Source organism: Daucus carota, chromosome 1 (assembly GCF_001625215.2).
Source record: "Daucus carota subsp. sativus chromosome 1, DH1 v3.0, whole genome shotgun sequence".
Classification (NCBI taxonomy): domain Eukaryota; kingdom Viridiplantae; phylum Streptophyta; class Magnoliopsida; order Apiales; family Apiaceae; genus Daucus; species Daucus carota.
The window spans coordinates 35,205,757-35,327,426 of NC_030381.2; the positions used below are offsets into that span (position 1 = coordinate 35,205,757).

Here is a 121,670-nt window from a genome sequence, read left to right on the forward strand (position 1 = left end):
AGCGTTTTGTTTCGAATCAGGACAACTTAGTAAATAAACTATATAAGGCAAGATATTTCTGAAATGGCTCATTCTTAAATGCAACTCTGGGTAACAACCCAAGCTATGCTTAAACAAGTATTTTAAAGGCTCGGGTTTTACTGAAGAAAGGAGCAGTTCATAGAGTGGGTTCGGGAGAAGCAATTAATATTGCACACGACCCATGGCTGCTAAACAGGGAGGATCGCTATATTCATACAACTCATAAAGCAGTGCAAAACAAGATCGTAATCTCACTAATGGCTCCTGGTGTACGAGAATGGGATCATGGTTTAATCAATGAGGCTTTTAATGAAAGGGACGCAAGTCTAATTTTGTCTATACCTCTTAACAACTCTGATGTTGACAAGTGGTTCTGGAGTAATGAGAAGCTGGGCTTATATACAGTAAAGAGTGCATATGGATTATTAAGAAGCTATACTTAAATAAAGTTCCATGGAGAGCATTGTCTAGTATACTTCCCACGAAAGATAACCTTCGAGTAAGGAAGGATGATGTTAATGCATTATGTCCAGTTTGTAATGAAGAAGCAGAATCGGTTCTGCACTCGTTAGTTTTATGTCAGATGAGCATGCTGGAAGTACACGAGATATGATTTTAAATTTCAGGGCTGCTCCAGTGTTTTGCAGTGTTTCAAAATGACAATTGACGCATACAGAAAAGAGGATCTGCAAGAAATAAGCTCAATCTCCTGGTCAATATGGAGGAACAGAAATGAACTAGTATGGAATCAAAGGAGCGAAGAGTTTGTTAAAATTGTGAATCAGCAAAGCATATTTTTAACCGGTGGAGGTACGCTCAAGACAAGTCATTTGATATGTCCCTTGGGTTTATGACCCAAGCAGATGGCAAGGAGCGTTGGACAAAACCAAACGAAGGAAGGTTAAAGATCAATGTTGATGCTGCATGTTTTACGGACTTTAATAAGTTCAGTTTTGCTTTCATTACTCAGGATATCCAGGATACAGTAATTGACGCTTTCTCAAGTTGCAGACAAGGCCAAGAGCCAGAAATTATAGAAGCAATAGGAATTAGAGAGGCGCTGAGTTGGGTGAAGGAGAAGAAAGGGGAGAATGTTCTGGGAGATGTTCTAATGTTTCTTTATCCTTTTTAGATAGGGTAGTAGAAGAGTGTAAGGTCTTGATGTATCAACTTAAACACCACAATGTTGGGTTAATTTTTGTAAAACGATCTGTGAGATGCACGAGTTATGTCTTGCAGGACGATTTGGAAGTATAATATAATGCTTCTTCTTTTGAAAAAAAAAAAATGCTCAATCATACTTAACTTCAAGTGCACAGTCTCAGAACTTGAAATCACAGAAACAGTCCAGTAAATTAAAATTAAAATGTTTCCTCTTACAACTCATCGGTGTAGCAAGACTATTAAATATTTAATTTGAAATTAATGATGCAGTGATCAAAAGCCCAAAACTAAACGTAAGAAACAAGTTCAAACATTTTTAAAGACAGTGTTACACTAGAGAATCTTGCAGCCACTTTGTAATTGCGAAGTTAAGATACCGTATTTGTACAAGGATTCAATATGAAACACATACATAGATTACAAAAAATGATGACCAGCCACATTAAAGACAGTTGTGCTTGAGCTTGTGATGGTTAGTGGTATCTTTTGTCGATGAGACATTTAGAAATATATGAATTTAACTTTTCAAGCAGCTGAAGCTCTTGATTAAAAGCCAAATATCCTACTCTTCCTTTTTATGGGTTGACGACGATTCTCCTCTCTCATCAGGTTTAAACTGCTTAACACTTGCAGTAGCCTCTGAAAGAAACTTTGGATCTGGCTCATGTTTTTGCACCGGTTCTCTCATTGCCAAACATATGTAGAAAGCAATTACCACATTAACTGATATGACGGCAAGGAACCCACTCAACAGAGTCAGTGATGAAGATGATAGCTCACTACTGCCTGAAACAGCAAAAACAGTATTTAGTTACAACATAAATATCATTGCATGTAGATTACTATGTTATACTTAAGGGTACTAGATCACATTTTATAACCTAGATCAGTAGTAACTAAGACCAAGACAATGTAACCGCAAATTTACAGGAGATAATATGTAAATAAGATATGTTGTTACTTGTTAGATTAGACTAAGACAGTGAGCAAAAGGAAAGTCCAAGGACAGGCTGCACGCAACAAGTGCAAGGACTAGGTCACTGTTAAATAGCCCTAACCACTGAAGTCATCTGCCGGTATCTGTATTGTGATTGGTTAAGCAGTTATCTGGGTGCTGGGTGCACGAGGAATGTTAATTAGAACAATAAGAAACCCTTTTAAGCATTAATGACCCATTAATGATATTTTTATTTGTCAAGGGTTTTATAGCTGTACATGGTTGTGCTGTTGTCCCATGAAACTGATCTTTAGGTCCCAGCAATCAAGGAGACTTGTTTTAGCAAAAGTAACCTACTTGTGTTTTAAGGCAATGGATACTTCCACCAAATATTTTATTGACAGTATTTCTAATTGAGTGTGTCACCCATATTCCAAATTGATCAGTTCTAAGATCTTCTCATCTTATGTTACCAGATCTGCATACTGAAATCCCTCTCCCATTGGTGTCATCTACTAACCAGTTTGGATAAAGAAGTTTTTAAAACAGTTCAATTACATATAACCCTTTTAGAGAAGGGATATCTAGCTTTATATTCAACTAAAGTAAACCGCACACCATACCTCTGCCTAAAATTTAAGTTATGCATACTACTACCAAGTAAAAGAACTGAAAAGTATCCATTTTAATGGCATAACACAAACACCAAAAAAAAAAAATGCGTAAAGTGGATCGAAAATAATCAGCACAAGTTTAATATGTATGGAAAAATCAAAAGACCAGAACAAAGACCAACCTGGAAACAACTCATGGTTGAAACCATACAAAATTGCAACTGGAACTATCCACATAAACATCGATGCAACAATGAACTTTTCCATCACTCCCGCCATTATTAAGCTCAGCCTACAATGGAAACCTGAGACTATAAACTAGTTTGGCAGCCAAAGAAAAACATAACTACACCGGATTGTCCACATACTCACATAGCAGATAAAAAAATATAGGCTAATTGACCATAACTATGAGGAATGCAGTAAGTAGAGAGATCACAAGAGTGGGAGGGGGATAAACAATGACTATTGAGCAGTGGCTCGTGCTCTGCAGTCTGCCGCCTAGCCAAGATACATAGACTAATATTATATTCACCTCAGCACTTAAATATCTGTATCACAGAAGGAAAAGCAGGCCTTCCTGATGTAGTAAAAAAAAAAGGTCAAAATCCAAATCTCGAGCATGCTTACTAATGTTTTTGGTCTAACAAGAACTCCAGGCCTGGTGCTTAACAGTAGTAGTCATTTTCACTAATCCGTTTGTACTAGTTTTTCAATGTCATGAAAAAACAAACAATCATGTGGGGAAACCTGTCATCACCACCACTCAAGCATTGTACAAGACTGACTTGAACAAAGTGAAAAAGCATTGGTTTTCTTTGGTTAGGGGGAGGAGGAATCGCTTTTTCTTAGTGGATGCTGAGAGTCTGCAAGAGGAGATCCCACAAAATCAATTTATATGTGTGTTAGCCTAGGAAGCATGGGTGCGGCACCCAGCTGCTGCACTGCGCACCGGGTGCGGTGCTGGTGCGGCAGTGCGGTTGGGTGCGCACCGGGTGCGCCGCGTGGCGTATCCCGCTGTATCAGGTCGGGGATTCACGGGGGTGCAGCAAAGGGGGTGCGGGAAGGGCAGTATTTGTAATTTTGAAAAAAGGATCCCCTAATTCAAAGGCCAAAGGAGGAGAGAAGCGCCGCGATTCAGCCACGGCAATTCAGCCGCAGTGCCGTTCTGCCATCATCCGCTCTTCTCTTCTCTTTATTCATCTTGCGCTCTTCTCTTTCTATCATCTTCCACATATGAGCTGTATGCGTATCAGCGTATGTATATATGTCTATGCATATACAAGTCTTAGTTGCTGTGATTTCGTTGCTGTATTGGTAACTGTAGCTGGTATGTATTGTATGTACAGATGTTGGGTGCCTACCTGGGTTGTTTGTTCTGCTGCCCTGTGGTTTTTAATTGTTTGGCTGATTGGTTGTGGCAAGCAAATATTATAATTATGTACTGTAAATGTTAATTATTTGACTATTTGATTTGATTTGAATGCTCCTTCTTTGTTTTTTTTTTTTTTTAGATAAGCACACTTTTATAATAGCTCTCAATCCCAACAGGAAGGAGAGGAAAACCAGCAGACAAAGAGACCTAGCAAACTAAGCAACAGAAACATAAAAAGACAACAGCTAACATATAACTACAGCCATTGCCAACCTAAACCTAGCATACTAGAACTTATAATACCACCAACTGAGACTTAGATCCCAACAATACAAAGCCAGGACCCACAAAGACAGAAGACGATCAATCTATGTCGTCAATAGGCGGATCACCCGCAAACCTGATCACCCACATCTTCAGCAGCCATCACTTCTGGAGGGAGACCATTCTGCAGCACCGGGCAACAACAACCGGAAAGCCATTCCCCTCGCCATGCATGCCCATACCAGCATTTGCAGCACCACCCATAAATTAGACTGACAGCTTCAAATTAAAACCATGCAGCTACCATTTTTTCCCTCTTAGCACCTTGTTTGGAGAGCCAATCTGCGGAGGAATTTAAATATCTTGGAATAGAGAGAAGGCTTATGTTATGAATTAACTCACTGCTATCAAAAGGCTGCAATCTCCTATCCCAGTAATTGCCAGATTTATACTTAAGAAAAGTGTAAACCAGTTTACAAGAATCTGAGAAAACAAGGATTGGCTTACTTCCGAGATTGTGAATGCTTAAGTGATATAACATCAGTAATAAAGCAGCTAGCTCAGCCTCGAAACCTGAAGTGACCTCCACTGGACCAGAAAATAACAACTTTACCTTACATCTCTTATCAATTAAGAATCCACCAATTCCACCTGAACATTGTAAAGGCCCTTTCTTAAGATAAGACCCATCTATGAAGCCCAAGAAGGGGTACACAGAGAACCATCTATCCATAAGACTTTTGAGCACACTTTGTTTTTTAAGAATAGCACATTGACCAGGATCCAGAACCCATAAATTCTCTACATTAGGTGAAACCAAATTATTGGCCTTAGCCCAAGAGTAAGCTCTAAATTTAATCAGCAACTGCAGAGCATCTCTGGAGGTTCTATTATTATTAAAAACCAGATCATTTCGAGCTAACCATAGAGACCACAACAGAGCAGCCAGACATAAGCCTCCACATTCTCTGGAATATTTGATTCTGATTATAGAAAAAAGGTCTAAGACGTTTCTATTATTAAAGATAGCAACATCAATGCCAAGCCAGCTACTGAAAATTTGCCAACCCATTTCCGCCAGTGAACACGAGAAAAGGAGGTGCTCTAGATTTTCAATATGAGAACCACACCATTGACAGATTTCAGAAGGAAGAAGAATACGGCTATTAAGAAAGGAGAGCGTGGGGAGGATATTATGACCACATTGCCAGAGAAACATCTTCACTCTTGCTGGAAATTTGAGGCACCATATAGAATTCCAGTAAGGCACACTAATATTATTATTATTATCAGTTAAGCTATCATAAGCCACACTTGCTGAAAACTGACTACTGGAGCCCTTCCAAATCAACCTATCCTCTTGGGGAGAAAGCACAATATCTTTGAGCATCGACTGAATCCTCTCCACCTGAGCCACTTCTGCTTGAGATAATGAGACAACCCATAATGAGAGTAAGGAACCTTGAGACCATCTACTTACAGCCTCATTAAGTCTGATATTCTTATAAATAGACTTCTGATATAACTCTTTAAAAGTTACTTTAAGGATCCCAGAATTATGCCATCTGTCTATCCAAAATTCAATCTGATCACCCTTGCCTATATTCCAAGAGAAGTTATTCTTTGCACAGCATGAGACGAAACATTCATTGGTAACACTGATGATGCTTTTAACAAAAGGAGAAGCTTTGACACATTTTCCTCTCAAACACTCATCTCTTAATTCATACAAGCAAATTAATCCATATTTCCCGGACAAAATTTGGCGCCATAATTTATCTTTTTCTATATTAAACTTCCACCACCACTTAGAGAGAAGAGCATCATTTTTGAGATGGAGAAAACCTACACCCAGCCCCCCATTAATTTTTGCACTACAAATCTTAGACCATTGGATAAGATGCATTTTACGACATGGATGATTCTGAGCATCTAGTTCCTTCCAAAAGAAACGCCTCCTGATCAGGTCTATGATTTTGAGAACATCTTTAGGAGCTTTAAAAAAAACTCCAATAATAAACGGGTAAATTATTCAAAACCGCTTTAATTAGAGTGGTGCGGCCAGCCTTATTGAGAGAGAAGCACTTCCAATGACTAAGTTTAGTCTTAACCTTTTTAACAACAGGGAACCAAAAGCTCTTACGCCTCGGAGAAGAGCCAACTTGAAGACCAACGTACGAGAACGGCCAAGTACCACTACTACACCCCAGAATGCTGGCGCAACTACTGACTAAGTCAGAGTGAGGATCCTTGGCATACAATACACTTTTGCCAAAATTAATCTTAAGACCAAAGAGCAACTGAAATAGCAGCATTACCAATTTTACACCTCTACAAGACTTCAGACTTCTCTCAAAGATTAAGACTATGTCGTCCGCATATTGGACATGCGAGATAATAGGGCCATTACCTAATTGAATTCCTTTGAAAAAACCCAGATCACAGGCCTTCTCTAGAATAAGGTGCAGAACCTCACCAATCAGATTGAACAACATAGGTGATAACGGATCACCTTGACGAAGCCCTCTCGACATCCCAAATTCACTTGTTGGACTACCGTTCACTAGAGGTGGCCAAACGGGCCGAACCGACTGAACCGGCACGCCCCGAACCGGGTTTTTAACCGTCCGGAACCGTCTAAACACGGGCCGGTTCGAAACCGGCACGAACCGATACTAAGCACGTGCCGAATACGGGTTGAGAAATGAAGAACCGAACCGTAACCGGCCCGAAACCGCTGGAACCCGCGAAACCGGCCAGATTGAAACCGTGGAACCGCGGAACCACGGTTTGAACCGTGGAACCGCAGAACCACGATCACCTACCTGCTGCACATAATTATATTAAAGGCCAAAGTTTTCTATTTTTCGGCTAAAGTGCTACTGTTTTCTTACTTCACTTAGTATATATAAAAGGTGCATGGTATATTAATTCTGGGAAACAAATATTAATTTATTTCGTTAACTATAAAAATAATTTACTTAATTTTATTTTGTTTTAGTTTTTAAATTTAGGTAATTTTCTTTAAAAATATAATTTAGTTAATTTTAATTCGGTTAGATTTTTAAATTTAGGAATTTTATTTTAAAAAAAATAATTTAGTTAATTTTATTTCGGTTAAGTTTTTAAATTTAGGTAATTATTTATTAGTTTACAATTTATTGATAATTAATTATATAATAATACTTAACAAGAATAATTTCCAAAATTAATATTATATAAAACTTTATTATCAAATTATAAAATTAAAGAATTATTAAAATTTACCTGTTATTATAAAACAAAATAAAATTAAAATTAAAAAAAACAAAAAGCAGCACACAGTGATAGTAAGTGATTGTGATACAGACACAATTGATGAGTGATGAACCGTCGAATTATGAACCGTGAACCCGTATTAACCGGCCCGAACCGTCAAACCGTTTAACCCGTGTAAACCGTATAACACGGTTACGAATTTCGTTTTCTCCAGCCCGGCCCGGCACGGACCGGACCGCCAGTCTTGACGTGCCGGTTACGGTTTCACCGGCGACGGTTCAGAAACCGCCTAAACCGGCCCGAACCGCCCCGGCCCGCCCTAATGGCCGCCTCTACCGTTCACCAACACTGACATCCTCGAGCTTTCCAATATTGATTTGATCCAATTTGTCCATTTATCTCCAAAACCAAAAGACTGCAGGACCTTAAAGAGGAAATTCCAGTCTACAGAATCGAAGGCCTTTTCAAAATCCAACTTTAAAATAAATCCATCAACCATATTGGTTTGAAGACTATGGACCACTTCCTCCACTATCAAGAAACTGTCCATAATGTTTCTATCCTTTATAAAAGCTGATTGAACATCCGAAATGATGAGAGGCAAACATTTACTTAATCGAGTGGCCATGGCTTTGAGAAGGATTTTAAGCGTGCAGTTGATAAGACTAATCGGCCTGAAATCAGTGACGTTAACAGGAGTATCCACCTACGGAATCAGACAGATAAAGGAGGAACTAAGTCCTCTTGGAAGGACCAGAGATTCACAAAAATTCTTTACCATGCTGATAATTCTCTCTCTTATATGTTTTAATATTTTTTTTGCCGTATCCCCCCGCACCCGAATCCCCATATATTTTTTTTTTGCCGAATTCCCGTATCCCCGCACCCGCACCCGCACTCATGCTTCATAGGTGTTAGCTATTTACATATCATTGTGTTTTCGTGTGTGTTTTAGTTGTTCATATTATTGGTGTGAGGAACAACACTTAGCAAACACGTTTTAACTTTTAATGTTCATAGTTCGAGATAACATCTAAGTGCTACAAGTAGAATTCTCTAAGCAAATTAGGCAATCAACAATGTTACTGGCATTGGCGTACCACAAGTTTCACCACATTAAACTACTAAAAGTGTTATAAAAAATCAATAAAGTTCGGAAACCAATATAAAACAGAAACGAGACGATATTTTGATCGACCAAGTAGAAAGGGTGGTGAAATTTCTACTCAAAAAACCTAGCTAGCCTTCTAAACTACATAATTTCAAGTTCTATACGCATGCATTAGTCAGCATATTACCTTAACCATCAACTAATTGTTGTCAAGAATATAGTGCAACAAAAGATGTGGTATCAACCGCAGTACAGGTCAAGAACGATCCTCTAAGATTCTTGGCTAGTGCATACCCCTTACATAACCAAGGGATGCCTTTTTTTCAAGAGTTAATTGGCATATGGAATCAGTCCTTGCGGATTCCAAATGTAAAATGTATTTCACTCTCACGGCAGCGGGCAGACTTCAAAATACCAAAGGCAATATAGTTTACTACTAGAAAATCCAAAACTGCTAACACCTGTCAGGCCCCCGGACCACCCAGAAAATAAAGAGAAGGAACAGGAGGAAGAACACATGTCAAAGAAGAAAAAATCACTACAACTACCAACACTAAAATGGCGTCTTTCTCTCCGTCTTTAGTTACTCAGTTTCTTCAAGGGGAGATCAAGTGTGTTCTGTAATGAAGATATCCTAAAACATCTGCCCTAAAACTGAGATCACTGATCCCTTATACTAAAGTTTAGCAAATATTGTCTTCTCTTTATTAAACAAAGTGTTACGGATTACATTCTCAAAAAGAGACGTGTTAAATTCTCTAAATTCTCAATGGAGACATGTTTCCCTAAGATAACAGATGTATAACATGTGATTACTAAGCAAGATTTTTTAATCAGTACTTAATTGACACTGCAAGCAATGCGAACAAAGTAGTTAAATAATTTTACAAACATATAACATGATAATAAAGAAAGAATAGACACTCTCTTAGCCAATGGAGCGAGTCGAAGTGGGTAGCGAACTTGCAACTCAAAATCACAGGTTCGTCTGTGATCAACTGATACAATAAGGCCATAGATTAAACTTCTTTAGGACATCCAATTGCAGAAGCCTGCAACTTTTATTTATCTGATTCATTAACCAATTAACACAAAAAAGTTCAACATTATAGTGTCCCTCACTAATGCCTAATTTATACTCACAATCCTACTTGGCATTGATTTTCTCTCAAGTATAATTACTATGTTTATGCTCATATTAAATTGCGATAAGCAGGGGAAATTTGATAGCACCAGATTTTAGTATCTAAAATTTAAGAAGCATCACATCAAACAGTTTGAAGACATCAACTTATATACACATACAGAATAAGAAAGTGCATTTGCTTATCTACTAACCCGGGAGAGAGAGAGAGAGAGAGGGAGGGAGAGGGAGAGGGAGAGAGAGGGGGGGAGAGAGGGGGAGAGAGAGAGAGAGAGAGGCATCTAGCTATAGAGATAAGTGGTGATTACCCTTGAATTTAGCGAGCAGAGCAGAGCAATTCACAACCCTAACCAGAGCAATCCAATTCAGCGGAGTGGAGTGTGCGCAGTGGACTGGAGTGTGAGCAATCGAGCATTCGAGTGGATTCGATTCAAATTGAGAGAGAGTAGGGTATTTTGAATCTATGGGAGTGGGAGGGCTAGTGGATAGTTGTTTTACTTGACCTGGGTTCGCAGGGATTAGGAAATTAATTTAACATTTTCTTTAATTAATAAGCTTATATACGTTGGACATTTAACCCAACATTACCTACAGGGTCCGTGACGGGAAGAGACGCACATAAGCTAATTTGCTGATGATTTCGGCCTTTGTATAGGGTGACAATTATTAAGGTAAAAATTATCACATTGATCAAACGGACAAAAAAAAAAGGGTAATTATCTAGTTGGTCACCGAAGTGAAGTGGGTTTAATTGGTCACTGAAGTGGGTTTAATGTATCAAATTGGTCACTGAACTCAAAACGGTATCAAGATGGTAACTGAAGTGGCCATAAATATCAAACAAGTACCTTGAAGTATAAGTTCAAGCAGAAAAAATATTATTTATAAAATTTTACACATTATTTTTGAATGTTGCCAAAACCAAGTAAAAAGTTATGAATTCTAATATTTATAATAATATATTTAAATACACGTCACCTGAGAAGGCCCAACTGGACGATACCCCTGATAGTACACAGAACTAATGGATCATGATTCATGAAACACATACACAAGTAAGAGCCTAAATGTATGATCATTTAAAAGATGTTGTAAAATGTTTAGCAGGAAAAAAAAAAGAGTAGTGAAGCAACGTTACAAATCTTTACAAGTGGGAAGTGAAGGGAAATGAGGGAGGTAGGAGGTAGCTTAGCTAGTGGGAAAGTATGATGACAATAACATTGCACCAGACATCTTTACTTGCATTTAGGGCCCTAGCCCCCCACTCTTGTTTAACACAACCAATTCCTAACTAAAGATTAGAGTCATCTTCTCTCACATGAGAGTTCGAAACTTGTCAAATACGAAAGCGGGTGAGCAAATTTGTTTAGTTATCAAGAAAATAAAATAGAAGAAAAGAAAATAGAAGGGCGGTGAAAACTGCACCATCTTAACGCTAGTGAGCGGGTGAGCAAATTTGTTTAGTTATCAAGTAAAGAAAAGAGAAGGGCGATGAAAATTGCACGATCTTAACGTTGTCACCAGCTAGTACTTGCTACATTAGATTCCCTGTACATTTTAGCATGCCCAACATATATTGTCTGTCAAGTTGATGGTAACAAAACTTTATAGAAACAACAGTTTTCTCTGTAACTCTAATTAAGAAAAGGTTATTGTTGAATCATGCATAATGGGGTTAGACTTATAATGTTAGTTAGTGACTGGAATCAGATCTTTCTATCACTCAAAAATAAAGACAAGAAAGTAGAGATGATGCATGGCCAAATAATACAAAGTGTAAGAATGTGGCCCCTCTGGCCCTCTCATATCATACAGTTTAGTGCTTAGCTTAGCATCATCTCCTTCTATAAATAAAGGTACTAGCTCAATACTCATGCATTCACAACTCAACTTTCAAACCAGTTTCCTTGCCTTAGATTTCTATACAATGGCTCCTACTCCCATTTTCCCAGTCAAGGTCGGGCACATCGACGATGTGCAGGAACTGAGGAAGGCTAAACAATCAAACGTTCCTCAACGATTTGTCCGTGACATGGCTGAAAGGCCAGAACTTGCCACTACAGTCACTCACCCTAGTGACATTCCTGTGATTGATTTGTCGAACCTTGTTAAGGGTGGCAAGGCTCGGTTTCAAGCAGAAATTTTGAAACTCACTGCTGCTTGTGAGGAGTGGGGATTTTTTCAGGTATTTTTTTAATAAATCCTCTGTTTCAAAACAGAGCATTTCTGTTTGCTGACAGTGAGAGCTAATATATTAAAATTGTGACAACTGTTTTTGCTAGGTGATAAATCATGGAATTGATGTGGAAGTTCTGTCAGACATAGAGAAGATGGCCATGGAATTTTTCATGCTCCCTTTAGAGGAAAAACAGAAATATCCAATGGCGCCAGGGACAGTTCAGGGCTACGGACAAGCATTCGTGTTTTCAGAAGATCAAAAGCTGGACTGGTGTAACATGTTTGCTCTTGGTTTAGAGCCACACTACATGAGAAACCTTAGTTTATGGCCCAAAAATCCTCCTACTTTTAGGTAATATATATGGTTCACAAGTATGGAAAGAACATACTACTTGATTGAATTTTCTAATACGCTTTATCTTAAATCATAATTGCAGTGAAAGTATAGAAAATTATTCAAGGGAGATCAGGAAACTGTGCAAGAGTCTTATGAGTTTTATAGCAGTGAGCCTTGGGCTAAACAAAGACGTGTTTGAAGATATGTTCGGGGTAGCTGTGCAAGCTGTGAGAATGAACTACTATCCAGCATGCCCAAGGCCAGACCTTGTTATGGGATTAAGCCCTCACTCTGATGGGAGTGCTCTCACAGTTCTGCAGCAAGGAAAGGGTAGCTCGGTCGGACTTCAAATCCTCAAGAACAACACTTGGGTCCCAGTGCAGCCCATTCCAAATGCCCTAGTCATCAACATTGGTGACACCATAGAGGCAAGTACTATGCATATCATCAGGCCTAATAGTTAGTCAGTTTTCTAATGGAAAAAATATTAACGGTGATTTAATTTTTATTTTGGCGACAGGTACTAACCAATGGGAGATACAAAAGTGTGGAACATAGAGCAGTGACTAACAAGGAAAAAGATAGGTTGTCCATAGTTACATTTTATGCACCAAGCTATGACATTGAGCTCGGACCAATGCCAGAACTGATGGATGAAAAGAACCCTACCAAGTTCCGAAGATACAACCATGGAGAGTATAGCAAACACTATGTAACCAACAAACTCCAGGGAAAGAAAACACTGGAATTTGCAAAGATTCACCCCCAAGCTTCATTCTAAAAAAAAGGGCCAGGCACAGTTTCACAACTTGGAGCAGCAATTAACTATGAACAGAAACTATAACATAATTGTAATCTAAAATTTGGCTTGAACTATTTATCAGTATCTGCAAGTTGGAAGGTGGAGAATCATAAAATATGGTTCTTTAGACTGTACATGTATCTCAGTATCTGTAACTCAAAATATCTAGTGATGCATATTATCAATAATATATTATGGGCCCTTTGTTTATAACCATCCATCTCAAGTTTTGGTCTAACAAAAACTCCAGGCCTGATTCTGAACAGTAGTAATTTTAGTCACTTTCACTAATCTGTTTGTACTAGTTTTTCAATGTCATGGAAAAACAAACAATCATGTGGGGAAACCTGTCATCACCACCACTCAAGCATTGTCTAAGACTGACTTGAACAAAGTGAAAAAGCATTGGTTTTCCTTGGTTAGGGAGAGAAGGGATTGCTTTTTCTTAGTGGATGCTGAGAGTCTGCAAGAGGAGATCCCACAAAATCGATTCATATGAGTGTTAGTTATTTACAGATCATTGCGTTTTTGTGTGTGCTTCAGTTGTTCATATTATTGGTGTGAGGGGTAACACTAAGCAAACAAGTTTAATGATTCAAAGTTTGACATAACATCTAAGTGCTACAAGCAGAATCCTCTAAGCAAATTAGGCAATCATCAACTATGTTACTGGCATTGGCCTACCACAAGTTTCACCACATTAACCTTGTAAAAGTGTTATAACCAATTAATAAAGTTCAGAAACCAATAGAAAACAGAAACGAGACGATATTTTGATCAACCAAGTGGAAAGAGTGGTGAAAGTTTCCACTGAAACATCCTAGCTAGCCTCCTAAATTACATAATTTCAAGTTTTATACGCATGCATTAGTCAGCATATTACCTTAACCATCAACTAATTGTTGTCAAAAATATAGTGCAACAAAAGACGCGGTATCAATTATTACAACCAAGGGATGCCTCTTTGCCAAAGTTAATCGGCATATGGAAATCAGTCCTTGCGGATTCCAAGTGTAGAATGTGTTTTACTCTCACGGCAGACTTCAACATACCAGACACAATCTAGTTTACTGCTAGAAAATCTAAAATTGCTAACGCCTTCAGGCCCCCCAGACCACCCAGAAAATAAAGAGAAGGGACAGGAGGAAGAACACATGTTGAAGAAGAAAACATCACTAAAAGATTCCGTTCCATTCCATGAAAAAAGGTAGGTGTAGTATTATTAGTGCGACTCTGCTTACGCAAGTGATTAACAGCCATCACAATCAATTATTGCAGAAGCCTAACACCCTACATTGCAACCAACTCAGGTAACTTTTTCCCATTGGCCTAGCCTCAGAGGAGTTACCTCAGCAGAGGGGTCCCAAGAACCAAACTTTGAATATGGTACTAGCAATATATAAGTTGCAAAATCAAACACCAAAGTAATCATCACTTTTTAAGCTTTAAGAGATTTTAATAACTTTTCCTGTGATCTAATTAGGAATCTTATGTTCCAAATAAAACCTGGTTACTTGAGAAAGAGTTCTTCTTCCTTTCCCAATTACATCTCCACTTTGTTGGACGGTTAAGAATCAACTTTAGAAAAATAAAAATCGGAAAACGACAATATATTGCTAACATACATGTTATTTAAAGAATCTAGAATTTACGTCTATCTTGGCAATCAAGGACTAGCGCAAAGCATACATGCATCTTATTCTCCACAAATCTGTTCAACGAGCCAGATTCATTAGTTATGTTTGTTCGGTTGATGCTATTCAAAGGTCTTAAGGTCATACGAATGATGATTAGAAATGAATCTTGGATGGTGAACAACTGCATCTCTTTTTCTTTTGCCTAATTTCTTGGCTTTGGGTTGGGAACTCTAACTCTGTGTGAGCCGTTGTTTTTGCTTGCTAAACTAAAAACCAATAATTCATACCACCTTCTCAAAGTGGACACTTTTACCTTTAGCACATTGTTTCTGCCTTACCATTCTACGCCAAATTGCAGTTTCCACGTATACTTTCCCCATCATACGCAACTGATACAAATCTAACAACACTGTGATTCTAATGGAAAGAAGACGAAGAATACATAACAGAACTATTATAACAAGCAGCAGCTTAGGAAAATTTGACAGAATAACTATTTTAGCAGTTGACACGTTTTTATTCATCAAGTCACTATATGAGCTGGTTAGCATTGGACTCCAAATGGCAGGATATGCCCTCCTGTTTCACTTTGAGTTAAAACTACTAACCAATGGCGCTTTTCTCTCCGTCTCTCTAATACTCGGTTTGTTCAAGTGTTAGAATATAATATGATCCTGGTAAGTCATCCTCCCGACATCTTCAGGTTTTGGGAAAATTGGTAACTTAACATGATATCAGAGCTTAGGCTCGCACATGATCCACTCTCGACCCAAAAATAGGCTTTCGAGTGAGGGGGAATGTTAGAATATAATATGATCCTAAGCGCTCCTCCTAGACATGAGTGTGTTTTGTAATGCAGATATCTTAAAACATCTTCCCTAAAACTGAGATCACTGATCCCTTATACTAAAGTTCAGCAAAAAATTTCTTCTCTTTATTAACATAAATGTTAAAGATTACATTCTCAACAGAGACGTGTTAAATTCTCTAAATTCTTGATGGGGACATTTTTCCCCTAAAATAACAGGTGTATAAGATGAGACTACTAAGCAAGATTTTTTAAGAAACATATTTCATTTTCATGCTTTTTCATTATCTGCACTTTCATTCAGTTTGCTTATCTGAACGAGTAATCAATTTAGTGTTGTTCTAAAGCATATTCGGATCAAAGTGTTTTATTACCATATTACTCATTCTCCAGATAATTAGAATTGTTTCAATTTGAATTACAATATGTTTTAACAGCTTCCGGGTTATGATGAGGTTCAACCTATTCATGTCGTTTTCAAGTTTTTACTATGGACCGTAAATAACTGAGTAAAATTTTGAGTTGTTACAGACATCCTGTTCATATCCATACCTATTGAATATGTTCTCAGATTTTTTTGGGCATTAATTTAAAATAAAAAAATAAAACAATGATTCTCATACAAATTGCACAGCATATAATGAAATCTACACAATACCAATACATGGGATCCTAATATATCAAAGAGGACCTTCACAACCAGTGGCAGCTATAAGTCTATAACTTCTTAAATGGGCTGTCAAAGTAAGAGGTCCTATGCAGATTGTGCTCAGAATAATATCATAATAAAGTCAAATTCACAACTATAGTATCTATTCACAAATATTGCACCTCTCTGAGGGACTTGAAGAAGAGTAGTGACTGACATGTCTGATTATAATTTGCGCATGAAGGTTCCATATTATTAGGAAAATTACCGATTAATCTGATGATATGTCAGCATTTGGGAAATTTTTTGTGAAAAGAGCCCACTTACTGGAAACATATGCAGACTACAGTATTTTGCATGGCTAGTTATTGCATCTTGCAGCAATTCAACCTTGAATTGGTTCAGATTTTGGAGTGATGCTGGGCCCTGGTGCCCGTAAGAATCTTGAATTTCTTCAGACTACATGTTTTGCCAATAAAGCCATACCTGAACAAGTTGGCATTATCCTTGTCTGATAAAACATGGATACGAGTAAAATTTCAATAATCATATTCTGATTCAATTCAACCTCTGAGAGCACCTCCGACGCTAGAAAAACTTGGCTAAAATCTTAGTTGACACGCTAGTTAAAAATCTGTGTGACATGTCATAATTAAAAGGTATGGGGGGATTATGTTAAAACTTATGCACTCCAACGAGTGATTCTCTTGGCTAAAATTTTGTATGATGTTGGTTATATTTACTGAACTTGTAAGATCTATTATCATATTGAAATAATATATCATATTCATAACTTGATATAATAACAATACATTACTATTTTTTTTTTAAAAATGGCCAACCACCATAGCAATGCACAAGGTTTAACAAATTTTACATAAGTAGTATGTTAATATCATTTTTGGCAACACCATGGGAATGGGAGATGCTCTAATCATCCAATAATACCTAATTATTTAATGTAATAAATATAATATGGATGCTAATATGTTAACATCGTTTCTTTCCAAATAATCCGGACTACAAGTGTTGTATTAAACTTGCAAAATTATATAAATATAACTTGTACTCAAATAATAAAGATCGGAGAGATTTTGAGGGTTCCAGAGTGAAATTTGTTGAGTATTTCTTGCCATAGACAAACTCTTTGCTCTGCATAATGCTATATTGCTCGAATCCCGACTAATCAAAGCATTTATAGTATACATTGGATCTTATTGTTCATGATGAAACATTGGATCTCTTGTTGTATTTGAGTCTTATATGATAATGACTTGTTTAACTTTGTGCAGAGCTAGAGCTATGTCTCACATTTTTGATTGAATTCTTTGTACTTAAGGATTAGAAAACTGGCATTGTTCATCATGCATGGATAATCAGTTTGATCAGGTTGATTTTTGTCCTCCTGGCTTCAGGCCAGCTTGTATATGCAATCACTTCATGCAGGTGAGAATTTATATGTACAATTTCTTAATTCATTCTAAAAATTATTATGCCTGTCATCTGTATTACTATGCTTCACATAATCTGAGCAAAACCTGAGGCATACATGAATAAATGATAATAGACAATAACCTGACGTCTTATGCTATATGTTAGGACTACGCAACATTGAATCATCATATGCTTCTAGCATTATTTCAGAAGCTTAATGTGATGGGAAAGCGTAAAGAGTTGTCATGGGACATGGACAGTGAATTAGTGATGAAGAATGGTCTACATGGATCAATGCCGACTTGCCAAAAGATGTATACAAATTGAAAGATCTAGATTTTATGGTTCCAGAGGCAGTCGGAGAAAATTTGATTCCATCCTCTACAGGAACCAGAACTTTATCTTTGTAGTATGCATCGACAGTAGTTCTGTAACTAGCTTCACTCCTCTCTGAGACTAACTATTATCATGTTCTATAGATAGAGGTTTATTATTGACAGGTAAGCTCTTACATACTTGAGATGACCCCTTAAATTCTTTCGCATAAAATTAAGTAATTAACTCACGGATTTTGTCTGTGTACAAATCTTGCAGCTCTCAAGGATACGAACTGATGAAGGAAATATATAATTTCTAAGTTATGCCCTTCTGCCATTTGTTATATGGATGAAGTGTTTGTTTACTAGAACAAGCCGATTATTCTTAAGCCATCGCTTTCATATTCCACATATACTAATATGTGTCTTAAGCATTTTGGCGTTTGCCTTGTGCGAGTCACAAATGTCACTACAAAAAGTATCCAGCAGAACAAAAGATGGTATCCACTGCTGAAGATTCCACAATGTGGGAGGCCTCATAGTCAGAGAAAAGTTGCGATGTATGTGATTCTATCTTTTCTTATCTTTTATAAATAGACCAATTGAGGGAGGGTGAGAGATTCTCAATTGAGACAGGTATTAAGAATGTAATAATTTAATCCCCCTCTTATCATCAATGTAGAATGAATAAAGTATAGGTTCTCATGTATCTCACGGACTCTTGTTGCAGAACCAATGGTATATTCGAAGAAAGAGTGCTATATACTTGGGAAGAACTGAATTTTAACGCCAAAACAAGGGATTCTTGCTACAGTAAAATTGTCATGACCCTTCACTGGAGGTTGAGGATAAGTACGACGAAGACAAGGGTGGATGGATGGGGTTTCCATTACAGAAAAGATTTATATACATTGAACAATCTTCCTGGACCTCATATTCTCAGCTAAATCAATCAAGTGTAACATGAATTAGGAGGCAGTTTTTTTATTTTAAGCCTCAGATGTTGTACGATCAGAGTAGATAAACAACAAAATTTATAACAAAAAATTATTATAATCCTACGATTCATCACCATCATATAGATGGAGACAAGTTCTCTTAAAACCTCAAGGTGTTAGGAGGAGGGCTTATCAGGATCATATTGTATTCTAACACGAACCTGTCTCTCATACCATGTTTAGTGACCAGTTCACCTAAGACCTCAAGTTGTTAGAAGGGCTTAACAGGATCATACATAAGGCTAAACAAGCAAGCTAACAGTGGTGACCTCTTTCTGCAACAAAAATCATATAAAATATAAAGCCTGTAGAAGGATGCATGAAGATATAATCTCTGCACTAAATAGAACAGAAACAAAATGAAAATAAAAAAATACTCGTTTATGTTTTACGCTATATGAAGCTTCACCTTAATGATCACCATTCGGATGGTTATCATCCATTCGATCCTGTTGTGCATCTTTAACATACAAGTGAAACCGTCCATTTCCTTCATGATCATAACCAACTCTATCATGAACAATATTCATATTTGCTCTATGATCCCCTTCAATCTCTCTATACCTATCCAAATACCTCTTGAGTGGCTGGGCATAATTGTCGAAACCAAGCCTGTCAATAGCCCAGACAATATCATCCCCATTGACAGTTTTCCGCCTTTCCTTCCTGCACTTTTCAGATGCTTCACCTGTCACAAAGCTTATGAACTCAGAAACACACTCCTGCATTGTTTCTTTCCCTTCTTTGGCTATCTTTGCATTAGCAGGCAAGATTTCCTTCATGATTCGCGCCACGTTTGCAATCGGCAACAGCTGATCTTGCTCATAAGGCTGAGGAGGCTTACTTGATGAGCCAGCAGCCCCTGAATTTTTGCTGGTCATTGTGGAGCAAAACAGGATACTCTGTGAAGCTCAATGGTCAACCTTATAAGTACACACACTTGATGGAATCTTGTGTGTGTTTCTATGTTGTACACGTGGGGCCTGTGCATAGAATAATAGATTATGTCATCTTCACTGTCCGAAAACATTAAGGATTCATGCAAATACATGTACATAATGTGGATGCTGACAATGATGCATGACAAGATTGAAGTCCGAATGGATTAACCACATTACACTTGTTAAAAAACATACTATAATGATATTCCAGCAAGACCCAAGCAACCGTGAATCAGGTCGGAACTAACTCATTCCAGTCTCATTATTTACTCGTCTACGATCCTATTTCGAAAATTAGATAATTTTTTTAGTTTTGACAAAAAATTATTTCTAATTCTAACTCCGACTCGAATAGAATGTTAACTAGTTTCGGCCAATTGGATTCCAATGCATGTGGGGCACGGATTGAAGAACATTAGTACTATTAATTTGTTTGCTTCTCTTGAAAACCTAGTTGTATGTAGCAAGATTCTCGGACAGCATGGTCTGTGATTGGATTAAGTAGGTGCGTTTCTCCAATAAGCAATTGACTTTGATAAAACAAGTTTTAAACCATGGTTTGGGTTCCAAATGGAAAAAACCAAGCTCTTTTTATTTGTATTTAATTGGAATTGACCATCTTAAAGATTCCATCATAATTGTCCAGGGGAGAACTTGGAGGATGGATGCATATCTATATCTATATCTATATCTATATAATCCTAATTTGTGAATACAAACAGGATGGCAATTTACCTCATCTACCCTTTCCACTTTTTAATCCTAATACTCTTAAAGGACTTTAGCGTAATTGCACATGCTTTCAGGGTAAACCCATTCAATTTGGATCAAACCCGTACCCTTATTCTATATGTTTTGTATGCTGGTCCGGGTTGACCCATTTTCATCCGGGTTTGAAAACTGATCCTCTCCACGACTCCGCCTTCAGTTATCGATCTCTCCCTACAATTTAGCCGTTCTATTTCAAACTGCTTGCGATTTGAATATGCCTAATTTCAAACTACTCAGTTTTCTGCCGCCATTGTTCTTCAAGCAAATCCTGTAATCCGTGTTCATCGCAACGTTTCCGCCTATATGGATTCATCTGGTACGTAAGATTACATGTTCTCTCCCGGAGGTGTCTTCGTCACTTCATTTTATGTTCTTAATATGTGAAACAGGTCTGAAACGATTTCCTTCTTCCATCCGTGGCCGTGAGTTTCATAGAGGTCTTTTGTGAGTTTCATAAAGGTCTTTTGCCATTCCTGCTTGCTTTGATTCAATTTAGGTTAAGATTCTTGGGTTGTAAACTCTTTTCAAGTTGTATGCATCTAATTGTTATCTGGTTAAACTCTTTTTCTGGCTGGTTTAAACTTTTAATGATATTGATTTGTCATGATTTTTGTAGATTCAAAGAGCGGAGCATGCCAGAGCAGGGTTGATGGTATATATTCAACTACCCGAAATTCACATGCATCAATGTCAATTTACGATGATTTGAGTGGTATGATCACTTGCTGGACGTCTGAAATCTGATATTTGTGCTCCATTGGTTGAAAGGGATAAGGTGCGATATTATAGAATTTGTTTTGTATGACGCATTAGCTCTCTATTCTCTGTCTTGACAACATCATATTTGTTTAATTTCTTTTTAAATTTAATTATATGTACTTTGTCTGGTTCGGTGCAATAATAATTCTTTTAAGTGTATGATCTTAATTGGCGCTTGCCTTTTGTGACAACTTTGCGATGAAACAGTAGGTTTTCTATTTTAGAAGATATTTACTAATACATCTTTTTAGTTTTTAGTGTATGATCCAATGGGACAATGTTTTAAAATTAACTGTTGTATTAGCCATAATGCAATTATGCATAAGGTATGAGATTTTCTAATAATCAGGCACTTCTCCTATTTTTATAAACATAAACATATTAGAGTTGAGAATGAAGCATTAGTTAGTTCTGCTACTTACACTTAGTGATTTATCAACAGATGCATTCTAAAGGGTTATTGCGTAGCACTTGGGGTCAGAAAATCTGTAATAAACATTTGTCAGATGGGACTCCGATGTGCTTCAGCTATTTCAGATTCAAGGTTTGTGGTGGTGATTCTCCGCAACACCAGCAGAATACTTTAAATTGATAAATAGAGATATATTTATAACATGTTTTAGATGACATCGTGTTTGGATGGTGTGTACATATTGCATCATGCATGTCTGATGTCAGAACAAGTGCATTGTTCTATCTCTCACACTTTGAGTATTAGATGCTTAATTATCAGTTAGGCCCCTACTGTGTTGACCGGACCAGCCGGGATACCTAGTGGGTGTTACCACATACACATCAGGATTCCTAATTTCATAATCATTTACTCCATGGGCGTTAAATCCCAAAATAATATACAAAACTGATAGAATTAACTCCATGGGCGTTGTTTGTTGCTGACAAAAGACAAGATTTACCCTTTCTCTTCAAAAATTTCCTTCTTCCTTCAGGGGTATGAGCGTATTTCTGCATCTGTCGGATCATTCACGTCACCTGGTGGAACAGACCCGTTTCTCTCCCGTTCATTTTTTTATTGAAGCTGCAAAACTACCAGATCAACCCACTTTATCTGGGTTAACCCGACCAGCGGTTTTTCTTTCAAACTAACTTCAAGAGATCGAACGTTGATGAAGGCTGATTTTGCGAATAACTGCTAAATACGTGGGTCAGACATCCAAACTTACTCCGCCAGTTTTCAAATTTGAATTTGTTCCCATGGGCGGCGGAGTCAATTCGTTGAATTTGCAGTTGCGGAAAGAATTTTCATCATTATTCTTCATTATCAGGTTTGGTTTGGATGTTCTGAGAGAATTTGTTGTTGTTCTTTGAAATATTTAATTTCATCTCTTTGATCGATTGTTTGAATACAAGTCAGCGGTATATGTATTTAACTGGCTGATTTTACATTCTTTTTTTTAATGTATGCAGGACATGTTTAGTTCTTCTTAAGCATCCACACTGCCTTTGAAAGATATACATCGTTTCGTGTGTTGCTGATCAAGTTTGATAGTCATATCTGCAGGACTTAGTTTCCAACGACCCATGTCACAACTCATACAAACTGCTGGACGCACTGGTATGTTCCAGTTGGATGACGGTTTTTTGTTTGCTTTAGTGACACTTCAGAATGCAAAACAAACTACCTCTGTATCTTTGTTTGACATTGATGTTCTGTTCTGTATATTTATTGTTGTGCATAATATTTGTTCATATGCCTTTGTGATGTAGAACACGGCTGTGATCTAATACATGAACTAAAAGTAACAAAAAAAATTGAATCATTTGGAATTAGGATCCTCAACATGTAAAAGTGTAAGCATGCCTTAGATTCGGGAAGGATACCCTTTAAGAAAGCCGATGTGTGGATTTTGGCGTATTTTACATGTAATGAGATGTTTAGAATTATAAATTATGAGTAGTTGAGCAATTTATTGGAATTTTAATCTAGAGATTTTATGATTTTATGATACTTTCTTTTATCTCAAAAAATTACATGCACAATTTTTTTATAAAATTTGGAGGGGTCTCATTTGTATTTACTACTAATAATTTTAGTTAGTTAAGATGAATTTTATATTTAAAATTTGATTCATTGCTGATATTCTAGCTTTGCTGAGATTCCTCTGGCAGTAATCAAGTAAAAACCAAATTCACAAACTAAACAATATAAGCTCTTAAGCTGATAAGCGATGCACACATATCTATTATTAATATCAATAGTGGTTATTAGTATAATTGCATCGCTTCAATGTAATATTTGTATGCTGCTATGAATTTCTACCATTTTTACCTTGAATTTCTTTCGCTTCTTTTGTTTGCCTAGAGTGCAGTTTGATCATGTCCTCCCTGCCCTACCAATGACTCTGCAGTGGTATATCGGATTAGACTTTATAGTAATTAATTTCTTATCTTATTTTGCTGATGAATATGGTGGAATGCATTATGTGCAGGAAAATGAAGATGGAATGTCTTGATTAATATCTCATATATATATATATTCCAGTGAGCCTAAATTCTGGAGCAACTATTGGCCGAACATTATTCGCAAACCCTCCAAAGTAAGCCAGCCCTCTTTCCCTGTGTTATGCAGTTATCTACTTTCTGCTGACTTTGGAAATTGAACGAAGAATTAAGCTGTGATTTATATAGAAATATCACTTAGATCAGTCTTGATTTCTTTATTTGTGCACTGATCAACTCATGCTCTATTACTTCATTTTTGGAAAACTACTCTCAACTACTGGTGTGTAGCATGTGAGTTGTTATCTTTACCTTTGCTAGGCACCCAGATGTTGATTATTACTTAAAGACTTACTAAAGATTTTATTTATAATGTCACTTTGCATAAAGTTAGAGTTCATACATTGCTTCAGTCTGAATTTTGCGAACCCTGTCAAAATTCTTCACATAGTACCTGTTTAATGTCAAGAAAGATAGTAATTTTGAAGTTAAAATCATCTAAATTGGATTCATATGAAGACAGAATGAGCTTTATACACGGGATACCTTTTTAAATATCTGGTACATGATCAGCATCAGCAGCGTACTTTTTACTATAAGTCAGACCCGAATGCGGTTTACTTAACATTAAAAATTAAAATAAACTGTTGTGTTATATCATTAATCACCCATAAAGATGATTTCAGAGTAAAAGCTTTAGGTAAAGAGCTGTTAACTTGGTGCCTTTGAAAGCCAGGTTTTTTCTAAATTCCAAAGGCCAGATATCATTTTGGTTCTAGATTAGAATCTGTTGCACAACATGGTGGGTTCCCTTCTCTATTTTTTGAGAATTACAGAGAATTACCAAAATCATAAAACCAGGAGCTGAATTATTTTTATTATATAATGATTTAACTTTTGTCTGTGACTTGCATGTCTATAGTGTGAGCAGAATAAATATTATTACTATAATATTATTAATCAAATAGTCTAATCACATATTGTTCTCAGACATTGTGTTTGAATGTTTCCAGAATTTAACAAGACTGTGCCAAATTCAAGTTTTAAGACTCCAACACGTGCTGATAATGTTGCCAACAGCCCTCACACTCCACACAAGGTTCATGTACAAATAATTAGGCATTTATGAATTACAATACTGAGCACCCTATAGCTCTCTACTGCAATCCCTCCTTTATGGTCAGAGTGCCACGATTGAATAAATATCTCGATGATTATTATGTTTTATGATGACGAGAAGGTGAAGTTTCACAATGTCGTGAAGATTTAGTATAGAATGCTAAGGCCTTTATAATTAGAGTATTCTCAGTATTATAAGACTTGCTGGTGTGTTTGAGCTCATATAATTAACAAAGCTGAATTAGATGTAAGTGTTGTGTTATTGTTGCATACTTGCAGGCTGCTGAAAGAGAGAAATCACTTAGGCTTCTGCACAAAAATAGTTTAATTACTTAATAAGCACAAGCTAATCATCTTGCAGATCTAATTCCTTTAAGATCTAATAAATATTATTATTGTAATATTATTAATCAAAAAGTCTAATCAGTCACCATGCGAACCAGCTGTAAGAGGACAATTCATTACTAAATCTTAGTAACTGAAATAAGATTATTACACTTATTACATTTCTAAATAAGGATATTTAGAAATTTCCATTTCTAAATAATGATATTGGCAATAAGTTCCTCTTTGTGACATTCTTCATATTTGTTTTTTGTCTTAGGTTCTGCCGTTACACAAGTCACCAGGGCCAAATCCGTGAATCAGACAGATGCATTTAAGCTCCCAACTCAAACACAATGTAATTGTCATTATCCGTATTTTCATGCCTTTTTTATTAACAACTCTCTGATTGTAGGTTCGGCCACATCACATGCTACATCACAAAGGCGTTAAACAATGCCGGCGTATGTGCTGCTCATCATAAGGTTCAGCAGGCATATCTCACGCTATCACAGAGGAGGCTACAGAGGAGACTTTTTTTCCGTATTTGGGTTTTGTTGTTTACATGGACAATGGATGGTGGTTAGAGGCTTAGAGCTTTAGCAGCCACAAATATTCCTCCTAACTCTGTTCTAACGGGTTGTTCTGTTATATTTTCAAACAGGTCGTAAGCATCCCTTTGGGTGCTCTTTCTCCTTTTCCTGCTGATAGTCATGTTGTTGTTCGTGAAATACGGACTCCACCCCAGCCAATCATCGAAGCTTGGTTTGTATTGATTTTTTCTAAAATTTATCTAGACAATTCTGATGTTCGTCCCAGCAATTCAAGTCGATTTAAGAAATCTTGAGCATGTGTTGCAATTATATGTTAATAGTTCATGTGCCTATATATATCACAGTTATCTATATCTCTCTACCAGTTCCAATACCATGCACGAGAAACTGTTACATTATTGTTGATTGCTTGAGGTTATTTTGACTAAAAGTAACATGAGTCAAGATTAGCACATATTAATGGTATAACTTGGCTTATCAACATGCAGATTTGTTTGTCACTAAGTTATACTTTTTTAAATAAAAAAAAGCTGCACCCTAATGAAATATATATGAACTTCTGATATTTCATAGGTCATGAAATGTACAGATCATTTACTGTCAGCAGAGTGTTATTCACTAAAATGGCAATTTACATTTACTGATTTGTTTGCAGGAACTGGATCTTTGATTTGGTTGCGGGGTACCTACCAAGTGCAATGCTGAAATTATTTATTTTCTGTGTTCCACCAATATGATGGTTTTCTCAGCAATAGAGGGTCCTGTTGCATGTAGTTGTTGAAAAAAGAGTGCTTCCATCAATGTTTTGTACTTTCTAATATGGATTGTCTTTTTTGCTAATATTCTATCAGATCCGTGTTACAGAGGTTTGATAGATTTTCAAGTCTAAAAGATATTCCTCTGCAACTTGCCAAGGGAATACCATCAATGGTAAATTTCTTTTTATGTCTCGATGCTTAGCTATATTATCTCATTTTCTTTATATTTCTTTTTGGCAGCGCCAGTTTTACCAGCAAAATATACCCTTCCTAAGTTGTTACCAAGTATTATATTCCATTCACTTTTGTGATTGAAAGTTATAGACTCCAACTTAACAGTTATAGAAAAAGAGGTGGTAAGCAACACTTGACCGCAAAAGCCTGCCATATCTTCTGTTTCTATGAAATGGTACTGCTTGACCAGAGCATGATTAACAGCTCTTCCTGGTCTGTGTGAAGGGCTGTAGAGGATCGTTCTCAGCTGGGTTTCCTGGCTACGGTGGTCATGCAGTTGTCTGACAGACCCATAATCTTTGCTCTTTGTCGTTAATTCCCATCACCTATTTCTGTTCAATCTCCGTAGCAAATAAGGATGAGTCGCTCAGGCCAGCCCCCAGATCTAAAGAAGTACATGGACAAGAAGCTTCAAATTAAGATGAATGCTGATAGCATTTTTGTTGGCACCCTTCGTGGTTTTGATCAGTTCATGAACCTGGTGATTGACAACACCATGGAGGTGAATGGTGATGAGAGAAATGATATTGGCATGGTGGTTATTAAAGGAAATAGCTTGGTCGCTGTTGAAGCACTTGAGCTGGTGCTAATATGTTGTGATTTTATATAAGTATCCGGTCAAGATTACGTGTTTCCACGAATTATTTTGAAATACCTATATAATATATGAAGATTTTTGTGATAATTTGTTTATATGCTTTATTCTTTATTAGGTATGTTGTTTATACATGAAACTCCAAATTTCAAATCTCTTCGGTCTTTATTAATTAGGTGTTTACTTTTATTTTTCTGAAAGTATATATACTATATTAAAATTTAATCAAATTTCATTCTTTAATTAAAGTTAAACCTTTTTAAATTTTCATTAAAGTATATTTAACATTTTTGAAAGTATTGATTTATTATATTATTTTAATTAAAATCTATTTGTTAAAAGTAAATTCGATGTATGGGAGTTACAAGGCAAATCAATGGCGATATTGATTACTATATAATCACATAATTAAATATTAAATATTTTCAACAATAATTTCACCCTATCTTTTTAAGTGCTTTAATTTATAATCTATTATTATTTTAATCATTTAAATCTATCATTTATTATTTTACTCTCTAATAATACAACAATGAAAGTTCTTTTTAATTAGTCTCGTGCCATTATATTAAGCATAGTATATATATTTAATGCAAAAAGAAGACATTTAAATGAATTTTTTAAAAATATTGATTGTAATGATTAATAATTCTAAGTATTTGCTCTAAATAATTGGGATTTATTTTAGTTAAATTTAAATATTTTATGAAACCTAATTTAAAGTAGTGGGAAATTGAGTAAATACAAAATTTAAAATTCAATAATGATTCAAACTTTATAAAAATCAGTTAATTAAAGTAAATATAAATATTATAAACATGACCCGTGTGCGAAGCACGGGCCAGATTGCTAGTATTACTAGTTGCTGCTAAGAAAAAATTAGAAACAGACCTGACACTTAATATGAATATTACCGCATATTCATAGCGATATTTTCCGTTCAAGATTTTAACTACGGTGTCGCTTAACGAATTCTTATTCATCTTCTGTTTTTTTTCTTCGTGAACATTACTAACAATTGACGGATATAATAATATTTAACCAATAATATAATAATATTTTAAAAAAGATTCATTTAAAACACGTACGTAATTATCAAAAATGATACTTTAACCTTGTATCCGGCTCAATCCTTAGCCCGGCCCTCGTTCTAACCCTTACCATTCCGTCACAACGTCACTCCTTAATAAAAAAAAAATAGAGAGAACCAAACCAAGAACCAACAAAATCTTAGATATAATAATTTCATATAAATTTAGTTATGAATAAATCACATTAGAGCATATATAAATTCTAAAATAAAAATTATATTATTCATGATAATCAGCTATTTTAGATTTCGCGTTTCAAAAAATTATTTTAGATTCCAGAATCATACTTGCTCTAAATAGTAAATATACATTTCTGTTTTCTTTTGATTACAACTCGGAACTCGGTTATGTAAGATGAGTTTGGGCCTTACAGCCCAAAGAGGAAACCCAAACAAATATGTTGTTCAGAATGACGAGTTCCTCCCTTTTCATTTTCATCTTCGTTTCATGCGGATTCAAACCGATTTAATTTCATATTCCAATCAAATACAAGATTATAAACTCAATCTTTGTATACAATCTTATATCATTTTATCTTGACTTTTAATTTTAAATTCTTTATAAATCCGATTGTGTTTTTAACTCTTAAAAACTAAAATTCCGACAAATTATAAAACATCGACTGTTTCTGAATTCTACCTTATCGTGTTCATGTTTATTATTCTTTTTTTTTTTGAAAATGGAAATATCATTAAGCCAAAGCTTCAGCAACAATCGTCTCCAACAACAACAATGGAGGAGACACAAAATCATTCTGGCAGTTAAGAGAACAAGGTACACGTGCCATCAAATGGGCAACCTTGTTCGCTTGCCTATTAACAAAATGTAAGGAGACCCTATTCAAGGCTTTAAGCAAAACACAGCACTCCTCAAAGATGTGACCAACTTCATTCCTGTACACCATCTCCTTTGATATTGCGTTGACAGAAGTGAGCGAGTCAGATTCAATAGACAACTTCATGCGAGGCAAAGTAGTAAGCCATGAGAGAGCTTCTCGAATTCCCATTGCCTCAGCTTTTAGCACTGAAACTGATCCTGCACATTTCATTGTTCTGCCTCTAACAAATGTTCCTTTGCAGTCACGAATAGCCATTCTAATCGAGAAGAAGTGATCCTCCGTTCTGACCGACGCATCGACGTTAAGCTTAAATTCCCCAGGACCAGGAGCAATCCATTTCTTTACTGGTAGTCGAGTATCTTCTGCTATGCTTTGTTGTGGAGTCTGATGCTTCCTCCTTGCTTCCCTCCACTCAGTGACCTGGCTTTTGCTCCAATCTACGGCCAAAGCTGGAGACAAGATCTTGTTCTCCCAAACACGCATATTTCGAGCATACCAGATTCCCCACAACCCCGTAGCAATGTTAGTTATTTCTTCTTCACTTCCTGAGCTCAAAAAATCCAGCAGCCAAGCGCTCGCATCATCAGCATTGCTTAAATCTAGGTTGCACCTTAAGTAACTCCAACATTGAGTCGCAAACTCACACTCCAAGAAGACATGCCTGACATGTTCCACATCCCGACAGAAAGGACACAATATCGTAACATTCACCCCCTTACCTCTTAACAACTTTCTAACTGGAACATTGTTACGGCAAAACCTCCATAAGAACATCCTGATTTTGTGAGGCAGCCCAACTCTCCACAATTTGTTCCAGCCAGTCGACGACGGAGGCCTGAAACAATCAGCAAAACAGTCTTGCCAGTGTTTATACCCTGTCTTGACACTATAACACCCATTAGTAGACTTAGACCAAGCAACACGATCTCGGATATTATTCTGGGGAATACGGGTACTCAAGATCAGCTGAGCATCTGTCTGATTAAAAGTTTCACGAATCTTGACTTCATCCCATCTTTTAGTGCCCGCTAAGAAGAAATCACTAACCTTGTCCTCCCTGTTATTATTTTCGTGAGTCTGGTCGACCTGAAAACCTTCTTTTAACCTCAACCAAGGGTCTGAAAAAGCATGAATATCTTCTCCATTTCCCAACACCCACCTGAAGCCATCTTTGAGATTTTCTTTTGCTTGCCAGATCCCCGACCATATGAAACTATCGCCCCCTCCTCTTCTAGCATGGAAAACATGATCATTTGGAAAATATCTCGCCTTATAAATTCTTGCCACCAACGATTGAGGATTGTTAACGAAATTCCAGACGTGTTTTCCCAAGAAAGCTAGGTTGAAGCCATGAAGATCCCGGAAGCCAACCCCTCCCTTACTTTTGGCCATACTCATGTTGCTCCAGGAAGCCCATTTAATGCCACGACTAGGTCCCGTGTTTGACTTCCACCAATAACCATTCATCAGTCTCTCTATTTCTTTGCAGAGGTTCTTGGGGATTAAGAAACAGGTCATGCAATATGAAGGGATCGCTTGTGCAACATTACGAAGAAGCACTGCCTTACCCGCTTTTGACAAAAGCTTTGCACTCCAACCCTGAATTCTCTGCCAAACCCTCTCCTTAAGAAAATTGAACATTGACTTTTTCGCCCTTCCAATAAGAGATGGAAGCCCCAGATAGTTACTCGTTCTGAGATCATTCGAAACTCCCAAAATGCTTGTAAGTTCAGCTTGTTTATCCAGCCGCACATTGGAGCTAAACATGATGCCCGACTTCTGTAGATTGATGGACTGACCAGAGAGGCTCTCATACTTATTTAGGAGCTCCTTAACCACCACTGCTTGCTCCCTTGAAGCTTTAAAGAAAAGAAAACTGTCATCTGCAAAAAGCAGATGAGTAACAGCTGGTGCACTCGGACTTATCTTGCACCCACTAAGTGTTCCATTCTCCGTAGCAGATATAATAGACTTTGATAACCCTTCAACACAAAGGAGAAAAAGGTAAGGCGAGAGAGGGTCGCCTTGCCCCAGCCCTCGTTGGGGGATTATAGGTCGGACCGATGTACCATTGAAACAAACCGAATATGAGACAGTAGTTACACAGAGCATAATCCACTTCACCCATTTGTCATCAAACCCCATTCTAATCATCCGGTTTCGAAGAAAACTCCAGTCTACCCGATCATAGGCCTTGCTAACATCCAATTTGAGAGCTATATCACCTTCAGATCCCCGCTTCTTCTGCTTCATATAGTGAATGAGCTCGAAGGCAACCAACACATTATCAGAAATGTTTCTACCAGGCACAAATGCAGATTGATGCTCAGAAAAAATTGAGGGCAACACTCGTTTCAGACGATTAGCAAGAACCTTCGCCAGAATTTTGTACAGAACGTTACAAAGGGCTATTGGTCGGAGATCCTTCATAGTATCAGCATTTTCTTTCTTAGGGATGAGTACAATATTAGTATCATTTACCTCAGCTGGGAACATCACTTCGTGAAGCCATGATTTACAACACTTGAAAACATCAGGACCGAGCATCTCCCAAAAATGTTGAAAGAAAGCCGGATTGAGCCCATCCGGGCCAGAAGCTTTATCTGGATGCATTTGCTTTACTGCTAACGTAAACTCTGCAAAGCTGACTTCCTCAGTTAACATGCTATTCTGGTTCTCAGTTATCACCCCCTCCTCATCCTCCTGGTAACTTGTTGAGTCCTGATTTCCTCCAGCAAAGATATTGCTAAAGTACTCTTTAACCACCATGCTCATGCCTTGAGTCGTATTCACTACCTCCCCATCCTCTGTTCTAAGGTAAGACAAATGGTTTATCTTTTTCCTGGTTGAAGCCGAGGCATGGAAAAATCGAGAATTTGTATCCCCATCCTCAAGCCAGAATGTCTTAGCTCTCTGCCGCCAATACTCCTCCTCATGCACCATAAGATCATCAAGCTTCTTCCTTTCCTCAAAATATCTGCGAATATTAATTTCATCTTCAAATTTTGATAAAGAGTCCACCACACACTTCTGTTTCTTTACTTTCTCTCTAAACTTGTGGAAGAAATTCCGCCCCCACTTTGACATAAAGGACGAAACTGAGATCAACTTAGGGAGAAGGTGAATAGCTGGCAGCTTCTCCCAATGTTGAGATACTTCCTTCTTAAAATTTGCCTCCTTTAACCAGGTGTTTTCAAACCGAAAACGAAATTGTTTCCTTGTAAAAGCCAGGTTCATAAGTTCAACAGAAATGGGATCTGGTCTGAATGAATGGAATGAGACACTGAGAGCTTGCACAGGGGAAACTTATTCCACCAGTTAGCAGTGGCAAAAGCCCTGTCGAGGCGTTCCCTAACCCATTCTGGGGTACCTTTGCTCTTTTCCCAAGTAAATTTACCACCAACAAGGTCAAGCTCTAACAAAGAGCAATCCTCGATTGCTGAACGGAAGCCATTCAAGAGGTATTGAGGATGCGGATGGACACCCTTCTTATCCGTGCTTAGAAGCATATCATTGAAGTCACCAAAAATAAACCATGGCAGGTGAGATCTTGTAGAAAGGCTGCGAATAATGTTCCAAGACTCTCTCCGTCTAGATCTCTCCGGGATACCATAAAAACAAGAACACCACCACGACTGAACATTATTCTCCAGCATAATGACATCAATATAGTTCATTGATGAATCTACAACAGTGCAAGAAATGTGATTTTTCCACAAGATAGCAAGACCCCCTGCTGTACCAATACTGTCTACTGCAAAATAATGAGCAAAACGAAAATTCCTACATAAAGTATCAATCTTATTACTACCAACTTTAGTTTCAGAAAGAAATAAAAAGTCCGGGTTAGAAGATTTGATTAAATCCCCTAGGTGGCGAACTGCTCGGGAATTCCCCAATCCCCGGCAGTTCCAACTTAAGAAATTCATTTTGATTGGCTAGCTTGCCTCGCAAGCGTAGCCAAAACAGAACCATGAGAGCCTGGGAAATCCGTTCCAGAAATACCAGCCTCTTGAACACTTTCTTCAAATAAAACATTACTTATGATTTTATCCCCCATAATTGATTTCTCCTTTAATTCATATTCACTTCTCCTTCTTATCCGTTCTTCAATATTCATAATTTCCAGCTCAGCACTGTCAGGACCCGCATAGACATTTGACTCACATTCAGTTACCCTAATTATCGCTCTATCAGCGCCTTCCCCCTCCTTATCCATATTTTGAAAATTTCCCTCCCTCCAAATTGGTTCCTGATTTTTCGTCTTTTCCGGAAAAGGTGGGATGTCGTTGCTCCTACCCATCCTCGTCTCCCACTCACCATCGTTCTCTTCCTGGAGCCACTTGCTCTTCTGCTGACCTACCGCCCGCCGTGGTGGCGCACGAAGCCACACACCCCATTCCTTTACTGCACTTTCACTTCTTTTATCCAGAAATCTTCTACAGAATCTGTCAGTATGAGAGATCAGACCACAGATGAAACAGAACTCACCAAGGCGCTCATATTTACAATTAACAATGAAATCTCCCCCATTCTTCCTGGTGATCTTCTTCTTCCTTTTGAGTGGTTTCCTCACATCCAGACGAATCTTTAACCTCATGCACTCCCTCCAAATACTAGAGTTATTCTTCGGATCATACTCCAAAAACTCTCCAAAAAAGTTCCCCAGTTGCTTACCTACGATCTCTGACATAAAGCCCGTTGGTAAGTCATGAATCTGAATCCATATATTTAGATGCCAAAGAGATACCTTCATTGGCTCCACACCCAAAGGAATAGTCTCCATAACCAGCATGGCGTTATCGAACGACCAAGGTCCTCCATTCAACACCCACCGCATGTCTTCATTATGATAGAACTGGAAAATAAAGACACCTGTATCAAGTTCTTTGATGTTGATCCCCATTGCCGGTTTCCAGACATCCGCCATCTTGGACATCATCGCTCTACTATTGATAGTTTTCTCTGTTAAGAAACGTCCTATCAAGCATAACTCGAACTTGTTCACCGTCTCGTCAACACCTTCTTCAACCACCAATTGTTCGTTCTCCTCTCCATCAATATCTAACTCAGCCAATTGCATCTCAATATCCTCATGTCTCGCCATTACTAACCCTAACTCCCACAACCTTCCCTTCGGTGAAGAAAAGTAGAGAGAAAACAAAGACTCTCACATATGTGGAGAGAAAATTAGCCGAATGCTTTGAATTACAGTTATAATAATATTTAAATAATTTTAGTTATTAAAAATAAACAAAAAGACATACAAAAATAAATAACAGAATTCTGGACTAAATTTAGCACCATAAGGGCAAACCCAGCAGTGATCCAAAGATCCAAATTTGGAGCAGATTACCCCAAATTCTGCTCCAGTGATCCAAAAACTGATCTAAATTTGGATCAGTGAATAGTATTGATCCAAATTTGGATCACCACTGTTCACTGATCCAATTTGGATCACCTACTTTATTATAAAATAATGATTTTATTATTTCTATATGTTTCGTTTATCAGACTTAAAATTAATTTTGATTATTAATATTTAATTAATAATAGTTTATAATTAATAATAAATAAAATTAATGTTTTAGTAAAAACTTAGAATAATAGGAAAACAAATTTAATTGAAATTAAAAAAAGAGTACATTACATGCATACAATTATAAGCATATAAAATGTATAAAATAAAATTACAATACCAGAAAATAACTAGAAAACAGTACGATAAATATAAATTTATGATTTAGTCGAACATATTATTTCTGTTTTCTCCGAGATAATCAAAATTTTGTTCGTAGCTGTTCATATCATTTTCAGATTCTTGAGCTTCATCTTCATTTTCTTGATTTTGAGATACTTTGATCGATGTTTTAAAAAATAATTAAATTAATTAATTAAATATAATACAAGTAGTTAATATTGATTAAAGAATAAATTTAAGATTATATAATTTAATATGAAATTTATGTAATATAATATACAAAAAGTAATTTAGATCAGAATTTGGATCACGTTGCTGGAGTTGGTCAAAAATTTGGATCAGAATTTGGATCAGTTAGTGATTCAAATTTGAATTTTTGGATCTCAACCGCTGGAGATGGCCTAAATATCATTGTTCTGGGTAGGTGTAGATCATAAATGTCATGCAGGCACTAGCCCTCGAGAAATCTCATTCGTTTACACACCAGGTCACCAAGGGGTGGAAATATCAGACACGACCCGAAACCCGACACGAACCCACGAACCCGGCCCAACTCGAAACTTGATTTACTGAGACAGAAACCCGAAAATGACCCGAAAATCACCTGACGGACCCGAAATAGACCCGAAATGACCTGAAATGAGAATTTCATTTGTAATAACTTCAATTTTTAGTTTTATTATATTTTAAGTGATTTTAGATTGACCCGAAATCGATCCGATTGCTGATACGAACACGACCCGTTACCCGAAATTGCCACCCGTCAGCCGGCAAATAACTCGGATACTGTACTTTGTTTCGAATTGTGACCCAAAGTTAGCGAGCCCAAACCAAGCCCAAACTTCGCCGATCTTAGCCCATTAAGAATCCTAGTGACCACGCAACTAAAGCCTGTCAAAGCTTATATTTGTTTAATACAGTAAAGCACCATTGTTCTTGGCTTTTACTTTAACAAACGGTTTATCTTTAAACCATTTCTGGGAAGAAAACAAATGATAAAACATAATTGCCTTTGAGATTTTTTTTTTTTTTTTTTGTATGGTAATTGCCTTTGAGATTGACATCATTCAAATCCCATTTTATTTTCTTAAACGCAACAAACAGTAACACGAGTCATGGTTTAAGATTAGGGGTAACCAAGCTACTCCTCTCATATTTTTATAAAATGACATTCAGTTTAACGTATATGTAAAATATAATTTTATAATTTATTTTCAAATATTAAATTTTATTATTTAAAATAATTTATGAAATCATATTAATGAATTTTTTATCCTTTTCATTAAGAAACGGAGTAATAGACTAAATAATGAAATACTTAAAATTTTTGGAACATAAAAATAATGACGTGTTTTTATCTTTAATATGATAATTTATTGTTCCCACCCTCTCAAACTAATAGCTTTTTTACGAGCTATTAACCAAAAACCCAATCAATTTGTCATTTGTTTGCCAAAAAAACTTTTAAACTATTTTTTTCACTAACAACCCCATTAAACTTTACTAAATCTATGAAAATTTTTAATCAGAGTTGCTTAGTTCTAGCATGTACTAACTATGATCAACACATATCTTATGCGGCAACATGACCAAAATTAATCAAAAAATTGTAAAGATAACTGAAAAAATTTATTTTAGCGAAGATTTAAATACAAAATCTAAAATAAGTATAACTTATAATTTTGATACAAACTTTTCTGTCCGTAAGCTTTAACAAATAATCATAATGATTAAGTAGCTTGACAAATTTTAACAATTCAAATTAATATAAAAAATGAAAAAACAAGGAAAAAATAAACACCAGACAACTACATCTTCACATATTTTCATATTAATTTTAAAATCAAAACCAAAAAGTATCATACCAGAAATCAAAACCCGCCAAATAACCTTAGCTAGAAAATATACACACACACATGATTGATAGAAGTTAGACTTTTCTCACTCCCATTTCGGGCTAGACTTGAGCAGAATAATTAATATAAATTATTATTTAAAAAATTATAAAACCGGTCAAAATAATTTATTCTTTGGTAAATGATGAAAACTCTTGAATCTTCCATGTAGCGTGGGTTTATGAAATTAAAATATTAAAAAAATTATATTTATTAATGAATAGACAAATATGTGGTACATGGGCGGATAAAAAGATGCAAATAACGGAAAGAACTCAACATGTCAGATTGGTAAAATTAACCATGGTTTATTTTATATCTTTTTATGTAATTTAATAAAATTTTTTGGGGTTGTTCGTGAAAAGAAAAGTTTAAAGGTTTTTTGGCAAAAAAATGACAAGTTGATTGGTTTTTTTGGTTAATAGCTCCTTTTTTACACGTATTTTGAGAGGTAAAAGAATGTATTTATGTATATTCTTTTTTCAAAATAGAAGTTTCGAATAAAAATATAGATGCTTAATTTTATGTAAAAACGAAACTGAAAAATAATACCCACAAATATGTGTTCTTTATATTTCAACTTAAGTGCAAAAAATCAGAACGATTATCATTATTTTGGAGCGGAAAGAATGTATTTTGGAGCGGAAAGAATGTAAGATAATCCATTGTCATCACCAAGGATAGAGAGGTGTATATTTCCACCAAAATGAATTCGAAAATATTTTCGGGATAACTAGCATCGATATTCAATAATGCATAAAAATTGGCACTATTGTGGTTGGCAAGCAGAGAAACGGCAGAACATAGAATACATGCACCAGTTTTCACTGATTTACATATATATCTTGTACTTGCCCATTTTCTGCCAACAGATTGATTCTTCATTAATAACCATACTGCCCTTATCTATCCTCCTATTCCCCCCTCATCAATTCACTAATCATACACTACTATTTAACACCTTGCCGTACCTTTCGGTAAATTTCACCGCTGTGTGTCGCTACGCTGGGGCAGTAACAAATTAACATTTCTTTTTTTTCCGGGGTGAGCCAGAATTGAACCCGGCTGTCCCGGGACAACATAGAATAAACCAACGAATGGATTATCTAATCGTGCTCACAAATTAACAATTCTAATCATATAAATATTACTCCCTCCGTCTCTTATTACTTTTCTCATTTGCCTTGGACACTTTTGCCAATGCCCACTTTTTATCATTAATATCTTTTATTTCATATTAATATTAAATATAAAATCTTTATTGTATTAAAATACTTGTAAATACGAATCCAACAAGATCACTCATGACTATATTTGGTCTTATAGATTTGACGTAAATTAATCATTTGTCTCATGTCATGAACAGTGCCGACATTTCAAACGGGCAAAGTTTAAAGAAACAGAGGGAGTATCTTTGACTTATATTATTCGACTACTAACATAAAAATGCATTGAAAACGTCACTCGTAACTGGATATACTGAAATCTGATCACCATGCAAGTGCCATTAAAAAAATTACTCCCTCCGTCCCTTTTTACATGTCCCTTTTGAAAAAAAAATTTGTCCCAAATTACTTGTCCACTTCTCTTTTCAAAGCAATTTTTTGTATGTTTTTTCAAAATGTAACAATTTCCAATGTTTGACTAGCATATATATACACACAACTCTATCTAATTCATTACATTTATTAGGGATATGTATGAAAACAAAATATCCACCTAACATTTTCTTAAGATGCGTTATTTTTTCAAAAGGGACAAGTAAAAGGGGACGGAGGGAGTATTATACAGACACGCATTAATACGAGTTCATCATCTTTAATAACATCCCACTCATTAATCAATAAAATAGTTCGGCAGTCAGAAATTGCTAAAAATTAAAAAAATTGTTTGCTTGTGTTTTGTGTGTGATACACATATGATATTCATAAACGTGGTCCATCAGATACTGTAGTATGCCGATCAGGGCTATTTTAGTCTTTTCAGAAAGCTTCATATGACTTGTAAAAATAACGTACTCTAGTTTCTCAAACACGCTCTCGAAGCGAGTGGTCTTCCCTCTAGAAAAGGAGAATTACACAATTCGGGTATCCAATCCAGCTGATCTTAGAGTCTCACCCATCCAAATATCTCCGCCTCTCGAATATGGAAACTAAATAGTATAAAGAAAAAAAGTAGTATTAAAATAATGACTTATACTGAGTTGAGTTGTATTCAATTGTCTTTGTAAATGATTTTTTATTTATAAAATCCGGGTATATTCAATTCTGATTTTAAAAAATGAATCAAAATCTTGAGATATTTAACTAAAATTTTAAATTATACTATAAAGATGGAGGTGTTCATTTGGGATTTAAATTATCCTTAAAAACATATGATGGTATTCAATTGAGATAATTTAAATCCTAAAATCTGAAAGTATTCAAATGTTGATGGATATTTTTGATTTCCACAAAATAATTTTTGTGTTTTTTAAGTTTTTTATATCAGATGAGATTTTGAAATATTGTACTTAAATCTTAAAGATTCAACATCCATTCCTCAAAATTTTATCAAGAATTCGCATAAAATAAAAATAAGATAATATTGAAGCAAAGAGAACAATAGTCATGGATCGCTTCTAATTGCTATAACCAGTGCCATCATAATGATCACTGGCCAACTTCGTGCCAGAACTATTAGAAGAGTGGAGATGAAACAGATTGTCTTGTCGATTAGACTCATTATAAAGTGTATTAGTGATGTGTGTGGAGGCAGAAGAATGAGTGTTTGCAGTCATTTGAACAAGATATAGAGTGCATAACAAGGGTTTGATAAAAAAATACAAAAGAATCATTCAAGAATCACTGATTAATAATAGATTGCAAATGAATGATCAAGATTAATAAAGATAACAAATAGAACACGAACAAAGAACAATCACAATCAAGACTCACTAATCAATTTAGGATTAGAGAGCAAAATCGTGATCAAACTAGGAAATCAACAATGACAGAGACGAATGAAATCGGAAGGTGAGAACGGTGACGAAGATTGTAATCGAACACTGTGTGGCTCTGATAACATGTCAAACTTGTGCTTTCTGTTTACTAAATTTAGTTATAGAGAGATATGACAGAGTCAGGGAGGGAAGGAGAGAGAGCAAGATAGAGAGAGAGGGGGAAAACTCTTTTCATTCGTACTAAAATTAATTACAAGAATGAGAAGTCCTTTATGTATATATACAACTGACTATGGCGGGGGGAAATGTTATTCTAAGTAACTTGTCACTACTCTGAGCTAAGCTATCCTATGTACAATTGATAACTGAAAATTCGGATAGATAAATGATGTAATATTATCAATAAAGGTAATCACATTCTTCACAAAAAATACCATACTTTTTTTTGAAAGCAAAGAACAATTTCATTAGAAAGAGTATTCGGAACATAAAGTCTCCAACAACATGTCTGGAGGAGGCTAAAAAACATTATAACAATCAATCACACATGAAACTCTAGCCATACGGTGAGCTACGTGGTTTACTTGCTTCTTAATATGATGAAGAGAAAGATCTGGCCTATCTTAAAATTATAAATCACAAAAATATTATATACACGACATACTAAAATTATACTCTACGAATAAAAATTAAGTTACTTGTTATGACACATTAATAAAATACTAATTATTATTTAAGGCGCATTAATGAATAAGGTACATTGTTGGTGGTTAGAGATTACATCTCTTAAATCACGAAAACGTACGACGGCTGACGGCAGGATTGTGAAATATAGATGTATTGAACTTGCAGACATCTCTCTCTCTTTTAGTTAGCATTGAAGATAACTTTCTTTTCTAGTACTTCCTACAATCATAGAAATATTATTTTTTTCCCATATGCATGAGTTATTTGTTTTCAAGAGTAGAATACTTTGATACAAATCGAAGAACTTGAGTATTTACGACTTTTCACTTGGTAGTGATAACATTCAAGAAATAAGTGTACATCTCAATAAATTATAAATATTAATTTTTACTCTTTGAGCACATATTTAGAGCTACATGCCTGATATTCATTATGATTTTAGTAATTCAGATGAGCTGAATAATATATTATATTTGACATCTACTTCAATAATCACTTTGATATTTAATCCAATACTGATGTACCGAACTTGTGAAATTTCCTCTTTTTAGATAGCATTGAGGATATATTTATCTTCGGATCTTTCTTCTTCCTACAGCCTAAAAACATTCACATTTTTTTCATCAGATATGTAAATCATAAATTTCTGTCATACATAAGTCATTTGTTTTTATAATTAGAACACTATAATCATATGTCTTTCTTGCTATTTTAATTTTATCAATTTCTTCATTTCACTTCAATTCATAAGTATGAAACATTTTTTTTAAAATTCAAACAAAGAGCAACTCCTCCATTATTCTTTGATCGTATATTGTTCACCTTATCCCCCAATATTATAAACTGAGCCGTGATTTTAGATCGTTTAGTCTATTTACTCAAATTTTAAAATGAATTATAAAATCTAATTTTTTGAAGTGATTTTAGATCAATATCAAATATTTTACCTGTTACTTATAATATTACTCTATAATTTACTCTACTTTAAAATAAATTTTGAAAACACCTTAAAGTGACACGTAAAACACCACATCTCACAAGGCAGACATGTCTAGTTGAAGCACGCGCCACACGACGCGTTAGCATACAGAAACCAAACGGACCAGACCCTTTCTCACAAGTCTATAAATTGAACCTCCTCATACAACACAGTACAGTAGATACAACTTTTTATTTTATTATTCTCAATTTTCTCTCTCTCTAAAACTGCGACCAGCGAGAGAGAGATAGCGAGAAAGAGAAAGAGAGAGAGAGTCTTGCATATTTCCTCTCTCTAAAACACCTCGGTCTCGTCACGAATTAACCCCAATGAAACCTTAGCTTCTTCACACAAGGTACATCTCTTACACAGACATGTCTTCGTATATGTGTGTTCAAGTTGTTCATGTTTTGTTTGTTTCGTTTCGTTTTGTTTTGTTTTGCATCTGCAACTCATGACCCATTTTTACTTGCATCTCTCTCGTCTCTCTATCTCTCTATCTCGCTAAGCAACTTCAACAACATATATCATTATCATTTATTACTATTGTTATTATTATTAGTATTATTATTGTTTCTTGATGTGTGTTTATTATTTATGTACGTGTATTATATCAAGCGCGCACACACACAAACACACAGTTCGCTTTGCTTGTATAACACGATTGATGTGTTCAATTTAGCGAGATCACATTGGAATTACAAGCAAGAACGAGGGTTCTTGCTAAGTTGTTTGGTATGTAATTATGTGATTTATTTATTTGGTTTATTTCAAGTGCTTTGATTGTGATTATGGGGTGTTGATTAATGTGGGTTTTATTTTATTTTATTATATGGGGTGTTCTTGTTATAATAAAAGGATGGTCTTTAAGAATAATCAAGTTAGAGTTGGTTTTAATGTTCAAGAATGGATCTGGGGTTTGGTAAAACTGTGTTGTTGGCTTAAAATCAGAGCCCTCTTATCATCATTTTTTTTGTTTATTTACTTGCTTATTGAATTTATGTGCATATATGTATTTATATTGATATTGCTGTAGTGGGTCAGTCTTGTTTCTGGTTGAGTATTCTTATTGGAACTGCTTGGATGACAAATTCTATTGACTTGGGAATTTTCCGTCTTCACATTGCTCACAGTGTTCCGCAGTAAAATTTACTCGGAAAGTGATGTTTTTACTTGCTTTGGGAAAAACCATCTGTTGTTTCGTATGTTAATATTGGAATGTACAGGCAACTTTTCATTTCGTGCTTATGGCTATGTGTTACTAATTATTCGAGTTTCTATATTTTACGATGTCAAAAATCTGTTCTATATGGAATGATTTATTCCTGCTTTATATTTAGCTGGGAAAATGTTTATTTATTGTTTTAATTTTTGGGTTAAAGTTAGGTACATAGCAGTGGGTTTATTCTCAGATAGCCAATTGTAGGTTTAGGTACTTTATTGAAGGCTGTAATTTCAAACATGCTAACTGAAGTACAAATGCAGAATGTGGTACTACCAGTTTAGCATCCTCATAACTGAGCATGATTTGCTTTTTGCCATGTAAAACTGTGTCCAAGTGCCATTAGCTGTTCATTTACGAAAACAAATGTTTTGAACCTGCACAGTATAACAGTTTTTGATTATATTATCAGATGGAGACGGAAAAATTGGACCAGAATGGGGATTGTAGTATGGACTTGTCTGATGACCAGTTGCTCAATACAGAATCTTCTGATGCATGCGGCGTGTTTGATGAACCAGAGTTGGTTCCTCGTGTTGGCGATGAATTCCAGATTGAAATTCCAGCCCTTGTCACAGGACCTGAGTATTATTACTATTTGAAGTCCCCAGTTGATGCTGAAAACAGGGGTCATGTTCCCTCTGATTTTGGGCTGGGATTGTCAGTACCAGTCACGTGGAACAAGAATGTTAACAAGGTTATGAAAAAGGGAGAGCAGGACTTTTCTGGTCATTCAACTGAAAGTGTTGAAGAGACAGTAGACGGATACCAAGGGTCAAGCAATTTTTTGGTTCCTGGGGTTTGTGCCGACGTATGGAATGATATCGAAGAGGAGAGCTTTCTCCTAGGTTTGTACATCTTCGGGAAGGAGTTTTCCCAGTTGAAGAGGTTTGTTGGAAGCAAGAAGATGGAAGATATACTTTTCTTATATTATGGGAAGTTTTATCGGTCTGTTCAGTTTACTAGATGGACAAAAATCACAAAACGCCGCAAAGTGAAAACCAAAAAGTGTGCATATGGCCAACGGATGTTTAGTGGTTTGGGGCTACGGGAACTGCTATCTAGGATTCTTCCCCATGTGTCAGACGAGCGCAAGAAAGAGCTGAAAGAGGTAATATAATAATTGTTCTGAAATTATACGTGTGAAAAATTCTTTATTTTTTTTCCGAAGATGAAACTCTATTTTATTAAGAATACAAAGTTAAGTAAAAAACAGTGTTTGACCTTGTATTTTGGCAAATTAAGGGTGGGTCAACTGTTTATGACAGCAACATATAATCATATAAAGACAGAATATCTTTAGCCCAATCCACAATTGTGACATGCTAGGCTTATTGCACCATTTTCCGATTTGTCAGCTGATTGAAAATTAGAAATGTTCTATGGGTACCCTGTTTTGCTTCTGGCCTGTCCAAGTGCTGCTTTACTTCCCTTTATGAATAAACAGGGAGCTTATAATAAATTAATTCTGTTATCAGCCAGTGGAGGTCCAATAAATGCTTAAACTTGTAGGGTTATATATGACTGAAGCTGAAGCATGATGTGCATCTGGTATATCCCGGATGCTTTTGTGAGTTGATTTAATAACTAATTTTACAAAGTAGAATCAGATACGTTGAAAATTAATTAAGTTCCAGACGGTGTGCACACATACTGCAGATATTACGGCAGTTTGATATCAGATGCAGGCAACATAGTTCTGCTCTCTCAACATTTCTGGAATGCTTACATGTTCTCAATGTAACCTTAGAGAGCAGACCTATACCACTGTTTATTTCCTCAAAATAAGCCACAGATTTCCAGTTCTTGCTTCTTTTGAAGCTGAAGAACCCTGCAAACCTGCTCAAAATATAGTTTGGTGGTTTCGTGTAATATTTTTCCAACCTTTAGATTTAACAGACAGCATCTGCAGTAAAAGGGCAACACAGTTTTTTTTTTTTTTTTGGTTTAAGTGTTAATATGGGATTTGCTGCAGTGAGCAGTCTAATGTGAGTGGAGTTTATGTAAAAGATAAGATTACTTGTGCCTGTAAATTAATTCTTCTGCTTTGCATACTTTCTCTGAATTGGCAGGTCTCTACAAAATTTGCAGAGGTGTGTGTATCATTAGAAGACTATGTATCCACCTTGAAGGATATAGTTGGCTTAAAAACTTTTATTGAGGCAGTTGCTATAGGCAAAGGAAAGAAAGATCTCACAAGCATGGCCAATGGCCTTCCCCGCCCAAAAGTACCAGTCAATAAACCATACTCTTCTCTCACGCATTCTGAGATTGTCAACATCCTAACAGGTGGTGATCGCTTAAGCAAAGCTAAATCTAACAATCTCTTTTGGGAAGCTGTCTGGCCGCGTTTGTTGGAAAGAGGGTGGCACTCCGAACAGCCAAAGAACCAAGCTTATGTTCCAGGTGCAAATAATTCCCTTGTCTTTCTTACGCCCGGTGTTAAGAAGTTCTCAAAAAGCAGGTTAAAACGAGGAAACCATTATTATGATTCTGTTACTGATATTCTAAGTAAAGTTGGTTCGGAACCAGAGCTTCTTAAGCTTGACACTGAAAAAGATGAAGGGAAGAAAGAAGACGAAAACGGGTGGGTTGAGATGAATAATGAAGAAGAAAAGCTGCCGGAAAAGCGTCACTGCTATTTGCAGCCTCGGACTCCAAGTCGTGATGTGAACATCATAAAATACACTGTTGTTGATACAAGCCTTGCTAATGGGAAATTTTATAGAGAACTGAGTGCCTTGCCAAAGGATGTGTTTAAAATGGATTCTTTATCTGAGGAAAGTGATAATGGTACTTCTGAGGTCTCAACAAATGAATCAGACTGCGCAAATACCATGTTTGTGAATCAGGAGACGAAGTCCACTAGAGGAGATAAGATTCTCTCTGAAAGAGGCGAGACTCTTAACAGTAGTTCTGACAAACCAGTTCAAATCAGAGGTCCATATTCCTTAAAAGTAGAAGAAAAAGGCAAGCCTAATAAGCTGTATGGCGACAAGCAGACAAGGAAGCCAGTAAGGAGTCACTTGAGCCAAAAGTTAAAGCGAAATGATCTGGATAACTTAGCTTCAACCACAAAACAGCTTAGGACGATGCTTGCTTGTAGTAATGAGGAGATAGGTTCTGGCCGTAGTACTCTTCCATTGGTTACAAAGTTAGAAGAAGATGCACATGGTTGCTGCACAGACAATCATGATCCAAACGTCAAAGCTCTTGAAGTAGTAGGTTCTTCTCAAGATAGGCTGTCATTCACCATATCACCTAAAGGTAGCTCCCCTCAGAGTACTGAAGATGCTCACAATGATGACTCTCATGGTCCAGAAAATCCTCAATCCCGACCATTAATTGACTTAAACTTGCCTCAACAACCAGTAGAATTTGAAGATGGTATTTTCATGACAGATTCGACAATCATGCAAAATGATATTACAAGCAAGCAACGGGATGATCTCTGTGCAGCGAAAACCTCTGCAGATATTAGTCTTCCTGAGCAGCCAGTTAACATAAACTCTCGGAGACAGAGTACTAGGAATCGGCCACCAACTGCAAGAGCATTGGAAGCTCTTGTAAACGGATATCTAACAGCAGCGACAAGGCGGAAGGATTCACATGAAGCCTCCAGAGCAAGGCCTCATAAACGTAGCCGCATCGAAGTTGCAGCAACAGATGATGTAACAACAAATGATGCTGTCATGGTTGGAGAGAGTGGAAGTCATACGATTGATGATGGTAACGTCAACATGATTGACAAACTTCAGATTCTGTCAAACGAAAGTGGTTCTCATGTCTCGAACCCCTAAATATTCTTATCAGATATGAATTCACCAAGGGAGTTGGAACAGATAGAGGAGAAAACTCCATGTTCTTTGACAATCATGCAAGATTATGACATTGGTGGTTGTTCCAAATTATGTAGGTATTAGACAAAGCAGAAACTATAGACATAAATTTTCTTTTCGTTACAGTTAATACTCATTATAGACTTGTGTTCTTTGTTTAAGCAGTTTGCCGGAAGGAATAATATAGCACATTCAGCTGTATAATCTTCCAGGCTTAATCTTTGTTTTAGATAAAACAATTGTCATCTATGGAAACCTTGGTTGCATCGTTGTTATGGTCTTTGATTCCGTTTGTGATGTTTTGTTTTTTTCTCCTTGCAAAGGTTTTTCCTAAATTAACATTAGGGCTTTTTTCATATATACCCATATCAAAAAGATTTTTTGCAAAAATACTGTCATTTTTTTAAAACAAATTACGAAAAAACTATCTTTCAAAAAAAAAATTGCAATAATACGGTGGTTGCATCTGCAACCATACATAACCTTATATGCAACCACAAATGCAACTTTAAAAAAATCTTTTGAAAATTACGTTTAGTTGCATAATAATTTGCAACAAGTTGCAAATGACTAAAAACGAATGCCCTAACAATAACATAAAAACAACCACAAAAGCAAAATCAACAAGTATTGCAACCAAAAAATTAACAAAAGCAATTCAAATTATAAAAAATCAACTCAAAAATTTATCTCTCTTTCTAGACATTATTTCTCTCTGCGATCGTGCTGCCGTGGTCGAGGGAATCCGTCGTCGTCAGAGCTGCAAGAGACGACGACAGATTTGATGGGCAGGGACGTATCCAGGGTGGGGGCAGTGGGGGTACTTGCCCCCACTGATTTTCAAAGTAAATCCACATCTCTACTATCAAATTAATCAAATGTTTTAGTTGCCTCCATGGTTAGGGTGTTGTGAGTTCTCATTGTAGATGCAAGTTCGATTCCTTCTAGTTGATTTTATGATTTTTTGCCTCTCTACCTTTCCATTTCCTCCATGCTATATTTTACGTTTTCTTCTCTCCTATTTTTGCCCCCACTACTTCCAAATTCTAGCTACGTCCCTGTTGATGGGGAATGGGGAGGGGAAGGAGAAAAGGGGGGTTAGGGTTAGGGATTGAGTGGAGATGAAGACTCGATGTGGTCGAACCCACTAGAGACGGCGGCAGATCTGATGGTGTGCGGCGGGGGAAGAGAGAGAAAAAGAGATAAAGAGCAAGAGAGATGCGGGAATGAAAGGAGAGAGGCAGAGGAGAGAGAGTAAGATGTTAAAGAGAGAAATTGAGTTGGTGTGGCTATTAAGGTATATTTGTAAGCTTTTAACTCTTTCTTTGAAAAAACCGTAAGCTTGCAATAAAACCTTGGAGGCCGTAGTTTTGCAATTATTACTTTAAAATGGCGTATGTATGCTAATTTCTCTTTAAAAAATGATTTTTGGTACTTAAATAATAACATGTCTCACACTGATGATTTTATATTTTGTTCCAAATTTAATTTATTCTCCACTCCATTGAATACAAAACAATTTTTTATACTTAATTTATATTAAGAAGTATGAACCTCAATATAACTTTACTTTATATTAAGAATCCAAATATTCTCACATTTTTATTAGACTCCATGCATATATCTTGTCTTATTTATTCAAAATAAATTATAGTATTGTTCAATTTTAATATAAGACATAGGATTATGACAAAAAATATATATATAAGACATAGGACACCAATTAAAGCGGTGGATTTTAGTTTTTGTTTATCACGAAATACTAAGTACAGAGTATATTATTAATATATTGACACCATATCTTGAACTCTTTTATTGCATTTATAATGGGCTATTTGGGTGAGTTTAAAATAAATATTTCTTGCTTAAAATAAATCAGTGGAGTAGAAGTTAGAAACAAGATAAGACTGATAAGTGATTAAAGTGTTTGGGAAATAAGTAGAAATCCTGAAACAAAAGCTAGCATTCATAATTTTTTATAAGTGCTTCTTGACTTTTTATACAAACGGTACGAATAAATGCTTCTAACTTATAAATCGAGAAACTCGGCTTAAAGTGGTTGCCAAACACCCACAATATAGAGTAAAAGGCACACTGTGTATTTTAAGTTTTCACTTCGTACAGTTTGTGTACCTCGATTTTGATACTCCCTCCATCCCAAATTAGATGATCCCGTAAATTTCGAAAGCAGACGGTCAATGCACCTTAATTTACGTGCTCAAAGTCAACGGGGTCATCTAATTTGGGATGGAGATAGTATTTTACAGGATGTGTACATTTACTAACAAGAAACATTTAACACAGTTAAGAACATAGCTGGAAGGAGAGATAGTCTTAACAAGAAACATTTAACACAGTTAAGAACATAGCTGGAAGGAGAGATAGTCTTGTATTTTCAGCCTCTTATCTCACTACATTGGCCGTAAAACATATATATACTGATGTAGCTAATCATAGCAAACTAGCTGAAGCATAGGACTGCTGTACGCTTTTGTAACTCTGCACGTTCATCACCAAAAATGCTGTGAAAAGCGCAACTCGGTTCTAAATGATGGAAGGACCTTCTAGCGCTTAAGCAGTAAAGCAGACCTTTAAACAGAATTTTAAGCGGATTAATAAAATATTATTAAATATTTAGTAATAATATCATGTTATGGTAAGAATATAAACTCTTATAATAACATATATATTTTTAATTTTTTTAATATAATTATAGTTATATACTTATATTATATATACCTTGTTTTGTGTAGTATATATTCAAAATTATGGGAAATCATCCAATATATCGTTTTTTAACCTTTTAATTGCAGAGTTACTATATCATTTCATATTCGCCGCCGCCGCAGCCGCACACACCTCCTGGCTTCGACATCGACACCAATCGCTGGCTCCTCATCTCCATCTTGGCATCTCTTCGTCGCTATACACACCATCATCTCTTCAGACACGCTGCGAGATTTGGAGCAATTGGAGGCGGCGTTTGAGGAGACGATTAAGGAGATTAAACAGCTCATAATCATACAAATTGATCTACTTGATCACATCAAAGAGGAGGTGGAAGTGGTGAGGAAGTGTGTTTATTTTAGTTGATTTTGGGGGTTGTTTTTAGTTGATTTTGTGGTTGTTTGTGTGATATTAGTATTGGCCCCGCAGGGGTGTTCATTTTTACGCCTTTGCAACCAATTGCAACTTACTATGCGAATATATATAATTTTCAATTTTTTTTTACAAAGTTGCATTTCTGACTGCATATATGGTTGCTAGCGGTTGCAGATATGGTTGCATATGCAACCACCGTATTTTTGCAAATATTTTTTGGAACATAATATTTTTGTAATTTGTTTTAAAAAGTGATAGTATTTTTGCAAAAATTCTCTTAGACTTAGTTATTTATGAAAAAAGCCCTCAAAATATTGTGCCAAGATTATAAAAGAAAACCTTTATTCACACAATTACCGCCGCTGCCCCTGCCACACTAACTCTTTTAACGGAAGTATACGTAATACTAGAATCTCGAAACTGACACACTTGCTGTAGCAGTGAACTACTAATAGCAATCAAATTTTCATTAGATATAACGATTTCTTTAAACTCAAGGCCCTACCTCATATATGTGAGACTTATATGAGGTGATGTATATATTGACCTGGTACAAACGAAAAAAATAGTTTTCCTTGCTAGACTCGATGAGTTTGGCCGTAAAGTTTGATTAAGAGTTCCTACAAAACTTGGGTGGGTTTTAAAAGGTTATTTGAGGGTAACTGAGTTGAGTGTTGTAAGGTTCCATGCCATAGATTAAGTCTGGACAAGACACGAGCTAGTTTACCTAGTCATAGGTGATGTGAACATCAAGAAGTTCGATCTTTATTCTCGGAGGCAATAAGAACCGAGAATTATTGAACAATCCTACAAGAATAGTGAACAATTCAGTTCATTTTATGTTGTATTATAATTTTTTTTTTTTTTGAAGATATTGTATTATAATTTGTTAGTTTGTTATAAGTTTTCTATTCCCAAAAAGAACGAGACATTTTCTTTTGTACCTATCTCAATATGGTCGGTTGGGGGAGGTATTTATAATAATATATTTCAATTTTTTATTTTATATAATCGTATAAAATCATTATCTTTAGATAAAACAAAAATTTTGAAAAATAATATTTGAAAATACCTCTTCCGAGTACCTAGAAATACATGAAAAAGTCATATGATTCTGAGACAGAGAGAATATTAACTAAGTATCGTAAATAAATTGATCCCGTTGTTCAATCATTTGATAGCCAGCGTCATAATTTGATAAATGAACACTATAAACCAGACTCATAAGTGTGTGCCATATAATTCTATTATTTATTCAATGTATGAAGAGTTTGTCTCTCTAATTGTTTAAGTCAACATTTTAAAAATAAGTGTTTTTCCGCTTACATTAAAAAAATATATCAATAAAAGCCCTTTCATCTTTGTATATATGAGGGTTGGATGATAAACTAAAAATATTCATTATATTCCGGATATAATTAATCAATGTACATTGTGCTTTTATAAAGAAATGTGACCAACTTTTTGGTGAAAATATATATATCTATTTTGATATATTTATTTAGCACAAAATATGCATATATGTCTAATATTTTTTTGAAATTGGTGTCAACAAGTATAGAACTCATGCAGACCAGGATTAATTACAAAACTGCGCATCCAGGGAATCGAACCCTGGTCAGTACCGTGGGAGGGTACTATGATACCACTACACCAGATGCGCTTCTGGTGTTATTAGCAGAAACATTTTAATTGTCTGTTCTTTCATGTTTATATATGGTCCCAACTTGCATGAATGTTGCTCAAAAAACAACTCCTGTGAAAGTGTTTCGCTTATATAATAGATAATAGAATTATAGATAATTATATAATTATATAATAGATCATACTATGTATATATTGAAATTTGATGACTACATCTATGCTATTATGTTCTTGAACATACTCCTTCTGTCCCTATCATTTGCTTACGTTACTTTTTGGCACGCTTTTCCACCCTCATTTAACGTATAGTTCAACAATAAATTTTTTAAATATTTTTACTTAGAATAAAAATTTGATACTTAAATTTTTATTAAAAAAAAAGAAAATTATGAAAAAAAATTATGACACTATGCTTTATAAGAGCCTCAAAATGCGTGCAAACAGTGAACGTAAACAACCTAGAAGGACAGAAGGAGTAATAAATATTAAAAAGATTATTTAAAATTTCGATAGTGTGTTGAACAAATACGAACTATTAAATATCACTTGATAAACGATTAAGATCGTATAATCATAAAAGATGTCTTCCTATATATTTTTTTTTTGACGAAATCCTATATATATTTAAATACATATAATTGAAAATATTTGGATAACATATGAATTATTAAAATAAAGATATAAGTTCAAAAAATATCACGCCATACATAGGCTAGAAGATGAATACGAAATATTAAAATTTTGACAATATTTAAGCTCATACGGGTCTCTCTAATTTATAACAAGTTTTAATAAGTTTTTCTTTTATTATAACTAAGACATACCTAAACATTCTCATTCAGAACATATTCCTCAACCTAATTTTGAATTAGGTTTTTGACCAATTTAACTATTTAAAACTTACTTGAACACGGTAAAAACAAACTTATTCGACAACCCTAATAAAAATACAAAACTTATTTGACACACCCAAACGCTTAGTGTGCTCTTTATTATTCATTGAAAATATGTCAAACTTTATATTATGTAATACTTTTATTACAATATGATTTTTTTAACAGATATTCAAATTATGATTGAAATATAGAGACTAGTATCTTTAGAAGAATTGCAACAAATTATAATATGTCATGTAAAATTTGATGACTATTTCGATTACCAATTTACCGGTTGTCGCCTAAAATATTTTTTTCTAAGAGTAAAACCCAAATAATTCCTTCTCGTAGCCACATATTCGAATATATCCCCAACTAATCAAGCACACCATCGTGCTTCCCCTTGAGACTTAAATTCGACAAACGTATCCAACCTAATGCTACCGATTAAACAAACGGAGTTATGCTCGCTCAAAAGTTATCAATTTTAAGTGTAGCCAATGACGTTGGAATTGAGTTTTTCGTCGATAATGGAGAACAGATTCTTGCGAATACTATATATGTACGGCCACTTATTATAAACCGACTGATTAGGATTTAGGCCTATATCAACTACACACTATAAACCTTTTCTTCAGCTAATTTATTACTCCCTCCGTCCCATCATGTTTTTTACGTTACTTTTTGACACGCATTTAGAGGCTCCTATAAAATATACTTATATATATATATATATATTTTTTAAAAAATTTATGAAAAAAGTTTAAAGTTTAAATTTTATTCGAAAAAAAATCAAAAATACATCATATAACTATAATTTATGAGAGTATTAAAATATGTGCAAACAGTGTAATTAACCTTACAGGCGGGACGGAGAGTACTTTATGACCCTCTTCACGGAAGTGCGTGGAATTCGATGTCATACGTTATTCCATTTTATAAAGTTATTTTTAGGTACATATTCTTTCCGTTTTTATTTTGATATCTACGTAAAGTGCTCCTTTGAAGAGTACATTTTTAAGAGTATCTAAAAATTTGAGGAAAAAAAGTTCTTATGGAAATTAAATTCTTGGCATCTTCGTTGTTATTATAATAATACTAAATCTATAATTTATTAATAAGAAAATTATTTAAAACACTGGAAATAATACAAAAAAGACAATTAGAGTGTAGAAAAGGAGAAATAAATATTTAATTATTAAAATTATGAGAAATGGTTAGTCATTGTTTGTGGAATGAAAACAAATCATAACTTTCTTAAATAATTAGTACTAGTTAAATACCACACGTAGTTTTGGGTGTTTTATTTGGACGCTTTTCATTTTGTATGTAATAAAACGGAGCTAATAGAATGAAATTTGTAATCTAAATTAAAATTAATATTTATAGTTCACATACCTTCACTCATTCTATTTGGACTATCTGAATTAGAAATTGAACCTAAATATTTTTGAAAGAATGCCATTCCTCTATTTTATCATAATTTCCCGCATTTCTTACAGTATGTGCTCACTCATATTTTATCATTATTATCTCACTCCATCAAACCATTTTAAAATTTTTCATTCCATTCTCGTTTCATTGATAATTAATTTACATTATATTACTGGAATAAAAATATTCCATACACCACGTACATTATTACTCATCCTTATAAATAGCCTTCATGCCTCCATCTTTAACCATATCATCCACCACTCACTTGTAACTCCACTTTTCTTTCCTGAATCTCTCTCGATCCTAGAAGATGGCAGGTGTTTGGGTTTTCAAGAACGGTGTGGTTCGGCTTGAGAATCCGGGAGCTGACACGGCAGACGGAAGGCGACACCGAAAAGTGCTAGTCCATTTGGCCTCAAATGAGGTCATAACTTCATATTCAGCTCTGGAGATGAAGCTCTTGTCGCTTGGATGGGAGAGGTATTACGATGATCCGGATCTTCTGCAGTACCATAAGAGATCCACAGTTCATCTCATCTCACTTCCCAAGAATTTTAACAAGTTCAAGTCCATGCACATGTATGATATTGTTGTCAAGAATCGCAATGTTTTTGAAGTCAGGGACGTGTAGTTAAGCTAGCTAGCTAAGCATATGGCTCGCTTGTGCAGGCGCTTTGTTTTAAAAGATTTTCGGTTATTCCTTATTCGTAATCGTTCGAGTGTTCGAGTCTCGGTGGAGGCAAATGTGTGTGAGACCGAAAGGTAGCAAGTTAGAGTGATGTTTTTAAGTTTTGTTGTCAGAAGTGTGCTTGATTGTAATGCATGTACGTTTAAATGAAAATTTGTTGTTTGCATATTCGTGTGTTTTAGTTATGTCAATAACGCATAGTAAATTGTATATCTACAGGGATGATGAGGGAGAATTGACCCTTGAAGCTGAACATTTGGCATGAGTAGTGCTAGGTGCACATAATTGTGTACAGAAAATTTGTATGATGTGGTGGGTTTTAATTGGGGTGGTTGGTGTAAATGCAGGGGGCCATCCAATTAAAATCCGCCACATATCATTATGTACATGTTTTTGTACACAATTATGTGCACCAAGCATTTTTCATTTGTCATTGTATCCCATGAGAGGACAAAAATTTCCAAAGATCCTCAGCTAAAATGTTACTCCATTAGAGGTATATATATGGAACAAAAATTTAAAGATCAGTCCGGACTGAAATAAACCATTATGTGAATTTTCGAAAATAAAAACGTCAGCATAGGTTAGCCTCTCTCATATTCCATTATCGTATTGGGGAAAAGAATGACCCCGTAAAACAAGTATGCGAATTTCAAAGGATAAAAATTTCTGTATAGATTAGTCTCCCTGATTCCGTCATCGCAACATAGGAGGAAAGAATGATCCCGGTTCTCCCCCTTTACAGGACACGTGAAAGGCCCCCAACATTATAATATTATGAGGGGATCATCATATTCATATCTCTGCTTATAGACTTTTAGTAATTGTGCATGCATGCAATTTCTGAGCAGTCAGAGTCTCAGAGAGAGGTACATCTCCCAAACTCATAAAATGCATGTAGCTTGAAAAAACTAGTATGCAATCATGGATGATATAAAAGCAGACCAAATCTAGTACCGGCTCATGCTTGGACAAGAGTCATTACCGGAGTTCTACAGGACTGGAGCTAGTTCAACTAACCACTAGCAAATGCAACTGGATAAGGGACTTATCAACACCAAAACTGTCCATTGCACCACAAACACACACATGGTACGCTTGCAAATCAGCCAACAGGAAAACATCGACAACTAGAAGAGAAGATTTCATATGTCTTGTTAGTTGTTACTAGCTAGTTCATGCCCATCCTTCCTGGATGGGCTACTGTGACATCTCCCTCCTTATATGTCTGCTTTCATTTCGTCGTTTTTGTATTCGTACACAATTACATAAATTAAGAACTGCTCTCATGCATACTGAAAATCACAAGATTTCTTTAGAGTGTCCTTGCATGCTGCAGCCTCAGAGGCTATCAGAACACCGTTCCTTTTCTTCGATCTCTCTGTTTTTCCCAATCATAAAACAACATTGCACTTGTACTCGAGTTATTACTATAATGTTGAGTAAATATCAAGATGATGACTAAAGTTTTCGGATTTTCACAAAATGTTGGTTAAATTTTCAAAACAACAAAATATTGGCCGGACTTTTTTCCGCTTATTAAAAAAGTGGCTACCGTCAACTCCCAGTAATGATACGTCTTTAAAGATTAAAAATAAGGAGTTTTTTCAATATGATGGCTAAAGTTTGTATCAATGGGCCAATAATTTGTAAAAATGTGAAACTTTAGCCACCATCATGAAATTTATTCTTTACTTTTTCATCCCAACATTGTATTATTATCGGGAATTGATGGTAGCCATTTTTTTTAAAAAGCGGACAAAAAATCCGGACACGTACAAATTTGTTATTTTAGAGTTTCGGCCAACATTTATAATATTTTGAAAACATTAACCACCATAATGAAATTTACTTTATAATGTTTCACTTTAATATTATTACATTATTATTTTGAGGATATGATCTATGTTATTTTGGAATAAGTTCAGATGAATTTTCTAATTATTTTGGATTTGAATTCAGTTGTTGCCTTGATTTTAATTTGCTGGTTTTTGCACCTATAACTAAATGAATAACTATCTTCTATGTCACGTCCAAAGCTCCATGCAGGCAGCGAGGAGGAAACGTGCGAAGCTTAGTGTAAAAGTGCTTCGGATGCGCATTTTATCTAAGTTTTGAGCTAGGCATGCATTTTATCATAGTTTTGGCTTGGGTTTTGTTTCACAGAAATGTATCATCACATAAATTCAGTACTGCTAGCTGTTACATGCTCTTCTCACCAACCACAATCAAAGCATCTGAGACCACAAATCACACAAGAGTTTCATCGTAAAATAGTGGATTGTACAACTTAATAGATACCTCGAATCCATTCACGTAATGGGGGAAGAATGTTGAGTTTTATACAGTAATATCTTATCTTATAACTTTTCTCCAACCAAATTTACTTTTTATATATGTTAATATTCGGATTCCTGCCAAATGTGGGTCTGTGTGAGTACGTATGCAACTGCGTTAAGGGGAAGAAGTAGTGCAAGCTATCACGGACTTTAGCTTTGGCTGACCTATTGGAAGTAAAAATCAGTACTATTTGGGTTCCACTACAAGATAAGCGGGTATTTCCGACCGCCAAAATCGGTCGAAAATAAGCAAAATCGGTCGGTTTTGAGGTCATTTCCGACCACCGACCGACCAACCACGTCGGTCCCTTTAAAGTCGGGAATGACGTATCGGTCCAAAATGAGGTATATAACCGACCGATTCTTTCGGTCGGAAATGTGTTGCCATGTCCATATACACGTGGATTGTATCAGATAAATCTAACCCACCGTTGACATGTGATCTCACGGTGTCAGTGTTAATCTGACGGTGGGACGCTCACTGCATAAAATTCGACAGTGCAATACCACATGTGTAGGATTTGAAACTACATTATTGCAAGTGCTATATAGGTCAAAGTTCAGGCACACATAGTGCACTTTTCTCGGTAAAAAAAATATATGGCAAATCAAAGGGAAATAAAATTATAAGAGCTCATTTATTCATTATAATTCAATAAATTTTCCTTCAATTATATATACCACATATACATATATTACAAATTATGTATAGTGTCGCAAAATTTAAGGGAAAAAAATCAACTAGAAATATTGTCATTTACCCCCCCCCCCCCCCCCCCCCCCCCAACACTTCCCCTTCTTGTGAACTAATTTTAGCTTTGACGGAACCTTTTTTTCTTTTGGAAGTTCAGACCGCTGCTGCTAAAGTAGGTGTTAATTGACCATCAATAGCACTGAAACATCTGCTGCAAAGTGTTGGGTGTTCGGCAAAAGAACCAACTTGAGATGAGAAATTCCAGCATCTTTCACATTTTAATCCCTCGGCACGTGAGACACCAATCCAGATCTTGTTATCTCCTTCTGTTAGATACTCTCCGGTGTAGGGGATATTCTCCATCGGTGCATTGTCCAAAGATGAAAGGATCTCTACCTGAAGATCACAACTCAGGTGCATGCTTTTACAGTTTGACCGTATATTTTTAAGCAATTACTTTGTATAGACAATGATAAAGAGAATCATAGCAACATAAAGATGTAAAGCTATAACATAAGGAAAAACTCTACAATAACGACTACAGATACTATTTAGATTACGCTTCGCATATGATATTAATAGAGACATGTGAAACAGACAATACAACAATTTAGACCTTGTTCAAGTAATGCCTACTTCGTGGTAAGTAGTAACAGTATTACATGTAGTACTCAATATCGGATCAAAATAATATTGCCAACAAATGGTATATGAAGCAAGGGGATATAGACAATTCATACTTGTTATAGATCAAAAATCTAAAACAAATTACCAATTGAATCCTATACCCAAGGGCAGTGGACATGTAATGATGCTCCAACATGTCCACAGCCTAACATAAGGAATTAATCACATAGACAAACTTATAGCCAAACAAAGTAAATGTCAAGATGCATTAAAATCAAAAACATTGTACAACTGGAGCAAGGTTTAATCTAAGCATACCTGAGATGTAATGAATATGCGGTACAGTGTGTCTGCATCATTCTTATTTTCACACATTTCATTCAATTTCACAGCCAGACTTTCATCAGATGCATGAAGATAGACCTTTGCTTCTAAACTAGATCCAATCAACTTTCCAGTACGAGCAGCTTCCAGGGTTCTGTTCACCTCAGTCCTCAGCTGGTGAACATCATTTCAATTGTAAAGTATAAGAATTTGAGTTTTGCAGCTAACTATAGGAACATACTTGATAATTATCAGATAAAATGGAAGGCTATGAACATGAAAGATAGGTGATAAAGGGGCCTAACAAAAAGAATCTATGGAGAGGTTGCATGCATTTAAGACAAAATCATGACAATGGTTGCAATCAGCAAAAAAATGGAACTATGGAAGTCTGCCCATCTCATAAACCAGAATTAAACGAGAGTGAGAGAATCCCATATTTAGAAAAAAAAAAATATATCAAAATGATAGACTCTTTGTTAATACATCTATATAAAGACCATTTTTAAGACCCACAAAGGTTCCGTCCAAAATTTAAGAATTTATAGTCGAAATCCTCCTAGATATGTATGGTGCTACTAGACACTCAATAAAAAATCCTGTGGCTCATATATAAAATAACAATTTGTTACTTAAGAAATATGTACAACCAAAATCAACCTGTAAAGAAGTTTGTTAGTTTAAGATTAAGACAGAAAATATTCAACCATGCCCTACCTCTAGAATTTTCCCCCAAAATTCAACTTCTTTCACAGGAAAGCCAAGCCATGTATCATTTAGGTCTGGCCATCTCGACTCGAAAACAAATTTGGCGATGTCACCATCTTTGGTAGCATATTGAAAAGGAAGGTGTTGCCAGACATCCTCAGCCAAATGAGGCAGTATTGGAGCAATCACCCTTGCAATGGAAAGTAGATGCTCTGAAAGGACTGTCTGACAACTTCTCCTTGTGAAACTTGCAGTGCCCCTGGAACATAGTAAATTGGCGCACTTAGCTTGTCAATGACCAGTAAAAGAAAAAGAAGTATACTCTGCATACAAAGACATTGTATATATATTTTGGGGAATAGCTACGTAGTATTAGTGACATTATGATGTGTTTCGAAATTATTACTACTGCATACCATTATAAATCCATACGAAATTTTGCATTTTCTTTTTGCAGTTATTGCTACTAGGTTTTAAGTTTTACTAATTGCATCAGAACATATAAGTTTATCTGTGTACAAATATGAATTTAACACACAGAACGATAAATTATTTACCCAACATAAAGTCGATCTTTAGCAACATCAAAGTAGAAATTTGAGAGATCAACAATCACAAACCGCTGGATGGTCTGAAACAAGGTGAAAGAGAAAATAAAGTCAGGTCAGTATGCATACCTGACAGTCACACAGAGTAGCAATCATTGACCCACATATTACATATATACAAACTCATTCAATATAATTTTAGCCATTTTCCCTCCTCTGATTACCATTCTCAAAATTTTCAAATATTCGGCCATTCGGGGACTTGGTTGAAGTTAATCGCAAAGATCTCAGAGATAAGGGACTAACTGCTGACCTATAAACCAAGCCAAGGGGGTAGACTTATTTACGTAGTATGCAAATGTAGTTCATGTTAGCCCGCCTAAGTTTTTCGAGAAAAGGTCACGCTGCTGCCGATGATGAAGATTATGAGGATTATATTGAAGAAAGCTTTATCAACAAATACATGTTGACTAATGCCAGCTCCAACAATGACTCAACTTACTGAAACCTCAAATTCAAAAGAACCCAAAAGAAGTTACCTGAAATATTTTGAAAAATTGGTAATTTTCGTAACTCTCTTTAATGTTCTTCACAATGTTTTCCAGCTGAAATAAAGCATGCTGATCTATTGCAGGGAGATCACAATACGGAACAGCATAATCAGTCTGCAAAAAAAAAATATGCATATCTGACTGTGAAATTGGTTGTTAAATATTCCGGCCATATATATGTAGACAAATCAGTTAAGAGAATTATTGCAATAAGAATATATTTGCATCTGGGAAATAGTTGATTAGAGGGATAAGAATTTAATTTTTTTAGCACGTATGAATCTAGCACCAGAGAAAAAGAATAGCCAAGAGGCCTCAGACATTCCATAAAATAGGTCCTCCAATATGAAGCTTTATAAAAAGAATAGTCAAAGTTATCAAAATGACTTTCATTAGTCGATCATCGCAAACAATTTCTTTTACAAAGTTAGAACATACTTCCCAATCATGTAAATTCGCCAAAAGAAAGCGCAAAGTTCCTCTCAGCTTTCTATATATGTCAGACATCTGACGTAGTACTTGAGGTCCAATCATCACATCACCAGTATAGTCTACACTTGATACCCAAAGTCTCAGCACATCAGCTCCATAGGAAGGTGCTTCCTGCCATAAAAAAGAAGCATAAACATAATGGACTTGATATATAAACCGTTGAAAACGTAGTAGATCTGTGACTGACCCCCGAATTCTTTCCTCCCTCAATCACAGTAATTGGGTCGACAACATTTCCCAAAGATTTACTCATTTTCAACCCTCTCTCATCCAATACAAATCCATGGGTGATAACACCATTATAGGGAGCCTTTCCTGCAAAATAATAATATTATTAATTTTAATACCTCACAATTTAAATATAGTCAGCACATATTTTATGATACTTATATTATTAATTACCCCATTTTTAATTAAGTCGGCTAATTGTCAGATATATATATCCTTCAACAATTGTTTTAAAATTATTAACATCAGACAATCTCAGATTATTAGTACAATGAGATTATCCAGAAGAATACCCAACACCCTCTTCATTTTTCTTCGAGGTGGCCAGATGTCATGTGCTCTTAGCACTAAAATTTCAGCACAATTTTCATTTTCAGGCCGGGAGATGGAGGAGGTAAAATAATTATGCAGATAGAAGGCATCTAAAAAGATGGCTTCTGCTGAAGATATCTTCTGCAGTAAGGTGAATATACTTCAGGCAGGTCGTTGTCGGCTAATATTTTTGTTATAAATATTTGTTGGTTAAGGTTCATTAAATATACAATCGTAAAGTCATTGCACATCGGACAGTAGAAGACCAAATATGAAATGCTATACTCCGACAGCCTCACAAGAAATGTTCATAAACTAATGGTTGTGGTGGAGGGTAACCGTATTGAAACAAGTGTTATGTAGTGTTAGCAGGAGTTGGAGTTAGCTAGACACCGCTTTTGCGAAAGGATGACGTTGTTTTCTTTGCCGAGCATGTGTCGAGGCCTTGTTTAGAGTTTTAGCTCTGTATAATTGGTGTTCATAAAGCATGATACCCATTGGTCTGGTTCATGATCTGGCAGCAAGAAAGTGTGATAGTTTTCGATTGAGAGTGACCAGTGGCACGAGTAAATGACCTCAAAATGAGTCTTTTTATTCTAGGAAAGCAAGGAATATATCGGATCAATTAACTGTTTTATTACTTCACCCTTTTTAGAGCTTTCTTGATTGGATAGGTGTTGGTGCCAATAAAAAGAATTTTTCTCTCTGCGTCATCATGTAATTACCAACCTCTCACTCTATGATGCGAACTAAGGAACTAATAAATTATTTTCGTAAACATTAAATGTATACGAATTATCCCTTGCATGTAAAATTATCCATATTTGGTTACTGTGTTAATTATATTGGCCTATTGGGTAGGGAGATTATTAGGAAAATTCTGGATCTACGATAATAAAGTCATAAAAGGAGTTGGTTTCTTCTGATTAAATGTGGTATCAGATACAGATAAGGATTAGTTTTATTTTCATTTGGTTATCAGTTAGCTTCCAAGTCAAAGGATTCTTACAAAAACTTTTGTACTACTCATTATAAATCAAATTTCAAAGTTTACAAATTATTGAATATTCGAAAGCTGTTAATTTATATGTCCCGAGTCTCGTAGACCACTATCTTAATCTTGTTCTACATCACTCAAAATTTAATAACTTACTTGCAAATGTAATAGAACTGTAACAGAAATAGACACATATATCATATACCACAGGATGATAGAATTATATATCTACCTTTAGTAGCAACACTTGTCAACAATGAGCTCTGAAACCACCCACGATGCTGATCAGTACCTTCGAGATAAAGATCTGCAGGATAACCTAGTCCCTCTCTTTTATTTAACACAGCAGCCCAAGAAGAACCTGAACACACCCCAGTATATAGCAGAAATTAGTTATTGTGGAGCATTATTAAGAGAGACTGAGAGCTAGAACACATTCGGCGGTTTTATACGACAGAATAGATGAACTATTAGTGTGATATAAATATAACTGGTGGGTCACCAAAACAAGCTGTAGAACTTTACTACCTGAGTCAAACCAAACATCCATTGTATCGGTCCCTTTCTCATACTCTGATGCATTACCACGGTATTTATCAGGAAGCAGTTCCTCCACTGACATGTACCACCATGCATCACTGCCCTTTTGGGATATTATAGCTGCCAAAATACATAAAAGCATAGAGCTTCCATATTTCAATAGAACCTTTGAATTTTCTAGTCTCTGACGTTTAGTGAGGGGATATTCTCTCAACATAGAAAAATGCATTGAACATAAAATAGTCAAAATAAAAAAGCTAATGAAAACAAAACTCATATTTACTTGAACATTAAGAATCTCAAGCAAAATAAAACCAACAATTATCAACTGTTTGCGCACTAAAATGTCCTTACACTTAATGTGACTAATAGTCTCTGCATTCATTAGCGGTTCCTTTGTTTCAACATGATAGAAGACTGGAATCGGAACACCCCATGTCCTTTGCCTTGATATACACCAGTCAGAGCGGCCAGAAGCCATCGCAGATATTCTATTCTCCGCCTGGCAAAAGATCATAGTTTTCTCAAATACAAATGCAACCAGGAGAATGTGGGAACGCAATTGTAAGATGAGGGGTATATGATAGGTATGGATACTGATAATGATTGTAATGATGAGGGCAACTGCTTAATCACACATCCGTACACCAGCTCAGGGATAAAATTCCATACAGTGACAATCACCTCTAAATTATACAATACAAACTCACTTGTGAGTTTCCTTTTTTTAGAGTTGGACCTTGGAACGACAATAATGAAGCTAAAAATTATTAAAATTTGTCTGCTATTGGTTTCTGGTTGCATTATAACTATTTTCACAATTCACATGTGTGAGATCTAGACAGTAGCTCGGATAAGCACTTAGCCTAGAAGGCATTGAGAATACAGAGCTAGCAACAATAGTGTACAATATCTTCCGCAGCTTATAAATCAAACAAATATTTGTTCAAATGCAATTAGCTGCATAGAAACAGAGGTATTCTGCAAAAACGTATTATCGAACCTTGATGTACAATTAAGATTGATATGTCAACCAATTTTAGAAAGTAGAGGAAAAAGAATAGCAAGCAATGTTACAGATTTACAAAACCTAATTCATTTCAGTTATCTCAGAAGATGGAAGTTAAGTCTATTTAATATGACAATAACAATAGTACAATTTGCACCATAAACTAGAGGTGGCAATTTCAGGTAATGAGTCAGGTTCATAACAATCATCAATTCAATACAACTTCCTTCATTAAAACCTCCCTGACATCCTACATTCCCCAGACTTGATTTGTTCTGGTACTTACCCAGACCGAACAAGTAACAACAAACTTGACATTCCCAATATAATATTAATTTCTCCAGTTACTTTAAAAGTTCTTATAATCGGAGATTACATATAGCCGAGCAAAGCCTAGCTCATATGGAAAATTTAAATTGCATTTAATAAATTGTCACTATACTTTAAGTTCCAATCAAGTCAAGAACTGGATATGGATTGGATCTACAGAACGGTGAAACATAACTATGGCACTATTTATGTCAAACATTGAACCCATAATCTGTGGATTGTAACCAAAGAGGGAAAAGGGAAACAGGATTGAATTAGCATGACGTGATGATCATTTGTCGCATGCTTGCCTGCTTGTGGAGAGGCTTTTACAAAAATTAAAATATAACATTCTATCTAAAAGTTTTAGATAAAGTTCTCCTTTTCTTAAGACCAGTATACAGCTCCTTGTTTAAAAGAAAAACGATAATGGAACAACAAGATTAAATATATCAAATGGAACGAAGTTCATATAATATTTACCTCTATTTTAGCAGAATGACTTGCAGTTTAGATTACCAAGATTATGACTATGGAAGGGCTGATAGGAAAAATGTATAATTACACACTAGCCGCACTGATACCTGAGATGGAGTCCATTTTACTTGGCTTATTGCATCCATGGCAGCTTTTCTGAATCCTTCTACAGAAGCAAACCACTGTTCAGTCGCCCTAAATATAGTAGGCTTTTTAGTTCGCCAATCATATGGATATTTGTGCCCTGCATTGGAAAATAGAAATTAGTCCTGGCACTGAATTTAATACTTTTCCATGTTCCATAGCATAATCAATATAACTGCGAAATGAGATCACAACTTACTATATGGCTCTACCATGATAATCGATGACTGTTTATCAAGGTATTCAATAACAGCGGCATTACCATCCCCAAGTACATCTAAACCAATAAAATTCCCTGCTTCTTCCGTAAACTTTCCATCATCATCTACAGGAGAAATAACAGGAAGACCGTATTTTAATCCTGTCACGTAATCTTCCTGTCCATGACCAGGGGCTGTGTGGACAAGCCCAGTTCCTGACTCGGTTGTAATGTAATCTCCACCAATGACAACAGGGCATTCTCTGTTTTCTATTGGGTGATGATACCTGAAGCAGCCAAAGAGCAAGGTTCAAAGAGATCACATTAATATCTTTGACGCTTTGTCACATATAATTGAAACACATGAGTATTGTATCCAAGTCAAAAAATGTGACATTTACGGAGCACGTCACGAAAGTAAAAGTTATATCTTTCACATAACCTGCAATTTTCAAGATCTGATCCCAATAATAGTTTTTTGATAACAAGTTCCACTCCCCATTTTGCTTCCAGTGTTGACACAAGGTCCTCTGCTACTATAAGAAAGGAGTTCTCCTGCTCTTTTAAGAAATTCCCAACCCTCTTCTTTCCGTCTGCAGAAGATGTAGAAACATCTGCCAAGGGTCTATGCATTTCGACAACAGCATATTTTAGTTTAGCATTGACTGCGACAGCTGTGGAACAGAATGAAAAATAGTAAAACAATGTGTTGTACTGCGCAAGCAAATCCGAAAGACTTTGTACATGTACAACAGTTACATGTTACTTTGAAGAATGCTACAGAGATAATAACCAGCACATTCAGAATCCTAGTTAATTTTCCTTATTTCCAAGCATGGCATAATTATACAACCACTTCCATTGCATGTTAAATCTAGAGACTTGTCAACCAAACTGTTAAAATTTGAGATTGCCATCTTTCCTATAGGGGATGAGGGGGGGGACTAGGACAGTAGGAGTTTTGGTCATGTAGAACATAGGTGTGGTTCCAACTGCTTGGTTTATCATTTATCAGAGGAATTTCATTAAAAAAAAAGGTTCAAGTCTACTTAAGAAACATCAATTAGGCAGCGAAAAAGTTTCAGGAAATAAGACTGAGCCAACATAGCAAAACACCAATATTATGCTACAAAACCATCAACCATGTGGGATCAAGAGAGATCTATTTATAGAATTTGTCCTGTCATGTGATGCTGTAAAATTGCAGAAGAGGCACAAGTACAATGAAATATGATTGTGCCTACACTCATGAACATGTGCTGGGATAGGAGATGGAATAAGAATAAAGTAGAAAACCTCATGCTTAATTTGTTTGGGTTAAATCTTAATAGTAATAACTTTGACTTCCAATAATATACATTGCACAAGACCGTAAAACATAGGCCTCGGATGCAGGACGAAATCTAAAAAAACATTAACCAAGATACGATTATATTTTACCCCATCCTGCCCAAAAATTGATAGGGTTATTGCTTAAAGGTCACTCCACAACTTATACCACACCCACAATAAAGATTTAGCTCAATAAACAGTCATAACTCACTACCAGATATGACTAGCATCAATACACCAACAGTACCTTCTTAAGCATCTTCCTAATCTCTTTTCATTATTAAGTGTGTCTCCAGTTTTACATGTTTCATATATCTTCCAGTAATTATGTTTCTTTATAAATGACCGTCAAACTTTAGCAGCTTTGTCATGAAACTACCAGAAGCAATAGCAAAATATGTACTGATCATTTTCTAAAATCTCTATTGCGAACAGAGAATATTGTTTAGAAAAAGATAGGATCAGAGTCTAAGGGTGGAGATTGGGTTACATACTTACAGCCAACTACATTGCACTAGGGTAACTGGAATTTTTTTAATTTACCACAACATTTCTGCAATTATACATAATTTAGTTCTTACCAGCATTGGCCGGGATAGTCCAGGGTGTTGTGGTCCAAATAGCCAAAAACAAATTGGGAAAAAGTTCGAGCAATCTGCCTGAATTTGGAGCACTGAGTACTTTAAAATTCGAATACATGCTCTTTGAAATGTGTCCCTCGGGATACTGCAGTTTGAATTACAAAGCAAGTAAGAAAAGAAAACAAGAGAGAAAAGGATTACAATGAATCCTTGAGGTGATATAGACGTATAGTAACATTGAAGTGGAGGTGGAACAAATAAGATAATAGAGGCCAGCAGTCCGAGAGAAGTAAGGCGCTAAGGGATGACATGTGTGAAGGTTCTTGGTCTATTTTATTTTTACATTGTAAGACAAAAAGAAGTGCTCATCTTCCCCTTCATTATGAAAAATCTCCCCCTCCAAGACAAAAAAAAAAATAGAATGGAGATAAACAGCAAAACCAAACCCACAGGATCCTTTTTTCTTTTCACGGGCTCATTAATTGCTTTCTGTAAGAACAAAAAAAAATGACACCATGAAATGCATCCTTATTATTTCCCGGGATCAACTAATTACTACCTTCAGCCAAAGTAATCAACAGTGATTCTCATGATGTGTATAGAACCAACAGATGAGTTTCTGCAGAGATCACTGGAACATAAGTACGATGCAGTTACCAAGATAAGCTATATAAAGATCTTTTGAAGAGTGATTTCACTTCAGCACCCCAAAACCCAACCTCCGATATGAAAGCAAAAAGTTTCATTTATGTAAACTCTGAATGAATATATGAACTCGGTGTCATATCAATGTAGGGAAAAGAAACATATACAACGGAATACTAGAATATTACTCTCCTCATACAACTTATATCTATTTAAATAAATGTTATACACATCATGTCATGAGCTATTGAACAGAAAAAGTCTATTTGTTTGTTACTCATAATTATTCTATTTAATGGATTAAAATACTGAAAGAAACTACAAATTCGGGGTCATATCAATGTAGGGATACTAGGAATTTACTCCCCAGTGCCAACTCGTGTCTCTTTAAATGAATGAAATACACAACATGTCATAGGATATTAGATTTGAAACTTATTTCTTTTATATTCAAGCTTATTACATTCAAGGTCCTCCTGTTAAACTTATTTTTAAGAGAGTTCAAGCAGACCAAAGCTAGAAAAGAATTTAGCCTAGATGAAATCCAGCTACCCCTTGAAGATTCTGCAATAACATAGCACTATAGCAGACTCAAAACTTTACACCTCATTGTCAGATAAATGTTTTCATCTGACTTCGATAAACAAACTGATGATTACTAGAATTATTAAATCTTATCTTTTGATTTAACATAGACATAGAGTTAGACAGTAAAGTTCGTCATTTGGAAAATCCTGAATTTGAGATGATCTGCCAAAAATTCCCTGTAATGGCATATAAGATATTTAATATACCTCCAACTCGGCCTCTGCAAGAGCAGTTCTTGAAGAAGGACTCCAGTGGACTGGCTTTCTGCCTCTAAATATATACCCTTGAAAGACCATCTCGCCAAAGACTTCAATCTAGTCAATGCAATACAAATATAAAAAATCAGCAAATTAAGATTAATTAAACACGAGGATGATGTAGATAACTTCCTAATAAGAAGTGATACAAGATGTCACGTGCAAGTAGACAGATCAGTGTTTCTGAGACATGTTACTGAATAAAAAAAATGGCAGAAGGAACTGAAATACGTTAATTGAAATAAAGAAAGAAAAAAGTAACAGAAGCCTATAAATATATGGCTTATATTAGTCATTTTATGACCTATATTGACTATATTCCTTAAACATGAAAGACGAACTCTGTAAAATAGGATATACTACCTGAGCAGCTTCATATTCTGGGTCAAGTGTTAGGTAAGGATGATCCCAGTCTGCCCATACTCCATATCTCTGCAAATAGTCGGCATTAACACCTTACATCTAGATATATCTCTAAAAGAAACCACTTAACATTTAGTTGCATTTTCTAAATAAGTGTGTCTGAAATGTGATCGCTAATTATTGGCACATCAAAATATTTAACACTTACACACACACATATATATATATATATATATAAATATATATACACACAACACACACACACACACACATACCCCTTGGATGATAAATTCATGGCAAAGTTAGTCTATATCTTGTGGGGGGTGTAAAATTTTCAATAGATGTCTCAGAACAATATAAAATTAATTGAATTGGTAAGATGCGTATTAGGGGTAACCTTAAATGATGACATCTGTGCCTTCACAGTTGTTTTAGCAAACTTAGCGGCCTTCGCTCTCAACTTCAATGGTGTCAGTGCCTTTCTAGCTTCTTGGTCCAGTGACTGCAGCACTAGTATAGTTGAAGGCAGGGGGAATTGCCCCAATAATTCAGTAATGTCATAGTGCAGACCAACAACATTGTTCAATAGCTTCTCTAAAGTATGGAAATTGTGGAAAATATAGATATCCAGAGAGCATGGTTGTTTTGTGCTGATGACTATTCTTTTCTATACTCCATCTTATAAATGAAGCTTCTTTTCAATTAACAGTCACGTAATTTAGTGGTGCAGCCAGTATGGCTAATTTGGCTAACATAACTATTTAAGTATTAGCCTTTTGCACTATAGGTGTGGCTGATTCTTTTGTTTCGAAAAGTAATGGAGGGGAAGTGCTTTTAATTTATTTGCTGATTAAATCAGATCTTAACATACGCCACAAGCATATAAAGAGTTTCCAGCACCAAGCATGCGAAGGATAGATCATAATTATGCATCAATTCCTATAAAGAATGGATAATTTGCAGTCGTCCAATGCTGTAAAATATGACTCGAGTTGGTGGATTACCGTCCTTTCATGGTTGAAATAGGTTCATCAATGATCAGAGGATGCCTATTAATCCTTCTGGAAGATTTTCCATAAAAAAAATGTGATACATCACTTTCTTTTTTGCCTGGTAAGTGAAATGAGTTGGGTTTTAGAAAATGAGGGGTAGTGCATTCTGTAGAACATATAGTTTCTTCTCACCCTATGTTCTCTATTTTTTTGTAGCTGGGTTAACACCAATCTGTAATGTGATTTAATGCATGTAAACACTATTTTACTTCAATTTTACAACCTCTTCCTAGCATAATTAAATATTTAAAATAAATCAAAAGTCTTGCAAGCGTGCCACTACCATGGGATGAAAAGAGTTACAGCCACACCTATAAATGATTTCATGCAAAGATAAGCATTTACTAAGCTGCTGTTCAGTTACCAGAAAATATTGCCAAAAGAAAGATGACAACTTAAACTTCAGAGCAACATGTAATGTCATGCAGAAAATATTGCCAAAAAAAATGATGTCTTATACTTCAGAGTGACATGTAATGTCATGAAATCCTAGTATATCTTAGTATGTCAAGTTCAATTAACAGCACCTAAGAATACAGTTTCGCATAGATAAATTATAATCTTAAACTATTCAGACCTCAAACTCACAAAGCTTACATGCCCAGATGAGCATATTTCGCTGATATTGATTCAAAGCTCTTCATGGTCTAGTTCAACTGACTCCTGCTAATTGTAACAAGCAATATAAAGGACTACATAATAAACACGACCAGATTACCTGGAGAACTGATATTTACCTTTTAATTCGATTGGTAGTCCGTGGCAATCCCAACCAGGCACATAATGAACCTTAAAGTTCTGAAGAAGCTGTAACACAAACAAGACATTGGAAGGTTGGGTCTCTCATAGGATTGACTGCGTCTAAATAATACTAAGGGGTAACTGGAACCAAGTTAAGAAGCTCGTGCATTATATGTGAGTACTTTTTAATATTACAAATAAACTAGAAAGGGTAGTAACATTTCTATTAGTAATCAAAAGGTGACATGCACGCATAAACCTCATGTTTTTACTATTTAAACTTTAAAAAAAAAATGTAACTTATAAGTTGTCAAAAACTGGTGAGGGTAAAATACTAAAATTATTTTTTGCAAGTCAAGTTCAAGATTACATAAAGGTAAGGAAGAAGAAAGTAATGGTAAATTCAGATATTACGCCTCATGATTGTCCGTAGGATAGGTTGACATGAAGTTTGGTATTGCAAAAGGCTCTAGGTTTTATTAGATCACCTATAGATTATAGAAGAAACATAATCATATCAGTAGATTGAATCTAGTAAGTCTCATACATCTTTCTCTATACTAAACAAAAGACGGCTGATGTTATCAAAGCTTATGTGTCAACCTCCAATTAAATGGATGACATCAGCATTTTATGCGTCAATTCCTCGTTAATCTCTACTTTTAATGATTATATAATTCTGTCTTACTTCACTAATTCTCTCTCATCCTCCACTAATTCTCTCTCATCTTCAATTCTCATGCTCCACTAATTCTTTCTCCATATTGCTCATTCTCCTAATATTCTCAATATTATTTGCACATATTAATTAATTTCATATTTTTAATAAGCATTAGTTATGTATTTTTAAAATATATACAATACTTTCTATTTTTTATATCACTTAATTAGTTTTGACACCAAAGTCAAATTAATTATCTTTTTTCATAAATTATAATATTAATTAAAATTAACATATATCACATATATATTTTAAAAAATAATATTTATTTGAATTCAAATAAAATATAGTTATAATATAATCGGGCATCTACCGGGGACTAATCTAGTTCAAGTACAAAGTCAAAGACTATGTCTATGGTGCATCTGCGCACACTTAGATTATTTAACAAGATATGATGTGGCACTTTATCTATAAAATTAGACCTTTCTGAGGTGAGCATGTACATTTACTTGAAAGATACGTATGTGTAATACATGTTAAGGGGGAGATACGTACCTTATAACGATTAATCATATCCTTTAAAATCTTATTTAAGGCATGACCCATGTGCAAATCACCATTGGCATAAGGAGGACCATCATGAAGTACAAAACTCCCCTGTGAAATATTAATATCTTAGCCAAGTTTAAATAGAGCTACAGTGCAAAAAGATGTTATACCAAACACTGAACTCACCCCATTATTCCTGTCAGAAAGTCTTTTAAACACCTGATTCTCTTCCCATAATTTTTGAATTTCAGGCTCCCTCGTTGTAGAGTTGGCCCTCATGCCAAACTTTGTCTTAGGCAGGTCAACTGTGTGCTTGTACTTTCCATCTTCCAGCTTTTCCCCTGCGCAAAAGTAGGCACATTATAAAGGAGATGCCTCTTTCATAGAGGTAGTCCCAAAAATTCTTTTGAATTAACTAAGTGGTTGGATATAGTTAAAAGCTGAGTTCATTTTTTTCAGTTCAGTATAATAAATTAACAGACCTTTGGATGCCTTTTTGGCTGCCATTACAGGTCCACGAGATCTCCTCTTTGATGAAGGATGATAGTCATTGCCAGAATTCGTTGAATAATATGTCATATTTAGGAAAGCTAAAAAATTTGCTGAAGAGCTTCTGCGGGAGTTAATTATAAAAACCGAAGTTTCGTTCCGGAAAGAAGAGAAACTTCTCATTGACATAACCTAGAACAAACAAAAACATGAATAGGAGATGAGAAAATGAAGGTGATACTCATGGTAACAGAAATTAAAAAAGATACATAATTGATATCGGTTTAAATAAACAGTATTCTAGATGTTCCAATCTAAATAGAAAACTACCGTAGTTTTGGAAATCCATCAGACAACCAGAAATTAAAGTATTATCTTTTTAATAGAAGAGAATAAACGTTGTGTCCTTATAGCTGGAACTTATGTATATATTTGCTGGTTTGTACATCATCAATACCAAAACCCACTGCCTCCATTCACAAGCAGAATGTAATGAGAAGTTAAATGCCTTGAAAGATAAAGATCTTCAATCCAGTATTTAATGATTACAGATAATTGCAACTAGAGATTCAAAAGGGCAAAAAGTGACATTGAATCAAATCTATCTGAGCCAATCCTAGGAAGTCGATTTAAATACGTAGCAGATACAGCAATACTGTTTTCCTTGATTAAATTAAGAATTCAAAAGGAAAATTGTAACATGTTCTCTATGAATCTATGTTACCTAGACTTGGGTATGGATGTCGGACACGGGTGCGGATCCAAGAGTTAGATTCTTAGTTTTAGGATGATTAGGATTCTTGGATATGAGTCCCAAGACCCCAAATAGACATGGATGCGGGAACTCAGTATGTAAGCTTAACGCAAGTAAATCTTATATAGACAGATTTATGGTACATTCATAAATATAGTGTCTGAAGTTACACATAAATCACATACACTAACTTATGTTTGTTTGTAGCATGAAATCAATAGAACATAGATACGAGTCATACATGGACCTTGCTCTTCGTTAACAAGTCGTTACTTCAATCACAAGTTGTAACGGGACCTTAACTTTTATTTTGGATTGGGATGCTACAAGGTGAAGTGTCCGGCTAATAAGTAGGATCTAACTCAGATACACTTAATGTTCACTCCCACTTTCTGCCTACTGTTGTGCAGCAATTTCATAATGCAGATTGTTCTTGATTGTCGTCGTGGTAAGTGTTCACTATCTAAGTTTAAGATAACATATTTTCCAAAACCTATGTTACTCCGACTATTCTGCTTAGGTAATCGTACCCCTGACCGACACTTAAACACTCGGACATGACACTTGTTTTGTGTCGGATCCTTTGACTGACATGTGGACACTTTGCCAACTAAAAGACCACATTTAAGTTGAATATACAATGCAAACTAGAAAAATAAAAGCAAAAATAAAAACAGGCATAGAATATCCCTAATTTGAAATATTCCTTAAAAATTGTGTTTGATCATAATTTGATAGTTACTTTTGGTTAAGGTATCTACTTGCAATGCATGTTTATTAATGTATTATGATGTGTTCTCGTACCCGTGTCCAAAAAATAGGACCCTAATTTAAAATATTCTTTAAAAAAATTGTGTTTGATCATGATTTGATAGTTACTCTTGGTTAAGGTATCTACTTACAATGCCTGTTTATTAATGTATTATGATGTGTCCTCGTACCCGTGTCCAAAAAATAGGACATTGCCCCCGTGATGTGTCGTACCCGTGTCCCCAATTTTAAAATTTTTTCGAGTCTGACACTCGGATATGTGTAGTACAGTAGTCTTAGTAGTAGTCGTAGTCATTGTAGTAGTAGTAGTATTTTTTAAAGGCAAGGCCTCAGGTTAGCCACCGCACACCTCGCATGTGAGTGGCTCTGCCCCTGCTCATAGCTGTCATTTGCTTCCAGGCATATTATTTATACTCAGGATAAACCTTCACGAGATGTTGCATTGCCTTGCTTGAATAATAGTTTCAAATGGAGATGCATCAAAACTACATTTTGGCAAGTTTCTCAATTGAGTAGTAATGGTATCCGTATTAGGTTCATCCAGGTAAAGCCGGTGCTAGTGCGGTCCTAATATCAAAATATGAAACTAATTCATAAAATACGATCAGGTAGTAGTTTCCCCGCTCCCTCCCGTGCATCTTCTGCACTCACTCGCTTGTCGGAAACCAGTAAACATCCCGTTACCAAGAATGAACTTACCTCTTTTTGGCATTTCATCAAACACATGTTACGCAACAAAACACAACACCTCCTAACAGCAATAAAACTAAAAACACGACTGGTAACCAACTCAATTAGCAACAAAAATAATGTAACATACACAAACACTTTACAATACACATGAATTTGAAGGTTCTGTAAAGCTTGAAGCATCAAGAGAGCGTACCTTGTACGAGGACATCTGAGAAGCCATGATTGAATTCTCAAATTAACGGAAAGATATATATAGATACAAATGATAGATACAAGCAGTTAGCTTACTCGCTCCATTTTATACAGAAACGAGAGTTGTGGATAAATAGGAGCCAGTGTTACTGGATTTTGCGGTTATATAGTTGCAGCTAAATTTTGCACACAAGTCCCATCACAATTCTTGCTTTTTTCTGATTATCTTTTAAAAATGTCAATATTATTATGCCAACCTAATACTCCTCGGTCCCATTTTAGTTGTCACAATTTCATTTTTGTTAGTCAAATTGATTAATCTTTGACTAGAGATTATTAATCATTCTTTCATTATTTTAAAAAATTGAAAATTACATCTTAAAGTAAATTAAAAGTTATTTCCGGTGACATATATTTTTTATTTTTTCAATTGATAAAATATTAATAAATCTCAGTCAAACTTTGGTCAATTTGACCGGCACAAAATCAAAGGTGACAACTAAAATGGGACGGAGGGAGTAGTTCTAAAAAATCTCAAATACAGCCCATCGATTCGATTTTGGAATCCGATTAATTTTTATAATATTTTTAAATTAAAAAAAATATAATAAATTATTGATATTGAAATATTATATTATTTTAAATACGAATAATTAAAGAATTTATAATATAGTAAATATATTTGTTATTAAATGACAACATTGTGATAACTAAATATTAAATAATATTTTAATATTAGAAAACAACTGATTTACACTCTGATTAATCCCGATTTCCATTTTAATTAATTCTAAATCGGTAGCTCAATCCCCCAATCCCCGATTCCTGTAACCCTGTCTAATAGAATTATTATTTTCGATAAAATAATACTTTCTTTTAATACTTTCTACGTGTAGCTGATCTTGCATTATATTAAATATTTTCGTATTTTGTATTTATTGTTAATAGTTTTTTTGATAATATTGTTAATATTTTTCTGCACATTCGTTTCTTACCTTTTTGATTATCTTATTAACTTTTCCCTTCTTTTACACAAAATCTTTTTAATTGACTAAATAGTTAATGTATTATCATAATTATTTTTATATTATTTATTTGTTTTGTGATAACATCATCAATCAAAAATTCAATATTAAAAGTTTTAATTTATAAGTTGTAACTAGGTAGGTCCAATTACCAAAATCATGTTTAAAAAATAGAATTACTGGACAAATCCATAGGTCGTTAACTGACTTGACTTGACTCCTGCCCTACCGGATCAACATCTATGAATATGAATACAGAATGCATTTTACCAAAAAAAAAAAAAATGAATACAGAATGCAAAAACCTTATGCAGAAGTAGTTCATAGGATAAATTGTACGCAGAAATAGATCATATCATCATAGTATCATACTATACACCTTAATACCTTATGCAGAAATACATCATATCATCATACTATACATCCCGTTTATAAATCACTGTCACACCCTCCTAAAATTTGAATACAAAATTCAATATATTAGATTTAGGTATGCACAAAAACAAGCAGCTTATACCAATTTATCACATGCAACATACAAATTCTTCAAACTCTTTTAAAGGAGCTAATCCAAAACTGCCAACAGTAGTAGAATTCAATACTTATGTTCGAAACCAGCAAATATGAATTATCTGCCTGCCAACAAGTTGTATAGCAATATTCTAAGAGATGGACATATTTGTCAAGATGATCAGAAAAAAAATACTACAACCAAAACTGCCATTAAATTAGATGAAATCCATAGTGCAATCCAGCAAAGATAACACAACAAAAAGGTCTTCAACCTGAGTTGGGAACAAAACTGAAGCGAGAAGTATTAAAACATAGATTACTAGAACTACAACAAGCACATCCAATAGCTCTTCGCATGATTAACACTTAATCTCCTTCAATCCATGACCAAAGTACAGAAAGGTTGGATCAGTTGCACCTTCCTTGTAATAAGCAAAGACTAAGCTACCATCATCATGCATGCTCTCCCCAACGAAACTGCAAACAAAACATGCTCGGTAAGTTACCTTGACATGATCTTTACAATATGTAAAGCAGCGACAACAAATAATCAGTATTTGTCAAGATAAAGTAACAAGATTCATTTAAGCTTACAATTGAAGGTCCTTAATCTTGCCGAGCAGGTATTTGGTTGCCCCTTCAATACCCTTCTTGAATTCCTCTTTCTTGTCATCCTCTAACTTGGCTGTCAAGTTTTTAATGTACTTCTTGATATAAGCCACGAACTGCTTCTTGTCAAAAGGAGGTTGCTCCTATAGTTTACAGATGTTTATGTCAACCTCTAAATAACTTTCATGTACTGCAAAACCACAAGTATTCAATAAATTAACTTACCTGGAGCCTAAAGGTGTCCACAATATCGACCACCTTCTGGGCCTGATCATCAACACCTTCATCTTCACCACCACCCTCAGCAGAAGGGTTTGCACCAATGTTCAAATCAACTGCTCCTTGCACAACCCACTACAGTATGCAAGAAATCCATACACATTAAGCAACATACTCCATAAGCACTAGAGCATCATCTAAACAAAAGAAAAGAAAAATCTGATCTCGTTCCCAAGCAATAGGGCAAGATCAAAAATCACTAACCTTTCCCTCAACTTCCCATAAACACCCATTCTCGATTTCCTTGTACGGAAATGAGTCTGACAGAAGCTCATCACCTGAAAATTAACGAACAGGTATTAAGACACACCACATAATCCAACCATCCCACATACATGTAGACTAACAGACACTTGGCTTTCAAATCTCTAACACGTAAACCCCAAATTGAACCGCTTCAAAGTTACAAAAAGGGGTATCTTTTTTAACAGAATCCCCTAATCCTCCTACTTGTAAGTTAAATTGCAAAATTCAATCTTTAATTAAAAAAGCAATAACAATCCAAGTATAATCCTAGAAACATGATACATGTATAGAAATCAGACCCATCTACACAAACACAAATTCACCAATACACAAAAGATCGTCTCATACTCATAAATTTTCATCAAAAGCAACATAATATAAAACATACAAACTGCATACAGATCTACATAACTCAATTAAATCATAACGTAAAATAACACTGATGTAACCAATCCAATCGGCGAAACTACATACATAAATCATGCTTTTTTTGTGAACATATACAAACAAGCCTATAATTTTAATTCGAGAAGAGGGGTTTTACCAGTAAGCAAATCTTGATAAACCAACATGATTGCAAGGGCTTTACTGGATCAAAGACTCGAAATTGGCTACAAGAGTTGTCGAAATTAGGGTTTGTGTTATTGTGCGTGGATGTGTGTGTTTATATAATTGAGGGTTTGGGGAAGACGATACTGAATCGGATTAGGATTCTGTGAATTTACAGGTTTGGTCACCGCCTTTTTCGTTTTTGACAATCCTACTCCTTCTCAATTATTGTGTTTCTTTCTGGGCCAGGTTTTTTGTCGGGAGCCCATTTTCTAGTTTGATTTGGGTTCACCGTCCAAGCAAAATCCAACGGGAATTCTAAAATATTTCAAATTCCGGTGTATTCAGTTTTTCAATTTGATTGGAATGTAGGGGGCGTATGATATTTTATATAATTTTTTTATTTATAAAATTCGCATATATTCGACTCGAATTTTAAAAAATATATAAGAGTTTTGCGATATATGATTGAGATTTATATTATTCTATAAAATCTAGTGAGATTTAACTAGAATTTTAAATTATACTTAAAAATCCGGAAATATTTAATTGAGATTGTTTAAAATTTATTAAAATATGATGACATTCAAATGTTTATGAATTTTAGTGCATTTGATAAAATAATAAATTTGTAGTATTGTTCAATATATTTTAAATTTGTAGTGCATTTGATAAAATAATAAATTTTTGAATACTATTCTTTAAGTTCTAAAAATTTTATATTAATTTTATGACATTTTATCTAGAATCTGCAAAAAATGAAAATCATATATAATTTATTAAAATCCATAAATTGTGGGTGTACACCATTAAAATCTAAGTTAATACACCCTCTAGTTTTGTTTTGGTCTAATAATAAACGAAAAAAAATTGATATTGATCAAATATAATTATTTTATGTTAGGTCCCGATAGAGTGTAATTTAAGCTAGAAGGGGGGGTTGAATAGCTTAATCACCAATTTAAAAATTGATGTGGTGTAATAAAATTTATCCCCCTTTTGAATAGCTTTTATCGAAAGTATAGGCAGTTTATGTGTGCGGAAGCAATGTAAGAGTAATACGACACACGAGATTTTATCCTGGTTCGCGGTGGCTAACTCAACAATTGGAGTCCACTCACCCCTACTCCAGTCCCCGAGCTCCTCCCCGGACTCGAGATTTTCTCTACTATAAAGAAACTCCTTTACAGTAGGCGGAGAAGCCTTTACAAATATATATCTTGGAGCGTAACTTCCCGTTACCTCCTCACTATAAATGTAAACTTACAAGACTCTTCTTGGAGCGTAACTCCCCGTCACCTCCTCAAAGTCGTTGTACTCCGGGTGTAGTCTTTGAACTTCTAAACTTTTGCGGGTCTTGGATCTTAGGTCTTAGGTCTTGGGTCTTTCCTCTTCCTCACGGTGCAGAGACGACTAACTCCCCGTTAGCTCGTCTAGGACTTGGGTCTTAGAACGAAGATCACCTCACTTCACTTCACCTCACTGCAAAACTTAGAAAACAATATCTACGACAAATAATCCTTGTTTATAAAAAGGGTTTTGGACTAGACACAACTAGGCCGATAGTGTATATATATATGTTGATGATATATATATTTAAAGTATACTTTCCGAATGATTTAGAAAGATTTAAGTATACTTGATGTTTTACTCCAATACTAAAGATGAGTATATAGTTGGAGTAATAAAAGTCTTATAAGCTTTAATCTCGCTTAAGACTTGTATAATACTTGTCTTTTTGACTAAGTATATATTACTTCGAATATACGTCTATTTTCGAAGTACGGATTTGAGAGAGTCTTTTGATATAGCTCTTTGGCTATGGACTCTTCTTAATACAACTCTTCTCTTGATATAGTCTTTTTAGACTAGATATAATCAATTTAGTGTGGATAGAGAGAGTGTAGTCTTTCTTTAACTTTAGCACAATATAATGATATAGCCAAACTAGAATCCGCAATTACAACATCAATAAATAATAACAATAAAATGCAGAAAGTAAATAGCGGAAAGTAAATAAGTTAGTTGGCTAAGTTAGTGCTAAGTAAAGTTAAAGAATTAAAGTAAGCCTTTTAGATTTTCTTCCCACGGAACAATACGATGATAGTTGGGAATAGAATCAAGCTTAATAAAATTGATTTTGACCGTCGTCAAATATTAATCTCGTTTTCGAGATTTATTACGAATCTTTAGTTCGTAAGAAGATACAAATCGTAGTTCGTTTGTATCAAAATATATTTGAGTATATTCGAAAGATATAAACTTTGTTTATGTATATAACTCAAATGTAACGAATCTTAGTTCGTTTAAATATACACCGAATCTATAGTTCGTGTATATATATTTATATTTCGAATAACACGACTTTGTTAGTTCGTGTTTGACTTTTATTCGAAATAAGAAATCTCTTTTATAAGAGATATAAGATGAAGAGCTTTAAGATGAATAGATCGAGAATAATAACGAGCTCTTGTATATATAATGGTCGGTTAAGACTCGGATCGAAGCTAAAATAATAACCACTTACAAAAACGATCGGAAAGTTCGCCGGAAAAATTCGCCGGAGGTTCGGCCGGATTTTGGCTTAGTGGCGGAACTTGGACAGCCCTTCGGGAGGCCTAAAGTATTAGTGGTTGAGCTAGTTGGGTTGGGAGAGAGCTTGGTTGGTTGAACTAAGCTTATATAACTAAAACCTTGTATATATAAATATATATGTATAAGAAAAGAGGTTTTAGAGAAGAAGTATTTGTAGAGAGTGTTTGTAGAGAAGAAAGAGAGAATACTTCTAAAATTCCCAGCAACTAATTAGCTCTTTAGCTTGTGTTCAAAATGAATGGGGATGGGGTGGTATTTATAGGGAAATTTTGGGGTAGTGGGTAGTGGAAGGTGATGTAAGGGATGATGTAAATGGGTAGGTGATGTAAGGGATGACTACATTGTTCTTGTCCACTAGCCTAGCAACTTGACAACCAACATGTGACACCTTATCTCAGCACTTATTGCTTGGAAGAGGATAAGGCACACACCCCAATGCAACCCAATTAACTATTAATTAACGATTAAGTATCGTTAATTAAAACTAGCTTATTTCTAAACGTCTCCAATAAATCCAACAAAAAATATGACAATTTTCTAAATATTGGAAAATGGAAATCTGTGAAGTTTGGTAATTTTTGGTCAAAGTCTCCTAGGTCAAACGCTCAGTCAAAGCTTCTCGGGTCAACCGTTCGGAAACACACCCCGACAAACATTCTCCAAAAATCACGAAACTTTTACCTAACATACATCACATCATAAAAATGACATCCCCAAAGTTTCAAGTCATTCTAGCAAGTGGAAGTATTTTATTTGGAATTAAGACGATAAGAACCGCTTTTCGGGTATGAATAAAATACGTAAATCTTTTTGAAGATTTGTAAAATGTTTTTGGCTAGAATTTTGACTTAGATAGATACTACAAATATATTTCCTTGAGAATAAAATAGTTTGGAGTTTATGGAAATATTTTGAGCATTTAAATTAATTTCCTTCGATAAATAAGGAAATATGCGTAAACCGAGAAAATTAGTATTTGGTCAAAACGAGTAGAACCTTGACTAATTTTTGATACCAAAATACTTAGAATAATAGAGATCATGATAAATCATGGTTTTGATAACTTTAAAGTGCATTCTAAGTATTAAAATATTTTTCTCCGAAAAATGAATAATTTGAGAGACCTTGGAGAAAATATTAAAGGAACTAAGAAAAATGGATATTAATATTTGACCATCCAAATATTAATGTTTTGATAGAGTAAATCTTCCTTTTGGATAGAAAACAATTTTTGGAATGAAAGATTTATTTTTGACTAATTAAAGATAATTTATCCCGTAAAAAAGAAATCTGATAAATCAGGGAATAAATTACTTTAATTAAGAGATTTAAAAAATAATGTTACATGAGGGTTCTAAAGAATATCAAATCTTGATAATCCTTTTTCGATCTTCATGCGAGTTTAATTTTGCAATATGAAGATAGGGAAATATCGTAGAATGGCGATATCCCTCAGCATGAATATTGCGTGAGAATATATTTCTTAAAAGTAGGTATTTTGATGCGAAGAAATATAAAATGATTTTTCAAATAACTTGCTAGAAATAACTTTTCCACTTAAAGATAATCATGCAAATTAATGATCCTATTGGGAGGATTACTAGGTGATTTAAATTTTACGTTTATTTATAAATACCAAAATAAATTAATATCGAAGATATCCTTTCAATCTTCCCCTTTTTGGTATTTATCAAACAAACCTAAAATTTAAATTTTACAAGTGTGTGCTTCCCCTTAGTGTATGCATGAATTTGAAAAATAATTTTCACATAGGCACATAATAGGGTTCAGAAATGTTACTTGTAGTTTTCGCAATCCCGATAGTAAAACTTATAATCCTCGTAATTCCAATAGCGGTACCTTGAAAAGAAATTGGTTAGATGCATAGACAATTTAAAATTTTTAAACCAAAATTTTCTTTTCTCTATCTTTGGGAAAATTTTAATTTTTGATCGTGCAATGAAAATGTTAAATTTTGATATATTGCACGTCTCTTCCCCTTTTGGTTGATAAAAACCAAAAATAATCTTTCCCTTTTGAGATAGGTACGATAGTTTCGTAAAATATATACTTTAACATCTTTTTGTAGATGAGAGTATATTTGTAAGGAAGATATAATTTCCTTTCATTCCCTTCCCTTTACTTGTTGACTAAATTTCAGAAGTTTCTTTAAATATTTTGGTCAAGAATATTGTATATTCTTTTTAATGAGCCAAGATAACTCCTATAATTTTGGTAGGAGTGTCTCTTTTCTTAAAAAATGGTTCCTTCCCCTTTTTGTATATTGAGCTTCCCCTTGATACATGAGCGAAATATTTCACAATTGACTCCAATCTTCGATCAATTATTGTGTTAATATGAAATGACTTTGATTGATCCTTTCCGTTATATTTGAATGTGAATTTTTTCATTCAAACTTCTTGAAACATCATTTTGCTGAACTCAAGATTCGAGTAATTCCTTTTTGTCTTTGAGTCGTTTTGAACTCGAAGTGCATCAAGTTGATTATTCTTATTATTATGGACTTGATAAGCTCGAGAAATTCGAATATTTCGTGTAATAATTTGAGCTTATTATTTGAATCGATAATAGTGTTAGTTATTCGATTCATTTTTATCACTTGAAGCTTTTTGCTTTCTTGAAATTTTGTAAGTGATAATCTATTCGTTTTTGTGCAAGAAATGCTTGAAATAATATATCAAAAACGAAGTCAAATCCTTGCAAAACATATAGACTTTTCTTGAATTCATAATATTATGAGACAGATGCAATGTATTGCTGAAATATAATCTCAAAATGAAATTCCATTAATTCTTGAAACTTGAACTGTACAATGAGATAAGGAATTTGATTACATATGTATAAAGTTCAAAACTCCAGAATAGAAACCTGCAAATTACATTAGTATTGTAGCATTTCATAACTTTCGACTAGACCCTGTAAACTAACAAAACTGACCAAGTACATTCTCTTGCATAAAAGTTCTATTTTCTTAAAGTTATTTTTAGTACTGGAATAGAGTTTTGAAGATAATAAGAGCAAATTCCTGCAAAACAAGTTAGTCCAGAGGCACAGAATGAAATGAACTTATACTGTAAACAAACAAATTTGACAGAGTATGGTTCTAATATTGGGCACAACCTGTTAAGAAATTATAAGTCACTTATAAACCCTAGTTATAACATGAACTAAGTACAGAGTTTTTATGGTCTAGAATTACAAATACTAAAGCCAGAATCATCAAGTTAAGCAGACTTTGTGAATTAACAGTAAATCAAACTAAGCATGCATAATATAGAACCATTATTTCATACTCATGATAGATTTAGACATAATAAACTGATTTAAACTGCAGATTTCATTAATATACCAAAATCAGTCCATACCATGGACTAAAGAACCTGCAATTACAAGTACATTACCATTAAATATCTCAGCACCTGAGATATCAGCAAAAAAAACAGAACCACACAAGGTGGCCAAGAAACCAGCATTCCAGCAAAAACAGAGCCAAACCAGTAAAACCAGCAATCACAGTAATTATAAAACCAGCTTAACAGGACCAACACAGCCATCATTCCCAGTCAAAACAGTAAGCATAACACAGATCTAAGCCTTCTCAGGCTCCTCAACAGCAACAAAACCCAGATCATCAGCTAAGTCATTCAAACTAGGAAGTTCCACTTTCTCAGAATTACCATTACCAGCCATCTCAGTTACCATCTCTTCATTAAAGAGTCTATCAATTTTATCATCTATACCTTCCTCTTTCCCAACAGTAGAGTCTTCCTTAGACTTGTTTTCCAACTGATCTAACCTTGCCATAATGAACAAGTTTATTTCCTTAAGATTGTTAACTTCTTCCTTAATCTTATCAAGTTCATCTTTAGCCTTATTAGTACCTTGTTTGCTACCAATAATCATAACATCAGGAGTAATGCAAACAGGGGTGACATCTAAGGGTTTACAATCATTAAGGGACACTTGGTGCTTAACCAAAGTAGAAATATTACAGTATTCAATTCTCTCAGCAAGTACCCTAGGCATGGCAATGTGATATAACTCAAATAGAGAAGTTAACAACAGTCCATAAGGCATATACTCCACTTCAAAGGCCATTATCATGTTGATTAAAATCACATAATTAATGTTAAACTCAATCTGATTGGTAACCAACTGAAACATAACCTTTAAATCCACATAATCAAAGAACTGAGTATTCTTAGGTTTAGGTAACAGATTGGATCTAATTATTATGGCTAGTTGTTGGTATAGAGGAGTGAAATGGTGGAATTCTATAGCACAATTCTTATCACATAGATTCACAGGAACATCAGCATCACAGAAATAACTAACAAGCAGCTCAAATTCTTTCTTATCAAACACAAACTTCTCATATATATTGATGCAAGGCTGAAATGGAACTTGATCACCTAACTTAAGACACCTATTCAAAGTGTTAATATCAACCAGCATATTTTTGTTATGCACCACAGTACTTATCTTAAGGACATCATCTATCCCCTTCTGAACCACCATATTACCATAAAACTCACCAATCAAATGCACAAAATAGTTCTGACCTCTATAAAATATCATGTTCTCCCACTTAGCAGATAAGAACATGTTATGCACCACACCATTCTGAGGAACATAGACCATCATACCAGGTTGCACATTCAGTAGCATGTTATCAAGTTTAGACAGGTTGGAAGGATCAACTAACACACTTTTAGGAGCATTCACAGTAGGTTTAGCATTTGGAGTGTGTGTGTGCCTAGAAACTTGATTGTTTGGTGCAGAGGTGATGTGTTTGTGCATATGCAGTTTAGAGTTATGATTCTGAGAAGAGGTTTGATGCATTTGTTTTTGCTTTTTATGATAAGTATGAAGAGGTTTGCCATTGACAGTTTGAAAATCATGGTTGTGGTTTTCAGAGTAAAATTTTCTCTCCATGTTTTGTAAAAGAGGGAGAGTGTGGAGAGGTTTTGAAGAAGGGTTAGAGTGCAGCTTTTTGAATTCCATGCAGAGAGGTTTTTGAAAAACAGAAAAGGTGGTGTGAGTTTTGAAAAACAATGCAAGTCTATTTATAGTAGAAAAACAATGATCAGTTTGCATGATAAGTGTGTGTGTGTGTGTAAAGCATGCACATATAAGCATTTAATGCATATATCAAGTAGTTCAGGCATGCATATATGAGACAGAGTGGTATATATCAAGTAATGTGAGTTATTAAGCAATCACATATATGGCAGTCATATACATAAGCATCAGATTGTGTGAGAAAGCATGCATATAAGTGATAGTGTGTGTATATGATATGTGCAGTCATGTATACATACAAAACATATAGCATATATCACATTTAATGAACTGACTTAGTGTAAAATGGTGGCCAGAAGAAACAACTGGGATATCAGCATGCTTAAGTGAGTTTTCAAATCAAGTTAATACCACAGAGTTCAATTAGATGATGATATCTATACAAATAGTCTGATAATAAGCAGCTCTACATATGACACACTCCAGAAATCATTTAATGCATGCAGCCATTTACATAATCAGTTTGAATATACATAAGACTCCAAGTTTTCAATTAAAGGCAAGCAGTCACATGTATATCAGTTTTAAGCAGTCAAGAGGCACTCATACAGAATTATACAGAAACTATGTCACAAACTGCAGAGATTAGGTTATAATGTAATTAATGGACTAGCCTAAGTCTAGTGGCCGGATGCACCAGTGATCCAGATACTCAGGGGCTCATAGGACCCCCAAGCCAAGTCTTAATGCATGGGCATGGTGTGTGTAGTGTCCTAACTTAAAGGTTTCTACTTAATGTATACTCCCTATATGAGTTTTGTATATGGAGACTTACCATGGCAGAGTACATAATCCACTAATCACAGACTCATACTCACAAACATATGTATTAATAAGTGCATAAGTATCTCATATCATTATAAGTATCATATATTTAAGCAAAACAGAACATGTTACATATAATAATCACAAAGTTAACTAGCACAGGACACATCATGTATAATAAACTCAGAATTAACCAGCACAGGACACCTCATCAAATAATAGCACAAGTTCAAGTTGCAGAGGACACATCATCAGCAAAATACAATTGACTTTCTTTTAAGTTAATATTAATCTATTATCACATGACTGAGAGCAAGTAGGCAAATACTCAAGTATAGCAGTGCAGGGGACAAACTCAGCAGAGGTCACATGATCCATTCAGAAAAGTTGAGTTTTATTAATATTTTATTCACTTAGTGGAGGGACAAGTCAAATTAAACACAACTTCTACAAAACCAGTTACACCAGCCTTCACAAATACAATTAATCCAGTTTACAGTGACAAGAATAATTGACAAATCCATCTTAAGGTCATAAACCTAAAACTTTAGCAGTCTAAGCACCACTTTTAAGACTTAAACTAAGTTAACTAAACTGACTTAAAGTTTAATGTAAATTAACAATGATCATATTTAATCAAATAAGGCAGTTAAGTCCAAATTTTAAGAAAATTCAATTTTCTCATAACATCAAGTCAAATTTCAGCATAAAACCCAATTTTAACAATTTTAAAACCTGACAAGATATTCAATTTCATCAAAATGTTACCACAGTACATGATCAACCAGAATCCAAAATTCAACAGTCAAAACCAGCAGTCAAATTCGAACCAGATAACAAATATAATCAATTAGTCGAACAAAAAATCACAGAACATCAAAATAAAATCCATCAACCAGGCAATAAATCCAACAGCCACCAACAGTCCAACAAACCAACAATCCAACAGCCACCAATACGCCAACAAATCCCATCCTCCTCATTCGAATTAAAACTATATATATATATATATTTGAGTTTTGGATCTTACCTAGCCTCAAAGCCTCGAATCTTTTTGAGGACTTACCTTATCAGCTATATATGATTAAATCATATATTTTACAGAACGCATTCCATTCTTCTCTTTACTCCAACAGCTCCCTTCTTTAGTTTCATCTCCTTCCGAGCTTAGAAATCCCTGCAAAAACACTCGACACCAAATATTAGTAAAGGAACGAAAGTGGAGAAAGAGGGTTTCGATATTACCTGAGCTCGAGGCCTCGAATCGTCTCGAGACTTACCAGAATACACAAATCGGAGACTGCTCTCACCGATTTAAGCGATTTAAACACCATAATCGAATAGTCGCCTCAAACCCTAACTCGATTTGAGTATCAAATCGAATTAAAGAGCCTCAAACCTGCATAAGATCGTTAGATAAACCATCAATTAGGTCTAATACATGCCGATTTGAGCTAGGGTTTCGAAAATCTTCAAGAACCCTAATTAGGGCTTTTCGAAAAACAACTCAAAATCGCAATGCACTACATCTAATTGATGTATAGCTGTCGATTTCATGTCGATTCACACCATTCATTAGTTGAATGTGCGATTTCAGACTGAAAACCGAATTTTCTGTTCCAAACCCGACATGCGGCATCGATTCGACTCAAAACGAAAGAGGGAATCTGAGTGTGTAGCATTTTCGAAGAAAAGATAATGATTTTAGGCTGAAAAACGAAAGAAATCGACTGGTAAAAGGGTTAGGGTTTCAGAGAGGGTCGAGAGAGACGAGAGAGAACGAGAGAAACAGAGAGATTTGTGCGGCTGCTGACTGAATTATAAAAATAATATATGAGTTTATATATTAAAACAGTGAACGGCTGAGATTAGATTTTGACTGAAACCAATGGCTGAGATATTAGGGTTTTAATCCGGGTCGGGTTGGATCCGTGGGTCTTGACCCGAAAATAACAATTTAAAAACTAAAAATCAGTTTATGATTTTACTGTTTTGTAAAATAATTAATTTAATATTCGAAAAATGATTTAAAAATCAAACAAAATTACCCAAAATTTTGAAAAACAATTTAAAATATGATTTGGATAATTCTGAATATTTTAAAATATTTGAAATATTTTTGACATATAATAATAGTAATTGAAATGATATTTGGAATTTATTACAATTTTGTCCAAAATGAATATTTTAATATTATAGCTTTGTTGGACAATTTTGTAAGATAGAATAGTTCCAAATTTAATATTCCAAATTTCATAGAATATTTTAATACAATATTTCCCATTATTTAGATACTTTCTTTGAATATTATTATGGGATAAATATTTGAATAATTGTGGTAATTTATTTTGGCATGATAATTTATGAATGAACCTCATATTTAGAAATTTCACAAATATTTCTGATAGCTCGTCAATATTTGCTTGTACAATAAATATAATAATCAATTATGAACTTCCAAATTTTGACTCAGAAAAATCCGATCAATAAATTTCTTTATTGACAAATCTGAATTTTTAGAGTATACTTGAGAGAACCGAATTAAAAATGATATTTAAAGTACATGAAATAACTAAAATAATAAGTAGCACTCATTTAATATTTTATAAGGAGTATGCCAAAATATTATTTAGCCGGTTCCAACATTCCTAAATCCAAACGTAATTTGGCAAATCTTTCGGAACTTAATGGCTTAGTGAAAATGTCAGCGATATTAAACTCAGTTTCAATATGAGTCATTTTTATGTCGCCTTTATTGACATGATCACGTAGAAAATGATGTCGTATATCTATGTGTTTGGATCGTGAATGCAACACGGGATTTTTACTTAAATCAATAGCGCTCGTGTTGTCACATAATATTGATATGACATCAAATTTAATATTATAGTCTGCCAATGTTTGTTTCATCCATAGAATTTGAGCACAACATTTTGCAGCAGCTATATATTCAGCTTCAGTGGTTGAAATAGATACGGAATTTTGTTTCTTTGAAAACCACGAAACTAGGCATCCACCGAGAAATTGACACGTACCACTAGTGCTTTTTCTGTCTACTAAATGTCCGGCATAATCAGAATCAGAATAGCATACTAGATTAAATGGTACGCCTTTTGGATACCAAAGGCCTAGATCAACAGTGCCCTTTAAATATCTTAATATTCTTTTTACAGCGGATAAATGTGATTCCTTAGGGGCCACTTGGAATCTTGCACATTTGCAAACACTATATTGAATATCGGGTCGGCTAGCGGTAATATATAATAAACTTCCGATCATACCACGATATTTCTTAGTGTCAACGGGTATTCCTTTAGGATCTTCCGTTAATTTATCCGAGAGTGACATGGGAGTTGAAATGGGTTTAGCATTTTCCATTTCAAATTTCTTGAGCATTTCTTTGCAATACTTTGATGGTGAAATATGAATGCCCTCATTGGATTGCTTGATTTGCAAACCTAAAAAGAAATTTAATTCTCCCATCATACTCATTTCGAATTCCTTACTCATATGTTCAGAGAATTCCTTGCAGAGATTATCATTTGTTGATCCAAAAATGATATCATCTACGTATATTTGGACAAGTAATATATCATCTTTTTCTTGTCTCGTAAATAAGGTTTTGTCGGCTGTTCCCATTTTAAATTTATTTTCTAGTAGGAACTTGCTTAACCTTTCATACCAAGCTCTTGGAGCTTGTTTTAATCCGTATAGAGCTTTATGCAATTTATATACATATTCCGGATTAATAGGATCTTCAAAACCGGGAGGTTGTTTTACATAAACTTCTTCTTCGAGAATCCCGTTTAAGAAGGCGGATTTAACATCCATTTGATATACTTTAAAACCTTTATGACAAGCAAATGCTAATAGCATTCGTATTGCTTCAATTCTTGCCACGGGAGCATAGGTTTCATCAAAATCTATTCCTTCCATTTGAGTATATCCTTGAGCAACTAATCTTGCTTTATTTCGAACAACCGTTCCATTTTCATCTAATTTATTTCTAAAAACCCATTTTGTTCCAATTATGGATGTATCATCGGGTTTTGGAACGAGTTCCCACACTTTACTTCGAGTAAATTGGTTTAATTCATCTTGCATTGCAGAAATCCAATCCTCGTCAAGTAAAGCCTCTTTAGCGGTCTTAGGTTCTATTTGTGATAGAAAACTAAGATGATTCACAACATTTTGTACTTGTGACCGCGTTTGAACTCCTTTACTTAAATCACCCAATACGTTATCTAAAGGATGACTTCGTATAGTAGGAATTTCTTTAGGAAGTTCATCTTCCGTATTTAACAATTCTAATGGATTATTTTGAGGGGTATTCCCGACTTCCATATTTTCGAATTGTCGAATAATATCTTCAATCCCATCTTGTTGTGCATCTTCTTTATCAACAAGATCAATATACTTTGAGGGTGGTTTTGTTTCGTCAAATGCAACATTCATAGATTCTTCCACCACAAGAGTTTTGAGATTGAATACTCGGTAAGCCTTACTATTTGTGGAATAACCGAGAAATATACCTTCGCTTGATTTAGGATCAAATTTCGTAAGGTAATCTTTAGAGTTTAGAATATAACATTTGCATCCAAAAACTCTAAAATAACTAAGTTTTGGAGTTTTACCATAATAAAGCTCATATGGAGTCTTTTGTGTAATTGGTCTTAGTAAAACTCTATTTAGTATATGGCAAGCCGTTGACATAGCTTCGGCCCAAAAGTACTTAGGACGACGATACTCATTAAGCATCGTGTTTGCCATTTCTTGTAATGTTCTATTTTTCCTTTCAACAACTCCATTTGATTGAGGTGTATATGGAGCGGAAAAATTATGAGTAATACCATTTTCTTCACAAAATTGAGTGAAGTTAGAATTTTCAAATTCTTTACCATGATCGGTTCTTATATAAACAATGGTATTATTTTGTTGATTTTGAATCTTTTTGCACAATGACGAGAAGGACTCAAAAGCATCACTTTTGGCTTTGAGAAATTCCGTCCACGTATAACGTGAAAAGTCATCAACAATTACCAAAGTATAAGAACATCCTCCGAGACTTTGTACGGGCACCGGACCAATTAAGTCCATATGTAATAGCTCGAGAGGTCTAGAGGTTGATACCATGAATTTAACTTTGTGAGATGCCCTTATTTGCTTGCCAATTTCACAAGCCTCACAAGTATGATCTTTTTGATAGTTCAATTTTGGTATACCTCGAACACGATCATTTGTTGATATAGTTTTAATCAACTTCATATTAGCATGTCCTAATCTTCGATGCCATAGCCATGGGTCATCTTGTGTAGTGATTAGGCACACATTATTATGTTTGCTAATATCGCAAGTATAGACATTTTTGCTACGAGGACATGTAAGCACTAATTTTCCATCCTTATTTAGAATTGAGCAATGTGATGGATAGAAAATTACCTTGTAGCCATTGTCACATAGTTGACTTATCGAGAGGAGATTGTATTTCAATCCCGTAACTAATTGTACATTGGCAATCTTAAAATGTTCATTTCCTATATTTCCAATGCCAATAATATTACCTTTGCTGCTATCTCCAAAAGTGACGACTCCAGCGGTTACCTTTTTAATTTCATTCAAGAGAGACTTGTTACCGGTCATATGCCTTGAACATCCACTATCGAGGTACCACATGTTTTGCTTAGCAACAAAGGATTCCTACAAGATAAATCAAGTATATTTATAGGTACCCTTTTGTCTTGAGGGTCCTGGGGTTAGTACTTCATAATAAAGATAAGGATTAGAAGTAGGCAACACATTTCTTGAAGCATAATAATTTTGAGGTGCATTGTTCCTACTTTGATACCTTGAGTTATCATAATACCGTGTATCTCTCGAGTTATATCTTTGAGAGTTTTCATATTGATACACATGATTTCTATTACTTGGATAATGCGTTGTATTTTGAGAATAGAAATCATAACTTGGTACATGATAATTTTTGGAAGTTTGACCATTAGAGAAGGTCTTGTTTCGTGTGTTTCTTCTTTGAAACGGAATAGATTGTTGATGATAACTAAATCTTGGTTGCCTTTGCTCATTTACAACTTTGTTGTATGGTACATGTTTTTCAACCTTGGGGTATTGATTTGACCCTTTACGAACCCATATATGCTTCCCCTTAAATTCACCACTCTTGAATTTGCAACTTTGAACTTCATGTCCATTTTTGTTGCAATATGAGCATTTTAGCGTAGGTGATTTAGAAGCCATTCTTGAGGGTTGTACTTTTGGTTGAACATTGCTCTTTCTTTGAGCATTTTTATCATATCCCAATCCTTCACGGTTGTAGGATATTTTTGAATGTACCATTTTATCCAACATTTCATTGCCTTTGGTAAATCTTTGAATCGTTCGTTCAAGATCTTCTTTATCATTAATTAAGGCGTCAATCTTAGCATTAAGAATTCTTTCTTGATCTATATATTGTGCTAAGATGTTGGAATGAGCATCCTTGAGTTTTTGAGTTTCTATTTTGAACTCTTTTTCTTTTACTTCAAGGACATGAGCAAATTCTTTTTCGAGTTTATCTTTTTGATAACTCGTAGTTGATTTTTCTTGAGTCATTGACTCATTTAATATTTTAAGATTTAGTAAATCAACATGAAGCTTTCCAATGTTTTCATTTAATTTAAGCTTCTCATCTTCCATTTCTTTAGATTGCAACAACAAGGAAATATTTTCAATTTCCAACTTTGTAATTTCATTCTTGATCTTGTTGTTATCAAGATTAAAGGAATCTTGAAGAGATACCATTTCTTCTTCAAGTTTAATGTTTGATTCCTTTATCCGAGAAAACTCTTTTTGTTGAGTTTGATATAGATCTTCAAGTTTTTCTTTCTCGGACCAAGTAGATAAAAATAATTGATCAAGATAATCATATCGAGTATTCATTTCAACTAGCACCTTGATCAATTCATCCTTTTCCATTTTTGACAAATTTAAACTAGAGAGTTTAAGAAGAGGAATATCAACTAAAGTTGGTGAAGAAATACTTACCTCTTGGTTAGTAGTGGAAGGATCCGTTGATGTAGAAGCATCTTCAATTGCCATCAAACATAGATTAACCACTTCTTCACTTGTTTCGGGAGGTTCCTCATCTTCACTTAAATCCCAACCGTTTTCGGCCACGAGAATCCTTCCTTTAGAAAGTTTAGGACATTCTCGTTTATAGTGACCCGGTTGTTTACACTCGAAACACACTTCTTGTGTTTCCTCCGGAGTTTGTTCTTTTTGTTTTGGAGGAGTGTAATTATTTGTATTATAACCATTTGGGCTTTGATTGGTTTTGCCTTTGTTATAGCCCGAGTTGGTAGGAAAATTACTCTTGTAGTTTGGAGAATAATTTTGAGAGTAATTAGGCCTTCCATTAGAGTTGAAAACTCTTTGTTGATTATTTGATTTTAGGAAGCCTTTTCCATACCTTTGTGCTTTGCTTTGAAGCACACGACGAAGTTGTCTCGTGAGTAAAGCGATTTCGCTTTCATCGAGATTTTGTAGTTCTTCATTTAATTCTTCATCATTTTCATCTTCGTCGATTAATATAGCCTTTAGTGCCATATTTTTCTTCTTGTCTTCCACTTTGGGAACGACAACATCCGGAATATTATCTTCTTCGTAAGCACGAAGGTTTCCGAATAAGTTATCAATGTGATAGTCATTGAGATTATGCATCTCTTTAATAGTAGTGACTTTCACTTTCCAACTCGGAGGTAGAGATTTAAGAACTCTTCGATTCTTTTCATTTTGTGTATAGTTCTTTCCGAGTTGAGATAGTTCATCGATTATTCGAGTAAATCTTGTTTCCATATCGATGATATTTTCTCCATCTTGGAGTTTAAAGTTCTCGTATTCTTGGATCAATGTGTCCATTCGAGAATCTTTTATGTCGGTAGTACCTTCATAGGTTACCACTAATTTGTTCCACATTTCTTGTGCCGACTTGCAATTGTTTACTCGTTTATATTCTTTTTCCGCAAGTGCACTTGTGAGAACCATTTCCGCTTTTGCGGCAATATTCATTCTATCTTCTTCTTCGTGAGTGTATTCACTTACTTTCTTTTCGATGATGGTATCGTCGACTATTTTAGTCGGTATAATAGTACCATCTTCTATGGCCATCCAAACTTTGACTCCTTGAGATCTTGCATATATTCTAAATCTCGTTTTCCAAGTAGCAAAGTTTGTGCCATCAAATAGAGGAGGTCTAGAATTTGAGAGACCTTCACTACAACCGATAGCATTTATATAAGCCATATCAGATCTACTTTTCTTTGTGCTTGAAATTTAAATAGCACGTTTTAAAAGCAACTGCTCTGATACCAATTGTTAGGTCCCGATAGAGTGTAATTTAAGCTAGAAGGGGGGGTTGAATAGCTTAATCACCAATTTAAAAATTGATGTGGTGTAATAAAATTTATCCCCCTTTTGAATAGCTTTTATCGAAAGTATAGGCAGTTTATGTGTGCGGAAGCAATGTAAGAGTAATACGACACACGAGATTTTATCCTGGTTCGCGGTGGCTAACTCAACAATTGGAGTCCACTCACCCCTACTCCAGTCCCCGAGCTCCTCCCCGGACTCGAGATTTTCTCTACTATAAAGAAACTCCTTTACAGTAGGCGGAGAAGCCTTTACAAATATATATCTTGGAGCGTAACTTCCCGTTACCTCCTCACTATAAATGTAAACTTACAAGACTCTTCTTGGAGCGTAACTCCCCGTCACCTCCTCAAAGTCGTTGTACTCCGGGTGTAGTCTTTGAACTTCTAAACTTTTGCGGGTCTTGGATCTTAGGTCTTAGGTCTTGGGTCTTTCCTCTTCCTCACGGTGCAGAGACGACTAACTCCCCGTTAGCTCGTCTAGGACTTGGGTCTTAGAACGAAGATCACCTCACTTCACTTCACCTCACTGCAAAACTTAGAAAACAATATCTACGACAAATAATCCTTGTTTATAAAAAGGGTTTTGGACTAGACACAACTAGGCCGATAGTGTATATATATATGTTGATGATATATATATTTAAAGTATACTTTCCGAATGATTTAGAAAGATTTAAGTATACTTGATGTTTTACTCCAATACTAAAGATGAGTATATAGTTGGAGTAATAAAAGTCTTATAAGCTTTAATCTCGCTTAAGACTTGTATAATACTTGTCTTTTTGACTAAGTATATATTACTTCGAATATACGTCTATTTTCGAAGTACGGATTTGAGAGAGTCTTTTGATATAGCTCTTTTGGCTATGGACTCTTCTTAATACAACTCTTCTCTTGATATAGTCTTTTTAGACTAGATATAATCAATTTAGTGTGGATAGAGAGAGTGTAGTCTTTCTTTAACTTTAGCACAATATAATGATATAGCCAAACTAGAATCCGCAATTACAACATCAATAAATAATAACAATAAAATGCAGAAAGTAAATAGCGGAAAGTAAATAAGTTAGTTGGCTAAGTTAGTGCTAAGTAAAGTTAAAGAATTAAAGTAAGCCTTTTAGATTTTCTTCCCACGGAACAATACGATGATAGTTGGGAATAGAATCAAGCTTAATAAAATTGATTTTGACCGTCGTCAAATATTAATCTCGTTTTCGAGATTTATTACGAATCTTTAGTTCGTAAGAAGATACAAATCGTAGTTCGTTTGTATCAAAATATATTTGAGTATATTCGAAAGATATAAACTTTGTTTATGTATATAACTCAAATGTAACGAATCTTAGTTCGTTTAAATATACACCGAATCTATAGTTCGTGTATATATATTTATATTTCGAATAACACGACTTTGTTAGTTCGTGTTTGACTTTTATTCGAAATAAGAAATCTCTTTTATAAGAGATATAAGATGAAGAGCTTTAAGATGAATAGATCGAGAATAATAACGAGCTCTTGTATATATAATGGTCGGTTAAGACTCGGATCGAAGCTAAAATAATAACCACTTACAAAAACGATCGGAAAGTTCGCCGGAAAAATTCGCCGGAGGTTCGGCCGGATTTTGGCTTAGTGGCGGAACTTGGACAGCCCTTCGGGAGGCCTAAAGTATTAGTGGTTGAGCTAGTTGGGTTGGGAGAGAGCTTGGTTGGTTGAACTAAGCTTATATAACTAAAACCTTGTATATATAAATATATATGTATAAGAAAAGAGGTTTTAGAGAAGAAGTATTTGTAGAGAGTGTTTGTAGAGAAGAAAGAGAGAATACTTCTAAAATTCCCAGCAACTAATTAGCTCTTTAGCTTGTGTTCAAAATGAATGGGGATGGGGTGGTATTTATAGGGAAATTTTGGGGTAGTGGGTAGTGGAAGGTGATGTAAGGGATGATGTAAATGGGTAGGTGATGTAAGGGATGACTACATTGTTCTTGTCCACTAGCCTAGCAACTTGACAACCAACATGTGACACCTTATCTCAGCACTTATTGCTTGGAAGAGGATAAGGCACACACCCCAATGCAACCCAATTAACTATTAATTAACGATTAAGTATCGTTAATTAAAACTAGCTTATTTCTAAACGTCTCCAATAAATCCAACAAAAAATATGACAATTTTCTAAATATTGGAAAATGGAAATCTGTGAAGTTTGGTAATTTTTGGTCAAAGTCTCCTAGGTCAAACGCTCAGTCAAAGCTTCTCGGGTCAACCGTTCGGAAACACACCCCGACAAACATTCTCCAAAAATCACGAAACTTTTACCTAACATACATCACATCATAAAAATGACATCCCCAAAGTTTCAAGTCATTCTAGCAAGTGGAAGTATTTTATTTGGAATTAAGACGATAAGAACCGCTTTTCGGGTATGAATAAAATACGTAAATCTTTTTGAAGATTTGTAAAATGTTTTTGGCTAGAATTTTGACTTAGATAGATACTACAAATATATTTCCTTGAGAATAAAATAGTTTGGAGTTTATGGAAATATTTTGAGCATTTAAATTAATTTCCTTCGATAAATAAGGAAATATGCGTAAACCGAGAAAATTAGTATTTGGTCAAAACGAGTAGAACCTTGACTAATTTTTGATACCAAAATACTTAGAATAATAGAGATCATGATAAATCATGGTTTTGATAACTTTAAAGTGCATTCTAAGTATTAAAATATTTTTCTCCGAAAAATGAATAATTTGAGAGACCTTGGAGAAAATATTAAAGGAACTAAGAAAAATGGATATTAATATTTGACCATCCAAATATTAATGTTTTGATAGAGTAAATCTTCCTTTTGGATAGAAAACAATTTTTGGAATGAAAGATTTATTTTTGACTAATTAAAGATAATTTATCCCGTAAAAAAAGAAATCTGATAAATCAGGGAATAAATTACTTTAATTAAGAGATTTAAAAAATAATGTTACATGAGGGTTCTAAAGAATATCAAATCTTGATAATCCTTTTTCGATCTTCATGCGAGTTTAATTTTGCAATATGAAGATAGGGAAATATCGTAGAATGGCGATATCCCTCAGCATGAATATTGCGTGAGAATATATTTCTTAAAAGTAGGTATTTTGATGCGAAGAAATATAAAATGATTTTTCAAATAACTTGCTAGAAATAACTTTTCCACTTAAAGATAATCATGCAAATTAATGATCCTATTGGGAGGATTACTAGGTGATTTAAATTTTACGTTTATTTATAAATACCAAAATAAATTAATATCGAAGATATCCTTTCATTTTATTTAATTGTTAATTCATTAGTTAATTTGAAAATTTTTTAGTTTAGATAATGTGAATATAATTATTTTTTTTCAATGCATATCCATTAAACTAATATCAATTAATATGGTATTGATATACTGTTATATTATCAATACATATACGATTCAATTCTTTAATATATTTATTATAATGTTTATTAAAAAAATTCAATTTATTTTATTTCAAAATTTTGATTTTTATAATTTTTCAGAAACAAATCAAATCATATCGATTCGGTCCCGTTCAAAACAATCAGCCTGTTTGTTCAGGAGAAGCGGCGATTTATGCTTTTCTTCTTGTCCCGTTTTGTAAATAATCAGGAGCAATTTTAAAAGTTCAGAATGCTAACTCTTTCCTCACAGCTTCTACTTCTTTTTCAAACATTTTATTAACTTATTTAGTTCTCACTTCTAATCCCCTTGTTTTTTTAAACTTGCACAAACGGCCCCAATATAACAATATTGTATGATGTTTCTTGCATTCTAATAAATTTGATATATTTTTTTAAAAAAAACAATAAAGAAATCATGGATTTTCATTGTTGATAATATTAAATAACAATTTTTTGTTAATTCTTATGAATTTTCTTTACCCCATAAACGTATCAGATGGAATGGGCATCGTTGATTTTTTTTTTGATTCGTTGAAACATTTCTGATTAATTCTTTAAAAATATTTTGTCAACTATTTTATCACACTTTAATTTTTGACTCAAAATCCTCAATTTATCTAAAAAATCTCCAATTAATCCATGATTAATCTTGAATTTGTAAGTCGACCTATTTTATATGATTCTCGATTTCTACGACCATGAGAAGAGGTTGTAATATTCTTACAAATAATTTATTTAAATGTTGTATAATACAATAGAAACAATTAATTTTATTTTTAAATAATATAATATATAATTGTATATATAATTAAAATTAAAAATTACTTTCAATATATTTTTGATTATATTTGAATGTTAAAAACTTAAACATTATAAAATATGATACACCGTAATGTGTAATATATTATAAATTTAAAAAACGGTTAGCTACAATGTCATCAAACCATAACTATCACGAGTTTTAGGGGTGAAAACGAGTCGAATAGGTATGAGCAATGGTCAAATTCCGCTCGAATTTATAATTACTCCTTCGGATTCGGTTCGGATTCGAACTAAAATTATATAAGTTTGTTCAGATTCGACTCGAGTTCGAATATCAATATTCGTATATGATTCGGCGCGGCTCGAGCGGACACTGAATTACTCACTTTTATATATTTGAAACTAATTAATTTTTTATCAGATCATATTCAGGTTAAAAATCTTTCCAAAAGCTAAGAATATCATTATAAGATACGATTTGTAACTAATTAGAATTGATTCCTCATTTTAAAAAGATGAAGTAATTAACTTTAGATTAAGCTAATTATTAACAAATTATTGTGAGAAGATTTAGAAAGTTATTGAATTTAATAGATAGACGATAACACACACATTTGGAATTTTTGTAATGCTCAAGTTAATTTTAATCAAAGACCTCACAATTACATATTACGTAAATACGCCCACACAAGCATCCATTGACGAGCTTACTAAATCCATCGACAAGTTTAGAATAACCCATAATTTATTTCCCGTCAAAAGTACTTCTAATATTATTTCTTTTGGACTTTAAAAATATAATAAAATTGTCTATCTTTTTTTTATATGGTGGCCCAAAACACTCTTGTGCAAGATTTCGGTCCGTGATACCTACAGGATGCTTTATATACAACAACGTATCTTTTTTCACATTTTTTTATCTTATTGTTGAATGCTCCAAACAGAAAGATGAATCGAGCATGTAATATAGTTCTATATTATTTGCTATCTTTGTTCTATATTAATTGAATAAATCATAAAAAACTCAATATAAATAGATTATATAAGCATGTGTTATATTTATACAGAACAACATCAATAATTTTCGATTACACACACATTTAATTTGTTCAAGAACTCAATAACATGATTGAACGAGTTGTATCTTCTGGATATAACGGTAACAAGAATCTTTAGCTTCCAATTATAAAAACCAACTGCGATTTTGTAACCGACGTGTGTAATGATAATAATAATTATTATGATAATAATTGTAACATAAACGCTTCATATACAACACTCAGTCACCTTACATGTTTGACTCGTCATGAAAGTATGAGAACGGACACATACACAACACTTAATTACCTTGCATATCCAACACTTAATTACCTTATATATCAAAAATTCAGTTAAAATCTCTCATAAAATCAAAATCCGGACATATACACAACACTTAATTACCTGACATATCAAAAATTTAGTTAAAATCTCTCATAAAGTCAAAATCACCGTAATCTATTAATTAAAATCTATAAATTACTACCAATTCATTAAAATCCTAATTGAATATAATATCTCAATATAATTAATCTGCAACGATCTTTAAAATCTATCTAATAAATAGATTTTCTAACTTTATTTATAAAAGAGCTATTTTAAAATTTATGCACTTATGATATTTAGAATATCTCTAAAAATCTTTAAAATCTACGGGCCTTGGGCACCAAACCCAAGCACAAAATGCGAAAATCCAACAACATCAAATTTCGCAAGTCCAGCAGCCTTTTGCCAATTTGCCTCTCACTCTTTTTAGCGGGAATTCAAATTTTTTTAATCCAGACGTTACAAACTCGTAACCGTAGATACTTACAAAAACCCCTGTATCTATACACCTATATATTCACCACTCACAATCTTCAATCTCACGACCAAATTAAAAAAAAAAATGGAAGACACAGTTAGTCAAATTGTATCAGACCTAGAAACCCATTTGCTCAATTCGCCCGATTCTTCAACACCCATTTCGGAATCAACTCTCTTAGAGCTTCAGACCCTTCTGGATTATACTCTCAGAAGCAAAGATCCGGTTGATATTGAGCAGTTTTTCGATGAATTGTCGGAAAAGAAGGTGGCTTTGTCGTGTTTGATGGATCCGATTGTGGCTGCTATGGAGTCCGGCCCGACCCATTTGGCGATTCTTGCTGCAAAGGTTTATCTTTCTCTACTTTTGTCTCCTAATGCTCCTGTGTTGACCCTTTTTACACCTTTGGGGTTTTATGCTGTTATGCGTTCAATTAGAAAGTTTTTTAGGAGTTCGGGTCCGAGTACGGGTAAGAGTTCAGGTCAGGATCCGGGTCAGAGTTCGGGTCGGGGTTTGACCCGGAATAAAAGGGGGACTAGGGGTGGGGGGCGTGGGAAGGGTTCAAAATTGAGGGTGGAGATTTTGGAGGAAGAGGAAGGTGGGGGTGATGGTGCCGAAGGTAGCGAAGGCCGGAAACTTGACGTGAGAATGTTGTTTTGTGTGCTGGATAGGTTGGAAATGGTGCTTGGTTTGATTCATTTGGACAGGTTTCCGGAATGTTTGAAGGCTTTGGTTCAGACTGTTGCAGAAGTTCCGGTGATGGGGCTTGAGAATTATGGGAATTCAAGTAGTTATGATAGGTTGTGTGGTTTGTGTACACATATTTTGTGTGAATTGTTAAAGGCTGATCATGGGGATCAGAAGAATAGTGCAACCGAGGTTTTGAAAGCTTTGGTACCAGCAGTTCTTTTGCTCAAATCACAAGTGCATGGTTTCGGAATGCATTTTGTGATTGATAAAATGATGGGAATGGCTAAGGATTCGGATGAGATTAAGAAGGCAGTAGTATATTTTCCTAGGTATTTGGTGTATCAAGCTCCGGAGAAGTCTGAACCTAGGGCAGCTGCTGTGGATTCTATAGTTCAGATTGTGGGAGCTATGGAATATATTGATCAAGTTGAATTTGCTGATCACGTTATTAAGATGGCTGATGGGAAGCATCATTTGAGGCTTTTAGCCGTGGATCTAATTTCTGTGATGATGACATTGCTGAGAGATCCGTTCGGGATTGATGCGGAGAATATGGTTGAAAATTCTTGGGGAATGAGGTGTTTGGAAGTTCTGATTAGACGATGTATGGATACAACTGTAGGAATTCGAGCACGGGCGTTGACAAATTTGGCCCGCTTGGTGGAATTGTTTTCAAAAAATGAGAGCAGTCGTGCCATTTTAAAGAAAATTTTGGCATTTGACAATAAAGAGCATTTTAGGCAAGTAGGTCCAGTAAATGAGCTTTTAAAGCAACGATGTAGTGATCAAAAAGCGGCAGTGAGGAAGGCAGCACTGCTCTTAACATCCAAGCTGACAGGTCTCGTAGATGGTGCTTTTGATGGAGGAGTGCTAAAGACAATGGGCAGGGCTTGTTCCGATCCACTCGTTAGCATCAGAAAAGCAGCTATGTCAGCTCTATCAGAGGTTAGCTTTATCTGTTGTTGGTATTTCAATTATACATCCGTATAAATACTCTATTTACAAAGTATATGGTAACAAATCAAAAGCCTATGCCTATTTGTGGTAATTTGTTTGTTTTAATGGACATATAATATTCATGGAAAGTCAAAAATCACGTGTATATTGCCTCCGGAAGCGTGGGGCATGGGCCTATTTTTTTTAACAATCCTATCCGCGCGCGCGTTGCGCAACATAAGTAATATTTGTCCGCATGCAATGCGTGGCCCATCAATTACGTAGTCCAGAACTTGAAAACAACACTATCTCATGTAGTATAATCCATTGAGATGTGGATGGATTTTCTCTTTGCCCTCTACTTTTTTTGTTTCAATATAATTATTATGCATTTATCTTATATTAGAAAAACTAATAAACATATATTTATTTCTCATAAACAAATTATTATTTCTTTTTGAGGAATGTCACACATCTGTCAGTAAATACATATTCAGTGAACTATGCAGTAAACTCGTGTTACAATCCAATCAGTTGTGCAACATAAGTAATATTTAGTTCGCACGCAATGCGTGGCCCATCAATTACTTGATCCAGAACTTGAAAACAACACTTATTCATGTAATATGTCTATGAAAACATCTATGGAAACGCGGATGAACTTTTTTTTGCTCTCTATTATTTTATTTTTTGTTTTAAAGTGATTATTTATGCTTTTACTTTCTATTAAAAAACTGATAAATATATATATTTGTTTCTCATAAACAAATTTTAACATTTTTGAGGAATGTCACTCATCTGTCAGTAAATATATATTCAGTGAACTATGCAGTCAACTCGTGTCATATGTCAACTGCTGTCAAGTGGGTTGTTGAATGTGACAATCTACCCCTTGGATGAATTATATATTTCCCCTCTATTCATGGTGCTTAGCACGCATATACTGATGCACCTTGAAAGCTTTTTACTAGAAACTCATTTAAGCCACTCCAACAAACTAAACATGTTCATCAAACTTGGCGTATACTTAGATTACACATGCTGTTACACTTCCATGAGCTTCTGTGATAAATTTTTGCCATCAACTCGCATTCTCTGTTTTCTCCTGCTACGTATTGATAATTAGTACATTCTGTTTGCTTTGTGCCTTCATTTAGTATGGTTTGCAATTTTTATGTTTCTTATCACAGGTTGTTTCTTTAATGATCTATAGAAACAGGTGTGTTTGCATTTGCTTTTTAGTCTGTGTTAGGCATTTATCTTTCCTTCATTGTAGGTCTTCAGAACATTATGGGAAGACAATGTTACAAAGGAGTGGTTGCAGTCAATTCCTTGTTTGATATCAGATAATGAATCCAGCATTCAGGAAGAATGTGAGAATTTGTTTCTCGAATTGGTATTAGATCGAGTTTCCAGAGCCGGAGCTACTAGTTCACCTCGTAGGTGCAATTTTTATGACTCAGATGGCAGGAACAAAATAATAGAAAGGGAAGAGGAGTTATTTCCCGAAGGAGTTTTGTGTTTACTAAGAGAGATTTATAATGGGGAGGTAACACCTTGGGTGAAGAAGTTATGTGAAAATCTTGGGAAGAAAAAGCGTTTAAAACCCAAGGTTGCTATAGCCCTTCAAAATATTATAAATACATCTGAGTCTTTATGGTTGAGTCGTTCCATGCCAATAGAAAAGTGGACAGCACCTGCCGGCACTTGGTTTCTCCTGTCTGAGGTGTCTGCATTTCTTTCAAAATCAGTGGACTGGGCATTCTTACACCATCACTGGAAGCTGCTAGATAGGCATGAAGAGGGAGGTCAATTCAAATGTTCCCTTGAACAAGAAGAACTAGATGGAACATTTGGCTTGGAATCTAATACTGTTGCCTGGGCTGGAGATCGTGTGTTCCTATTAAAAACGATATCTAATGTTTCTGTTGAGCTTCCTCCTGAAAATGCCTCAGAACTAGCTCTTAATTTGCTCAAAAGAGTGAGGGAATTCAACATGCACTTAACAGAGGTAATTAGAAGTTTTGGTGTCATCATTTATTTTACTTATAGTTTTCTCTATGTAAGGCTTTTGTAATTGTTGCCCATTAGAATATACGCGAAGAATATTAGGTAGTAAACACTGGACAGCGCTGTGAACAAAATTACTCTTTTACTATTTTGGTTAAGCAAATATGCTCATATGAAAAAATTTGGTCTCTACCAATGAGGAAATGACTTGTTTTTGTCCACTATTTACTTATTAAAACATGAAATTAGATAAAGCTCCTGGATACAAAGAATCTTTTTACCCTATCACTGTAACCTAGTATTATCCAACTACTGTAATTTTGTGTGAACATGAGGTTAATCAATTATTTATGGCAGGTCAATGCCCATTTACATGCACTCAGAAATTTGTGTAAACAAAAGGCAGGAAGTCCTGAGGAGGCTGATTCCCTCGTTAGGAAATGGGTGGTCGAGCTGCTCTCTAATGCTTCCGAAATTCTAGAAACATACATGTCAAATGACTTGGCAGCAAACAACGATACTACGCTTTTGACACCACCAACACAGAGTTCAGAGAGCCGGAGAGCTGGAACAACCCTGTCCAAACTATCATCGCAAGCAATTTCTGCTGTTTATACTATTGGTTCAATTGTTGTCATCTTTCCTTCAGTCGAACTAAAAACTGTTATTCCGGCGTTGCACAAAATTATCACTTCCAGACGCTCTGGCCCAAGGCTGTCAGGCTCGACAAAGGATCCAGCACCTAGATTGTACTTTCAAGCTTGGCTAGCAATGGGCAAGATCTGCCTTGCTGATGAGAAACTTGCAAAGCGTTACATTCCTTTATTCGTGGAGGTAAACTTCACATACTGCATTACTTCTGAGCCATGGTTTCTCTATAACTCTTGCCTTAATTAATATATGATACCGAATGCTTTTTTAGAAATGCATCACCTCAACATGAGCTCAGATTCAGTAACAGATGTAACATTTGCATGAAATATCATAGATTTCTTATTACTGATAATTTAAGGGAGGAGCTTTCTTTTATTATACATGGCAGCATGAAGAAGGGTTTAACAAAGAGAAAATGAAATATTTACAAATGTTGATGTGTTCAAAACATAGTCTGCTACATTCAGTTGGATGGTTGGTTATTGTTCTGGCTAAACAATGGCTTCCAAATTTCTTCTCTCATCCATGTATTATTTCAGGAACTTGAAAAGAGTGATTCTGCAGCAATTCGAAATTGTATCGTTGCTGTGTTGACGGATTTTTGTGTACGGTATACAGCTCTGGTTGACAGGTGAGGTTTATGTGGCCACATGTGCATGTGTATATTTCTGGCTAAATAATTGTTTTAAATGAATTGGTTCAAAACTTATATAGCATGGTTCAGTTCTCACTAAATGCTGGCCCATTCAACAGTTATATATCAAACATTACAAAATGTCTTCGTGATCCTTGTGAAGTTGTCCGAAGGCAGACTTTTATACTACTCACCAGATTATTACAGGTTTGCATTTTGGTGCAAAGAGCAACGTACTATTTTATCTTTTCCCATTAGTTGTAGGCTAAAAGCTTTATTTGACTTTATGTCATCCAGAGGGATTACGTGAAATGTAGAGGAGTTATTTTTCTTCGGTTTCTACTAACTCTTGTGGATGAATCTGAGAAAATTAGGCAGCGAGCAGATTTTCTCTTTGGGAATATCTTAAAAGGTTATCATGCTTTAACCATTTAAAATTTGCATGTAATCTGGAGCATCTATGTATATCATCATACTGACTTCCATTTGTAATCGTATATATGTATATGCAGCCAAGACTCCACTTTTACCTTATAACAGCTTTGTGGAAGCCATATATGTTCTGAATGATTGCAATGTTCACTCTGGACATAGCATTTCTCAAAGGGATCCAAGCAGACTGAACTCTATTAGGTAAGTGCGTTTGACTGTTTAAGTGCATAAAGATGTCACTGTAACTGTTTTATAGTGATAATGACTTGCTTAAATTATGAGCTTGAATTTTTTTTTTCCCCTCTTAATTATTACAGTGGAGACGATGAGAAGTCAAGATCTCAGAGAATGCACATATATACTTCATTGCTGAAACAGATGGCTCCAGAACATCTCTTAGCTACATTTGCGAAAGTATGTGCAGAGATTCTTGCAGCAGCTTCAGATGGTACGCTCAAAGTGGAGAATGCTGCTGAATTGTCAGTTTTGCAGGTCTCTCTTTCTCTCGCTCCCTCCCTCCCTCCTTCCCTCCCTCCGTGTTGTGTGTGTGTGTGTGTTATTACTGTTTGATTATTAGTTTCATGTGCAAACTGCATGTATGATGGTCAAACAGGATGCTTTCACAATTCTATCATGCAAAGAGATTAAATTACCATCCAACCGTGGAACATCATCTGACTCTGCTGAAGTGGATGAAGACGGCGGTGACAGTGGAGGAGCAACTGCATCTGCTGGCAAAGGAAAACTTGTAACTCAAGCTGTCAAAAAGAATCTAATTCAGAATTGCATACCCATCTTTGTTGAGTTGAAGCGAATCCTACAGAGAAAGAATAGTCCACTTATCGGTCCTCTCATGGAATGCCTTCGAACCCTTCTAAAGGACTACAAGAGTGAGATAGATGATCTTTTTGTTTCTGATCAGCAGCTCCAGAGAGAGGTCATGTATGATATGCAGAAGTATGAGGCAGGGAGAGCTAAATCAAATGCTACTGCTGATGTTGCTACCATGCAAAAGTCAGAAGCATTCCGTTCACCAGGTGATCCCAAGACGGTGAATGGAAGCGCTATCAGGAAAAAATTAAATGAGACTCAAGCAACAATCACAAAAGCTGCTTCAGAGGTGGGGCATGCAGTGGCTGAAGTCACATCTCGATCTGTACTCAAGGAAGTAAGTAAAGCTTCATTGACACCACCAATTGGTTCATTGAGTGCGCCAAAGGTCAAGGCTTCTGTGAAAAAATCAGCTATAATTGCATCTGTGAGAAAGAAGCATACTTTTGATTCTGATGAGGACATAGAGGACATATGAGTTTAACATCTGCATTCCTGAAAGCTCCGAACAAACTCCTAATGCTCCCTGGGCAAATGCTGGTGTAGTTTTGAAGTTTGTTGTAGTTTGTTTGTAGTCTTTTCTTATAGCATTCATAATTGCAATACAGCAGTTAGGATTGATTCAGGCTCACATAGTATCTTATTCAAAGTAGCTGTATAAATTTGTCGGAGAGATCAATACAATCTGTCTGTACAACTAAGTTAAAGAATTTCGTAGTCATACAGTTAGAAATCATTATATATGCTTTTGCATATGATTTTTGGTGATTTTGCAATTGCTATGTTTCTGATAACTTGTCACTTTCTTTTAGGAATCCACAATTGAGATGATGTACAGGTGTGTACATATGTGTTTCTCAGTATTCAGATATTTCTTGCTCTGTCTTGTATCTTGATTCAGTAGTTTGAACAATATGTATTGTGTATACAACTAGTTGAGCAATGATACAGCTTACTTAATCAGCTAGTGAAATCTATGGAGAATTAGTAAAGAACACAGAAACAAGGTAGAGAGAGAGACAACAGAATAGAGAGAGAGAGAGAAGAGACACAGAAAATGATAGTAGTATTTCCGATAATCCCCACTACAAGCACTCTCCAGCTTTATATTAGCTAGAGCATACAGCTGTCAACATGAAAGTAAAGCATACACTTGCACAGATTGTAACAGAATTCTGGCGCCAAAAGTATAAGTTTGACTATTTGACTATTTGACTATTTGACTATATCATATGCTCCCCCTTTTTCACAGACTTGTCCTCAAGTCTAAGGTAGCAGAGTAAAGTCAGGAAATCTGTTAACAAAATCAGATGCCACCTCCCAAGTGCTTTCATGCAATGGAGTACCCTCCCACTGGACCAAATACTGAATCTGAGCTGCATTTTGGAATTTCACCATCCTTTTGTCCAGAATAGCTACAGGTTTCTGAGATTTCCCTGTTGCAGATACTTGACCCATCCAATCAGGCACAATGGATGTCACAGGAGTAGGACCACAGTAAACTTTCAGCTGAGACACATGAAAAGTATCATGAACCTTAGCATCTGCAGGCAATTGCAACTTATAGGCAACAGGTCCAATGCACTCAATTATTTTGAAGGGTCCAAAATATTTATTGGCCAACTTCTGATTACCCCTCTGCTGTACAGATGATTGCCTATAAGGTTGGAGCTTGAGCCAAACCCAGTCACCCCTGTCAAACTTTCTATCAGATCTCTTTTGATCAGCTAACTGCTTCATTCTGTGTTGAGCTTTTATCAATTGAGTTCTCAACTCTGAGATCATAGCTTCTCTCCTTTGCATACTCTTATCAACAGCCTCCACAGAGCATTCCCCAGCCAAATAAGGCAGATGTAGTGGTGGCTTCTGGTTATACACAACTTCATATGGGGTGATATTAGTAGAAGCAGAGAAGTGTGTATTGAACCACCATTCTGCTAATGGCAGCCAAGAACACCATTCCTTAGGAGCATTCCCACACATGCATCTCAAATAGGATTCTAAACATCGATTAATCACTTCAGACTGTCCATCAGTTTGAGGATGGTATGAAGAAGACAATAGCAACTCAGTTCCATGCAAAGCAAACAGACCCTTCCAAAAGTTACTTAAAAAGATTGGATCCCTATCACTTACTATCGACCTTGGCCACCCATGGAGCTTAAACACATTGTCTAAGTAAGATTGAGCAACTTGAACAGCAGTAAAAGGATGTGACAAGGCCATAAAGTGCACATACTTACTTAGCCTGTCAACGACCACAAAAATGACATCCTTACCATTAGACTTGGGCAACCCAGTGATGAAATCCATCGATATGTCAATCCACACTTCTTCAGGGACTGGTAAAGGCTGTAATAAGCCTGGATATGCACTATTGTCATGCTTAGCAGCTTGACAGACCACACATGTTTTGACAAATTGTCTCACATCCCTAGTTAGTCCAGGCCAGTAAAATAGAGATTTCAGCCTCTTTGTAGTTAAGTCCCTTCCCCCATGACCACCTTCAGGAGAACTATGCTGCCACTGTATGATTTTCTGCCTCAAATTCTCATCTGGACCAACACAAATTTTCCCTTTTTTCCTCAGAAATCCATTCTGTAGTGTAAATTTATTATGGGCCTGACCCTGTTCTAATTGGATAAGAATTTTCTGAAGATTGGGGTCTACCAAGTAACTGTTCTTAATAGAAACTTCCAGATCAGAATTGGCTACAGTGATAGCCATACACAAAATTTCAGACCCTTGTAATCTGGATAATGCATCTGCCACCACATTTTCCTTTCCCCCTTTGTATTGTATTTCATAATCAAATCCCATAAGCTTGGACAACCAGAATTGTTGGAAAGGGGTGGAAATTCTTTGTTCCAACAACCATTTCAGGCTTTTCTGGTCAGTCTTGATGACAAAATGATTTCCTGTCAGATATTGTTCCCATTTTTGTACTGCACATACAATAGCAAGCAGTTCCTTCTCATACACAGATAAGGATTGCCATCTTGGACCCAAACATTTACTAATGAATGCCAAAGGATGATTATCCTGCATTAACACAGCTCCCACTCCTGTCTTTGATGCATCAGTTTCTACAACAAATAATTTGTTGAAGTCTGGTAAAGCAAGTACAGGTGCTGAAACTAGGGCTGTCTTCAAGTTATCAAATGCTGATTGTGAGTTATCATTCCAATTAAAAGCACCCTTCCTGAGTTGATCAGTCAACTCTCTAGAAATCCAGGCATAGTTCTTAATGAACTTTCTGTAATACCCTGCAAGGCCTAAGAAACTTCTGAGTTCTTTCACATTTGTAGGAACTGGCCAGTTGGCAACAACCTTAATCTTTTTAGCATCAGTTTCAACTCCCTTGGCAGAAATAAAGTGTCCCAAGTACTCCACCTTCTCCATCATAAAGCTGCACTTACTTTCTTTTGCAAATAACAGATTTGTCCTCATTAACTCAAAAACTTGCTTAAGATGGACCCAATGATCAGCTGCTGTCTTGCTGTAAATCAGAATGTCATCAAAAAAAACCAAGACACACCTTCTCAAGAGTGGCTTAAAGATTGCATTCATCCACCCTTGAAAGGAAGCTGGTGCATTGGTGAGGCCAAAAGGCATCACCAAGAACTCATAGTGGCCTGAATGTGTCTTAAAAGCTGTTTTGAATACATCCTTGTCACACATTCTCAACTGGTGATAACCAGCCCTTAAATCTAATTTACTGAACACTGTTGATCCTGAAAGTTCATCTATGAGCTCATCCACTACTGGTATAGGGAACTTATCCTTTATTGTTTTCTTGTTAAGCTCCCTATAATCCACACATAACCTCCATGAACCATCCTTCTTTCCAACCAATACCACTGGTGATGCAAAAGGGCTTGCACTATTCTGGATAATCCCCTTCTGTAACATTTCATCTATCATTTGTTCAATCACATCCCTTTGCTTCAATGGGTACCTGTATGGTCTGATATTGATAGGGTTGGAACCTTCCATCAAGGGAATTCTGTGATCAAATACTCCTCTGGAAGGAGGTAACTCTTTAGGTTCCATAAAGATATCACCATACTGACTCTTCAACAGCTCTAGTTCTGATTGATGATCACTCAAATCTTGGTTCTGATTTTCCAAGGAACTTGCAGATTCCTCAGGTTCTCCCTTATTCAACTGCTGAATTTGTATAAAGCATAGTTGAGCAGCATTCTTGAATAGTTTCTTAGATGACTCAGCTGATACAACCTTCAACTTCTGGGGTGCCACACCTTTCAACCTAATAAACTGCTTGTCCACTTGAAACTCCATTAGTAACTTGTTAAAATTCCATTTAACAGTACCTAAAGTGCTAAGCCACTGCACTCCCAACACCATATCACAACTGCCTAAGTCAATTAACATAACTTCAGAAGTGAAGTCATACCCTCCCATCCTCCAAGAGAAATTTTTCACCACATTTTGACAGGATATAGAGTTTCCATCAGCCACTGTTATTTCCTGTTTAGCTATAGCAGATACTTCACACTTCAGTTTGCTAGCCATAGTAATATCAAGAAAATTATGAGTGCTGCCAGAGTCTATCAATATATGTAATGGTTTATTCTGCACTAAACCTCTAACTCTCATGGTAGAAAAAGTCTGACTCCCTGTCAAAGCACTAACAGAAATACAAGGATCACTGTCTTTGATCACACAATCCTCCACTTCCTCTGTACAGTCCCCATCACTCTCCCAATTCTCCTCAACATCTCCCCCAGGTATCTCAACTGTAAACAACTGAGGCTCCCTAAACTTACACTTGTGACCCCTCTCATATTTCTGATCACAATAATAGCAGAGGCCTTTTGCCAATTTTTCTGCTCTGACTTCTGCCGGAATAAACTGCTGTGGTTTCACCAATTGTTTAGTTTGTGGAGTTTTAATCTGAGGATTAGGTAACAAGGGAGGCTTTGCAGTAGCCAGAGGCAAAGCATTAGGTTTTGCAGGATAAGTCCCTGGATTAGTACTAGTCACAGCAAACTTGGTATATTTCTGAGTACTAGCCATGATAGACTCTTCTTGCAACCTAGCATACCTAATAGCCTCACTGACATTAGTAGGCTTAAAAGCTCTTACAAATGGTTTCACCGCAGACTTCAATCCTCCAATAAAACTCTCTAAGAAATAATCATCAGGCAAGATATGGTTATGCTGTTCCATTAAAGAGCGTAGATTATCAAATTCATCAATATAAGTCTCAATTGATCCCATCTGTTGTAGCCTATTGAACTGTTCCACTATATTGTGAGTTGTCTCATCCTTGAATCTAGCACTTAAGTCTAGAACAAATTCACTCCAATCAACATTCTTCCTCATAGACATATAATTGGATACCCAAACCTCAGCCTTATCAGTCATGTATAAAGAAGCTAAATCAACCTTCTGATTATCAGGAATCTTGCACAGAGTAAAGTACTTGACACATTTCTTTACCCAATTCCTAGTGCCTAGACCATCGAACTTAGGAAATTCAAGTTTAGGAGTAAAACCTAAAGGTTTTGGCAAGGTATTACCTCCATTTCCACTGTTTTCTCCTCTGTGACCTTGCATCAAACAGTTAGGGTTCGTGTCTTTCAATTCACGAATCATCCGGATTAGCTCGTCGAATTTGTTGTCGTAGCGTTTGGCTTGATCCTCAAAACGCTTATCCATCACTTTGAAATGCTCCTTTACTTGCTCATCCATGGTTACTGCTATAGCATAAGACTTTCTTGTTTGCGGCGCCAGATTAATAGATGTAATGGTAGAGAAGACAGAGATAAACAGCAACTATAGGACCGTCACGGCTCTGATACCATTGATACAGCTTACTTAATCAGCTAGTGAAATCTATGGAGAATTAGTAAAGAACACAGAAACAAGGTAGAGAGAGAGACAACAGAATAGAGAGAGAGAGAGAAGAGACACAGAAAATGATAGTAGTATTTCCGATAATCCCCACTACAAGCACTCTCCAGCTTTATATTAGCTAGAGCATACAGCTGTCAACATGAAAGTAAAGCATACACTTGCACAGATTGTAACAGAATTCTGGCGCCAAAAGTATAAGTTTGACTATTTGACTATTTGACTATTTGACTATATCAAGCAACCCCACATCTATGATAGTTCTTCAGAGCTAATCATATTGTTTGCTTATCTTCCACCTGTTGAGCCTGACTGCTCTTTGCGGAGAATCTATTCTTGCCAGAAAGTATGAAGCGGAGTTTATCTGTTAATTCACCCGAGTTTGATGAGAACTTTTAGTAGGACGTGCAAGGACAAGCTTGGAAGTCATTGCCATGTACAACTCCAGAGATGAAGGAGCGGGAATCTGTAAATTCATCATGACAAGCTCCCTTCTGCAACTTGAAGGTTAGTTAGATGAGAACTTTTAGTAGGACGTGCAAGGACAAGCTTGGAAGTGATTGCCATGTACAACTCCAGAGATGAAGGAGCGGGAATCTGTAAATTCATCATGACAAGCTCCCTTCTGCAACTTGAAGGTTAGTTATCTTACAACCCCATTAAGATTGGCGATAGCACGTTTGGTTTTCATTTTTTGCAGCTCTCTTATGACTTATGCATCAGGTTTAGAATTATTGATATATGACTCAAGTATATAGCAACAAAAACAATGTCAACTAAAGAAATAGGGTGGTGTTACTTGTTAGATCTGTCGGTGGCTTTCTATGTTCAAATTAAATTATACAGCGACGAGCTCACAAACTTCCCTCTCTCTGTTGCTTGAGGATGTTGATACCTGAAAGCAATGTCTTATACATAGGAAGTTCGTTGAATCCAGTAAGTTCGTTGCATAACAATTATTTGAAAAAATTTGAAGATACTATTACAGCGGAAGAAGGAAGAAATTTTTCAGAATGCGTTAAAGCCAATACATTAGCATTAGAACATTCTTCATTGTTCACTGCTCCTTCCTGGGAAACTAATGTAAAGAAAGTGAATATGGATTTAATCTCTGTATATGTAGATTTACACTTGTAGAATCTCTAAATAGAGAGGTTTAAGCTGTAGCGATACGTAGTAATATATATAGAGAGATATAGACTCATGATCATTCGTCTGAATCATCATCACCACCACCAAAAATGGAAATCCTGTTGTACAGCAAGAAAAGAACCAGAACAAGAAACAGAGCAACTCCGATGGGCGATCCACTGGCCCGGTGTATGGATTCAGGTCCTCCAGAAGAGAAAAGACTTGATACAAAAGAGCCACTTTCAGATGAGAGAAACTGTATAGTAAGTAGCAGTATAATGGGCAGTAGAAAAAGACCAACTGGACTTAAGAGCTCAGCTATAAACTCCGTCAAGGCCTCACCTTGCTCGCCAAGAATTGAGGGAACAACCACCAGCAGTACTACCACTACCACTAGCAGAATACCGTAGGGGGCGGAGCCACGATGGTCATCGACGGCCATGTGGTTTCCACTAGGGTACATTGTTACTTGACAGGAAGTTGTAGTGGTGTTTTTTGTTCTGCTTTTGAAACTTCTTTTTTGTGTAAGGTGAGAATGTGAGATGTATGTTGAGTGAATGAGAAGACTAGGGTGGGTGCTCTAGTAGGGTTGGTATTTTTGAAATAGGTCACTCAATCTTTTGCTTTTAATAATGCACACCAAAAACATAAGCAACTTTCCATGGCATTTCTATTTTAGCAGTTCTGGTACAATTATGTGCACATACATGTAGACTGAACCACTTCTGAGTCTAGGGAATATGTTTTTTTGTTACAAGACTTTCACGTAATGATTTGTACCGAAATACAATACCGAGATATTTCATGGAAATTTAGATCAAAAACCTTAATATTTGGAAAAAAACACCCGAAAGATAATGTAAAGTCCGCGGATTGAAGAAAGAAAAAGATAAATTTTATTCAAAAAAGTCTACCTTAACCGAAGGTCATATAGAGATGACTTCGGAAGTTTACTCGATAAAACTTTAATAATTGAAAGAAAACCCAGCTAAAAAGCACATATCCATGGAAGGAACGGAACATAGAGAGATAAAAAAGGAGGAAGATTTAAAACTCATGTTATTTGTTAAATTTTTCAACATTCAATTCTAATTTTAAAATTCAGTGGGGGCGGATGCTCTGTCCCGCCCATGTACACATATAAGTCTTGTGCCTTTAGAAGTTATTAGTTATTACCAAGAGGCAAGACTGAGATGCATAAGGTAGAGTCCTCTGTCAAAATCTGAACCGGATCTGAAGCGAAGGCTTTGGATATAAACAACCTTAATTAATTATGTCTGGTGATTGATCCCATGCATCATCTGCCTTCTGCAGATGTCCATGTTTCGTTGCACATGGCACAGTTACATATTACGCGCTTGAAATCATAATTGTTAACATTTTATAATAGCAACAAGGGGTGGTTTCTAGTCAAAATCACGAGGTTTGATCACAATTACTGAAACTAATCAAATAAATTTGAATACAGTATCTGCAACTGAGGAACGAAGGCCGAAAGCAAGCAGCATTCACTCAGCCTAAGCGGCAAGGACCACATTGTTATGGAATGAGCTTTCTATTTAGACCCTTCTGTTCTTAAATACAGTAATAAAATTAAACTGAGAGAGAGCTAATGATTAATGGAAGATTCACTACAGTCAGTCACTCAGCTAACAAATATAAACAAGTGTTAGTGTGAGAATGCCTATACATATTAGTATAATCATGTGCAGATAGTAGTGAAGCCAATAATGGTGTCCACAGCATGTGAGGAATTTGTAGTTGTATGGTCATTTTCATATATAGTTGACAATGTGGCACTGGTTCTTGGCTTAGCTGTTTTTATTCCATTTTTTTAAGTGCTACAACATGTACATGCACCACTAACACTACCATGTCTTTAGATTGGGTTCGGGTCCTGACATACGTATGTTAGTAGCATACGTCCAGCGGAAAAAAAGCGTTTGTGGAAAGAAAGTGTTTTTTTTCCGCTGGACGTATGCTACTAACATATGTATGTTCTGGACCAGTTGCCTTTTAGATTTTACTCATCTTATATTTAGTGGAGCTTCAGTAACCTCAGGCCTTAGCAGCTACATAAAATTACAGGAACAGGCTGATGAGACTTGTTAAGGCACAATCTAAAAGTACTTAAAGCTTTTGAAGATCTTATATGACAATTAGATCAACAGTTGTGAGAGAATTATGAAAGCACAATTGAGAAGATATAATAACGGAAACGAAGATTCAGACAATAATACAGTTAAGGTCTTGAGGGCTAAAGCAATTTACTTCTGTTTTCACCATGACTTGGAGGACATTCTTCTGGACCGCCTCCTACTTGGTAGGAATAAGAATAAAGGTATACCAACTTTCTCTAAACTTAAAGAAAAGTAATGTGAAGTCACTTTTGCCTAGTTTTCTCAGGATCTTAACTCAGAGCTTCTTCAGAAGTAAGAAGAGCTCCCATTGCCAGAATTATGGTCTTACGACAATTTGAAACTAAGTATAGCTCATAGTCTGAACCTACTAAGAAAGATTAAGTTGCATCGTTTTGTCTAACCAACCCTATCTTTGAGCAGCTCTACTCAATACTCTTTCATAATGAGTTCTGATTAGTTTCACATTGTACAATTGCTTTATTTCAGTAAAACTGGACCGTAGGCTACAGATATTCAGAACTCAAGATTATGTACAAATGCAGAAGACGGATGGCAACATTACCATCATATAAAAAAAACGAGTACTTTGTTTCTAGTAGCTTTTCTCTTCTAACTCTTCTGTAGCAACATTATTCTTATAGGAATATACTAAGGTATGGAAATTAAAATTGCTCCTTTGAGTTCCTTTATTTTCTACTCTGTTTCTTCTATATCTTTAATATTTAAGAATGTTTACTATATGAGATGGGGTCTATTCTGAGACCTGGAGATCTAAACTGCTGCTAGAGATGTGCCTCCAGTAGATTCTTTCTCATCGCCAAACAGCCGCTGCTTGAAGTCATTAACCATCAATGGAAGTCCCTCACGAAGAGACACCTTTGGCTCCCACCCGAGAAGTTTTTTAGCTTTTGCTATGTCTGGCTTTCTCTTGTGAGGGTCATCTTCTGTGTTCGGTCTGTACTCTATCTTTGCATTTGGATCAATTGTATCTTGTACGACCTGCACAATTTTATTTTTTTTCATTTTTTTGTTTACAGAACAGCCTGGCTAATATCATTTTAAGCTAAAATTCATCAAGTACCAGAAATATACTGCCTATACTTTTTCTTCTTAAAAAGAAAAGAACCTATACGTTAAAGGGTGATCTCTGACCGAATAATAACCTAATACGTCTAAAGATGATTTTTCTCTGCCCGAATGATAATGGATGCATCATTGCACGCGGTTAATCACCAGTTAGATGCACTGAAGAAACTACAAAGTTACCTGAGCAAGTTCAAGCATGGTAAATTCGCCAGGGTTTCCAAGATTGAAAGGACCGATATGATCACCTTCCATTAATCGCATCAAACCTTCAACCTATATATGAAGCATGCATATCATTCTCAACTGGTGTAAAACAGAGGAAAATTTTACTAGACAAATTCACATGAGATCATCGGAATTTTTCAGAAACTTGCACTGCAGATCATCTGCCTCGCAACATATCTTCCGACAAATAGCTACTAAAGAAATTTCATGAGAAACTATTGTTGAAAGGAAAAACTCTATACTGCATTCGTTCAAATAAAAAAACAAGGAAAATTACCAGATCTGAAACGTATTGGAAACTCCTCGTTTGTTTTCCATCGCCATAAACAGTCAATGGCTCCTTTCTTAAGGCCTAGATAATCACGGGAAGCCATTAAGTAAAAAGAAAGTCTTCTGGCTACACATTACTTAAAACTATGACGAGAAGCAGACCTGAGCAACAAAATTGCTGACAACACGTCCATCATCAAGGCACATACGAGGTCCATAAGTATTGAAAATCCGAGCTATCCTGGCCTGCGCCAAAATACAAATGAATTTCCTCAAATGTCTGTACTTCATTTCAAACTATTTCGAGGAAAAAAGAATGAGAAATAACCTCAACGTTAAGTCCTCTGTGATAGTCCATAGTTAATGTCTCAGCCACGCGCTTTCCCTCATCATAACAGCTCCGAACACCTGCAGCAATCCCAAACCAGGAATCTCGTTAAAGGACTTCAGCTACTTAGATTACTTTACTGAAGCTGGCATAAGACACAATTACAATAATGCAAGTGATGATAGTAAGACCACTCAAGTCAGCTGAGTTACCAATGGGATTGACATTGCCCCAGTAAGTCTCAACCTGGGGATGCTGAAGAGGATCACCGTAAACCTCACTGGTGCTAGTTAGCAAGAACCTCGCACCAACTCTTTTCGCAAGTCCAAGCATGTTCAGAGTTCCCACCACATTCGTCTTGTGAGCTCAAGCAGTCAAGGCCAAACAAACAACACAAAAAAAACATATAAAACCAAAACCAAAAACTCTTCACACACAACTTTGGCAAAACAATTTATTCAAAAAAGTGCACTTCTAATATTAGTTAATTGCTCAAATACTCTAAAATGTTAAGTAACCGGGTCATCTCAGTGCAACAACTCGAATCCGAGTCTCCTCCTAGACTGAATTCTGGTGGTAACTAATACATCTAAAATCTTAAGGTAACCATTTTTCAAGAACGAGTGATTATACGATATCAACTAACTCAACTAAAATCTTAAGGTAACCCTTTTTCAACATAAAGAACGAGTGATTGAAGCATATCTCCTCCTAGACCGAGTTCTGATAGCAACTATATCTCCTCCTAAACCGAATTCTATAGTAACTAACTTATATAAAATCTTAAAGTAACCATTTTTCAACGTAAAGAACGAGTGATAGAAGGATATAATAGTCTTGACAGGGTTAAATTTGTAATGAACAGGTGAAGCAGGGCAGGCCAGATGGTAAATCTGATCAACCTCGAGCAGAATAGGCTCAACAACATCATGCCTAATGAGCTCGAACCTGGGGTTCTTCAATTGGTGCAACAAGTTCTCTTTTCGACCCGTGAAAAAATTATCCACCACAATTACACTGTCCCCTCGCTCTAGCAAACGATCCACCAAATGACTACCCACGAATCCTGCACCACCCGTCACCACAATTCGTAAACTCTTCCTCTTCAATCCCATCGGCACCTTTCCACCTGCATTAAATTAATTTCTCGTAAAAAAATTAATCAAATATAAAATAACCATATAGTACAAAATTATCAGCTACATGCATGCATATTCTTTACATTTCCAAACGCCTCGTTTTCGAAAATCTAAAATTTTCATACGTAACGGAAAATTGAAAAATATGTATAGAATGACCATATAGTACAAATTATCAAATTAATTTCACGTAAAAAAATTAATCAAATAATTAATAACCATATAGTACAAATTATCAGCTACATGCATGCATATTCTTTACATTTCTAAACGCGCTGTTTTGGAAAATCTAAATATTTCCGACGTAACAGAATAATATGTACAAAATGACGTGAACTACGAGAGTACCTATGTTGACGTATATCGGATTGTGGAGCTCGTACGTCATGCGGCGAGGGATACGCGCCACCTCCGTGGAATGCAACGGCTCAGCCGAAATTTCTTTAACCATGGACGGTGTCGACACATGAAAAACGTTAAAAACAGCGGCCGGAATGGCGAGTCCGATCAAAATAAAAATATATCGTTGCTCACGGAGCATGTATCGGATCGGAGACATTACTGAAAGCGACAAGCGTTGCGCCGCTTGTCCGATCGCGTTAGAATTCATTAAAACTTGTCAAGTTATTATTCTTCTCTCGATCGATTTACACAGAATTGCTGGAGAGAATGTGGGATAATGATCGTGAAGATCGAGAGGGGAAAATGTGGGATTAATAAAGATTTGTGGGAATGTTGGTAAATTTTTTTGTTGCGAGAGAGGTTAATGTGTCTGATGGAAAAAGTTTGAGGAGCGTTTATTGCATGAAATTTGGGCGTGATGCGATAGAAATGGAAAGCATAGCCAGTGTGAAACGTCCACTTGGCACTTAAATTCGGAATTAAAAGCAACTTGTGGGCTAGTTGTTAGAAATAAATGCCTGCCTATGTTAAATTGTTGATTAACATATTGATATTCAATATAAAATTAAGTTCAACAATGGAGTCACACAAATTGTTGGAGTACATTATCGTCCAACGGTTTTCATTTTTTGATATTTTCTTTCATATACAGAATTCGTGTAGTTGTATCATATGGTATATATTCTATTCGTAATTATCTAATTGATACAAAATTACCAAAATTAGAGATACAATTATCAAATTTTACAAAATCAAAAGTTGCACCACATTAGGAGAAAATAAAATTTACAAACACAGAAATTCCAAAATAAAAATAAGCTATAAATTACAGGTTGAATGCTTGATAAATATTTTTAAAAAAATTGCTAGCGATGAACTCTTATATATTTAATGACTATATTGAGGTAAGTAATAGATTGAAAAAGTACATTCGATGTAATAAGTCAGAATTGATAAATTCTATGGCTCCAATGTTTAGCATTCTCTTATTACCTGTGTCTACTATTTAGACAAATACGGTCACCCCAAACTGAATCTACAAACGGGAGAAGGGTGGGAAAGCAATGAAGAAAATAGATGTAGAAATAAAAACAAAAACGAAGGGGATTAAACACGAACAAGAGGTAACCTAGTTTTGTGAAAATTTTATTCGCAAATAAATGTAAACAAAGCTCTTTTATATTTCATGATTATTTTGCATGGCCTAATTATCGAACAAATAATCATCATTTAAGATTTAGTTCAATTTAAATTATCATGCTTATTTGACTAATCATGATGATAAATTTGTTTCAATTTTTTTCATTTGGTTACTAATTTAAAAAATCTAGACGATTTTATCGTTCAAGATATTCACATTTATTTTTGTACTCAATTTGTTGTCTAAACTCAATAAAATATAAATCATTACAATATTGCGGATTCATTTATCATGCCAAACATTGTTGAAATTGCCATTTTTTAATTAGTGTCTTTTTCATTGATCAGATTTTTCTAAATTCCCATAACTTGTTACTTGATTGGTGTTTTCTTCATTAAAGTTAAAAAAATAATTTATCGTTCAAAACATATCATCATTTTCTAAATATAGATCCTTTTCTTTGACTTAATATAGTATTTCATATATAATCTAAGAAGTTATTTTTCAAATATAAATTATTGTTAAAACATATCACCATTATCTAAATAAGGTCGTTTTCTTTGACTTAATATTATATTTTATATATAATCTAAGAAGTTATTTTTCAAATCTATATCACAAATTTATTTTTTATAAATTGAACTTGTGAAATAACGAATCTGTCGGTTATTTTAAATTAGTTAGTATGAGATATAGAATTAAAGTGCTAAAATCTAACACATTTGTGCTACCAAACTTGTATTTATGTATTATTTAGAAAAACTAACTTATAATTAGTGTGATACATGAATATTTTATAAAAATACGTGTTTAATAAATTGTACAATGTATTATAATTAAATTAGAACAAAAAGTATGAGATAGAATAAATAATTATAAATTTTATAATAAAAATAATATTCTCATTATAAAAC

General features: G+C 35.1%; 12 protein-coding genes and 1 non-coding gene across 22 annotated transcripts; 5 read left to right on the forward strand and 8 right to left on the reverse strand.

The window, feature by feature from the left end:
• Positions 1-1,513: 1,513 nt before the first annotated feature.
• LOC108226599 (uncharacterized) lies at positions 1,514-10,393 on the reverse strand. 3 transcript variants are annotated; one of them, XM_017401584.2, is made up of 3 exons: positions 10,197-10,393; positions 2,919-3,028; positions 1,514-1,971 (listed from the first exon to the last, which is right to left on the reverse strand). In XM_017401584.2, the coding sequence occupies exons 2-3, from the start codon at positions 3,013-3,015 to the stop codon at positions 1,748-1,750; spliced, it is 321 nt and encodes a 106-aa protein (XP_017257073.1). In that variant the 5' UTR covers positions 3,016-3,028; positions 10,197-10,393; the 3' UTR covers positions 1,514-1,747. The 3 variants fall into 3 exon arrangements, with proteins under 3 accessions (XP_017257073.1, XP_017257082.1, XP_017257089.1); XM_017401593.2 differs by having other exon boundaries at positions 2,919-3,041; positions 10,197-10,329; XM_017401600.2 differs by having other exon boundaries at positions 2,919-3,054; positions 10,197-10,329.
• A 1,352-nt stretch (positions 10,394-11,745) lies between these two features.
• LOC108226018 (protein SRG1) lies at positions 11,746-13,418 on the forward strand. Its single transcript, XM_017400972.2, has 4 exons — positions 11,746-12,073; positions 12,171-12,418; positions 12,504-12,831; positions 12,924-13,418. The coding sequence occupies exons 1-4, from the start codon at positions 11,762-11,764 to the stop codon at positions 13,182-13,184; spliced, it is 1,149 nt and encodes a 382-aa protein (XP_017256461.1). The 5' UTR covers positions 11,746-11,761; the 3' UTR covers positions 13,185-13,418.
• Positions 13,419-18,775: 5,357 nt separating this feature from the next.
• Positions 18,776-20,653, reverse strand: LOC108226528 (nuclear transcription factor Y subunit B-5). Its single transcript, XM_064081547.1, has 2 exons — positions 19,458-20,653; positions 18,776-19,323 (listed from the first exon to the last, which is right to left on the reverse strand). The coding sequence occupies exon 1, from the start codon at positions 19,927-19,929 to the stop codon at positions 19,459-19,461; it is 471 nt and encodes a 156-aa protein (XP_063937617.1). The 5' UTR covers positions 19,930-20,653; the 3' UTR covers positions 18,776-19,323; position 19,458.
• Positions 20,654-20,722: 69 nt separating this feature from the next.
• Positions 20,723-27,650, forward strand: LOC108226709 (probable small nuclear ribonucleoprotein G). Of its 8 annotated transcripts, XR_010285680.1 has the most exons (12): positions 20,723-21,076; positions 21,150-21,219; positions 21,377-21,535; positions 21,962-22,063; positions 22,467-22,802; positions 22,945-23,092; positions 23,967-24,074; positions 24,990-25,075; positions 25,700-26,001; positions 26,084-26,184; positions 26,629-26,903; positions 26,972-27,323. XR_010285680.1 is itself a non-coding variant. In XM_064081556.1 (11 exons), exon 11 carries the CDS (start codon positions 27,324-27,326, stop codon positions 27,573-27,575), a length of 252 nt encoding a protein of 83 aa, XP_063937626.1. In that variant the 5' UTR covers positions 20,872-21,076; positions 21,150-21,219; positions 21,377-21,535; positions 21,962-22,063; positions 22,467-22,802; positions 22,945-23,092; positions 23,967-24,074; positions 24,990-25,075; positions 25,700-26,184; positions 26,629-26,903; positions 26,972-27,323; the 3' UTR covers positions 27,576-27,650. The 8 variants fall into 8 exon arrangements, 2 of the variants coding, with proteins under 2 accessions (XP_063937626.1, XP_063937628.1); XR_010285678.1 differs by having other exon boundaries at positions 20,725-21,076; positions 21,150-21,256; positions 25,700-26,184; XR_010285681.1 differs by having other exon boundaries at positions 20,725-21,076; positions 25,700-26,184; positions 27,191-27,323.
• A 14,216-nt stretch (positions 27,651-41,866) lies between these two features.
• LOC108225592 (uncharacterized) lies at positions 41,867-47,026 on the forward strand. The gene is made up of 3 exons (XM_017400501.2): positions 41,867-42,047; positions 43,327-44,025; positions 44,987-47,026. Exons 2-3 carry the CDS (start codon positions 43,327-43,329, stop codon positions 46,712-46,714), a joined length of 2,427 nt encoding a protein of 808 aa, XP_017255990.1. The 5' UTR covers positions 41,867-42,047; the 3' UTR covers positions 46,715-47,026.
• A 4,421-nt stretch (positions 47,027-51,447) lies between these two features.
• On the reverse strand, positions 51,448-51,518 carry TRNAG-CCC (transfer RNA glycine (anticodon CCC)). The gene has a single exon. It is a non-coding gene; the product is annotated as a tRNA-Gly (tRNA).
• Positions 51,519-54,048: 2,530 nt separating this feature from the next.
• On the forward strand, positions 54,049-54,665 carry LOC108198309 (flowering-promoting factor 1-like protein 3). Its single transcript, XM_017366072.2, has one exon. The coding sequence runs from the start codon at positions 54,122-54,124 to the stop codon at positions 54,440-54,442; it is 321 nt and encodes a 106-aa protein (XP_017221561.1). The 5' UTR covers positions 54,049-54,121; the 3' UTR covers positions 54,443-54,665.
• A 2,955-nt stretch (positions 54,666-57,620) lies between these two features.
• Positions 57,621-74,883, reverse strand: LOC108204395 (isoleucine--tRNA ligase, chloroplastic/mitochondrial). The gene is made up of 22 exons (XM_017373799.2): positions 74,670-74,883; positions 72,252-72,450; positions 71,956-72,110; positions 71,776-71,877; positions 70,553-70,622; positions 69,161-69,273; positions 68,764-68,832; positions 68,350-68,457; positions 66,911-67,055; positions 65,440-65,671; positions 64,998-65,284; positions 64,762-64,898; positions 63,214-63,361; positions 62,848-62,979; positions 62,552-62,680; positions 60,970-61,097; positions 60,729-60,893; positions 60,279-60,404; positions 59,749-59,822; positions 59,201-59,450; positions 58,478-58,657; positions 57,621-57,928 (listed from the first exon to the last, which is right to left on the reverse strand). The coding sequence occupies exons 1-22, from the start codon at positions 74,694-74,696 to the stop codon at positions 57,686-57,688; spliced, it is 3,219 nt and encodes a 1,072-aa protein (XP_017229288.1). The 5' UTR covers positions 74,697-74,883; the 3' UTR covers positions 57,621-57,685.
• A 1,504-nt stretch (positions 74,884-76,387) lies between these two features.
• LOC108206195 (translationally-controlled tumor protein homolog) lies at positions 76,388-78,173 on the reverse strand. The gene is made up of 5 exons (XM_017376419.2): positions 77,885-78,173; positions 77,299-77,372; positions 77,041-77,169; positions 76,801-76,958; positions 76,388-76,683 (listed from the first exon to the last, which is right to left on the reverse strand). The coding sequence occupies exons 1-5, from the start codon at positions 77,910-77,912 to the stop codon at positions 76,566-76,568; spliced, it is 507 nt and encodes a 168-aa protein (XP_017231908.1). The 5' UTR covers positions 77,913-78,173; the 3' UTR covers positions 76,388-76,565.
• Positions 78,174-100,717: 22,544 nt separating this feature from the next.
• Positions 100,718-107,781, forward strand: LOC108207718 (uncharacterized). The gene is made up of 9 exons (XM_017378151.2): positions 100,718-102,461; positions 103,729-104,463; positions 104,820-105,296; positions 105,656-105,747; positions 105,870-105,957; positions 106,048-106,162; positions 106,263-106,383; positions 106,500-106,674; positions 106,796-107,781. Exons 1-9 carry the CDS (start codon positions 100,911-100,913, stop codon positions 107,489-107,491), a joined length of 4,050 nt encoding a protein of 1,349 aa, XP_017233640.1. The 5' UTR covers positions 100,718-100,910; the 3' UTR covers positions 107,492-107,781.
• A 6,039-nt stretch (positions 107,782-113,820) lies between these two features.
• Positions 113,821-114,704, reverse strand: LOC108207536 (uncharacterized). Its single transcript, XM_017377978.2, has one exon. It carries the CDS (start codon positions 114,485-114,487, stop codon positions 114,101-114,103), a length of 387 nt encoding a protein of 128 aa, XP_017233467.1. The 5' UTR covers positions 114,488-114,704; the 3' UTR covers positions 113,821-114,100.
• A 2,036-nt stretch (positions 114,705-116,740) lies between these two features.
• Positions 116,741-118,037, reverse strand: LOC108207527 (UDP-glucuronic acid decarboxylase 4). The gene is made up of 4 exons (XM_017377968.2): positions 117,909-118,037; positions 117,754-117,828; positions 117,432-117,524; positions 116,741-117,164 (listed from the first exon to the last, which is right to left on the reverse strand). The coding sequence occupies exons 1-4, from the start codon at positions 118,035-118,037 to the stop codon at positions 116,937-116,939; spliced, it is 525 nt and encodes a 174-aa protein (XP_017233457.2). The 3' UTR covers positions 116,741-116,936.
• A 711-nt stretch (positions 118,038-118,748) lies between these two features.
• LOC135149940 (UDP-glucuronic acid decarboxylase 2-like) lies at positions 118,749-119,883 on the reverse strand. The gene is made up of 2 exons (XM_064086224.1): positions 119,562-119,883; positions 118,749-119,203 (listed from the first exon to the last, which is right to left on the reverse strand). Exons 1-2 carry the CDS (start codon positions 119,821-119,823, stop codon positions 118,749-118,751), a joined length of 717 nt encoding a protein of 238 aa, XP_063942294.1. The 5' UTR covers positions 119,824-119,883.
• Between the last annotated feature and the right edge of the window lie 1,787 nt (positions 119,884-121,670).

Coding starts and splice junctions, on each gene's coding strand:
- LOC108226599 (XM_017401584.2), bottom strand. CDS start 3,015: ATGGCGGGAGTGATGGAAAAGTTCATTGTTGCATCGATGTTTATGTGG. Junction 1,972..2,918: donor CAACCATGAGTTGTTTCCAG/GTTGGTCTTTGT, acceptor TTGCTGTTTCAG/GCAGTAGTGAGCTATCATCT.
- LOC108226018 (XM_017400972.2), top strand. CDS start 11,762: ATGCATTCACAACTCAACTTTCAAACCAGTTTCCTTGCCTTAGATTTC. Junction 12,074..12,170: donor AGGAGTGGGGATTTTTTCAG/GTATTTTTTTAA, acceptor TGTTTTTGCTAG/GTGATAAATCATGGAATTGA. Junction 12,832..12,923: donor ACATTGGTGACACCATAGAG/GCAAGTACTATG, acceptor TTTTGGCGACAG/GTACTAACCAATGGGAGATA.
- LOC108226528 (XM_064081547.1), bottom strand. CDS start 19,929: ATGACCAGCAAAAATTCAGGGGCTGCTGGCTCATCAAGTAAGCCTCCT.
- LOC108226709 (XM_064081558.1), top strand. CDS start 27,324: ATGAGTCGCTCAGGCCAGCCCCCAGATCTAAAGAAGTACATGGACAAG.
- LOC108225592 (XM_017400501.2), top strand. CDS start 43,327: ATGGAGACGGAAAAATTGGACCAGAATGGGGATTGTAGTATGGACTTG. Junction 44,026..44,986: donor GCAAGAAAGAGCTGAAAGAG/GTAATATAATAA, acceptor CTGAATTGGCAG/GTCTCTACAAAATTTGCAGA.
- LOC108198309 (XM_017366072.2), top strand. CDS start 54,122: ATGGCAGGTGTTTGGGTTTTCAAGAACGGTGTGGTTCGGCTTGAGAAT.
- LOC108204395 (XM_017373799.2), bottom strand. CDS start 74,696: ATGGCTTCTCAGATGTCCTCGTACAAG. Junction 69,274..70,552: donor ACTACCAATCGAATTAAAAG/GTAAATATCAGT, acceptor CAACTATACTAG/TGCTGCAGTCACTGGACCAA. Junction 68,458..68,763: donor CAGAATATGAAGCTGCTCAG/GTAGTATATCCT, acceptor TGCATTGACTAG/ATTGAAGTCTTTGGCGAGAT.
- LOC108206195 (XM_017376419.2), bottom strand. CDS start 77,912: ATGTTGGTTTATCAAGATTTGCTTACTG. Junction 76,959..77,040: donor TGGACACCTTTAGGCTCCAG/GTAAGTTAATTT, acceptor TGTAAACTATAG/GAGCAACCTCCTTTTGACAA. Junction 76,684..76,800: donor AAGATTAAGGACCTTCAATT/GTAAGCTTAAAT, acceptor TTTTGTTTGCAG/TTTCGTTGGGGAGAGCATGC.
- LOC108207718 (XM_017378151.2), top strand. CDS start 100,911: ATGGAAGACACAGTTAGTCAAATTGTATCAGACCTAGAAACCCATTTG. Junction 105,297..105,655: donor ACATTCCTTTATTCGTGGAG/GTAAACTTCACA, acceptor GTATTATTTCAG/GAACTTGAAAAGAGTGATTC. Junction 105,748..105,869: donor TATACAGCTCTGGTTGACAG/GTGAGGTTTATG, acceptor CCCATTCAACAG/TTATATATCAAACATTACAA.
- LOC108207536 (XM_017377978.2), bottom strand. CDS start 114,487: ATGTACCCTAGTGGAAACCACATGGCCGTCGATGACCATCGTGGCTCC.
- LOC108207527 (XM_017377968.2), bottom strand. CDS start 118,037: ATGAAGTACAGACATTTGAGGAAATTCATTTGTATTTTGGCGCAGGCC. Junction 117,525..117,753: donor TCCAATACGTTTCAGATCTG/GTAATTTTCCTT, acceptor CTTCATATATAG/GTTGAAGGTTTGATGCGATT. Junction 117,165..117,431: donor CCATGCTTGAACTTGCTCAG/GTAACTTTGTAG, acceptor AAAATTGTGCAG/GTCGTACAAGATACAATTGA.
- LOC135149940 (XM_064086224.1), bottom strand. CDS start 119,823: ATGAATTCTAACGCGATCGGACAAGCGGCGCAACGCTTGTCGCTTTCA. Junction 119,204..119,561: donor TCCGATATACGTCAACATAG/GTACTCTCGTAG, acceptor AATTTAATGCAG/GTGGAAAGGTGCCGATGGGA.